General features: G+C 42.1%; 3 protein-coding genes across 13 annotated transcripts; 2 read left to right on the top strand and 1 right to left on the bottom strand.

The window, feature by feature from the left end:
* Positions 1-10,128: 10,128 nt before the first annotated feature.
* Positions 10,129-51,512, top strand: LOC124149906 (thrombospondin-type laminin G domain and EAR repeat-containing protein-like). Of its 2 annotated transcripts, none has more exons than XM_046521747.2 (9): positions 10,129-10,470; positions 19,189-19,290; positions 39,438-39,967; positions 44,114-44,360; positions 45,026-45,258; positions 45,818-46,004; positions 46,747-46,976; positions 48,456-48,643; positions 49,243-51,512. In XM_046521747.2, the coding sequence occupies exons 2-9, from the start codon at positions 19,191-19,193 to the stop codon at positions 49,499-49,501; spliced, it is 1,974 nt and encodes a 657-aa protein (XP_046377703.2). In that variant the 5' UTR covers positions 10,129-10,470; positions 19,189-19,190; the 3' UTR covers positions 49,502-51,512. The 2 variants fall into 2 exon arrangements, with proteins under 2 accessions (XP_046377703.2, XP_046377704.2); XM_046521748.2 differs by lacking the exon at positions 10,129-10,470 and adding an exon at positions 10,628-10,899.
* A 14,032-nt stretch (positions 51,513-65,544) lies between these two features.
* Positions 65,545-88,128, top strand: LOC124149903. The gene is made up of 14 exons (XM_046521729.2): positions 65,545-65,647; positions 69,005-69,085; positions 70,924-71,481; positions 73,753-73,833; positions 74,775-74,934; positions 75,403-75,803; positions 77,607-77,675; positions 78,373-78,564; positions 78,976-79,176; positions 80,124-80,282; positions 81,169-85,742; positions 86,561-86,651; positions 87,136-87,215; positions 87,758-88,128. Exons 2-14 carry the CDS (start codon positions 69,016-69,018, stop codon positions 87,782-87,784), a joined length of 6,663 nt encoding a protein of 2,220 aa, XP_046377685.2. The 5' UTR covers positions 65,545-65,647; positions 69,005-69,015; the 3' UTR covers positions 87,785-88,128.
* Positions 88,129-89,202: 1,074 nt separating this feature from the next.
* On the bottom strand, positions 89,203-141,153 carry LOC124149902 (glycerol-3-phosphate dehydrogenase, mitochondrial-like). Of its 10 annotated transcripts, none has more exons than XM_048382159.1 (19): positions 141,002-141,153; positions 125,675-125,818; positions 124,362-124,530; positions 123,318-123,442; positions 120,017-120,114; positions 118,603-118,766; positions 116,804-116,965; positions 115,970-116,114; positions 114,087-114,172; positions 112,734-112,841; positions 112,148-112,282; positions 111,024-111,202; positions 110,226-110,357; positions 109,224-109,382; positions 108,264-108,452; positions 104,753-104,776; positions 97,322-97,420; positions 94,826-94,869; positions 89,203-91,717 (listed from the first exon to the last, which is right to left on the bottom strand). In XM_048382159.1, exons 2-19 carry the CDS (start codon positions 125,780-125,782, stop codon positions 91,711-91,713), a joined length of 2,133 nt encoding a protein of 710 aa, XP_048238116.1. In that variant the 5' UTR covers positions 125,783-125,818; positions 141,002-141,153; the 3' UTR covers positions 89,203-91,710. The 10 variants fall into 10 exon arrangements, 8 of the variants coding, with proteins under 8 accessions (XP_048238116.1, XP_048238114.1, XP_048238117.1 ...); XM_048382157.1 differs by lacking the exon at positions 94,826-94,869 and adding an exon at positions 92,604-92,667; XR_007218102.1 differs by having other exon boundaries at positions 91,645-91,717; positions 104,758-104,776; positions 141,002-141,152.
* Positions 141,154-144,179: the final 3,026 nt, after the last annotated feature.

The raw sequence follows: 144,179 nt of genomic DNA, 5'->3' as shown, positions 1-144,179 counted from the left end.
AAATATATTTCTTTCTTGATAAAACATGGGAAACTTTATAGGATTATTAAAACCATGCTCATATTGTGACATGATTTAGCCATATTTCTGAACAATTTGCGATTGTAATGATAAGTTCCAGACTTTCATGCATTTTTTCCAAAACCATTGACTTCACCACCCATATAGAGACACGAGAAGCGCGTGGTAAGACTTCACCACCCATATAGGGGACGACAAGCGCGTGGTAAGACTTCACCACCCATATAGGGGACGACAAGCGCGTGGTAAGACTTCACCACTCATATAGAGACACGAGAAGCGCGTGGTAAGACTTCACCACTCATATAGAGACACGAGAAGCGGTGGTAAGACTTCACCACCCATATAGAGACACGAGAAGCGCGTGGTAAGACTTCACCACTCATATAGAGACACGACAAGCGCGTGGTAAGACTTCACCACCTATATAGAGACACGAGAAGCGGTGGTAAGACTTCACCACCCATATAGAGACACGAGAAGCGCGTGGTAAGACTTCACCACTCATATAGAGACACGAGAAGCGCGTGGTAAGACTTCACCACCCATATAGAGACACGAGAAGCGCGTGGTAAGACTTCACCACTCATATAGAGACACGAGAAGCGCGTGGTAAGACTTCACCACTCATATAGAGACACGAGAAGCGCGTGGTAAGACTTCACCACCCATATAGAGACACGAGAAGCGCGTGGTAAGACTTCACCACCCATATAGGGGACGACAAGCGCGTGGTAAGACTTCACCACCCATATAGGGGACGACAAGCGCGTGGTAAGACTTCACCACCCATATAGGGGACGACAAGCGCGTGGTAAGACTTCACCACTCATATAGAGACACGACAAGCGCGTGGTAAGACTTCACCACTCATATAGAGACACGAGAAGCGCGTGGTAAGACTTCACCACTCATATAGAGACACGAGAAGCGGTGGTAAGACTTCACCACCCATATAGAGACACGAGAAGCGCGTGGTAAGACTTCACCACTCATATAGAGACACGACAAGCGCGTGGTAAGACTTCACCACCTATATAGAGACACGAGAAGCGGTGGTAAGACTTCACCACCCATATAGAGACACGAGAAGCGCGTGGTAAGACTTCACCACTCATATAGAGACACGAGAAGCGCGTGGTAAGACTTCACCACTCATATAGAGACACGAGAAGCGGTGGTAAGACTTCACCACCCATATAGAGACACGAGAAGCGCGTGGTAAGACTTCACCACCCATATAGAGACACGACAAGCGCGTGGTAAGACTTCACCACTCATATAGAGACACGAGAAGCGCGTGGTAAGACTTCACCACTCATATAGAGACACGAGAAGCGCGTGGTAAGACTTCACCACTCATATAGAGACACGAGAAGCGGTGGTAAGACTTCACCACCCATATAGAGACACGAGAAGCGCGTGGTAAGACTTCACCACTCATATAGAGACACGACAAGCGCGTGGTAAGACTTCACCACCTATATAGAGACACGAGAAGCGGTGGTAAGACTTCACCACCCATATAGAGACACGAGAAGCGCGTGGTAAGACTTCACCACTCATATAGAGACACGAGAAGCGCGTGGTAAGACTTCACCACTCATATAGAGACACGAGAAGCGGTGGTAAGACTTCACCACCCATATAGAGACAGGAGAAGCGCGTGGTAAGACTTCACCACCCATATAGAGACACGACAAGCGCGTGGTAAGACTTCACCACTCATATAGAGACACGAGAAGCGCGTGGTAAGACTTCACCACTCATATAGAGACACGAGAAGCGGTGGTAAGACTTCACCACCCATATAGAGACACGAGAAGCGCGTGGTAAGACTTCACCACCCATATAGGGGACGACAAGCGCGTGGTAAGACTTCACCACCCATATAGGGGACGACAAGCGCGTGGTAAGACTTCACCACTCATATAGAGACACGAGAAGCGCGTGGTAAGACTTCACCACTCATATAGAGACACGAGAAGCGGTGGTAAGACTTCACCACCCATATAGAGACACGAGAAGCGCGTGGTAAGACTTCACCACCCATATAGGGGACGACAAGCGCGTGGTAAGACTTCACCACCCATATAGGGGACGACAAGCGCGTGGTAAGACTTCACCACTCATATAGAGACACGAGAAGCGCGTGGTAAGACTTCCTCACCTATATAGAGACACGAGAAGCGCGTGGTAAGACTTCACCACTCATATAGAGACACGAGAAGCGCGTGGTAAGACTTCCTCACCTATATAGAGACACGAGAAGCGCGTGGTAAGACTTCCCCACCTATATAGAGACACGACAAGCGCGTGGTAAGACTTCACCACTCATATAGAGACACGAGAAGCGCGTGGTAAGACTTCACCACCCATATAGAGACACGAGAAGCGCTTGGTAAGACTTCCCCACCTATATAGAGACACGACAAGCGCGTGGTAAGACTTCACCACTCATATAGAGACAGGAGAAGCGCGTGGTAAGACTTCACCACTCATATAGAGACACGAGAAGCGCGTGGTAAGACTTCACCACCCATATAGAGACACGAGAAGCGCGTGGTAAGACTTCACCACTCATATAGAGACACGAGAAGCGCGTGGTAAGACTTCACCACCCATATAGAGACACGACAAGCGCGTGGTAAGACTTCACCACTCATATAGAGACACGAGAAGCGCGTGGTAAGACTTCACCACTCATATAGAGACACGAGAAGCGCGTGGTAAGACTTCACCACCCATATAGAGACACGAGAAGCGCGTGGTAAGACTTCACCACCCATATAGGGGACGACAAGCGCGTGGTAAGACTTCACCACCCATATAGGGGACGACAAGCGCGTGGTAAGACTTCACCACTCATATAGAGACACGAGAAGCGCGTGGTAAGACTTCACCACTCATATAGAGACACGAGAAGCGCGTGGTAAGACTTCCTCACCTATATAGAGACACGAGAAGCGCGTGGTAAGACTTCCCCACCTATATAGAGACACGACAAGCGCGTGGTAAGACTTCACCACTCATATAGAGACACGAGAAGCGCGTGGTAAGACTTCACCACCTATATAGAGACACGAGAAGCGCTTGGTAAGACTTCCCCACCTATATAGAGACACGACAAGCGCGTGGTAAGACTTCACCACTCATATAGAGACAGGAGAAGCGCGTGGTAAGACTTCACCACTCATATAGAGACACGAGAAGCGCGTGGTAAGACTTCACCACCCATATAGAGACACGAGAAGCGCGTGGTAAGACTTCACCACCCATATAGGGGACGACAAGCGCGTGGTAAGACTTCACCACCCATATAGGGGACGACAAGCGCGTGGTAAGACTTCACCACTCATATAGAGACACGAGAAGCGCGTGGTAAGACTTCACCACTCATATAGAGACACGAGAAGCGCGTGGTAAGACTTCCTCACCTATATAGAGACACGAGAAGCGCTTGGTAAGACTTCCCCACCTATATAGAGACACGAGAAGCGCGTGGTAAGACTTCACCACCTATATAGAGACACGAGAAGCGCGGGTAAGACTTCACCACCCATATAGAGACACGAGAAGCGCGTGGTAAGACTTCACCACTCATATAGAGACACGAGAAGCGCGTGGTAAGACTTCACCACCCATATAGAGACACGACAAGCGCGTGGTAAGACTTCACCACTCATATAGAGACAGGAGAAGCGCGTGGTAAGACTTCACCACTCATATAGAGACACGACAAGCGCGTGGTAAGAACATGGTTCAGTGTTGAAGTGTCTCAGTCTACAGTGAGAAGCGCGTGGTGAGAACATAGATAAGTGTTGGAGTGTCTCAGTCTACAGTAAGATGGGCGTGGTTAGACCATGGTCCAGTGTCGTCCTATCTCAGTCCACAGTGAGAAGCGCGTGGTGAGAACATAGATCAGTGTTGGAGTGTCTCAGTCTACAGTGAGATGGGCGTGGTTAGAACATGGTCCAGTGTCCTACAATCTCAGTCTACAGTGAGATGGGCGTGGTTAGACCATGGTCCACTGACATACAATCTCACTCTACAGTGAGATGGGCGTGGTTAGACCATGGTCCAATGTCCTACAATCTCAGTCTACAGTGAAATGGGCGTGGTAAGACCATGGTCCAGTGTCCTACAATCTCAGTCTACAGTGAGATGGGCGTGGTTAGACCATGGTCCAGTGACCTACTATTTCAGTCTACAGTGAGATGGGCGTGGTTGGGCCATGGTCCAGTGTCCTACTATCTCAGTTTACAGTGAAATGGGCGTGGTTAGACCATGGTCCACTGACATACAATCTCACTCTACAGTGAGATGGGCGTGGTTAGAACATGGTCCAATGTCCTACAATCTCAGTCTACAGTGAAATGGGCGTGGTTAGACCATGGCCCAGTGTCCTACAATCTCAGTCTACAGTGAGATGGGCGTGGTTGGGCCATGGTCCAATGTCCTACAATCTCAGTCTACAGTGAAATGGGCGTGGTTAGACCATGGTCCAGTGTCCTACAATCTCAGTCTACAGTGAGATGGGCGTGGTTAGACCATGGTCCAGTGACCTACTATCTCAGTCTACAGCATACACAGTGTGTGACGTAGCTACCCCAGCTACTTATGTGACAACACACACAAGAGTTAACCTGACACTACAGCATTACCTGGCATGCACCATTAGCTGGCATGCACCGGTAATCAGCTGAGATGCTGGGAGGTCTATCCACTCAACGTGTGTTCTCATCGAAAGATGAACTTCTTCTGAATGATTTAGAGGTACCACGTGATGCCTGAGCAGGGGATGGCCATGCAAATGAATCGTCCCCGCGCAGTGAATGAGTGAGTGAGTTGGGTGTCACAGTGAACAGTATTATAGGTATATGACGACATGTCAGCTTCATGTGGCAGAAGTCGAAAATCAATGCAAGTCCGAGGGGTTTACAACATTTGTTAAACGTAGGAGTATGATGATGACAAAACTAGAATTGCGAATACGGGATTCGAACCTGCTATAAATAGATTATTGCACGCCCAAGGGACGCAACTCTGCACAGCGAATTGCAACCGTCACTGGTTTTCGTGATTTCAGTTCCAATGAGTTCATGTTTGGCGTCCCCAGTCGTGATATTGCTGGAATAATAGTTGCCATGGGCGTGGTACCCCCCGTGAGAGTCTTACAACGGAAGAAAACAATACTCGCTCAATATGACGCAATTCCACTTCCTTGCTGGACGCCGCGATTCGCTGTGCAGAGTTGCGTCCCTTTGGCACGCCAGAAACCTATGATTGTGGGTTCGAATCCCGGTTCGCCCCGATTATGTTTCTAGGTTTGTCAGCACCATACCCATGCTCGTGGGTTTCACCGAAGTGGTAAACGTCTAAGACCTGCATCACTTCGGGCTTTCCTCCCACAGTAAGCGGTCACGCCGCGATATAACTGGAATACTGTTACAAGCGGCGTTAAACCCAACTCACTCACTCACTCACTCACTCACTCACTTCTTGCTGGACGTCAGCGTACCTTGGTGCGGAAGTACTATCACTTCAAACCTCTGCGCCATACGATGTGAAACCAGACAATTCTCCTTTTCTCGTTTCGTGTTATATCTCCGACCACGAAATGATATGTGTACGTGGTGTGACTTACACGTCATTTCAAATGGATTAACTTCATATTGATAATCCCAAAACGTGTGACATGGCTGACAATACTGTACCGATATCTTACAGCCATTGATCAGCGATTTAACAAGAGTGGTCTCCGCCATCCTTTCGTCAACAAACCCACGCTTTTGTACGATGTGACATTATTTCCGTCAATATGACAACGGATTATATATCTTCCCAGACACAGTAGGTTCAGTATTGACTACCTGTGAGACCCGTGAAGATCCGGGGTAGAATAGGTCTTCAGCAACCCATGCTTGCTGTAAAAGGCAACTATGCTTGTCGTAAGAGGCGACTAACGGGATCGGGTGGTCAGGCTCGCTGACTTGTTTGATGTCATCGTATCCCAATTGCGTGGATCGATGCTCATGATAGCAATCACTGGATTGTCTGGTCCAGACTCGATTATTTACAGACCGCCGTCATATAGCTGGAATATTGCTGAGTGCGGCGTTAAACAACCAACCAACCAACCAACGACTAGGTGTGACATATAGCTTTATATACAACTCAAAAGAAGTTAAGGAACATCCGATGTTTTAATATGACAGAAGTCAATATGTCATGGCAAATGGGTATTGCAACACACAGCCTTCAATTGTGGGTGTTCCTTAACTTGTTTTGAGTGGTATATCCCTGCACGTGATAGCCACCTCTACTCCATCCGCCACAGCTGCATCCCTCGTCAAACGACAGCACGGCGACCATGCATATCAGTATGTAGTAAAATGTTTTATTACTTGAAATACTACGTGGCCATTGTGCCTATAGGTCTACCGGGGGTCATTGGCTATAGAACATACAATAAGTGGACAATGCCTGGAAACACGTGACTAGTCAGATGACCAGATGGCCATTGGGAGTCCTACTATCACACGAGAACTGTACACGATCTTAAAGGATTAAATTACAGTTTTTCGAAAGAGCTGCTCGTTTATCCAACGACGGTAATTGTTTAACAATTGAATCGTTACAGCAAGACACGAGACGATGCTGTACTATATATTTCATGACTTAACGTTTCTCTGAGAAATGCGTGAGTACTATCAAAAACTCGCACCATCGTTGTAGCCGCTCGTCAATGCACTGTATAACACTACACAGGATTTCAATGTTTGAAAGGAATTTATCCGTCTATTCTTCGCAAGGTAATGTCTATTAAATGTTTCAAACACATTGCTGCCATTACAGTCTACGGCTAAAGCTTCAAACAGTTTATCGTGCAACTCAACCCCTTTAAACACCCTTTTCAGCTGCCTACCACACATACGCCCGTTTCTTATTGAAGGCAATCCATTCAGATAGCTGTGATCTGTCAAGTATGTATAAATGGAAAGAGGTCCGACGACTCTCTGTAAAATAAGGATTAAAGGGTTTCTCGTGAAAGCGGGCCACTTGATGATATTGTCATATATATATACACAAAATTATAGTTTTGAAAAAATTCTTATGTGAAACTCCCACAAAGCAAAGCTTCCTGTGATTTGTAATCAGGTAAAATACTGAAATGGTCTTAAAGTCTTCTGGCCTTTTTCACAAATGTTGTAGACAAACGACGCTCTTTGTCCAGACAGTGACGGCTCACTTAGTGATGAGTGAGTGAGTGAGTTTGGCTAACGCGGCTTTGAACAATATTTCAGTTACATCGTGTCAACATGAAGTGTGGCAGATCTCGGCATTTCACAACTTTACTGAAACGAACGAACGAGAGTATGGTACCGACAAGCAAATAAACCATAATCATTGCGAATCTGGGATTCGAACCTACGATGATACTTTCTTGACTCCAGTCGGCGGTTTGACTGCTGGGCCATCCGTGCCCACCGTATGCCGGGATGAGAGATATGTTATAGGCTGCCCTACCATCTGATCTTCCAAGCTACGTGTTTGGATGTCACATCGCCAATATTTCAGCCAGACATTTAGCGACAACTGGACCAGTCACCTGCATGGTACAAGTGGTCTTTAAATCCGCATGTCTTGTATCAAGTAGTGTGGTCGTCAGATGGTGTTAGAGGTGCCAGATGGGGTTAGAGGCGTCAGATGGGGTTAGGGGCGTCAGATGGGGTTAGAAGCGTCCGATGGGGTTAGAGGTGTCAGAAAGGGTTAGAGGCGTCCGATGGGGTTAGAGGCGTTAGATGGGGTTAGAGGCGTCAGATGATGTTAGAGGCGTCAGTTGGGGTTAGAGGCGTCAGATGATGTTAGAGGTGTCAGATGATGTTAGGGGCGTCAGATGGTGTTAGAGGTGTCAGATGATGTTAGAGGTGTCAGATGGGGTTAGAGGCGTCAGATGGGGTTAGAGGTGTCAGATGATGTTAGAGGCGTCAGATGGGGTTAGAGGCGTCAGATGGGGTTAGAAGCGTTAGATGGGGTTAGAGGCGTCAGATGGTTCTAGGGACGCCCGATGACCACGGAGACGACGTCAGATGGTGCTTGGCAAGTCAGTCACACGCCAGACGGTGCTAGTAACACCAGCACCATGCTCTGTTCTTCTGGCTGTGACTGTCGGTCTGGTATGTAACATCATCTAAGCTGTATGTGTCTGTTTATATGTGTCTGACACTAGGACTGTGTCTTTAACCTACATCTACGTGTGAACATTGGTATTTCTAGGTGTAAATGTGTGTGAGACTGCGTGAATGTGTTATTAAACTGCAGCTGCGTCTGAATGTGTTAATAAACTGCATCTGAGCGTGGATGTGTGTTAAGCTATGTGAATATGTTATCAAACAATGTCTGTATGTGTCTAAAGATGTGTGAATATGTTATTAAACCATGTCTGTATGTGTCTGAAGATGTGTGAATATGTTATCAAACCATGTCTGTATGTGTCTGAAGATATGTGAATATGCTATTAAACCATGTCTGTATGTGTCTGAAGATGTGTGAATATGTTATTAAACCATAATTGAACGTGTGTAAAGATGTTATTAAACCATGCATGTACGTTTGTGAAGATGTTATTAAACAATGCATGAATGTGAGTTCAGACGTATGAATATGTTATTAAACTATGCCCGTATGTGTCTGAAGATCTGTGAATATCTTATTAAACCATGTCTTTATACGTTTGAAAATGTATGAATGCTGTATTAAAACTACACCTGCTTGTGAATGTATTAATAAACTATGACTATGTGCGAATGTGTTATTAAACAATAACTATGTGTGAATGTTTTAATAAACAATAACTATGTGTGAATGTGTTATTAAGCTATTACTATGCTTGAATGTGTTATTAAACAATAACTATGTGTGAATATATTATTAAACTACAACTATGCGTGAATGTGTTATTAAACAATAACTATATGTGAATGTGTTATTAATTACGTCATTGTCAGTGAGAGATTTATTAAACTAAATGTGCAACTGTGTGTGATTGTGTGTGACTTTTATCGCAAAGTTGATACATTAATTTAACTTTATCATGATCAGACATTTAAAACAACTAAAAACGTTCAGCTCTCGCTGCTTGTTGTCCAGTGTGAAGATTAAGCCGCTCTTAGTACAAACATATGCTGGTGGAAATGAATAAGGGGAACACTCAGCTTTAGACACAGTCGTTGATTCTATCATGGATTCCAGCCTTGTCTGCCAAATACACGTGGGGAACAATGCACACAAACACATCTCAACATTTGATTCTAATTAATGTGTTGAATTTGTATGCGCGCTATTTCAAATGTACCAACAGTAAAGCTTACTTCCCAATAGCTGTCATTGTTCCATCAGTGTATCAATCTCCCTGATGATACGGGTGTAACATGTCGGAGGAAGTGTTCAGTGTTGGGCTTCGTTTTAATTTTAAAAATATTGGATTGCACATTTGAATTCATCAAACACATGTCTTGCTTCTATACGGGTAGATACATAAATCTAGAGATCTGGGTATTTAACATTTCATCATGATCACACACGATCTTCTCTTTATTGAGGTGATAACTTCCTTAAAATTTATTAGGATTTTCCTGGAAGATTTGCTTCATATATGACAGAATTTCGAGAAAACCCGCCCACACCTGTCTTTGATATTTTTTAGTAAAAGATTTATTCCACGAACGTTGTATTTTATAACAATGAAAATAATTTAGCTATATTTAATTAACTTATTGTCCCATTACCTTCAATCTTAGATATATATATATAGGTTAACAATCATGTACATCGGAATAAAAGGAGATAATGATTAATCTTTTTGGATAGATTGGAATATTTATAGCATTAATGAAAATATAAATATTTCAGTCTAAACCCACACTGGCTGGTTCTACAAGGCGTCCCAGCCAGCACAGTAGCTTGAATATAATCTCACCCCTTCGTCGAAATATGGGATTTTTATTCGTGATATTAAAATAGTTCAACACGAAATACAAAGGAGGTGGAGTAAGTACCAGGGTTATGTGTGCTCTCCTGCACGGGTTCTCAGACAACAGATCAACCTTGCTATCGGCGCTTTGCAAACTCGCAGGCTAAGCTAACTTAATTGAAGCTTTTGAACCGAAACATTCTCCAAATGCGATCACTTTCCGAACACTGATCAAACACTTATACCGCAAGACAATATTATCTACACATCCTAATTTGTATTTTCTTCGACTTGATTGATTTTGAAATGAGCATGCATGTGCACGCGACCCCAGCTCGTTCACCTCCCAATACCTGAACGGCGGCAAGATCAAAGGGCCTGGCGCGTTGGCCAGGTAAAACTGAGTTAGAGTCTTAAAGCGTCTGTACGAGGAGCAGGCGAGCGGAGGGGAGGAGATCACCAATCTCGTACAGGTAAGCGTAATTAATCTGTCACATATCGCCAAGTTTTGCTTTCAGCCTAGCGATGTTATAATTTAGATATAGCCAAGCCACATAACAAAGGCCTACAGTATTTGTACATTTCTACCATTTGTCTCTTTATCTACGTTAACGCTTTGTTCTTGGGGCAATTCCGTTGTTATCCAGTGTACATGGTAAATACACAGGATAACTGTTTACTACGACATAGGGTCGGAACCTATTTAGTACACAAGGTCTGAGGTTTAATGTATGGAGAGAGAACAAACTGTGTGAATAGCACGTCATATAAGTTGAGGCGAACCGTGCGGACGGGAGACATTGCGGGGCGAACGTCAATCATAAAACTTGAACACTGTGTCTGTTAAATTTAATAACATCTATATAGCGAGGTTCATTATCGACAAATCAGCGGTTGAAAAGGTGAGAACTGTTACTAATTTGATTGATTTTGTTTGGTTATTTTGTATTAAATTAAAACTTACATGTGTATACATCCTATGTGATATGTACGTAGTGAGCGACTATTGTACGTCCACTTTACAGGTAGAATATTTAAAGAAGTATATATTGTGCAAACTTGCATCCTTTAGTTCACTCCCGCCGGCATGTTTATATTATTGTTTAGCAGTTAAGCTTCGTACTTGTACAGGATTTCAATGCAACTGATTTCCCGCGGGGCGATTGTGTTATATATCGTAATCTACAGAATTAATGTAGCTTAGAAAGTAATTAAAATGTAAAAAATACAAATGAGACATTTACAATTTTGTGGGAAAAAAGGAAGATTTACAACAATTGAAAAATAATTATTTCAGCGCTTTATGATTCACAAAATGTTCCCGTTCAACGAATTCTTTAACTGAAAGAAAACATACACGGAACTAACATGTAATTAAATTTTATCAAGGAATTTATGAAGTGGAACTTTAGATAAATTCCCCTCATGTCTCTATATATCTGTGTACTCGCTATAACGCTCCACGCGCGGTTATAAGAGTCACGTCATACCTGAAATTGATACTATGCGTTTAAGCCACCGCATATATCGCATTTTCATGTAAAGCACAAGGAAATAATAACAAATTCTTTGAAAAAAAATAATGACTAAGAACCTATTTAATCTTTTTCATCTTTGAAAGATACAGAACATAATGCTACTTCTAAACTATTAAGCGCGGACAGTTTAGATGCTACTTATATTATACTTGGTGAGATGGATCTGTGAACGCTATTTCGTCAAGCATACATGATTGGGTGATGAACAGCTTTTGTCAGCTTTTGAATACAATCTACAAAAAAAATTCAAACCCTTGATATCATTATCCCATTTTGTGTCAGACCATGACACATAAATATGAAATTTTAACCTGTCGCGAGGGTTGTGTCGTCCCAATGGTTGATACGGCTTGTAAATATTTTATTCATTGTCGGCTAACGTTTCTTAAACACTGCCACCATTTCATTCGTAATTGCAAAACTATTTAAAATTCTTTAGTGTATCTCATTATCAAAATTAGGTAGCACTGTGGGAATATTGGTCCATCACAGCGTTACATCTCTGTTGTATCTGCATCAATTACACCGAGAAACGCATTCAACAGTAGTATTCACAGTCGTCTTGGTGAAATTGTCAGTTCAGTTTGCCCCTTGACGCGTCGGCCATTGAGCGCCTCGCATACGGGATTCTCGGAGTATATCAAGTTTTTTAACGACTTTCATAATATTTACGAAATTTCACTATGTTATGAAATACGCAAAACGGAATTTGGGCGTAATAATTTCTTGATTCAATAAAAGGTAATTATCACAACGTCTCAACGCAAATCCACGCATGTTTAGCGGGATGTTAATATGGAAAGATTCAAACACTGATATTCAAAGACATTTCACATCGCTCACTTCCGTGAACGCTTTTGTACGACATAGTCACTGGGGAATCATTTTTAGTATTATTCGAGGAAAATATGTAATATAAATATGCCTTATTTGTATACTTTCATACAGGCAACATTACACGACAATACGATATACGGTTTACGGTTTAAAATACGATGCACAGGAATTGTTGTGTTTTATTAAACATAGAATGATGCTTTTGTGACGAAATGATTCATATCCATAATATTATATTGGGATCAATTGATAGTATATCAAGTATTTATTAGTATTGATAGTCCTTATTTCTTATATAAGCAATATTGATTTGAATTAAAAATGGACTAATATAGAATAATAATAACGTTTTTTCTATGTTTTGTCGGGTATAGAATCTGATGCTGTATACATTATGCACATACCACGCACCAGTCACAAGACATATAAACGACAGATGTACACGCTAATATCTGTGAATCACGCATTATTAACAATATTTTGGACTACATAAGGTATCGAATTGTTAAAATTCCAGATAAAACACCACACATCCAAGCAGTATACGCTGTCGTGTGAACCATCAGAAATTAACATTTATGTGTTTGGGTAAGTAAATCCTATACCAGATAATCAAGATGGAATATATCGGTATTGGGTGCCACCATATTTGAGGCGATCATTCCAGCTTTCATCTGCGCAATCTCCCTACGCTGACATAGGTGGCCCGGGCCTGGAGGCTAACACGCGGAGATAGGCCGACGACTGAGCCTAGAGACGTTCTCTGACAAGTCTTACCCCTGTCTCAGGGACACAGGTCCACATCAGGCATCGCGTCACCTTCCTAATTACCCTCTCACTGCACCCCGGGGGACAAGACGGGCATTTTATTGTTCTTTTATTTAGGATATTATTTTCCTTTGTGAGGTTTCATGCCAAGACTAAAGGCCTCTGGTAGTATATGTGAGGTCTATACCAAGTCTAAAGGCCCATGGTAGTATATGTGAGGTCTCTACCAATTATAAAGACCACTAATAGTATATGTGAGGTCTATACCAAGTCTAAAGGCCCATGGTAGTATATGTGAGGTCTCTACCAAGTCTAAAGACCCCTGGTAGTATATGTGAGGTCTATACCAATTATAAAGACCACTAGTAGTATATGTGAGGTCTATACCAATTATAAAGACCACTAGTAGTATATGTGAGGTCTATACCAATTATAAAGACCACTAGTAGTATATGTGAGGTCTATACCAATTATAAAGACCACTAGTAGTATATGTGAGGTCTATACCAAGTCTAAAGGCACCTGGTAGTATATGTGAGGTCTATACCAAGACTAAAGGCACCTGGTAGTATATGTGAGGTCTATACCAAGACTAAATGCCCCTGGTAGTATATGTGAGGTCTATACCAAGACTAAAGGCCCCTGGTAGTATATGTGAGGTATATACCAAGTCTAAAGGCACCTGGTAGTATATGTGAGGTCTATACCAAGACTAAAGGCCCCTGGTAGTATATGTGAGGTCTATACCAGGCCTAAAGGCACCTGGTAGTATATGTGAGGTCTATACCAAGACTAAAGGCCCCTTGTAGTATATGTGAGGTATATACCAAGACTAAAGGCCCCTTGTAGTATATGTGAGGTATATACCAAGTCTAAAGGCACCTGGTAGTATATGTGAGGTCTCTACCAAGACTAAAGGCCCCTGGTAGTATATGTGAGGTCTCTACCAAGACTAAAGGCCCCTGGTAGTATATGTGAGGTCTCTACCAAGACTAAAGGCCCCTGGTAGTATATGTGAGGTCTCTACCAAGACTAAAGGCCCATGGTAGTATATGTGAGGTCTCTACCAAGTCTAAAGGCCCCTGGTAGTATATGTGAGGTCTATACCAGGTCTAAAGGCCCCTGGTAGTATATGTGAGGTCTCTACCAAGACTAAAGGCCCCTGGTAGTATATGTGAGGTCTCTACCAAGTCTAAAGGCCCCTGGTAGTATATGTGAGGTCTATACCAAGACTAAAGGCCCCTGGTAGTATATGTGAGGTCTATACCAAGACTAAAGGCACATGGTAGTATATGTGAGGTCTATACCAAGACTAAAGGCCCCTGGTAGTATATGTGAGGTCTATACCAAGTCTAAAGGCCCATGGTAGTATATGTGAGGTCTCTACCAAGACTAAAGGCCCCTGGTAGTATATGTGAGGTCTCTACCAAGTCTAAAGGCCCCTGGTAGTATATGTGAGGTCTCTACCAAGACTAAAGGCCCCTGGTAGTATATGTGAGGTCTATACCAAGACTAAAGGCACATGGTAGTATATGTGAGGTCTATACCAAGACTAAAGGCCCCTGGTAGTATATGTGAGGTCTATACCAAGACTAAAGGCACCTGGTAGTATATGTGAGGTCTATACCAAGACTAAAGGCACCTGGTAGTATATGTGAGGTCTCTACCAAGTCTAAAGGCACCTGGTAGTATATGTGAGGTCTATACCAAGACTAAAGGCACCTGGTAGTATATGTGAGGTCTCTACCAAGACTAAAGGCCCCTGGTAGTATATGTGAGGTCTCTACCAAGACTAAAGGCCCCTGGTAGTATATGTGAGGTCCATACCAAGACTAAAGGCACATGGTAGTATATGTGAGGTCTATACTCAAGTATCTGTTCATTTAAATTTTGGTATTTGGAACTAGTGTAGATAACAGCCCACATATCTGAGGGTGTTGGTGTAGAGAGGTTCGCCCTCACCTCGGGCTGGACAATCAGTTCCCCCGATATATTGCGTGAGTACCTGGGACATTTTTTGAATACCAAATTCCGCTCCTCTATCTGTCTCCCTGTGCAAGCACTGGGCCAATAAGGAGACGGAGTGTGTTGATGTGACGTATCACGAGAGTTGGGTAAAGAGGTGATATGTCACGGAAGACAGGGACAAGTATCATATCATAGTATTTTACATCAGCAAAGTCAGAATTGAACTACGATTTGTCAAGAGCGTTTGGTTATGTATGGTATGTATGGAAACACGGAATAACGGATATATGAAGAGGGTAGAATATAAGAATGATATATCAGGGTTTAAGTATAATGTGAACATGAAATATTCATTATATGTGCACAGTGAGGGTTGGATATGGGCGTGACTTATCGGGAGAGACGCGGTATATTAAGCGATCAGGAGTATAAATATGATATCGATGAGAGTCATGGAATACGTGTACTAATAGGTACCCCTGAAAATAACAATGAAGAAACCGGTCTATTTCTGCCTGTCTGACTGTCTGACTGTCTGACTGTCTGTCTGTCTGTCTCTCTTTCTCTCTCTTTTCTATTACCCTTCTCCGTCTCTCTCTCTCTCAATCTCTCTCTGTCCCTCTGCCTCTGCCTCTGTCTCTCTCTCTTTTCTATTACCCTTCTCCGTCTCTCTCTCTCTCTCAATCTCTCTCTGTCCCTCTGCCTCTGTCTCTCTCTCTCTTTTCTATTACCCTTCTCCGTCTCTCTCTCTCTCTCAATCTCTCTCTGTCCCTCTGCCTCTGCCTCTGTCTCTCTCTCTTTTCTATTACCCTTCTCCGTCTCTCTCTCTCAATCTCTCTCTGTCCCTCTGCCTCTCTCTCTTTTCTATTACCCTTCTCCGTCTCTCTCTCTCTCTCTCTCTCTCTCTCTCTCTCAATCTCTCTCTGTCCCTCTGCCTCTGTCTCTCTCTCTTTTCTATTACCCTTCTCCGTCTCTCTCTCTCTCTCTCTCTCTCTCTCTCTCAATCTCTCTCTGCCTCTGGCTCTCTGCCTCTCTCTCTCTCTCTCTCTATGCCCCCCCCCCCCCCCCCCCTCTCCTATTTGATGTGTACGTCATAATATGTACTACGTATGATGCAGTGCCTAGGTATGACATAGGGATAACCAGGGTACAAGGTCAGTACCTCTGTGTCGACACGACGCCGTCATCAACTCCAGCCGCGTTGTACATACAGCTATAATAACGCCCCCATCGACCTGAGAAACATTACAATGTGGCCAATGTAGAACATGATGCAGGTACGGGTGTTTAACCTACCCCACCTGGAGAGTATCATTCCAGCTGGATGTTCCGAGGATACCCTCCTCGCCTGGAGTATGTACACACCGGCGTTAATCTCCTCCCACAGGTTGGAGTAGACAACAGTGCCAGTGTAGGTGGTTAAGTCCTGGCGTCGTTACACACAGATCATTACAAGACTAGGTTAACATAGATATGTGCATAAATGCATATACAGGCGCATATCTCCGTGCACAGCAGCATATACATACGTATCTGTCCGTGCCTACCAGCACGGGGAAGTCTGTCATATTCTTCTCTGGACATGTGTTGTAGGTAAGTAGGACCCATTGTACTACCGAGGTAGGTCAGTCAACGGTCCTGAAATGCGTGAGACACGTCGTCTGAATGTGTGAAAATCCTTTCCGGAATGCGTGAGACACGTTGCCGGAATGCGTGAGACACTATGTCTGAATGTGTGAAATTCGTTGCCGGAATGAGTGAGACACGTCGTCTGAAAGTGTGAAAGTCGTTGTCGGAATGCGTTAGGCACATTGTCTGAATGTGGGAAAATCGTTGCCGGAATGGGTGAGACACGTCGTCTGAATGTGTGAAAGTCGTTGTCGGAATGCGTTAGACACATTGTCTGAATGTGTGAAAATCGTTGTCGGAATGAGTGAGACATGTTGTCTGAATGTGTGAAAATCGTTGTGTCGGAATGCGTTAGACACATTGTCTGAATGTGTGAAAACCGTTGTCTAACTGCGTGAGACACGTCGTCTGAATGTGTGAAAATCGTTGTCTGAATGCGTGAGACACGTCGTCTGAATGTGTGAAAATCGTTGCCGGAATGCGTGAGACACGTTGCTGACCGCGGTATGGTGATACATCTTCTCTCTAAGCTGCACACAAGCCTGCCATTGTGCAGGTTGCCGATACATGGGACACACAGTTGTGTATACTACTCAATACAAGTTAAGGAGCACCCAAAGTATGAAGGCTGTCAGTCAATACCCACCTACCACTACAGATTTGCTACAGTCATATGATACAATCGTTTGTTCTTTAACTTCTTTTGAGAAGTACATTTGACGTGTGCACAATGCGCGCCCCACTGCACACATGTGTACAACAGTGTCCCTCCCGGGGAGTGGACGCCGACTCCCCTCTACTGACCATACCCCTTGCATCACGGGAAGTCAATGTCTGCTACCACACTGAACTCCAAGAAGGATTTTTTTTGTTCAGTTTAAAAAACTGTAGGTCCGGTGGTCGAAAAAATACCGAAATTTAATAAAACAAGTGAACTAATAAAAAATATTAGTCGAATTAAATATATAATATAATGAAAGATGTTCATTGTCAGAGAATGACATTCCCTTCTTATAGAGCTTCTGTGAAGATTGTTCAATGAATCCAATTATTTAAGCGCCTCGGCGGAAAACAGAAACTTGATTTTATCCTTATTTGTGAAGTCCGTAAAACGCCTAATTTAAAATAAAAAGCCTATCCAAAATAAAATCTTGAAATTTTAAGTTTGATTTTAACATGAACAAGGTGCGCCTAGATGCCGTGAGTCAGCCTTGAACGTAAATCTACCCCAGAAAGGGAGAGAACTGTGTTATTTCACTACCCACCTATTATGTACATCTGGGGTCCTGATTGACCAGTACACAGAAGGGGACAATCTAGTAACAGCCGGTTTGGTTTTGTCCTGAGATTCCGCCCGGCTCGGGTTTCACGGCGTTTAGTACTGTAATGACATATGCCGGTCGGGTGGCGGAACAACACAGTAATCAGGGCCGACAACTTTATTTCAGCTTATAACTCAATTGAAATTACTACACAGCTCAGAAATGAGAAACGAGTTGTTAAATGGCAGTTTAATTGAATTACAGCCATACCTGACTGTTAGTTCTTCAGAGAGCGACTTAGAGATGAGTGTAAACATCGGTAATTAAGGACTAAGGATATATACAGTCTTCAGCCGATTGAAAGCGCAGGAAATTCCCCGATGATGAAAATGTTTAAATATGTGTGGTACGTTGAGGTATGTGCGTTCACGAGACATGATGACAGACTGAAAGAGCCACTCTTACTTAAATACTACCTGTGAAGATCCGTGTCAGAATACGTATTCAGCTGCCCATGCTTGCCGTAAAAGGCAACTATGCTTGTCGTAAGGGACGACTAACGGGATCGGGTGGTCAGGCTCGCTGACTTGGTCGATGCACGTCTTCGTATCCCAATTTCGTGGATCGATGTTCGTGATATCAGTCACTGGATTGTCTGGTCCAGACTCGATTATTTACAGACCGCCTTCATATAGTTGCAATATTCTTGAGTGCGGCGTTAAACAACAAACAAACAAACAAACAAACTTAAAAATACAACAGTGTTCCTGGTTGGAAGCACTGTCCAGGTAATGTCTGCTAAGCCTGCACATACTACGACCCGTTAGGCCAGCCACGTGGTTCTGTAGGGTCGTGGCACCAAATGTGAAATAATTATTAAAAGACATTGTTTGAGGAAGTTGAGCACATTATATCGAGCAATGCAGTGATGTAAAGTGGTATGGATGGCTGTATTGAATCTTACGAGCGAAAGCGTAACATGTATAATATTACTGAATATTAAACAGTCCTTCAAGGCTATCTGACGACATTTAACCTGAAAGCGTTTTCTCTTGAAAGTTGTTAAATCTGAAAGTATTGGGACTCCATCACGGAGGATATGGACTGACTGGCCAACGGAGTTTACCCAATTGTTTCCGTGCCTATTCTTTATTTCTCCTGACATTCACAGATGATGTTATTGTTGCAGGGATGGAGGCCTATTCAAACTTGGTGGTGTTATTCGTTGCTATGGCGACATGGTGTTCGATGTCGTCATCTGATGACATCAGACTTCCGGTTCCGTGCACAGGTAAGCTACCATTGTTTTTGTAACAGGACGTTGTTGGATTCGCCACTTTGAATGTGTGTTAAGGGGCTCTTCATCTTCCTGGGGTGTTAATTTGATTATTGTATTCTTTATTTACAAACGCACATCCGGACTTGGTTCGGTCACAGCAGCAACGCAACTATGATGAAACCTCGTTGACTCACAGATCCGGGGACGATCCTAAATACCTCGAGCTACACGTAGTTCGAGACAAAATAAACTGCCGGGTATAAGAAAGTTTACACTTGAAAATTGGAATTGACCAGACTATTAGAAACATTATCAAAACGTTACTAGGCCGAAAACAGTCACCGAAACACTGCAGACGTAGGGTCAAAAACACAGCTGTGATACCCGGATCAAAGACATCACCATCGAATTTCCATTTCTTTTTTGTTTCATTTTTAGACACCATCAGACATGGGTGTATACTTTCTTTTGCCCGGCAGTTCAGCAGAACATATAGTTCAGATATAGATTATCTCGGGCCAATAACGCTACATAGTCTTATATCGAGGTAACAGAGTTCGGGGTAAACGACTTCATTGTCTCGGTTATTGAAGCATTGTATTCAATCGCGTAGTTTAGTTTTGGCTGCTTGCTGTTTAACGCCGCAATACACCATCTGTATTAAGGCCATTAAATAATCGAGTCTGAACCAGACAATTCAGTGATTGATATTATGAGCACGAACCACACCGTCAGTGTACGATGAAATGCAATCAATCACGTCACCGATCCTGACCACGTGATCCATGAAGACGCAATTTTACAACACGCATGTTATACCGATGGCGACCTCGCGCAATCCGGAATAGCCAAGGGACAATTTTCGTGTCCAATTGTCACGTGGAAAAGATCTACATAAGTTACGCACATTACCCTTAACACTTATTTAGACGTTTGTTTAATTGGTATGGAATCCTAGAAGGGATATTCTCACGTTGTCGCACAGTAGGGCTTTGAATACAAGTTTTTTTCAAAATACAAAATTAAGGTCAATTATGTCTTGTCGCCCTATCTGAAATGTGTAAAACGGCGTTAAAATGCACGACAATGCGACAGTTGATTAAATTGTCAAGCTGTCTAATTGGGGCGGTTAATTTTGACACTTGTGGCTTGAGGATCTGTTAGGGTGAAGACGCGACAATGTCCCTGCCATGATTCCATAGATGAGAAATAAATAGAATTTTATTGCCTTTAACGTTCCAGTGTGAATTTTTTTATTGGTACGCTCTTGCCGCTAGCTGTGACATGTCGGGCGGTACTAAAAGAAGAATTCTGTCATAAAGGATTATCAGAGAGCGGAACATGAAATCTCCAATGATGCCTTCAGAATAAACACGCCAGTTAATATCACAGTAATACTCTAATAGATAACATGTATAAGTACAACCCTTTGTGTAACGGTAAAATATGAAAACAATTTTAAGACAACGTGCACTTTTTGACATGTGTTTACAAATAACTTGAAGTGTCCACCTAAACACGCCATTGAAAGTGTCACTAATGTCAACCGTCTGTGGGAAATTGGAGATATGGGCTAATCAGATACTACCTTCACGACAACTATCTCTCTTGGTTGTTTATTAAATCAGTTTCAACGTTAAAAGTTGATATTTGATGGATGTGTTTTAGCGTCGTTTTAGTGGGTTGTCGGTACAAAACTGCCCTATTGACCTTTCAGTGTTTAACTGATATGAAAATATTTGGAGATCCGTTTGACAATTTGCAGAAATGTATTGATTATTTAGATATATACTGCAAACTCACAAATATCGCAATTCCAGAAAGAGTGTAATTAGTAATTAAAGTTTATAACAATGTTCAGTGAAGTCTATTTACTCAGGTTAAACAAAATATGTCAGCTATCTTTTCGTCTCCAGACCCTGGCGCACTTTTTGATCCGCTGGTTGACACTTTCTGACAGCAATGTTGCCGCTGTTGACACTACTAATTATCTCCTTCACGGGCAGAGCGCTGCTATAATACACTGTTGATAGATTATAAACCTAATATCTAGGTGTCAATGGGGCTTATAGTGCGAGAGGCATGCTTCGTCAATTGTATGGTTAAATGAACCCGACTCCGCACCAAATTCAGTTGACAATTTAGATCAACCGGACTCCTTGTCAATATTGACTGTGGACTGTCATTCAGGTCTGCGTCGTGTCGAGCACTGGCCTGTCTGGTGGCGACTCGGCTCATAATCTTACTAAAGTCTTTTTATGATCTACAAATGTGAGTGTGATAGGCAGAAGGCATATTATCAAACATGATTAACATATCACCTCAGTGTTTATTGGTGGCTTTTGGCCGATCTTTGTTTCCCGTCGGCGATGAAATATCTGAAATTACTGGAATAGAGCTTCATGGAACCGATACTGCCACGTATGTATGCAGAAGGCTTAAAGAAGGACTAGGCGCTGAGAAATTGGCAGTCGTGGCAAATTGGCTTCAAGTCGCTCAAACGCTCTTGTGTTTATCTGTCAACGCAGATTTATGATGTCAAGGAAATAAAGTATACACCCATGTTTGATGGTGGAAAAAATTGAAACAAACTAAAAATGATTACTCCATGGTGATGTATTTGATCCAGGTATCCTAGTTGTGTTTTGGACAATACGTCTGCAGTGTTTCGGCGACCGTTTTCTGCCTTGTAAGGTTTTGTAACTTAATGTTTTGGTGAAATCCAATTTTCAAGGGTGTATATAGCCGGCAGTTTATATCGATCAAAACGTAAATTATTACCCTAATTACAATGTAGTTTCACATACGGCACTAAACACACCATCTACTCCAAACACTGATTCTCGGGTTTTACGACATTGACATTGGAATATGTCACAGTTAATGTACAACATCGATTAGTGCAGATATTTCTTTTTTTTCGTTATTGAATCTATGGATAAAACGAAACTGACATAAGCGACACCTACAGGCACAGCACAGGCGATATGTGTAATGTGAAAAGCTGACGTCGGATATTCAGTCATGTATAAAGTGAACTGAAGAGTTTGATATTGTCTATAGTATTGTATTGTGTAAATGGTCCTAAACAGCTCTGGGCCACTGCCGAACGTCAGTGCACTTTTACCTGTCTGTTTTTCGTGCGTGTAAAACGCCCGTGAGCAGCCAAGTCGGAACTTGGCGCTTAACTAGTTGATTATTATGATTATTTATGATTATTGTATACATGTCAAAGCAGTCATACATAGCTGGATCACCCCAAAACAGTTTATTGCGCTTTGCAGAACTTCTGCATTTTTAGACCCTTTAGACTGCTGTCTACCACTCGGCTTGATGATGATGATGATGACGATGATGATGATACGGCAAAACTGACGTTCATAAGGGTATGAGCGACACAGTTTGACGTAGCCAAACTAGAAATGAGAACATATTTGCTGATTTGACGTTTAAGACCACGCGTGCGAATACTATTGTGTTTAGAGTGTAGGGGGTACCAGATGATATAAATAAGTATAAGAAGACATTTTCACTTTGTGTGGGGGCGGCCGGGTTAGCCTAGTGGTTAAAGCGTTCGCTCGTCAGGCCTAAGACCCGGGTTCTATTCCCGACATGGGTACAATGTGTGAAGCCCATTTCTGGTGTCCCCCGCCGTGATATTGCTGGAATATTGCTAAAAGCTAAAACCATACTCACTCACTCACTTTGTGTGAGTTGACTGCAGTGTGAATCATCGCATTGCGAGGGACAGACATTGTAGAAACGACACGCAGTGAAAATCAATTCTTAACTGAACTTGCCCCCTGATAAAGGATCAATCCTGGCTCAGTTGTTGCTCTCTGCTTGCTACCAGCTTTTGTTTGTTTGTTTGTTGTTTAACACCGCAATATTAAAACTATATGACCGCAGTCTGTAAATAATTGAGTTTGGACCAGACAGTCTAGTTATTGACATCATGTGCATTGATCTACGCGATTGGGATACGATGACATGCATCAACCAAGTCAGCGAGCCTGACTACCCGATCCTGAGTCTACTTTCATTGGACTGATTAATTCATAATTTGTATTGATAAATATTTCATCCAAAGAAATACCTGAAAAAAATAATCTTCTGACAGGGTCTTACGACCTGCTCCATACCTACACTTACAAGCGTGAGATACCCGGGGGACCTTGCATAGCGATATATTGTAGAACGTATAGACGATGGCCCGTAACTCCCCACTTCCGACCAATCAAGCGGCTATGAAACCAGCCGGTGGTTGTAATAGTCAGATACCCACTGTTTATGCGGTCTTGGATACCGCAGCATATGCCAGCACGGCATGTCAAGGACGTAATCATACCCTATGAAGTTCTCATAGGTCAACGACTTAGTGTAGAGTGTGTCTAACACAGAATAGCAATGCCCCGGTATTGGGCGCTTATACATCTCATCCTTGTCCGAAAATAACCATTGTGCACTCACAACCCAATCCATGCTGAAGGCGAAATTTTCAGCCGTCATGTAAGGTAACCTGCCGAGATTACAGCGTTGAGGGCCTTCCACTTGCAGTTACAATCAAATACACCCTTTATTGTCAACTAAACCCTAGATGGGCTGAAGTTATTGGCTATAACAATACTCTATTGTTTTGTGTAGTGTTTGACAGTCACATAAGCAAACAGTCAACAACGAGTTAAATGCAGTAGGATATTCAGAATTATATTCATTTAAGACGGTTGATGTCAATGTCTATGGTTATATCTTCAAAATGAGGAAATACAAACGGAGTCTAGCTTTGAAGATGGGCGTATGCTCTTGTCAAGGGAATAGTTATCGTGATTTAGATGAGTTTTTGTTTGTATACATGGGCCTGCAAGAACTAGCTGCTGTCTATTCGTCTGTGCTAAAAGTAGGGGCTTTCAATATTATATATTTATCATTCTTTTCTTAAATTTCGAGATTACACACTTGACTGCATGGTTGTCGGCGAATGTGATCATAGATAATGTTTGACACTTCAAAGGCATTTTTTCAATAAGTTGCTATAATCTATTCAGAAGGAAAAATGTCAGCTTTGGAAAGAATGTTGAGAAATGTCGACTCGTATTTTCCACGTTTTAAAAGGCGTCTTAGGAAAGTTGTTTGCAAATACACGTTCGAGCATAACTGAACAAACTATTTGAACTTTGCGATACATTGTAGCCACTTGGGAGTAGTGGCGAACATATCAGTGAGAATACTCTCGAAACCTCCACCAGCCCCCACACCCCAAGTCCCACCCCACCCCCCGAGCACGCCCCCCACCGTGTCTGTCAACCCGTGAAAATGTCCATATGAAAACATCAATAAAATTAAATTTGTTTTTGTTAAACGTATTTATACTGAATACAAATGATATTGAATTTCTCTTGATATCAATAAGATTACCCGGTGGACCGTCAAGTACCACGCCAGTAAGCCAGAAGGCTGTGTGGGTGGTATTGAGACCCCACGCGACACCTGCCCCCTCCACCCACCGCCCTCAGAGCTAAATCTCGGATTGATAAAGATGAAGTATTTGATTCTCAGGTTACCCCTCTTCCCCGACAACCAACTTGCAGCAACCTTTTTTAAGGCTATGTGTCTCGGGTTTAAGCCCAGCCCCCACAGCACCGACAACGCCCGCTGGCGTCCGCCACCACATGGTCGTGACATTACACAAAAGTCCCCTCACGTGGCGCCTCACGATCTGGAGTTATCTCACCTTCAGTTTGTCAAATTATTTGTTGTATTATTGGTATCACATTCTACAAGACAGTGTGAGGAACCAGTGTTGTCTCCCCTCACAAATAAGGCCACCACAAGCTGTTGATGGTCTCAGAGCTTCAGTATGCCTTGGTCTTCGCTACCACTGCTCATTCTTTTATACTCTTCAGTCTATTGTCAGTCTAGGACTAGACGTTGCTGTGCGTTACTCTTGGTGAAACTGAGACATCGCATTCTTTTCACCGCTAGGCTGGCGTGCATAAGAACATGTCCTGATAAGGCCCTCTTGTCATCATATAAAGACATGTCCTGATAAGGCCCTCTTGCCATCATATAAGGACATGTCCTGATAAGGCCCTCTTGTCATCATGCAAGGACAAGGCCTGATAAGGCCCTCTTGGCATCATATAAGGACAAGGCCTGATAAGGCCCTCTTGGCATCATATAAGGACAAGGCCTTATAAGGGCCTCTTGGCATCATATAAGGACAAGGCTTGATAAGGGCATCTTAGCATCATATAAGGACAAGGCCTGATAAGGACCTCTTGGAATCACATAAGGACAAGGCATGACAAGGGCCTCTTGGCATCATATAAGGACAAGGCCTGATAAGGGCATCTTAGCATCATATAAGGACAAGGCCTGATAAGGGCATCTTAGCATCACATAAGGACAAGGCCTGATAAGGGCTTCTTGGCATCATATAAGGACAAGGCCTGATAAGGGCCTCTTGGCATCATATAAGGACAAGGCCTGATAAGGGCCTCTTGGCATCATATAAGGACAAGGCCTGATAAGGGCCTCTTGGCATCATATAAGGACAAGGCCTGATAAGGGCTTCTTGGCATCATATAAGGACAAGGCCTGATAAGGGCTTCTTGGCATTATATAAGGACAAGGCCTGATAAGGGCTTCTTGGCATTATATAAGGACAAGGCCTGATAAGGGCTTCTTGGCATCATATAAGGACAAAGCATGACAAGGGCCTCTTGACACCAGTCAATGAATGACGAAATCTTTACAAGTTAAGTGAAAATTGTCAGATATGTTATAAAATGTCAAATTCAAATGATGCGATTGGGGCTTATAATTGGGATCCACGTGCAAGGATGTTAATTTTTCAAACAGACTTTGCTTATGTCTGGATTGCAAAAGATTGTTAATACAGAGATGTGTAGACATGGAGATACAGAAATGGTTTTAAAAAAGAGCGGAAGGTCCGGGGTTCGATCCCCGGCCCCATCATACCAAAAGACGTTAAAAGATGGTACTTGTTGTTACCCTGTCTGGCGCTCGGCATTAAGGGGCTAAAACAAGGACTGGTCGGCTCGGAGTCAGTATACTGTGTCTGAGCGGGGATATTCATTTTAAACTGCGGCATTGTATCTCAGTGGGCTAGCACTATAAATCGGCATCAGTCTTGACTAGTACACGCAGCCACACACACGTGCATGCACATCGCTATATAAGTGCAATGATCTTGGTCGCAACGTTAAACCTCATTTCACCCCACCTCATACAAGTCATTAAAAGTGCTCGTCTGTTCTTATTACAAGCAACGTAGAAATACATCCATTCCACGATATTACCAAAAACATCCTTCTCGCCAGACAATAATTGAACTAATGTCCCCTTAAAACATTCAACAATCAAAGGTCTTGCTTTTATCTAAATGTATGTAAATTAAATTAGCAATATATTACGTATAATGCATTACATAACATATCATTGAATAATTGTACATCATTAGTGTAAGATCCACATTTATATTAGGTATTACTGTATTGTACTCTAGGCCACGAGGGCTCCAGTACTATAATCTTGAATCTTAAAACGATGTGTTCGTATGAAAGAGAATTAGATGTTATTCATTTCGACACTTACATGCATATGTTTGGGACTTATTTCGACACAAAATATAATTGTCAATGCAAGAGAACACCGTCCTAGATTCTTTGCCGAAACAGATTCCATTTAGCGTGAAGGGCAAAATAGCTTACATGTTTGGGACTTATTTCGACACAAAATATAAATTGTCAATGCAAGAGAACACCGTCCTAGATTCTTTGCCGAAACAGATTCCATTTAGCGTGAAGGGCAAAATAGCTTACATGTTTGGGACTTATTACGACACTAAATATAAATTGTCAATGCAAGAGAACACCGTCCTAGATTCTTTGCCGAAACAGATTCCATTTTGCGTTAAGGGAAAAATAGCTTACATGTTTGGGACTTATTACGACACTAAATATAAATTGTCAATGCAGGAGAACACCGTCCTAGATTCTTTGCCGAAACAGATTCCATTTAGCGTGAAGGGCAAAATAGCTGTGGAAAATATGTGAATGGACCACTGAAAATTAGTGATGACACCAGGTGTTCGCGAAATGAACGGTACGACTCGATGTGTCAACGGGACTTATTTTAAGGCTTTTAGGAAAGGATTTTATTTCTTAAATTTGAACTTGAGCAAATATTTTACCAAGGCTAATTTTCTTAGGAGATGTCATTGTAAACAGTCCAAACATGTTGTAAACAATTCACTCTGGGCCACGGAATGAAAGCGACCTTTGTCACAGGTTTTAGCCATGCCTACATAAATAAGTACGTGACAATGTCAGTCCCAAACTTCAAATCAAAGAAAGACTGGGAGAGGTTAGCCATTGGAACATCTCGGATAATTGTCACAGACCTATTTCACAGTTTCTCGCAGCTTTAAAACTTGACATATCCGCAAGGCCAAAAGGGCTCTAGTCCTCTCTCGTCCATTGTCAGGCAAAGTGGGGTTTTAATGTATTATCAAACAATTTAAGTAATATATGAATTTAATAGACGAAATGTGGTTGTAAATATTTAATGTTTGTATAGATTTATTTCTATACGTTTGCAACGTTTATATCGAATGCTTTTTCGTTTGTTGATAATAGTGAAACAGGGTGTAAAATATTCACAAAAAGTATATAATTGAATCTATTGATAACGTAAACGTTTGAATATCGGTACAAGGAGACAACTGTTGGTTATAAATCTCCAACACTAGTGACGTCACCACAACACGGACTTGAAACGATTCAAAGGGCTTAACAGGAACTTGACCTCTACCCAAAGGTCAAAGAACTTAACTTTCAGAAAATTCAAAACTTTCCCAAGTCTTTTCCCCTTCACAGCGAATTTCTTACCATGATCCCCCGTCTTCGTCCCCCACCCCACTCCCGTGTGTGCCAGGGCAACAAAATGGCAATGAACGCACGACAGAAATTGGGTCCGCTCTTGTCAACCTCAGTTTTACTTAGTCGTAGGTCGACACAATTTCCAGTTTGTAACCTGCGCTTTCTCTTGCTAATCCCTGCCCCTGTCCCCGCCGTAGCATCAATATCCTCCCCCTCACCACAAAGCATTCCGCGACCAGTTGCCAGGACCTTCAGGTTTGCTAGTCACCCGAAATATTCTCCGAAAGGTATCCAATTGTTTTCTGTGAAGTGTTTCCCACCCCTGAGACGTGGTCGTCAACATGCAATATGCGCTGTATTTGATCAAGGCTTGCCTGTGGCTTTGTTGTGGAAATATATTTGTCTTACCTATCTGTGATATACCACATATCGTTAGCGCCGGGACACGAGGGCTGTAGGCCAGGGGGAGGGGGGTGGCTAGGGATTTATAATGTAATTAGTTCTATTGAGAAGCGTTGCTTTCAATTAAAAAAATATACACACATTTTTTTCAATTGGCTTGACGGGTAATATTGACAAATATACACGTCCAGTATGTTAAATATATGTACACAGAGAAAAAGAGAGCATTTTTTGTGAAAAAGTGTTGGGTTTGTTTTACTTCATCCTTGATGCTTATGTTTCTTGAAATTTCATCAACAGCAATGGATGATTTTAGGATTATGCCTTTCAGGAAACATACGGTTTTGATCACGTAAGAAAATGAGTCATTAATGAGAGATATGTATATTTTTTATTGAAGTAGGAATTAAACCGCCGCCAAAGATTCACCGTTAACATAAGGGTAGAACATTGGTCATAATGCCGGAATATTTTAGATTTGTGGCGAGTGTAGCCGAAGACCCTTGAGTACCTGCAGCGTTGTTGGAGAGAATACAGAAGAGGCAAAATAGCATTTACTGTATGAACATACCTTGAATGGGGATGCTTGGTTGGTGGGGTATTTAGTTTACAAAAATGCCAAGGTTTTGCGATTTATAAAGAACAATTATCGACTATAAAAATAATTATGTTCTTTTTGACTACCTGTAATACAAAACTTTCTTGCTAATATAAGGCGTTCGTGTTCACATTTACCAAACTCTGAAAAGGAGCAGAAACAAGTTAATGTCTGGACTTTTTGTTTTGATTTTTTAGACTTGTAGTTGTGAAACGTCGTTATATTTTCTTATGGGACATAAACATCCGCATTCCCGTGTCCTTATCTGAATTGTTCAATTAGTTTTGACATATGCCTGCATCATGTCAATATCTCCTGCGATACACCAATAAATCATTTTTTTAAAGAATATTATTCGGATCAAAGTCGCGAATTGTAATAAAACCGGCTTTCTTAAGTGGCTGGAGCAGGGGAAATGCGAGTTCTCACTGTGTGGGTTGTATAGGCGCGCATTCGGCAGGCACACAATGCATGTCGGGTATCTCGGACCACCAGAGCACTGTCGAAATTGGCCGATTGGCGGAGAGGTTAATGAATCAGCGGCTGTTTTTATTTGGGGAGGCGCTCGGGCCGTGGCGCGGAAATACGCGAGACTAAACAGTACAAAGAAGAGCTTAAGGATTCAATAGAGGGAGGCCAATCGACCGAATGTAAAATACTTCTTTTTTCTTCACTTCATTAAACTGGTGTAAGGTTCCTGTTATAGGACGAATGCGCGTCAATCCAAAAACAGCCTACCCTCTTTATTACGCTGTCAGTTTTTGTTTTTGTTTTTGTTTGAATGCATCTGATTTATGGTTTATTAAAAGGATATTAAATCAAGGATGCAATGCAAATAAAAAAATACGAATATTGTTAATTCATTTTTTGTTTCATTTAGTATTACTTAATAACAAGGTAAAAGTGTGTACATCTGCCGTTGAGCCTACAGTGGGTAATTATTGCCTTGTCGGCGAGATCAAAGGGTTGGTAGCCTGTCCCAGGTAAATGAGAGGACCACCTTATGGTGGGGCGTAGCTGGTAAAGCACAGTGTTATAGGTACCGGTCACCACAGTGAGAAGCCTCGCATTACAGGCATAGCGTGAGTGGCCGAGGCTGTGACAGTCACAGTGTTATAGGTACCGGTCACCACAGTGAGAAGCCTCGCATTACAGGCATAGCGTGAGTGGCCGAGGCTGTGACAGTCACAGTGTTATAGGTACCGGTCACCACAGTGAGAAGCCTCGCATTACAGGCATAGCGTGAGTGTCCGAGGCTGTGACAGTCACAGTGTTATAGGTACCGGTCACCACAGTGAGAAGCCTCGCATTACAGGCATAGCGTGAGTGGCCGAGGCTGTGACAGTCATCTCCACTGCACAGCGTACATTCACAGATACAGCGTGAGTGTCCGAGGCTGTGACCGTCAAGATTCCTGCACAGCACACACACGGATATAGCGTGAGTGTTCGAGGCTGTGACAGTCATCTCCACGACAAAGCACACACACGTATATAGCGTGAATGGCCGAGGTTGGGACAGGCATTACACTACACAGCACACTCACGTATATAGCGTGAGTGTCCGAGGCTGTGACAGTAATCTCCACAACACAGCACACTTACGTATATAGCGTGAGTGTCCGAGGCTGTGACAGTCATCTCCACTGCACGGCACACTCACGTATATAGCGTGAGTGTCCGAGGCTGTGACAGTCATCTCCACAACACAGCACACACACGTATATAGCGTGAGTGTCCGAGGCTGTGACAGTCATCTCCACTGCACAGCACACTCACGTATATAGCGTGAGTGTCCGAGGCTGTGACAGTCATCTCCACTGCACAGCACACTGACGTATATAGCGTGAGTGTCCGAGGCTGTGACCGTCAAGGTCTCCGCACATCACACACTGACGTATATAGCGTGAGTGTCCGAGGCTGTGACAGTCATCTCCACAACACAGCACACACACACGTATATAGCGTGAGTGTCCGAGGCTGTGACAGTCATCTCCACTGCACAGCACACTCACGTATATAGCGTGAGTGTCCGAGGCTGTGACAGTCATCTCCACTGCACGGCACACTCACGTATAAAGCGTGAGTGTCCGAGGCTGTGACCGTCAAGTTTCCTGCACAGCACACATTCACAGATATAGCGTGAGTGACTGAGGCTTTGACAGTCATATCTCATGCACCATCTTCCCTAGGCAAGGGAGTTAACTTACTATAAAAGTCCAGTTTCCCTCCTTGCCGAACTAGATTTGGAAACTTGACTTTTACACTCAGTTAACTCCCTTGCTTCGGGAAGTTACTCATGCACAGCACCACACATTCACATATATTGCGCGAGTGTCCGAGGCTGTGACAGTCATATCTCATGCACAGCACACATTCACATATATTGCGCGAGTGTCCGAGGCTGTGACAGTCATATCTCATGCACAGCACACATTCACATATATTGCGCGAGTGTCCGAGGCTGTGACAGTCATATCTCATGCACAGCACCACACATTCACATGTATTGCGCGAGTGTCCGAGGCTGTGACAGTCATATCTCATGCACAGCACAGATTCACATATATTGCGCGAGTGTCCGAGGCTGTAGATAGAGAGAGGATATTAATGTACGTTATAAACTGCTGTATACAGAGCGAGGATATTAGTGTGCGTTGTATACTGCTGTATACAGAGCGAGGATATTAGTGTGTGTTGTAAACTGCTGTATACAGAGCGAGGATATTAGTGTGTGTTGTAAACTGCTGTATATAGAGCGAGGGTATTGGTGTGTGTTGTAAACTGCTGTATATCGAGAGAGGATATAAGCGTGTGTTGTAAACTGCTGTATACAGAGCGAGGATATTAGTGTGTGTTGTAAACTGCTGTATATAGAGCGAGGGTATTGGTGTGTGTTGTAAACTGCTGTATATCGAGAGAGGATATAAGCGTGTGTTGTAAACTGCTGTATACAGAGCGAGGATATTAGCGTGTGTTGTAAACTGCTGTATACAGAGAGAGGATATTAGTGTGTGTTGTAAACTGCTGTATATAGAGAAAGGGTATTAGTGTGTGTTGTAAACTGTTGTATATAGAGCGAGGGTATTATAGTGTGTTGTAAACTGCTGTATACAGAGAGAGGATATTAGTGTGTGTTGTAAACTGCTGTATACAGAGCGAGGATATTAGTGTGTGTTGTAAACTGCTGTATACAGAGAGAGGATATTAGTGTGTGTTGTAAACTGCTGTATACAGAGCGAGGATATTAGTGTGTGGTAAACTGTTGTATACAGAGCGAGGGTATTATAGTGTGTTGTAAACTGCTGTATACAGAGAGAGGATATTAGCGTGTGTTGTAAACTGCTGTATACAGAGCGAGGATATTAGCGTGTGTTGTAAACTGTTGTATACAGAGAGAGGATATTAGCGTGTGTTGTAAACTGTTGTATACAGAGAGAGGATATAATTCACAGATATAGCGCGACAACTCACAGGAAATATGTAGCAAAATAATCCATACATCATACATATGGTTGCTTCTCTCGTTTCTGCTTAAATATAATCTAGATTATTTGATTTCGCGTTATTTTAAGTGACTACGGTTATCCAGGGGATGGTCAAAGTGGGAATTAATGCTGTGCAAAATCAAGCTCAGTCGAAGTGCATGCCCCGCCAGCTGAGTGTCAGTTCAGCCCTAGTTCAATCCTGGCTCAGTCCTGGCTCAGTCCTGGTTGAGTCCTATCTCAAACCGTACTCAATCCTGTCTCAATTCCATCTCAGCCCCATCTAAGTTCTAGCTCAATCCTAAATCAATTTTACCTTTCTCCCATCATATCCTCCTTAAATCCTGTATCAATCCTATCTCAATTTTACCTTACTCCCATCGTATCTTATGTAAATCCTGTATCAAACCTATCTCAATTGTGCCTTACTCCCATCGTATCCTATCTAAATCATGTAACAATCCTATCTCAATTTTACCTTACTCCCATCGTATCCTATCTAAATCCCGTATCAATCCTATCTCAATTGTACCTTTCTCCCACCGAATCCTCTCTAAATCCTGTATCAATCCTATCTCGAATTTACCTTTCTCCCATCGAATCCTCTCTAAATCATGTATCAATCCTATCTCGATTTTACCTTACTTACATCGTATCCTGTCTGAATCCTGTATCAATCCTATCTCAATTGTACCTTACTCCCATCGTATCCTATCTAAATCCTGTACCAATCCTATCTCAATTTTTTCCTCTCTCCCATCGTATCTTATGTAAATCCTGTATCAGTCCTATCTCAATTTTACCTTTCTCCCATCGTATCCTGTCTAAATCCTGTATCAATCCTATCTCAATTTTACCTTTCTCCCATCATATCCTATCTAAATCCTGTGTCAGTCCTATCTCAATTTTACCTTACTCCCATCGTATCCTATCTAAATCCTGTATCAGTCCTATCTTGACGTGATTTGTACACATGCTTGTATTTATGTGATCACGGGATTTATGTGGTGAATTGTGTACAGTTTTTTGGAACCAAAACAATTCAATTCTGAATGGAGTCGGCGGTCAAGCCCAGTGGGTGTTGTTTGGTTAAACGGAACGTTCGGATTCGGTTACCTGCCATTTGCGTGAGAAGCTAAATCCTGTATCAATCCTATCTCAATTTTACCTTTCTCCCATCGTATCCTATCTAAATCCTGTATCAGCCCTATCTCAATTTTACCTTTCTCCCATCATATCCTATCTAAATCCTGTTTCATTCCTGTCTTAATTTTACCTTTCTCCCATCGTATCCTATCTAAATCCTGTATCAATCCTATCTCAATTTTACCTTACTCCCATCGCATCCTATCTAAATCCCGTATCAATCCTATCATGACGTGATTTGTACACATGCTTGTATTTATGTGATCACGAGATTTATGTGACACATTTCGTTGGAACCAGCAACTTAAATTCTGAAGGGAGTCGGCGGTCAAACGTTTGGTTAAACGGAACGTTCGGAATCGGTTCCCTGCCATTTGCGTAAGAAGCACCAGAGTACTGCCCTGTGCTGTTGTAGGATGACGTCACAGCTGTAGGATGACGTCACAGTATGGCCGAGAAGACAGATATACGTAAACACAACATGTCAGGCGATTCAGGTTTCAGAATAGGCGATGTCCGCACTAATAAGGTTAAACTGTCCGTCTGTATGTGTAGACCAGTGTCTGTAATTGTACATATTTATGAATATACATCTTTGATTGTTTCTATCAGTCGCCAAAACAACCTCCACTTCAGGTCACGTGGGTCACTGAGTGTATTCCTCCGCGTACCGATTCAACTTTCTGCGCCAGTTCACTACGACTGTTAGTTAGATTGAGCGTTTATTACATCTTAGTCCCAGTGTCATTGCTGAACATTTTGTGGCTGTAGACAGCACAGGAAGACACCTCATCCCTTGTGATCCAATATCAGGTAACTGTGTTTCACAAAACCTAATGGAAATCGAAAGCACTCAACCACAACACAAATTTCGGTAGTATTTAAATATGTGAAAACTTCAATTTTCACGGCTAATTAGCCTTTATCTTGTGCGCTATTACAACATAGCGCCTGAGTTCGTTACAGTATTAAATGAAGCGTGTTTCGTTTTAAGCAACCCATTAAATGCAAGCGAATATTCACTGAAGTCATATCTGGGTTTTTGTATGCTTTGTTTAGCACATAAAGCGAACAGATGGGTTCCCTTTACCAGTGGTTGTGTTTTATTCTGCTGTTTAAGTGACTGTAGGCCAGGTAGCCTTCAAACGGAACTTCACATTCAAACTACGCTCGCTTTGGCTTTCAAGCACAACTACGCTACCTTAGTGTCGGTAGTCGTGCATGACGATCACGTGGGACGTCGCTAAAGCCTACAGGTATATTCAGAAACTCAAATATCAGTTAGTTGCTTCACATCCATGGTCACCTCCCAGCGTGCCATGCTAGTAAATAACGTTTACAAACCGCTCCTTTGACTTCCAGTTCATCAGTTTATAGCATGCAAGTATATCCTCGCTATATACACAACAGTTTATAACATACATGTATATCCTCGCTATAAACACAACAGTTTATAACATACATGTATATCCTCGCTATATACACAACAGTTTATAACATGCAAGTATATCCTCGCTATAAACACAACAGTTTATAACATACATGTATATCCTCGCTATATACACAATAGTTTATAACATACATGTATATCCTCGCTATATACACAATAGTTTATAACATATATGTATATCCTCGCTATATACACAACAGTTTATAACATACATGTATATCCTCGCTATATACACAATAGTTTATAACATATATGTATATCCTCGCTATATACACAACAGTTTATAACATACATGTATATCCTCGCTATATACACAACAGTTTATAACATGCATCTATATCCTCGCTATAAACACAACAGTTTATAACATACATGTATATCCTCGGTATATACACAATAGTTTATAACATACATGTATATCCTCGCTATATACACAATAGTTTATAACATATATGTATATCCTCGCTATATACACAACAGTTTATAACATACATGTATACCCTCGCTATATACACAACAGTTTATAACATGCAAGTATATCCTCGCTATATACACAACAGCTTATAACATGCAAGTATATCCTCGCTATATACACAACAGTTTATAACATACATGTATACCCTCGCTATATACACAATAGTTTATAACATGCAAGTATATCCTCGCTATATACACAACAGTTTATAACATGCAAGTATATCCTCGCTATATACACAACAGTTTATAACATACAAGTATATCCTCGCTATATACACAACAGTTTATAACATGCATGTATATCCTCGCTATATACACAACAGTTTATAACATACATGTATAACCTCGCTATACACACAATAGTTTATAACATATATGTATATCATCGCTATATACACAGCAGTTTATAACATACATGTATATCCTCGCTCTGTATACAGTAGTTTATACCACACATCTATACCCTCGCTATATACACAGCAGTTTATAACATGCATTTATATCCTCGCTCTATATACAGCAGTTTATAACATACACTGATATCCTCACTCTATATACAACAGTTTATAACATACACTGATATCCTCACTCCATATACAACAGTTTAAAACATACATTTATATCCTCGCTCTGTATGCAAATGTTAATAACACACATTTATATTCTCGCTCTGTATACAACAGTTTATAACATACATATATCCTCTCTATATACAGCAGTTTATAACATACACTGATATCCTCGCTCTATATACAACAGTTTATAACATACATTTATATCCTCGCTATATACACAGCAGTTTATAACATACATTTATATCCTCGCTATATACACAACAGTTTATAACATACATGTATAACCTCGCTATATACACAATAGTTTATAACATATATGTATATCATCGCTATATACACAGCAGTTTATAACATACATGTATATCCTCGCTCTGTATACAGTAGTTTATACCACACATCTATACCCTCGCTATATACACAGCAGTTCATAACATACATTTATATCCTCGCTCTATATACAGCAGTTTATAACATACATGTATATCCTCGCTCTATATACAACAGTTTATAACATACACTGATATCCTCACTCCATATACAACAGTTTATAACATACATTTATATCCTAGCTCTGTATACAAATGTTAATAACACACATTTATATTCTCGCTCTGTATACAACAGTTTATAACATACATATATCCTCTCTATAAACAGCAGTTTATAACATACACTGATATCCTCGCTCTATATACAACAGTTTATAACATACATTTATATCCTCGCTATATACACAGCAGTTTAGAACATACATTAATATCCTCGCTATATACACAGCTTTTTATAACATACATGTATATCCTCGCTATATACAGCAGTTTATAACATACACTGATATCCTCGCTCTATATACAACAGTTTATGACATACATTTATATCCTCTCTCTATATACAGCAGTTTATAACATGCATTGATATCCTCGCTCTGTATACAGCAGTTTATAACATACTTTGATATCCTCTCTCTGTATACAACAGTTTATAACACATATATCCTCGTTCTATATACAGCAGTTTATAACATATATATCCTCTCTATATGTACAGCAGTTAATGACATACATTGATATCCTCGCTTTATATACAACAGTTTATAACATACGTTTATATAATCGCTCTCCCTCTCTCTCTCTCTCTCTCTCTCTCTCTATATATATATATATATATATATATATCAGTTTATAACATACATTGATACCCTCGCTTTATATACAACAGTTTATAACATACATTTAAATCCTCTCTATATACAGCAGTTTATAACATACATTAATATCCTCGCTCTGTATACAGCAGTTTATAACATACATTTTTATCCTCTCCCTGTATATAGCAGTTTATAAAATACATTAACAACCTCGGTCTGTATACAGCAGTTTATAACATACATTAATATCCTCGCTCTATATACAGCAGTTTATAACATACATTTAAATCCTCTCCCTGTATATAGCAGTTTATAAAATACATTAACAACCTCGGTCTGTATACAGCAGTTTATAACATACATTTAAATCCTCTCCCTGTATATAGCAGTTTATAAAATACATTAACAACCTCGGTCTGTATACAGCAGTTTATAACATACATTTAAATCCTCTCCCTGTATATAGCAGTTTATAAAATACATTAACAACCTCGGTCTGTATACAGCAGTTTATAACATACATTAATATCCTCGCTCTATATACAGCAGTTTATAACATACATTTTTATCCTCTCCCTGTATATAGCAGTTTATAAAATACATTAACAACCTCGGTCTGTATACAGCAGTTTATAACATACATTAATATCCTCGCTCTATATACAGCAGTTTATAACATACATTTAAATCCTCTCTCTGTACCTGAGGCAACTTACTTCCTAACGTACCAGGAACGCTTGTGACGAGGGGGTCCTGAGATAGACATATCACCGTTTAATCTACCCTGATTTATCGATAACACACCCTCAGCTATGCGAATCACCCAAGACTACAGCTCATCTGCGTGAGATTAACCTAACTACCTAGTATATCAAATTCGCTGATTTGTCTGAATTTCTATTCAGCCAAGTTCTCAGTTGTTAATAAGAACAGAGCCTTTGACTTGCAGTATATCACCCGTTTAAGACGCTTACATTAGCATGTAAGCCCTGGTTCTGTCCGTGGTGTGTTGAGATTAATATCATGGAAGCCCATCGCCGCAATCTGTGATCACATAAAGCGACTTGCAAAGCTGAGATTCCTTGAAGTTCGGTCTTTGATGGTCTGTGGCTGACAAAGGTTACCGTTAGATCCCCACGAGGATTCTTGTAACGCTGTGTGGAGACTTCGCGACGCGACTGTCACGACTATTGTGTTGAGTCACTTCTCTTCACAGTTACGCACGAGCTCTCGACGACGTCAGTTATCGAGCCTTGGTGATCCAAGCTGACAGGCCTAGCTTCCTGTTGCAGGTTACTTTGATTGATAAAATATTCAATTTGTATGTTTTTCTTCCAACATGAATGAATCTGTAAGATTATAGTGGGCGTTGGGAACACTGCGCATTCTCTTCCTTCCCTTAAAGGCGCACTAAGCCCCCCTGTAGTGCTCGCTTAGATCTTGTCGTTGTTATTAAATCCATGTGTCAAATTAATACATTTCTCCCTTAGGTTACTTAATAAGTGCCAGATTGATATTCACTGTACATCTTAAGTGCGCAGGCACAATTAGGTGGTAAATAAATGGAATGAACGTTACTGGGACTATCTGATGTCCCCAACCTCGTGTACTTTAATGAAAAGTCTATGTCAAACATAGTTGTAACGCTTTCGAGTGAGTGAGTGAGTGAGTGAGTGAGTTGGGTTTACTTCCGCTTTCAGTGCTCCACTTGTATCCCATGTTGTTAGTATCATGTGTGAGTGAGTAAATAAGAAAACGTACAACTGTATGTATAACAAATTCTGGTTTATTGCACTAGCGCCGCGATGATAGACCATGTTTCTTACTTCAGCGACACCGAGACTCGAACCCACCATCAACCGACGCTGCAATTACTTTGTTTCTAAGAAGTAGAACCTTTTATATCTGAGTGTCTGACCAAGAATTCTAAAAACGAGAAATATTTGTGACAGTAGCTTTCTCCCCCTTCTGTTTCAGACTTAGTCCCCCTGGATCTCCTGAAAGAGGCTGTTCCAACACTTGATCACATCCCCCCTGGTGTCAGTGTAGTGTACGTCGCGAGCAGCCACACCCACGCATTCCAGTTCACGACTGAAGCCAACCGACTGGAATTCAAAGCCAACAAGATTTTTAAACGATGTGAATATTTTCCCGAGGAGTTTTCAATATTTATCGTGCTAAAACATACACAGAGACGGAAAAGACAGGAATGTTTGTTTTCCCTCGTGGATGACAGAACAAACAAAATTATTATATCAGTGAAACTCACGAAAGTTGCAATAGTGTTTCAATATGATGACAAAACGTTTCGTTTTAAAACGAACATATTCTCAGGTGATAAATGGCACACACTTGGATTCAGCATGGCGGGTGATACTGTCGTCATGACAACGGATTGCAGGAACCGGCGTCAAAGACAGGTGCGCCGGGCGTTCCCAGAATTCCTTCCAATGACAAACACTTCCTTCATTATTGGTGGATGTAAACGAAAAAGGACACTTTTTCAAGTAAGGATACGTAATTAATACATATTATTCCATATTTATTTCACTCGTCATTTGTTTTAGGATCGTGTATAACGTAAGCGCAATTTATTTTGTGAGATAGGTGATATATATTGTACAAAACCAGAATTAAATTATTTGGTGTTCTTTTAAATAACTAAGGACACCACAAATGCAAATAATTCCCCGATTGCGTGCGTGCATCTAGGACTAGTTAATTTGTAATAAAAGATTCACACCTCTTTCTCTATTTTTTCTCTCAACGCTTTTATAGACTGCCTTGACATAACGACACAGCAGTTGGTTTTTGTTTCATATTTCGACCGAATCATAATACGAGCGGAATCCAAGCTGTGTAGAACAGAACAGAAGCCAGCTATTTGTATGACAAACAACACAGAAGCTACTTATTTGTATGGCGAACAGCACAGAAGCCAGCTATTTGTATGGCGAACACAACAGAAGCCAGCTATTTGTATGGCGAACAGAACAGAAGCAAGCTATCTGTATGGCGAACAGAATAGAAGCAAGCTATTTGTATGGCGAACAGCACAGAAGCCAGCTATTTATATGGCGAACAGCACAGAAGCCGGCTATTTGTATGGCGAACAGCAAGGAAGCCAGCTATTTGTATGGCGAACAGCACAGAAGCCAGCTATTTGTATGGCGAACAGAATAGAAGCCAGCTATTTGTATGGCGAACAGAACAGAAGCAAGCTATCTGTATGGCGAACAGAATAGAAGCAAGCTATTTGTATGGCGAACAGCACAGAAGCCAGCTATTTATATGGCGAACAGCACAGAAGCCGGCTATTTGTATGGCGAACAGCAAGGAAGCCAGCTATTTGTATTCCGAACAGAATAGAAGCCAGCTATTTGTATGGCGAACAGAATAGAAGCCAGCTATTTGTATACCGAACAGAATAGAAGCCAGCTATTTGTATGGCAAACAGAACAGAAGTCAGCTATTTGTATGGCGAACAGCAAGGAAGCCAGCTATTTGTATACCGAACAGAATAGAAGCCAGCTATTTGTATGGCGAACAGAATAGAAGCCAGCTATTTGTATGGCGAACAGCACAGAAGCCAGCTATTTGTATGGCGAACACAACAGAAGCCAGCTATTTGTATGGCGAACAGCACAGAAGCAAGCTATCTGTATGGCGAACAGAATAGAAGCAAGCTATTTGTATGGCGAACAGCACAGAAGCCAGCTATTTGTATGGCGAACACAACATAAGCCAGCTATTTGTATGGCGAACAGCACAGAAGCAAGCTATCTGTATGGCGAACAGAATAGAAGCAAGCTATTTGTATGGCGAACAGCACAGAAGCCAGCTATTTGTATGGCGAACAGCACAGAAGCAAGCTATCTGTATGGCGAACAGAATAGAAGCCAGCTATTTGTATGGCGAACAGCACAGAAGCCAGCTATTTGTATGGCGAACAGCATAGAAGCCAGCTATTTGTATGGCGAACAGAACAGAAGTCATCTTTTTGTATGGCGAACAGAGCAAAAGTCAGCTATTTGTATGGCGAACAGCACAGACGTCAGCTATTTGTATGGCGAACAGCACAGAAGTCAGCTGTTTGTATGGCGAACAGAACAGAAGCCAGCTATTTGTATGGCGAACAGCACAGAAGTCAGCTATTTGTATGGCGAACAGCACAGAAGCCAGCTATTTATATGGCGAACAGCGCAGTCAGCTATTTGTATGGTGAACAGCACTGAAGCCAGCTATTTGTATGGCGAACAGCACAGAAGCCAGCTATTTGTATGGCGAACAGAATAGAAGCCAGCTATTTGTAGGGCGAACAGCAAGGAAGCCAGCTATTTGTATGGCGAACATTGGCAAGCTATCGGTATGGCGAACGGAATAGAAGCAATCTATATGTATGTCGAACACAACAGAACCAATCTATCTTATGTCGAACACAGCAGAATCAAGCCTTTTGTATGTCGAACAGAATAGAAGCAAGCTATATGTATGGCGAATAGAACAGAAGATGCTACCTGAATGGCAAACGGAATAGAAGCAATCTATCCTTATGGCGCTCAAATAGCAGCGTATATGTTCTCGGTACGCTCAACACCAACCTTCAGTCTGCCACGGAAAGTGACACTGGGGTAGATGGAAGCACGACGGTGGAGACTTCAGAGGAGGGTGACGACCCTGCAGTGCCCGTGGGCCGTCCGGGGCACATACTCCCCCCCCCCCCCCCCCCCCCCCCCCCCCCCCCCGGGGCTTCCTTTGAGGTAGTGGGATGTGTGAACACTCTAACTTGTAATTTCACGGCTTTCGAATACTGTGAACCTTGTTTAGACGCGGTGTTGCTCAATAGACATCATGTATCGGGACACCTTAAAGAACATCTGATTTAGATCACGGATAAGGCTGCTCGCGGCGCATCACGAGGTGTTGACGAAAGTGATTACTTTTTATACAATGTTTAAAGTGTGCATTTTCATAACTGACAAAACCTGGATGCTGCAGAACATTAGGTCACAGCTTGAGGCACAGTGGTTGTATTTTGGAATTGTATAGTGTCACTATCGTTGGATCGCGATGGCTTCTCCGTCTCCTAGACAGACTTACATTGACTCATGCAATAACATCAGATGATGCAGACTTGTGAAATGGAACTTTGCTTATGCGGACTAATCCGTTGTAAGTAGGTCTGACTTTACACGTGAAACGTATCTTTCCGAGATATATCTTTGATGTGTGGAAGCAAAACATTTCCAGGTTCATCTGATGGCGTGATCCTTAACAAAGGAGGTAAATGTCATGTTAATGACAATGGTGCTTATGTGTACGTACATTTATAGCCTACAGACATAATCACAGGACCCGTAGAATAGGTCTTCAGCAACCCATGCTTGCCGTAAAAAGCGACTATGCTTGTCGTAAAAGGTGACTAACGGGATCGGGTGGTCAGGCTCGCTGACTTGGGTTATGCATGTCATCGATCCCAATTTGCGTGGATCGATTCTCATGATATCAACCACTGGATTGTCTGGTCCAGACTCGATTATTTACAGACCGCCGTCATATAGTTGGAATATTGATGAGTGCGGCGTTAAACAACCAACCAACCAACCAACACAATGACAGACAGTGGTACTTTTATTATATACATTAGTTTTCAGAAGTTGAGAAAAAGTGATATTTTCATTGCAGTCAACATATCAATTGATATTTCACTGCAGTGAACATAACACTTGATATTTCACTGCTGTTGATTTAACACTTGATCTTTCACTGCTGTGAACATAACACTTTGACGGAACTATTGTCATACAAGAGTGACCTCCCCTCAAATTGTCTCCCTTTTTCGTAAGTGTCTGGTCCGTTCACAAACTGTTGACCTCATTTTTCGTTCGTTCCACATTGACAAGGCAAAATAATGACAGATGTTCATTTATATGGAGTTTATATTGCTTCTTGTCGTTTGTTATTCTCTTGAAAATGTTTCGTTATAAACTGTAAAATTATCATTTAAGTCGTCAATCGAGACTGTTCGTTTCGCAAAGCGTTTTTTTATTTATTTGACTGGTGTGTATTCTTTCCCTTCCAACAGCGATCTCGTAGCTTTTAGGAAATCTTTTTTCAGTTGAGATTGTATGTAATCATATCTACATGTATGAAACAGAATGCTCGTGACCTTAAATAGTTTTTGTTACTTTTGCTTTTCATTTTTTAAGATTTTTCAAACACGAAACTACTTTTTCAGTCGTAAATACAAAGGGTGGTGAACCGTCCTGTGTGTGATGTAGGGATAATTTACGTTTCAAGGTTTTACGTTTGTAATGAAACGATTTAACGTTCCAGCACCAACTACACAAAAGGTATATAATAAATAGGATATTCGCCACTCGTGAAAATATCTCCTTTTCCCAGTCACTTGATGAGAGAAACATGATATTTCACCATTATATAGCGTAGTGCAAGCAAAATGACAGTGGTGCTTCCTCTATATACGTACATTTATAGCGTAGAAAAAAACAATATTAACTCACTTATTTAAAAAAATATGAAAGGATAAAACATGGGGCGATTCTAAAGTTCAATCAACTTTTCTTTCAGGTATTAGTCCACAATCCGCCATTAAACTAGTTCTTCATAAATACATTTCATCTCGCCACCAGGGCTACCTCAAAGACTTGATCCTCGTCCCCGGGGCTGACGCCGTGGCCAAAGTGTGTCCCCCCAAACGACACCGCAGGATGGACAACACAGTAACGACGTTCCCACACGCATACGAACAGTCGCCATTTTGGCCCCAGAGGGTGCAGTGCTCGTGGAGTGACGTTGGCAACCTCGCTTTCGATGTATATTCTGACAAGGTCAAGGTCTGTGTCAATGGAATATGGAAGGAAGTGAACATTCAAACGGGTGAGGTTGTAGTTAAGCTGGTCAGATGTACGGTAGTGACGATAAAGCAGCATACCCCAAGAATGTGTGACAGATCTATACATTATTAATTGATCAATATCTGAACAACGCAGTTTCTGACACTTATCGAATAGTTCATTGATGAACTACTCGACTACTGACAACAAATTTCGCTGAAAATGTATTTGTGACGGAAACGATGGCATTTAATTGAATTTTGTTGTTTGTATAGCGTCACTGTAATTCCCATTAAAGAGTCAAAGTGTATATGAATATTCGCCTTGCATCTACTGTACGAGGGTACATTTACAGCGGCCGATGTATACCCCTGATTTTCCCTCACTCACTCAGTCACTCACTCTCTCACGGTGACAGCTGTATGTTGCTATGATTACCGTGACATCTGTATGTTGCTATGATTACCGTGACACCTATATGTTGCTGTATGATTACCGTGACTCCTGCATGTTGTTGATTATCGTGACACCTATATATTGCTGTATGATTACCGTGACATCTGTACGATTATCGTGACACCTGTATGTTGTAGTATGATTACCGTGACTCCTGTATGTTGCTGTTTGATTATGGTGACACCTATATGTTGCTGTATGATTACCGTGACATCTGCACGATTATCGTGACACATGCATGTTGCTCTCCAGGTAAGAAGAAGCTGGATTACTTTGAGGCCTACCACGACGTTCAGACGCCGGCCGCTTCCATCGACGTGGAGGTGTTCACGCTACTGGGGGAGGGGCTGTTCGCCGTGTTCGCCGGGCAGGCGGGGGAGGGGGACTCTGCGTTGTTCAAGTGGGTGGAGAATCAGTTCACCTTCTACCAGAAGCTGGAGACTGAGGCGGCACAGAGTTGGTGCCACTTCACTATCAAGAATCAAGTAAGGGCAGACAACTCATTTCAGTTTTTAAATATTCTCTTATTGGAGGGAATAGGCCAATCCTAGTACTGACTCTGTGACAACCATTGCCACCTGATAAATATTTAGCTGGACAAGAATGCAAAATGTAACAACATCGCTAAAGAGGGTTGACTCATTGATCCGTAATTTCGAAGCAAAGAATATTCCAATTGTCTGATTTTACATGAAGTGGGTCGAGTTGTCTCTGCAAAATGGTCTGCCGCTCTGGGTACAGTTCAGATATGGAGTACAATCCAAGTCCCCAAAAGGACCAGAACTCTCTGGTGTTGCTGGGCTGTTCATGATAAAACCACATAACTATCAAGAGCGGATCCAGCATTTTTAAAACGGAGGGTTCCAAACTTTCAAAATCCTCTCAGATAATTTTACTGCCTACATTTGATTTTCAGGGAGGGGATAGCTGACACCCCTCCCCCGCCGACCTTTTGCTGAGTAATATCTCAATGCGTGCATGGGGTCGACCGCTGCATGTTTTTCTAGGGCAATCCAGTGCGTGACGTATTTATTTCATTTTCAGTTTTTCCTTGCAGTAGCCAATTACGGCAGTTCCCCCGACCAGGCGTCCAACTCCACCGTGTACCGCTGGCACAAGAAGAGGAAGAAGTTTAAGCCGTACCAGACCTTCGTCACGTGGACGGCACGCGACTTTGAATACTTTAAGATTGACGGCCAACACTACCTCGCCGTCGCTAACCACGCACAAGGTCGGTGGAGTTGCCAAGCACGCTGGGTAGTTTTAGGGGAATGTCTTCAAGAACATCACGATATTCGGTTGTTTTTATAATTACGTGTGTATGATAATGTGTGACGGGTAAGGACAAACTAATAATTGATACGCTTGCCTCCTAACTTATAATATGACAAGTGTGTCCTTGTAATATGAGGGAACGATTGTTTTTGCTAGAAGCTAGAGTTTTGAGACCGCCTCCGTGGTCTAGTGGTACAGCGTCTGTCCGGAGAGGGGGAGGCCGGGGTTTCGATCCCCGGCCACGTCATTCCAAAACACGTTACCCTGCCTGTGCTCGGCATCCGTCCGGACTAGTACCAGCAGCCACACACACACACACACGTGTATGCACGTCGCTTTATAAGTGCAATAATCTTGGACGCGACGTTAAACCCCATTTCCGCTCACCTCATCTAAAGCTTTGAAAGACGTGCTACCGGGGGAGCTGGGGACCGCCGTTAAAAGCTTGTTTAATGGGTTATCACATTGACGTCGCTTTTCTTAAGAGGCTACTAACGGTACTTGATGCGTGTCACCGTATCCCATTTGCTTAGACCGATTCTCATGAATCACTGGATTGTCTGGTTCAGACTTAATTATTCACAGACCGCCGTCATATCGCTGTGATATTTGCTGAGTGCGGCGTTAAACAATGAGCAAACAAAACCATTGACGTCGTTGACTTCAATCCGTCAGTAACGTCCTGCGCTTCTCTACAGGCGACAACACCATGGTCGACTCTGTCATCTACAAGTGGGACTTCAGTCAACGTAATTTCACAGAGTTCCAGTCAATTATGACGGTCGGGGCTTACGACTGGACGCATTTCGTTGTCAACGACTTCCACTTCATCGCTATCGCCAACGCCTTCAACGGCCTCACCACCCTCATCGACTCTGTCATCTACTTTTGGCAAAACGACCGCTTCGTTCAGTTCCAGACGATGGAGGTATGGAGTCTCGAGTGGGGTTAGGATGGGTAGTGCTGGGTACTGCTGGGTAGTGCAGGGTAGTGCTTGGTAGTGCTGGGTAGTGCAGGGTAGTGCTGGGTACTGCTGGGTAGTGCAGGGTAGTGCTGGGTAGTGGAAGGTGATTGTCTTTATCCATCATTAGATGGACATTTTACGTTCGCTTCAACCAGGTCTATTAATTTTGCTCTAAAGGGGCAGTGACTCGGGGGAACTCGGACATAACTTAAATCTCCAATTATTGTAAGAGATTTTAGTTAAGATAAGATGCATGTAAACGATTGCTAGGCGCCTGACCCGTAACCCGTTTTGTGTTTGTTGGTAACATGGAATGACTGGCCACAGCACGCTGACCTCTAATTCTGACAGTTTCCAGGATGTCAATAGCCCGGACGCTGCGTCGCTAGTTCATACACAAACAATGAATGAAATCAAATACATCACAAGCGTGTTATAAACACTGACAGTAATAATGGTACACAGAGATTAATCGACCTTCCTTAATTGTCTCTAAATTAGGAATGCCACCTACGCACGTGTGTGGCGCTACTGCGTGAGGCACGTGCAAACTTAGGATGTGTTTTAGTGTTCCGTTTTACAGGCACAAACGTTCTTGCATAGGGTAAGTGAGTGAGTAAGTGAGGTTTTACGCCGCTTTTAGCAATAGTCCAGTAATACCACGGCGGGGGATAACAGAAATGGGCTGCACACATTGTACCCATGTGGGAATCGAACCCTGGTCTTCGGCGTGACGAGTGAACGCTTTTACCACTAGGCTACCCAACCGCCCTTCTTGCATGGATTGTTTGTCATCAACACTTATCTTTGTTCTAATACTTGGCATGCACATTTATGTTTCATTATCCCTACTACTGTAATGTAAGGTTGGACTAAGGTGAGGATTCTCCTGCAAACCTGACGACAGAGGACATTTTCTTTAGATATACATCCACTGATGCTTGAGAGGAGGGGAGTGTCGCATTCATATTGAGTCGCATGCTTGGCTAGGGGCCAGTGGTCGCATTCTTTTAGAGACGCATTAATTTCACGATTTACAGTATTTATGAGGAGTGTATTATCAGTATTTTTAAAAAGATGAATTTTCTGTAATTCAGTAGCATCTGATATGATTTGAACTATCTCTAAGGTTGAACTCGTCTTTGATATTTACCATTTTGAAACACGAGCTCGAGCTACGACAGATTTCGGTAATCTTCCACGAGGGGCTTTCAACGTTAATTCACGAAGGACTGATCACCCGAGTTCCGTTGAAAAAAATGTTGACAAAACTTCATATAAAGTCTTCTGTTGCGTGAAGAACAATGATAGACAACACCTTCAATTAGCTGCCACAATGGGTCTCTTCACATTTATAGCCATCTTAGCAAACAAAGACCCCCAGGCTTGCTCTAGCCATCACCGATTTGTCAGAGAGAACCTATAACTCCCCCATGTCTACAGACTAACGGTGCCACAGACTGGGAGTTCTTCAGCATCGACGGCGACCACTTCCTGGCTGTAGCCAACGCTTACAACTACGGTCCCCAGAACTACAAAGACGTGGATACATTCTACACTAACTCCACCATCTACAAACTAAACAGGCAGAAGAGAGTGTTCGAGAAGTTCCAGATAGTCCCCACATACAGGTGCGTGTATATATGTCCTGTCTCGTGATAGTCCCCACATACAGGTGCGTGTATATATGTCCTGTCTCGTGATAGTCCCACATACAGGTGCGTGTATATATGTCCTGTCTCGTGATAGTCCCCACATACAGGTGCGTGTATATAAGTCCTGTCTCGTGATAGTCCCACATACAGGTGCGTGTATATATGTCCTGTCTCGTGATAGTACCACATACAGGTGCGTGTATATATGTCCCGTTTAGTGATAGTTCCCACATACAGGTGCGTGTATATATGTCCTGTCTCGTGATAGTACCACATACAGGTGCGTGTATATATGTCCCGTTTAGTGATAAATCCCACATACAGGTGCGTGTATATATGTCCTGTCTCGTGATAGTACCACATACAGGTGCGTGTATATATGTCCCGTTTAGTGATAAATCCCACATACAGGTGCGTGTATATATGTCCTGTCTCGTGAAAGTCCCACATACAGGTGCGTGTATATATGTCCTGTCTCGTGAAAGTCCCACATACAGGTGCGTGTATATATGTCCTCTTCCAACATAAAGGTGTGTAAATATTTGTCCTATGTTAGTGCATATTCTGTGTTTCAGTGCAATAGACTGGGAGTATGTCCGGGTGGGCGGCGACCATTTCTTGGTGGTGTCTAACGCCCAGAACGGGGGCGAGGGCGAGGAGTTGGCGAGCGTGGTGTACAGATGGCAGGGGCTGGACAGATTCGTCCCCGTACACAGGCTGAAGACGCTGCCGTCGGCCGACTGGGAGACGTTCACCCAGGGGGAGGACATCTATCTCATATACGCTAATGCAAAGGAATCTACCTCACAGATCATCAAGGCCAAGTTCACGTAGTCATGAATATTCATGAACAGAAGTATCAAAACAAGAGCAACTGTACTGCGACTCATTTGCTGGAAGGGTCAAAGTGACTAAGAGTTACGCTGCAACTGATTTACAAATAACTCAAACTGCGTCACATTCCATTCTTCAAGTTCTACATGTCAACTATTCGTTACAATAATTGTTCACCACACAAACTGATCACCACATAAACTGTTCGACACATCAACCGTTCACCACATGAACTGATCATCCCATAATCTGCTCACCACATAAGCTGTTTGACACATAAACTGTTCACCACATAATCTGTTCGACACATCAACTGATAACCACATTAGCTGTTCGACACATGAACTGTTCGACACATAAACTTATCTCCTCATGAACTGTTCGACACATAAACTTATCTCCTCATGAACTGATCACCACATGAGCTGTTCGACACATAAACTGTTCACCACATAATCTGTTCGACACATCAACTGATAACCACATTAGCTGTTCGACACATCAACTGTTCGACACATAAACGTATCTCCTCATGAACTGATCACCACATTAGCTGTTCGACAAATATACTGTTTAACGCATAAACTGTTCACCACATAACCTGATATCAACATAAGCTGTTGGACAAATAAACTGTTCGACACATCAACTGTTCACCACTTAACTATACGACGCATAAACTGTTCACCTCATTACCTGATCACCACATAAGCTGTTCACAACATCAACTGTTCGACACATAAACTATTCACTACATAAACTGTTCGACACATAAACTGTTCACCACATAAACTTTCGACAAATAAGCTGTTCACCACATCAATTGTTCGAAACATCACATAAACTGATCACCACATGAACTGATCACCACATAAGCTGTTCGACACATCAACTGTTCTACAGTTAACTTATCACCACATTAGCTGTTCGAAAAATAAGCTGTTCACCACATCAGTTGTTCGACACATCACATAAACTGATCACCACATGAACTGATCACCACATAAGCTGTTCGACACATCAACTGTTCGACACATTAACTGATCACCACATAAACTGATCACCATATAGGCTGTTCGACACATCAACTGTTCAATGCATTAACCTTTCCTATTATCAAGTGCCCGTTGTATAGACGGTTCAACGTATCAATAGTTCTATGTTTGAACTGCCAAATGCCTCAACTGTGCGCTGCATCAACAATGCCCCACTGCATCAACTGTGCGCTGCATCAACAATGCCCCGCTGCATCAACTGTGCGCTGCATCAACAATGCCCCGCTGCATCAACTGTGCGCTGCATCAACAATGCCCCGCTGCATCAACTGTGCGCTGCATCAACAATGCCCCGCTGCATCATCTGTGCGCTGCATCAACCATGCCCCGCTGCATCAACTGTGCGCTGCATCAACAATGCCCCGCTGCATCAACTATGACCCGCTGCATCAACCATGCCCCGCTGCATCAACTGTGCGCTGCATCAACCATGCCCCGCCGCATCGTGTGGCATTGTGACCATTGCAATTCCAACACAGCGTGCACATGTATCCCGTTGTTGAAACAAAGACAGTCGCCAACCTCCCTTGTTGAGGCTAGAGATGCTAGAACAGAGAAATACACATTCCAACTGTGACATAACACTATGTATATGATATCATGTGATATATATTTCAATGTTATCTGTTTAATATATCCTCCTCGGATCTAGTGCTGATAATCATGTTATTCACGGCGTAATGCTATCGTGACGTTTACACTTTATTCTATATGTTTATTTATGTTTCCCCCTACCTTGTACCGAGTGGGGGGGAATGTGTGGCATATACAGTCCACTGTCTCTACGGTCAGTGTCAGACAAGTCTCTCCTACTGTTCATGGCGTCCCCAGTTTATACGTCCCCATAGAATGACCTGTTATTTATGACACGGGCGTATCACGCCTGTCCTTTGATTGATGTTGATTGTCTGTATGTGTATCTGTGTAGTAAGTAAATAAAGAAAGATTGTGTGATTCATCTGCATTGCATAGAAATTAGAAAACTCCACCCCTTCGTTGACAACACGCGCCGTTCCAGTTGATGGCCATCAGTCACGTGACACATGGAGGACAGTCGACAGACTATTTTTGACCAATTGTCTCCATCAGAATATGTTCTTCCATCTATGACAATGGTCCCTAGCAAAACAGTTCCGCTGGTGAAACACTCCTTAAATGTTAAATGTGACATTCAGTTTATTTTCCAATATGGGTGAAGACAAATACAATATGGCCGCTTCGGAAGAACACCGTATATGTTACTATTCAACAAGGCTTATGAGTGCCAAAGAATTCATATTGAGTGATAATTGAGACAATAAGGCAGTAACGGTATTTTACAGCCGCATCGGTAAGTGTGGTACGGCGCCTTCGGTAACTGTTTGCGATATTACTTGTCTTAATGATATATACTCGTCAAATAAAGAAACGCATAACCACATTTTACGGTGTTTGAAGTAACACAAGTTTACACTACATCTGAACACATGACCAGTGTTATTAGTGTAAACAGGACAACAGTAGACACGTGTAAAACATCAAGACATTACATGAAAACTGGCAAAGGTTTAGGACACGCGAACAGGTACTGCCTGGGACATCTTGTTCATAAACGAAAGGAGAAATCGGATCCAACTCGTCACATATGTGCTCTATCAGGCTCAGATCTGGCGTTTAGTAGTCACGGAAGGGCCTTACATTGATGCTGCGGTTACACGTGCTGTGTGCGGTCCAGCCTGTCCTGCTGCAACCAGGGGATCAGGTGAGGGGCACCAAAACATGTAGAAAGCGATCGCAGCGCTTAAGTTCCATACCTTGATGCAGATTTACAACAGTCGTAGCTAAGGTGATCGTAGCCCCCATACCTTGACATAGACCTACGACACTCGTATTTAAAGTGATCGCAAGTCCCATACCTTGACAGAGACCTTCGACACTCATAGCTAGAGTGATCGCAAGTCCCATACCTTGACAGAGACCTACGAAACTCATAGCTAAAGTGATCGCAAGTCCCATAACTTGACAGAGACCTACGACACTCGTAGCTAAAGTGATCGCAAGTCCAATACCTTGACAGAGACCTACGACACTCGTAGCTAAAGTGATCGCAAGTCCAATACCTTGACCTAGACCTACGACACTCATAGCTAAGGTGATCGAAGGTCCCATACTTTGACAAAGACCTTCGACAGTCGTAGCTAAGGTGATCGTAGCCCCCATACCTTAACAGGGACCTACGAAGTCGTAACATTAAGGTTGCTTTTTACAACGGCTCTGAGGGACCCATCCGCTACCACAGCCTCGTTTTGATCACGATCCGAACAACACGATGCCAAACTAGTCAGTCAAATTGGAGTAAACGTGGTGACGTCACCGAAACGAAGATGTGTGACGAATGGTTGCGGGTGTATTTCACAACAGAAAATCGAGGATGGTGACGTCGCCATTTGAACTGGTCCTGGGATGTAGGCCACGTGACGTACCATGCCGTACCAACCAACGTCACAGTAGGTGAACAGACGTCAGCTTACAACTTTGACTATGGAATTGGTGAGCTGACGTCATCTGTACGACATTGACGTTGGAGTTGGTGAGCTGACGTCATCTGTACGACATTGACGTTGGAGTTGGTGAGCTGACGACATCTGTACGACATTGACGTTTGAGTTGGTGAGCTGACGACATATGTACGGCATTGACGTTGGAGTTGGTGAGCTGACGTCATCTGTACGGCATTGACGTTGGCGTTGGTGAGCTGACCTCATCTGTACGGCAATGACGTTGGAGTTGGTGAACTGACGTCATCTGTACGACATTGACGTTGGAGTTGGTGAGCTGACGACATATGTACGGCATCGACGTTGGAGTTGGTGAGCTGACGTCATCTGTACGGCATTGACGTTGGCGTTGGTGAGCTGACCTCATCTGTACGACAATGACGTTGGAGTTGGTGAACTGACGTCATCTGTACGACATTGACGTTGGAGTTGGTGCTCGAAGTACTTATACGACTCAGGATGTCGTCATGTTTGACGACACACAAAGGTATACACGAACACTGTCTATAGCAGTGGTAGAAACTAACATTTTTCGTCCGCTAGTCCTCATAATGATAACATATAGCAAAACCCTTAAAAAGGGCAAATTTCTATAAGTCTTTATGAAACCTTAACTAAAGGGCAGTTTGGCAAGCACTACATGACTAGTGCTAATTTCTAACGCTGTTATAGGACACTGACGTATAACGCCCATCTAGATATTTGATTCTGATACAGATGTAGCCCTTTCCGCTAGCCAAGTAAGCTTTCAAAGTTAACATCAATACGAATTAACGCACACCTCAAACTCACTACTCATGTGTTGCAGTTTCGGTATTCGTTTTTATTGGATATTGCTAATACTGTGGCCGCCCTTTGAAAACCTCGCAACTCAACCATCTATAGCTTCTACCCGAGTATGGGAACAATGTAAAACCAAACTCACTCACTGCCCCAAATGACCCGAATCCTCCTGACCCCGTCCCGCCATATGGGTAACGGTGCTTCCTAGTGGTTAAAGCGTTCCCTCGCCACGCCGAAGAAACGGGTTCGATTCCCCACATGGGTACAAAGTGCAAAGCCCATTTCTGGTGTCCCTCGCCCTGATATCGTTAAAACACATTGCAAAAAGCAGAGTAAAACCACACTTTTACTCACTCACTCACTCACGACAGTCGCTCAGTCTAGACTCTCTCCCAGACCCTAGAGAATAAAATTGAAAAAGAAGTCAAAGTCTAGAATCATTTGGCAAGTCGAGATTGCTTCAGCTCTAGGAAATTAAGGATTTTTCTATGCTCCATATGGATTTTATTATTTATATTTTGTACATTTTTATATAAATTTTTATTTCTGGGACTAAATATCAGTCTAAGTGTAGACACACACGTTACTTGAACACCAGCCTTTGTTCCTCCAGAGCACGAGTGGCGATGTAGCTGTCAGTACCGAGTCCTTACTACAAGGTACCATGATGCATAGATGTCATTACATAAGGTCCTCCGGATGTAGCATACGGTCACATGACACCCGTCACGCATGCGGCATCTAACATCCCACCTCAGCTGTGAAAGTACACGGCCGTGTTTGTGAACATCAGTGCGTTATACTGCGTTACGCCGGACACAGGATGAATTGATGAGGATGTGGAGAGATGACCGACTGATACCAATTAATATGTGTCTGCAGAGATCAAAGACAGTACTGATGGTCGAAATGAAGTTATTAATCGATTTGGGGGAGTCAGTTATTATTGGGTTTATCATATATTCAAACAACACTTCTTAAAACACCTAATCTGGATCACGACTAGGTTTTATTATCTGACACTGATTTGAGAAGACCATATATGTGACAGCGTGTCAGCGTCATGTGACGGCATCATGTGGGAGGCATGTGACGGCGTCATGTGGGAGGTACGTGACGCTGTAAGTAAGATACGGGTAAGGTGCTGGTAAGATACGGGTAAGGGTCTGGTAAGATACGGGTAAGATGCTGGTAAGATACGCGGGTAAGGTGCTGGTAAGATACGAGAAAGATGCTGGTAAGATACGGGTAAGGTGCGGGTAGGATACGGGTAAGGTGCTGGTAAGATACGTGTACGGTGCTGGTAAGATACGGGTAAGGTGATGGTAAGATACGGGTAAGGTGCTGGTAAGATACGAGAAAGGTGCTGATAAGATACGGGTAAGGTGCTGGTAAGATACGTGTAAGGCGCTGGTAAGATACGGGTAAGGCGCTGGTAAGATACGGGTAAGGTGCTGGTAAGATACGGGTAAGGTGCTGGTAAGATACGGGTAAGGCGCTGGTAAGATACGGGTAAGGTGCGGTTAAGATACGGGTAAGGTGCTGGTAAGATACGGGTAAGGTGCTGGTAAGATACGGGTAAGGTGCTGGTAAGATATGGATAAGGTGCGCGTAAGGTGCTGTTAAGATACGGGTAAGGTGCTGGTAAGATACGGGTAAGGCGCTGGTAAGATACGGGTAAGGTGCTGGTAAGATATGGATAAGGTGCTGGTAAGATACGAATAAGGTGCTGGTAAGATACGGGTAAGGTGCTGGTAAGATACGGGTAAGGTGCTGGTAAGATACGGGTAAGGTGCTGGTAAGATATGGATAAGGTGCTTGTAGGTAATGGATAAGGTGCTGGTAAGATACGGGTAAGGTGCTGGTAAGATACGGGTAAGGTGCTGGTAAGATATGGATAAGGCGCTGGTAAGATACGTGTAAGGTGCTGGTAAGATACGGGTAAGGTGCTGGTAAGATACGGGTAAGGTGCTGGTAAGATACGGGTAAGGTGCTGGTAAGATACGGGTAAGGTGCTGGTAAGATACGGGTAAGGCGCTGGTAAGATACGGGTAAGGTGCTGGTAAGATACGGGTAAGGTGCTGGTAAGATACGGGTAAGGTGCGGTTAAGATACGGGTAAGGTGCTGGTAAGATACGGGTAAGGTGCTGGTAAGATACGGGTAAGGTGCTGGTAAGATACGTGTAAGGTGCTGGTAAGATATGGATAAGGTGCGGGTAAGGTGCTGTTAAGATACGGGTAAGGTGCTGGTAAGATACGGATAAGGTGCTGTTAAGATACGGGTAAGGTGCTGGTAAGATACGTGTAAGATACGTGTAAGGTGCTGGTAAGATACGGGTAAGATACGTGTAAGGTGCTGGTAAGATACGGGTAAGGTGCTGGTAAGATACGTGTAAGATACGTGTAAGATACGGGTAAGGTGCTGGTAAGATACGTGTAAGATACGTGTAAGGTGCTGGTAAGATACGGGTAAGATACGTGTAAGGTGCTGTTAAGATACGGGTAAGGTGCTGGTAAGATACGTGTAAGATACGTGTAAGGTGCTGGTAAGATACGGGTAAGATACGGATAAGGTGCTGGTAAGATACGGGTAAGATACGTGTAAGGTGCTGGTAAGATATGGATAAGGTGCGGGTAAGGTGCTGTTAAGATACGGGTAAGGTGCTGGTAAGATACGGGTAAGGTGCTGGTAAGGTGCGGGTAAGATACGGATAAGGTGCTGGTAAGATACGGGTAAGGTGCTGGTAAGATACGGGTAAGGTGCTGGTAAGATACGGGTAAGGCGCTGGTAAGATACGGGTAAGGTGCTGGTAAGATACGGGTAAGGTGCTGCTATGATACGGGTAAGGTGCGGGTAAGATACGGGTAAGGTGCGGGTAGGATATGGGTAAGGTGCTGGTAAGATACGGGTAAGGTGCTGGTAAGATACGGGTAAGGTGCTGGTAAGATACGTGTAAGGTGCTGGTAAGATATGGATAAGGTGCGGGTAAGGTGCTGTTAAGATACGGATAAGGTGCTGGTAAGATACGGATAAGGTGCTGTTAAGATACGGGTAAGGTGCTGGTAAGATACGTGTAAGGTGCTGGTAAGGTGCGGGTTAGATACGGATAAGGTGCTGGTAAGATACGGGTAAGGTGCTGGTAAGATACGGGTAAGGTGCTGGTAAGATACGGGTAAGGCGCTGGTAAGATACGGGTAAGGTGCTGGTAAGATACGGGTAAGGTGCGGGTAAGATACGGGTAAGGTGCTGTTAAGATACGGGTAAGGTGCGGGTAGGATATGGGTAAGGTGCTGGTAAGATACGGGTAAGGTGCTGGTAAGATACGGGTAAGGTGCGGGTACGATACGGGTAAGGTGCGGGTAAGATACGGGTAAGGTGCGGGTAGGAAACAGGTAAGGTAAACAAAGTTGCCAACCTGTTCAAAAACAGTAAAGAACACATCTCACGAATACAGCCTTCATGTTCTCTGTCGTTCTTTGCACGTGCTTTACGGATTTTGGGAGATATTGGTGTTTTTCAGCAATTTTTTATAACATTCTTTCCCAAATTATCGTGCAATTTCCGGGTATAAATTACGCACGGATCTGTTCCCTATCATTGGTTGCGATGATTAACACCAACGAACATGCCAAGACTGACCGCTGTCCAGAGGGAGAGAGCCATAGGTATGCTGCAGATGGGAGCGACACAGAGAGAAGTTGCCACTAACATGAGTGAGTGAGTGAGTGAGTGAGTATGGTTTTACGCCGCTTTTAGCAATATTCCAGCAATATCACGGCGGGGGACACCAGAAATGGGCTTCACACCTTGTGCCCGCCACTAACATGAACTGCTTCAAGATGACCATTACCAGACTGGTCGCACGTCTCCAACAGACTGGCAGAACCGCAGACAGACCACGGCGTGGCAGACCAAATGTCACGACCCCGCAGGATGACCGCTTTTTACGCGTACTTCTTCTGGGGAACAGATTTCTTACTGTGACGTCATCAGCTGCCAACAGCTTAGGACATCCGGTGAACAGACACACAGTGAACGCCGAACAAGTGGAGCTGCACGTGCATGCCATCTTGATGTGTGTCGGCGCCAGGCTCTCACGTGGTTGTTGTTTTTTCGCGTTTCTTTCCATCTTTTTACCAAATTGTTACAGTACCCAATTCTTACCACACAAATCAATCCCAATCCATGCAGAAATGATCAATTCCCTTTTGACGTTAATTTTGTAGGGATGTCGGCAATTCCCTGCCATATATTACGATTTTATTACTATTGCGTTTCGTTTCGTAATTTCGTCAGATTCCTTCTTTTATTTCTGGAAATGGTGTGTCTAAGATATTGTCCGATAGGAACCATAGTTCAGGTTTTAAAAATGTGTTTGGCGCCAGAGAGAGAGAAGGACGATTCAGATTTTGGTCGTGAACAATAGGTTCTTTACACCGTTGCAATCACTATTTATAAAAGTTCCAGGGAAGTGAGGCATCGTTGGTCGCGGAGAGTAGTTGCATGGGTGACTGCGTTCGGGAGCTTGACTCCAGACAGTTTCTAGGGTACCGGTCCTGCCCGACAGTGGAGAACATGAGGTGTCTCCTTAGCCATGTGACTTAATTAGAAATATGCTTCTGTTCACCCAGCAGTGAATGGGTACCTGGTAGGATGAGATGGTAATGTGACTGTGAACCTTATAGCGTCCCACAGGCAGCTTGGGTTGTATACTTCCGAAGGAGATCAGAATGAAATCGTGAGCACACTGATCCACTGATCGGCGTGACAATGTAGCGAACATAACAGATGATTACAGAAATACAAAAAGGTATCAGTGATGGCAATGTATGGATAGGAACAAGGACGGACTAAGTGTAACACACATCAACAAAAAATGTCGGCGGTGTGTTGTGAGTTTGCAAGCAACCAGGAAAGAAGACAGGTGCGTGGTCGACGTGTTTTGTGAGGGGAAGGTCGGAGCTCGCTTGCCATTGCATGCTGGTGATGTTTTACTGCTGTAGGGTGTCAGTTACGACACGTGCACCGTGGGCATGAGCGTTATCGTCTTGGAAGACGAAACGTGGACCGGCATGACGCACAACTGTTGGCGCCAGAGTGTCTCGGTGGCACTTCCCAGTGTCCCTTCCATCGACAATATGCAGTGGCGTTCTGGCAGTCCTAGTGATCCCGCCCTATAGCAGACCCACCCCAGTGTTACCTAGTGGCTTTCTGGCAGTCCTAGTGATCCCGCCCTATAGCAGACCCACCCCAGTGTTACCTAGTGGCTTTCTGGCAGTCTAAGTGATCCCGCCCTATAGCAGACCAACCCCCATTGTTACCTAGTGGCTTTCTGGCAGTCTAAGTGATCCCGCCCTATAGCAGACCCACCCCAGTGTTACCTAGTGGCTTTCTGGCAGTCTAAGTGATCCCGCCCTATAGCAGACCAACCCCAGTGTTACCTAGTGGCTTTCTGGCAGTCTAAGTGATCCCGCCCTATAGCAGACCAACCCCAGTGTTACCTAGTGGCTTTCTGGCAGTCTAAGTGATCCCGCCCTATAGCAGACCAACCCCAGTCTTACCTAGTGGCGTTCTGGCAGTCTAAGTGATCCCGCCCTATAGCAGACCCACCCCCATTGTCACCTAGTGTTGACGTTCGCATGACGTCAGTAACGACGTCTCCTGACACGTCCACACCCATCAATTATTGGAAAGTTTATTTTCAAGCAGGTGCAATTTGGTGCCGAACTGCAGTTGAAGTGTTAAGTTTCGCCTGTACTCGGAAATGGAGTTTGGGAAACGAGCCATTATTTTTGTGATTTTGTTGCAGGTTTAAGACCAGGCTATGCACACATATACATACATAGTCGCTGAATGCCTAAGTATTAAATAAAATAATGTTAACGTCTGTTAGAAAACAGTTTGTTGCTAGTAACCCTTGGCGTTCATTGGCCTTTGTGTCTGTCAGTCTGACCTAACCCCGAGCACTGAGCATCTGTCTCTGTCCCCCATCCCCATACAGCATGGAGAGCTGACACCCCTCACATTGTAAGTCACGATTCCCAGACCGTACAGAGCATCGTGGCCGCTTATCCTGTGTGACTACGTGACTCGGAAACCGGTTTGCCCGACCTGTGTCATAGCAGCACCATGCGGACCTAGACAAACCGGTTTGTGAAGAAAACGCGAACGTTTGATGTTGGTTGAATCGTCACAGGATTGATGAACTGCCACGAACTGTAACGTGGTATTTCATATCAGAGTTGTCTGGAAATTCTCGGGCTTGTTTTACGCACGTATTTTTATTATTATTACGTCTGAGTTTTGCATAACTTCAGGCTTTCCTCCCACATTAAGTGCGAGTGTGAGAGAGTTGATTTTTAGCACTGCTTTGGGGAGTATTCCAGTTATATCACGGTGTGTCAGAATAATGTGGGAGGAAAGCCCGAAGGGATGCAGGATTCAGCCGTTTACAACATCGGTGAAACCCTCGAGCACGGGTATGGTGCTGACAAACCTGGAAACATATGCAGGAGAACAGAGATTCGAATCCACAACCTTAGTATTCTGGCGTGCCCGAGGGACGCAACAATGCACGGCGAATTGCCACGCCTTAGACGACTGGGTGATAGTAAGCTGACGCGCCGTGAATAATGTTCAAAGCAACGTTATACCCAACTCACTCACTCACTCGTTGTTGTTGTTGTTGTTGTTGTTGTTGTTGTTGTTGTTGTTGTTCACACAGGATCCTGGTAATCTCTGTAGTTGCCAGGCCTATGATGTCCTCGTTTGCAAAGGGGCTGAATTTAAAGATAGTGATCAAAGTGACCTTCTCAAACATATGTGTAAGAGACCCGTGAAGATCCGGGTCTTCAGCAACCCATTCTTGCCGTAAGAGGAGTCTGGAAGGTTATTTAAGGTACCGACGTTTACTACAATATCTGAAAAACTATCGGACCTACTCCAGTCAAAGTTGGTATGAGATTATTAAACAGTCATACATAACTGGATATTACACTTAAAGACAATCGGTGCATGAATAAAAAATCTGTCTATTTAGCTATCACTATATTTCATCAACAACCAGACTTGTTCGTCACGGGTGGAACGAGCATTCATTGTAACAGCCATCTGCATAATGCTACCCCTGTGTCACAGGGCCATATGACACAGTTGAACCAATCAACTCAACTCGAAAGGGTGCACAGGAATCACGCACGTTGAGACGCCCTACGCTAACACCGTATTCGTGCGTGCGTGATTCCCGTGCACCCTTACGAGTTGAGTTGATTGTTTAACTGTGTCATATGGCCCTGTGACGCAGGGGTAGCATTATGCAGATGGCTGTTACAGTGAATGCTCGTGAGAGACAAACTGTATGAACGCGGAACCTTCGTTCAATGTCTGGCCCTTACTCTATGACCGTTCATACTCCAATGAATTCACACAAGGTAAAAGTCAATTCTGATTATTATTTATGTCCCTATTTGATATCTGAATAATACTCAATTGCATTCGGTACATGAGAGTTCATGTTTAAACTAACGGTCATTTAACAACTACCTGCATCGCAGAAAAAAATCGAGAGATGCATTCTCAAAATTGCCCACAGTAACATATTTTGTAGTTTGGTTCAGATCTGAACAGTATCATCATTAGCACGTCATCGTATTCCAAATGCGTGGATCACTGTTCATGATGTCAATCACTGGATTGTCTTGTCCAGACTCGATTATTCACAGACCGCCGTCATATAGCTTGAATATTGCTGAGTGCGGTGTTACACAAACAAACAAACATTACTTGAGCACTGGCTGTTACAAACAACCTCAGTATACGTCAGTCGCCGTGGTAGTGCGTCGTAAAACATTTCACTTCAAGACGTCAAAATGGCAGAAACGATCAACATGATGGGGAATTTTCCGAAATTGTTAATAAATCTGTTGCGATGAGGTGTTGTTCATCATTGATCAACTAGCAGAGGTGATCATAAAGATGTGTCGCATAGGTGCTGAAGTTTGGACTTCCTAACAGTAGAAACTTTACGTGTGTACATTTATTCATGGGTAGTTACGAGAATATTCAAGTGTTTCCAATGTATGCACAAGCCCCGAGTACAAGATTAAAGTGTCTACGTATAATACAGCGGTCTTGTAGATTAATGAATTCCCCAGGATTTCCCGGGAATGTGGAAGTGGTCCGTCAGTGTTTACGCCATTTCTAGAATACAATATCGTGAAAAATGTATAAAGTGTGTCGTTAATACGCTTATACACGTCAGCTTCGCAGTCATGTGACTGGCCTCTGGTCCAATGAAAAAGCCGTATATCGTGTTAACTTCACGCTAAAGAATTATTATTAAACTCTTAAACGCACGAGAATCAGAAACTCGGGTGCCGAACATTTTCAAAATCTGTAGGCATGTCTAGACAAAACTAACTATATGTCAGGATAAGAGTTCGGTTTGATGCTGGAAGAGTGAGTGAGTGAGTATGGTTTTACGCCGATTTTAGCAATATTCCAGCAATATCACGGCGGGGGACACCAGAAATGGGCTTCACACATTGTACCCACGTTGGGAATCGAACCAATGTCTTCGGCGTGACGAGCGAACGCTTTAACCACTAGGCTACCCGACCGCCCCGATGCTGGAAGAGCTCACATCAGGAGGTTTTTAGAATATGAAATATCTGCTCGGTCGAGACGTTTGATTGAGCTCGGGTATTTGTTTTATAAATCAGCTCGATGTCTACCATTGAAAGATCTAAGCTCAACGCAGCTTTCGTACTGCAGTATTTTAACAGCCAGGTTTGGTAAACAAAAAACTCCGAAGCTGAAGCTTGCTCTCAACTTTCAGCTTCTAACTTTGAATGTAGAAAAATGAAATGCTCTAAACCTCATTTTGACTACAGCTCGCCGTCCTTTAAGTCATATGTTAAAATTCAGAAATACAAGAGTTCTGCAGATCCTTTCACTGTCTACTTTTTCTCAGTCGCGTTCTCGGCACATGGACACAGAAACGTCAACGTCGGGGACTAACCAGTCTCGGAGACCCGCCGAAACTTCCTCCAATGAGCGTAAAAGGTAAAGTAGTGGTGAACATTATATGAACGAATCAACGGAAGTCGGTGATGACACCAGGTGTTCTCAAAAAGGCAAAGCATGTCCTGCCCTACCGGTGTTAAACAATGTCATCTGAATCTGATCAACGTCAGAATGTCTTTTTAAATACGGAATGGAATCGCTTGTTTTCTAGTACCCGGGTCTGGCGGCATATACTGTGATTGGCCAACCCTGGATTTCCTTTAGTAATAATCATTTTGATATCCATAAGCAGCAAAAGAAACAAAACTTCGCTCAAATAAAATGTCAAAATCGGGGAAGTCCGAAAGAACAGGGTGGAGTGAATAGGAGATTTGGCGTTACAATGTAGATTGAATTAGGAATGTTATAACTGAAGTACTTTTCAAAGCGGCGTTAAACCCAGCTCACTCACTCACTCACTCACTCACTCACTCACTCACATCTGTAAGAAACAAAGGGCACACCTTGCCAGTGGCCGCTTCGTATGTACCGTGTCACTCAAACCACGGTGTCTTTGTTTCCGGGGACGTCGCGATGACAGACTGTCCAGGAAGTCACTCCAGAAGCATGCGTTCACCAAGAGAGCAACGCGTGATTAATGTACTCACTCGGACACTTCATGAGCAGATAACAAAACGACTGATATTCGACGGGACCTATACGATGTGTGAATATCGTTATACTGTAGTGCTCGCGCTAGGAGCCCGGAGCTTGTAAGGGGCCGATCATTTGATATTCTAGGGCGAGGGGCTGGGGTTCTATCGAAAAAAATATCGAGTCCACGAAATGTCTTGAAAAAAATATTTATGCTTCAGACTATTGAAAAGAATGCCTGACACAACAGTGGCATTGTTGCAAGGTGTTTTTTCTTTTTTAAAAATAGGCTAATAGCTTTTTATAAGAAAGTATCTAGTCTTTGAATGGCATTTAGATGTGAATTGAAAATAAAAGAGAGAATATATGAATGTCAACTTCTTTATTAGGAGGAACACAATGTTACGGTGTACAGTAAACTACGGTTATAACGAACACGCTTATAACGAACTGACGGATATAACGAACTACTTTTTTGGTCCCGATAATTAGCTGTATTATGCTGTATATATGCTTATAACGAACTACGGTTATAACGAACTAAAATTAGTAGTCCCTTTGAGTTCGTTATAACCGTACTTTACTGTATATGCTTAGTTCTTCATCAGGTGAAGGAGTAAGTAAATACACCGAAACGTTGTGTTCCTCCCAATAAAGAAGTTGACATTCATATATTCTCTCTCTCAAAATAGTTTGTTTGTTTGTTGTTTAACACCGCAGTCAGCAATATTCCAGATATTTGATGGCGGTCTGGACCAGGCAATCCAGTGATTGACATCATGAGCATCGATCCACGCAATTGGGATACAACGACATGCATCAACCAACAAGTCAGAGAGCCTGACCACCCGATCCCGTAAGTCGCCTCTTTCGACACATAGTATCTGTTTTTTGTAGCTCTAGCTGAAAATAAGTATCTAATCTCGATACAAAAATACCACACGCACATACGCACACACGCACACACGGACAAACGCACGCACACACGCACACACGGACACACGCACAAACGCACACACGCACAAACGCACGCATACACGCACACACGGACAAACGCACAAACGCACGCACACACGGACAAACGCACGCACACGCGGACAAACGCACGCACACACGCAGAGCAAAGTAAGAGAGAAGATGACACAGTAACAAATGGCGTTGTCAGTACTAACTCACTGGGGGTTGAAAAGTTATGTTGGTAACTGAAGATATTGGTTGATGGTGAATGTATTTAAAGTTCTCGATAAGCAACGGATCCGCTGTCATTCCAAGAAAATTATATATGATGAATCTGGATTTCGAACTTACGATCATAGGATTGTGGCACGCCAAAAGGGACGTAAGTCTCCACAATCGGTAATAATCACCCACTAGAAGTTCATTTCGAGAAGCTGAGAGGCTCTTGCACAGGATGTGAGCGAATTTTGTTTTACGGCGCATTATTCAGGCTATATGAAGTTGTCCTTGTAGGAATAGTGTTTGGGCCAGATAACACTAACAACGATTGGTGAGTTCGGGTATGATGACAGGCAATCAACCAAGTCACCATGCCTGACTATACGATTCCATTCAATCGCCTCCTTCCACAAAAAGGTGGCGGGGATCTATTGAAACCCAGGTGCCGCGGTTGCTTGCGTTTCGACCATGAATGGGAGCTAGTGGTAACGGGGAAATCTGCTTCCGAAGCGACCATGTACTACGTTATCCCTCCTTTACCAAAATGTTAAAGTTAACCATATCCACAACAGCTCATTACATTTGCATAATGTATCTTACGACGCACAAAGACGATCGAGTGTCACGTGCAGCGTCTCGCCTCTGCAGCATCCATCATGATGGGATGAAACGGTTTCCTTCTCTGTGTGGAAACATGTAACCCTGGATCCCGCCCCCTCGGGCTACAGCGCTCCACCGAGGGGCCGGACCCTCGATCTGCCACCATCAAAGTGTACAGGGGTCAAATATAAGTAAACGTTTCTCTTAATTGCAGTTTGACAAGTTTGGGCCACACCGGATACAAGCAGACCAACGGCAGATCGCTTGCTCAGATCCAGTGGCTCGCTACACGACGGAGTAGAGTTACACATGGACATTTAATGTGAGCCAGACCAAGGTAAGCTTGTTGGAAATATATGTTTTAAAAACATTATTTAACAAAAATACACTTGACTACACTTGAACTATGGTTTCACTCACTACTTCACCAAGCATACCAGGTATGTTTCTGCTTTATAGCAGATTAAGGCATCTCTCTGTCTCTGTCTCTGTCTCTGTCTCTGTCTCTCTGTGTCTCTCTCTGTCTGTCTGTCTGTCTCTCTCTCTCTCTCTCTCTCTCTCTCTCTCTCTATCTATCTATCTCTCTCTCTCCATTCTTTATACTCACGTATTTTTGGGAAGCTGATCCCTTGGTATTTATAACATGACGGTATTAACGGTATCGTTCCTACTAATAACATTTTTAGTAGTATACAGCGTGGCAAGATGTATTAATGAAAGTGGTGATCAAAATTAAACTTTGACATGAAGAAAGGTAAAGTTTTAACGAGATAAAAGTGCGACTTTTGCCTTTAAGACAGCCTAGTTCTATTGATCAAGTTACTGTCAGGCCTCGATATGGGGAATTAGCTGTTGGCAGCTTGCCTTGAAACAAGAGAGGAGACTTGCAAAGTGTATACATTTCCTTTGTTTAGAATAATTTGTGAAAAATATATAAACGTATCAAGAAATATATGCACCGTAATACCTCTGCAACAATTTAATCAGATGAAAACGACTTTGCGCGCGACGTTTCTTGTTCTGTTGCTTGTTGTTTACGACAGAGATACGTTTGCAAATGGCTTTATAGATCTGCCATTTCAAAATTGACGTTTTTCTATTTCGGGTTTCTGGACATTTAAACACCTAGCAACCCACGCACTCCAAACATTGTATTGGCCAAGCTACGGTTGTCCAAATTTGTCCCAATAAACTATATGATCAGCTACGTTTGTCTACATTTGTCCAAATAAACTTTATGATCAGCTACGTTTGTCTACATTTGTCCCAATAAACTATATGATCACCTACGTTTGTCCAAATTTGTCCCAATAAACTATATGACCAGCTACGTTTGTCTACATTTGTCCCAATAAACTATATGATCAGCTACGTTTGTCTACATTTGTCCCAATAAACAATATGATCACCTACGTTTGTCCAAATTTGTCCCAATAAACTATATGATCAGCTACGTTTGTCTACATTTGTCCCAATAAACAATATGATCACCTACGTTTGTCCAAATTTGTCCCAATAAACTATATGACCAGCTACGTTTGTCTACATTTGTCCCAATAAACAATATGATCACCTACGTTTGTCCAAATTTGTCCCAATAAACTATATGACCAGCTACGTTTGTCTACATTTATCCCAATAAACTATATGATCAGCTACGTTTGTCCAAATTTGTCCCAATAAACTATATGACCAGCTACGTTTGTCTACATTTGTCCCAATAAACTATATGATCAGCTACGTTTGTCTACATTTGTCCCAATAAACAATATGATCACCTACGTTTGTCTACATTTGTCCCAATAAACTATATGATCAGCTACGTTTGTCTACATTTGTCCCAATAAACAATATGATCAGCTACGTTTGTCCAAATTTGTCCCAATAAACTATATGATCAGCTACGTTTGTCCAAATTTGTCCCAATAAACTAAATGATCAGCTACGTTTGTCCAAATTTGTCCCAATAAACTATATGATCAGCTACGTTTGTCTACATTTGTCCCAATAAACTATATGATCAGCTACGTTTGTCTACATTTGTCCCAATAAACTATATGATCACCTACGTTTGTCCAAATTTGTCCCAATAAACTATATGACCAGCTACGTTTGTCTACATTTGTCCCAATAAACTATATGATCAGCTACGTTTGTCTACATTTGTCCCAATAAACAATATGATCACCTACGTTTGTCCAAATTTGTCCCAATAAACTATATGATCAGCTACGTTTGTCTACATTTGTCCCAATAAACAATATGATCACCTACGTTTGTCCAAATTTGTCCCAATAAACTATATGACCAGCTACGTTTGTCTACATTTGTCCCAATAAACAATATGATCAGCTACGTTTGTCCAAATTTGTCCCAATAAACTATATGACCAGCTACGTTTGTCTACATTTATCCCAATAAACTATATGATCAGCTACGTTTGTCCAAATTTGTCCCAATAAACTATATGACCAGCTACGTTTGTCTACATTTGTCCCAATAAACTATATGATCAGCTACGTTTGTCTACATTTGTCCCAATAAACAATATGATCACCTACGTTTGTCTACATTTGTCCCAATAAACTATATGATCAGCTACGTTTGTCTACATTTGTCCCAATAAACAATATGATCAGCTACGTTTGTCCAAATTTGTCCCAATAAACTATATGATCAGCTACGTTTGTCCAAATTTGTCCCAATAAACTAAATGATCAGCTACGTTTGTCCAAATTTGTCCCAATAAACTATATGATCAGCTACGTTTGTCCAAATTTGTCCCAATAAACTATATGATCAGCTACGTTTGTCTAAATTTGTCCCTCCAAAACTATATGTTCATTATATACGTGATGAGATGAAGATCTACCGCCAAACCAAATCAGTAACTGTCCTCAACTCGAACCCGAGTCCCTAAGTCGGCGGCCAAGCGGCTGTTGTACTTAAGACGACCATCACCTGATGAAGTAGGTTCGTGACCCTGTAGGAGACTGTCCCGCTAATGGTTTATTCTGGTACCTGTAATGAAAGTATCGTGCTCAAACTCCCACTTAAGTGCGTTAGCCAGTAAACTCTTAAGCTGCTGTTACCGAATTGAACAAACCCGTATACCTCTCACACGTCCTGCCACTGACCGGATGTGCATTGCATGATGACGCCACTTCCGGTCTGTTATACAACTCGGAGTACGCTATAAGAACATGTATTTGTCACTAGCACGTCTATAGTCGTGACGTCACCCGGTCGTGTTTATTAATGAACCTATTCAGAGGATGCTGCAACAGTTCGTGTTTACATGGGTTCCAGCACCGCTGTCACTGTGACGCAACGCAGAAGATCAACTCGTATCGGGGGGTCCCCGGGCTTATATTAGGGGGAGGGTGATATGTGTAGTATCCCAGTGCATAAGTAGAAGCTGTGGTACAGTTGTAGAATTAATTCATATTGTCATCGGCGCTGACCATACGGGGAACATGCTGGGAATATCAATCGTACAATAAGTGCCATCTGACTTGGTAAGATCGTGAGATCGTGGAAAGTGTTTTCTGTCATTCATATTTTACTGTTTTAGCTCCGTGTTCGGGTATGCTCCTCGTACCTTAAATAGATTTTAATGAATGCTAATTAAGCTATATGTTTTGATTTTGTCGTTGTTTCTTGGATTTTGTATACTGCATGATGTATTTTTCAGATTCCTGAACGATGAAGACTTGGAAACTTTGGGTGTTTGTTTTCGTTACCCTCGGGAGCGTCTCACTCGTTTCACCGCAGTGTAAGTCATCTTCAGTCTTTAACCTTTGTAACTAGAAATAACGTAGCAAATACTGTTGATCTTAGATTAATGCGTCACCAAATTAATGTAAGTATACCCTGAGTTCAAAAAGCTTCATGAATTTGATGCATTCCCAAAGCACCATATCAGCAAACGACTCTAACACTGTAGACCTATAACACGTCGTATAAATTTGGTTATTAGCAGCTCGGATGAATAATAACATTTAATTTTCTCATAAACCTATCTTTTTCTGTTTGCCCTCTGATCTCTGAATAGCAGAAAAGCCTTAATTAGTCATATAAAAAATACATGTTAGGTTCACGGATGCAAATTGCAAACATTCCAAGTGTTTTACACAAATATTTTTTTTAAACTTAAATGGGTGATGTAATGCATTCAAAACATCTGCTGTCACGGTACCGTGTCTTTTCTTCAACCTGGATTAGGACTAGGCCAGACTTTTGTTTAAAACTAGGTTTACGAATCCGCCGAAATTGAAATGTAAAAAATGAAAATCAGCGGGGTGGTTTTTTTATTCCGACGCCAAGAAATAAGTAACACGTTTTTAAAACAAATATTTTTATCTGTTGCTATCAAAATAAATAAAATATTTAAAATACTAAAATAATGTATCGCATGAACTTCAAAATACTACGGATAGCGAAAAATCCCTTTTCCTTCCGCCCACACTTTTACCCTACGTACTTAACATTTTGAGGAAATCAAAAAGAAATATTTTAAGTTGGATATTTTATTTATTTTCGATTTACTGACGTGATGTTTAGGGCCCAAAATCCATAAACCAAAAACAAAGAAGACAAAACAAGGATTTATAACGCGAAGACGGTTGGCGAGTGTCGCAACAGCGGGGTATACCTGTGTACATACGAGAGTGATCAGATTGGCCATGGAGCCAGAAAGACACATACGATCTAGAAATAAAATTACGAACGTAAATAAAGGGTATAATAAAGAATCTATGCGAAAACGTAATGAATGAGTGAGTGAGTGAGTATAGTTTTACGCCACTTTTAGCAATATTCCAGCAATATCACGGCGGGGGACACCAGAAATGGGTTTCACACATTGTACCCATGTCGGGGATCGAACCCGGGTCTTCGGCGTGACGAGCGAACGCTTTAACCTCCAAGCTACCCGACCGCCCCTAAATCGTAATAAAACGTTATCACATAATTAAAACATATTTGTTGCACATTATTTTGAATATGATGTTAAGTTATGCATTTACTTAACATTCAAAGATGTGGCTATGTATTCAATTAACACGTGACTGAGACCGGAGAAACGGATTTGTTTTTCATATGAACTGTTAACTTTAAAAAACATTTTTTATATATTTATCTATTTATTTATCTTCTCCTATTCGTTCTCATTTTCTACTTATTTACTCTTATAATATTTGTTTAAACCTTTACTTATTTATTTGCACATATTTACATGTATTTATTTAGTTTTATCGTATATTAAAATGTTTCGTTGATGTGTCAGCTTATTTAATTACCTTACCGTTATCATCATCTACTTGTTCATATATAGTGAGGCATGTTTCTTCTATTTTCACCTGCAAATCCTGCACTCTCCCGCAGAGATTCACGTGTACGCATTAATGTGTACTATGTCCACTAAAATTGGCATTTAAAAACAACTTCAAACTAGGTCTTTAAACAATGTTACTGATTTAAGAAATGCAAGTTAATGCGTGAATAACCTTTTGACGGGGACCAATTCCACGGCTCCTGGCCGTCTGTATATCAAAAGCTATTCTTAAACTCTACCCGTGCGGAGTTTGCAGTTATATTCAAATGTCGTTCCAGTGATGAAATGTGATGTCCCCGGAGACGTGATCTTCGTGCTGGACGGCTCCGACAGCATCCAGCCTGTTGATTGGCTGAGGGAATTGAATTTCGTGGAGATCCTGATTGACAGCCTTGATGTGGAACCGTTAGCAATCCACGTCGGCATCATCGTATACAGCACTTTCATCGGTGACGTCGTCGGGCTGAACCCGTATAAGAACAAATGGACCCTGAAGCAGATGGTACGGAACTTGACGCAGCCCCGGGACGGTACCAATACCGCGAAGGGTATTGAGCAGGCTAGAAAGATGTTCCGCTATGAGGGTCGACCCAACGTCCCTCACATCGCTGTTGTCATCACAGACGGTCGATCCACGGTGCCGCGTGACACCATCAGACAGGCTATTGCAGCCAAGCGGGATGATGGCGTGACGATGATCGCTGTCGGTATTGGGAACGAAATCTTTTTCGATGAGCTACAAGAAATTGCTACCTCTGAAAGGAAACTGTTTAACGTAACAGATTTCAGATCCTTGCCAGGGTTGGTACAGAGTCTCCGGGACAGCATCTGTTGGGGTGAGTGTGTTACATAAATATATACCATATTGTCTCTATAAAACGCCCAATATGTGTATATTGCTCGATATTGTAATGAACCAGCACTTAATGGATGTTCTATTCTTTCAATTTAGTTCAGAACCGGTTTCATTTTTAGGATAATTGAACGGAAAGGCGTATCACTGTGTTGATGCGATGGTATAAGGCGGTCATGATGCGTGTTATTGCCATACTATATATCTCTCGATACATGATTCAAAGAGAATACTACACTCATCCTCGTTAGATACCATTTCTACGACACGAGTAGACTTTCTCTGGTATCAGACCAAGCGAAAGCGAGGTCAGATACCATAGAATGTTTACGAGTTTCGTAAAAATCTATCTAACAAGAATGATGTGGTAATTTAATTTATTACCCACGTTAAAGTGTAAATACGTAACAACTTTCGTTCGTTGATAGACCAAACTGAAAACGGTTGCAAAATCTGGTTGCGCATGAATATATATATGCCCAAATATGGGCATTGTTGACATTTCTATGCATACGCATTGGCAACATGCGCCTGCAGTTGTGTTTGCAAACAAAACAGCACCGACGCTTAAAATCCTTTTGGAAGAATTTCTTCAGCTTATGGTAATTCAAGCGCTATGTTATTAGTGCGCAGGACAGGTATAAGGAAATTTGAAAAGTCACATTAGCGCCGCGCTTTGAATATCGGACCAACAGTCGGTCACTCGCACTGCCGGGGTTCCGTCTGTGCAATCAAAATGGTTCGGTATCCTTCATCTATCAGCTGAATTTATATCATGCCCGTACAATTTTGGATGAGGGAAATCAGAGTGTTCGCCAGCGACATTCATGTTAACTGTACCACCCTATATACTGAAGACGTGAAAATCAACAATTCAAGTCAGTGACAGCTTCGAACGATCGAAGGGCAAGGTCACCGGAATAAGCAAAGACAACCCTGATCTACTCACAGCGTTTTACGCTGGAGATAGGGAATGTTATTGTTCACATTTGGGATATTTTGGGCCACATAATCAGAAATCAGACACACTTCTACGGAGTTTTCGAATGATTTGTATCGGATATGTTCACTTTGAGTGATCTGGTCGTGCAGTCGTAAACAAACAACTCTAGAAACAGTGCCCCAAAATACGTTACGGACGGGGACACAGATATCTGTCCAGATAGTTTAAACTGACTTCATTTCACCACGCTTATCCTTTTACGTTAAATCAGATTGAAAGTTGCGAAAGTGGTCGGATTGGTCAACTCGATCGGTAGTCGTGCATTGTAAATGGATATAGCTCGATTATATATTGTCTGTAGAAGCTCTATGCATATCTTATATAGAATGCAAACCGAATTTCAACCGTGTGACTATCTGTTTGGTTTAATAAAGTGTTTGTAAATATCTCTCGCTCTCGTGAGATTGCTTCAGTTCTGCCTTGTAGTTGCAAAATGAATGACGTCTATGAATGAAAAAAGTAGTCCCGGTGTGGCAGAGGTCAATGTTATCCACTCAAAACGAATATAACAAGGTCAACCTTGTACGGCACACGTGTGACGTACGGATTTAGTATCTTACCACCTGTATCTTCACCACGTGGGTAATAATTGTTTTAATCATCCAAAAACTGGCTCCCACAGGCAATGAATTTGCATCACAATGCTTTGCTGACCATTGTGACGTCATTGTTACCATGACGTCACAATCAAATGACATCACTAATGTCTCTGCTGCTGAAGCTGTTAGCAGTACTTTTTTATACTTAAGACACTGCTTATTACTGTCCACAAACAGACAAAGTTGGAAGAATGATGTTGGTTGATAAATAGAATCTCACCCTCGTGTCTTTTGATATCAGATATATCAACTCTCGTCGATAAAAGTTTAAAACTCCTCGGTAAGTCCATATACCGTCAGTAAAAATACAAGATAGTTGATACTGACCTAATATGAGACCGTATACCGTCAGTAGCAGCCATCTTGGATTTCCCAACACCCACCTCACATGAAAATTCTGGTACCGAAATTCGTTATTTGACACTGTTTTGTGTTTTACTATCATTTATTGTCATGTGCAAGGACATTAATCTGTTTTTTTAGATCACGTTCGAGACTTTATTGATAAAGATTATTGCGCGATGCATCGAGTCATCAGGGCTGGGAGTTTACTTGAAAAAATATACTATTTTCCACAGGATGCATTATGAGAAAAGTCATGATTCTGTTCTAATTAACAGAGGAATTCCATTTTTAAAATTGTATGTTGCAGTTATCACAACCACTACTTCAACCACCACCACGACTACTACAACAACGACTACAACTACTATGACACCGCTTCCACCAGAAGGTGAACCTTTCTATGTTAAAGCTGTTTTGTATAGAAACAGTGATGTACTACAGGAAGTGTATACAATTTGAGAGTTTTCGTCAACGGTGGCTGTTTTTCTAGGGTTAACCCGAATCTATCCTACCACGTGGTATCGTCGTTTCCAGCATGCACTTTTAACAAGTTAAGATAAGAAAAAGAAAAAAAAGTCTCCGGAAATATTTAAGCATTGTAAACTGGAGCTTGAGTTCCATATATATGTTATTCTGGTCGGGGTGTTGTACGATGATACTTGAAACCGGATTTATATGTTTGTTTGTTGTTTAACGCCGCACTCAGCAATATTCCAGCTATATGACGGCGGTCTGTAAATAATCGAGTCTGGACGAGACAATTCAGTGATTGACGTCATGAGCATCGATCCACGCAATTTGGATACTATGACATGCATCAGTCTACAGGGGATTTATATGAACATGTAGTTGGATAAAACTGGATAAACTGGACATTGACCTTATCCGGGTGAGACCCATCCACGCCCCCCTGTACTTGTCATCATCTGTCACGTGATACCGTGAAGCATTTCTAATCAGGAAGACAGGTAGGCAGGTAGACATTCCGGTTATATTAACAGGGTGACGTGAGTCACTCTGTATGAACGGTTTGATCGTTTATTTGACAGGAAGTTGTTGAATAACTGACCAGCTTATTAACGCACACAATCTTTGAATTAAATTCAATAAATGCATGTTATTAAAAGGCGTATTTATTGCAACATGTTTTTTAAAAAGATTCTATATCGTGTGTAGTTTAACCGTAGATGTTTTAAGTTGGTTGTGGCGGTTGAACGTTGGAATTGAAAGTTAGGACATTTATTACTGTATACTGCTAGTGTTGCGTGAAGCAATAATCACTTACTCGCAGATGGATAAGTATATGACTGTCGCCGCCATTTTTTCCAGTGTTGAACTGCAATATGCCGGCCGATGTCGTCATTCTCCTGGACGGGTCTGACAGCATTGAGCCCCCGGACTGGGCGAGAGAAACACATTTCGTAGCCTCCTTGATCAACAGTCTCGACATCAGTCCCAACTTCATCAACGTGGGCATGATAGTATACAGGTACACGTGCTACGACATTCAGAAATAGTTCATGGTGTCGAACACCCTACAACTCCATGACTGCAGTGAAGGATAAACTTTCTTAACTGAAACTTTCTACGTACAGGAGGACTCTGCCAGTTGCATCAAAATAAAATATATGATATATATTCTATATTTCGCTTTTCAATTTCAACATGTACATAAGCGAAACCAGCAAGGAGAAGCCTTGAGAAACAGTTAGAATCATTTGACGATGTTGGCAGTGTTGATGATGTTGTCAGTGTTGACGATGTTTCCAGTGTTGATGATGTTGTCAGTGTTGACGATGTTGCCAGTGTTGATGATTCTGCCAGATTTAATGATCATGTAAAAACATTCCTCCTAACGTGTAAAATCTGTCAACATTCGTAACAAAAAACGAATTGTAAACCAGTAGAGTGCTGTGTTACATCTTGTCAAATAAAGTAATTTGTTCTTCCCTCACAGTACGTTTGTCGGTGACGTCATCGGCCTCACCCCGTACAAGAGTAAAAGCTACCTAAATCATCTAGCAGGCCGCTTGACCCACCCCCGGTTCGGCACCAACACAGCTCTGGGCATCCAGGAGGTCAGGAAGATGCTGGCCAACCAGGGACGCCGAAGCAAGGGCGTACCCCAGATCGCTATCGTCCTTACGGACGGGCAGAGCAAGGACCCCCGAGAGACCATAGCTCAGGCCCAGCTGGCTCAGAAGGAGGGAGTCATCATGATCGCTGTGGGTATTGGGGCCCAGGTCTACATGCATGAGCTCGAGGGGATCGCCAGCTCAAGGAGGAAGCTGTTCAGTGTTGAAGACTTCAGAGCTCTGGCAGGACTTGTCCAGACGCTCAAGGAACTCATCTGTAAAGGTTAGGAATGACATAGATGCTGGTCTCGGGTTCACGGACACTAATGTTGTTTGTTTGTCTGTGTGGTGTTTAACGCCGCACTATATATCAGCCATATATATATGTCCCCCATAATCAAGTTTGTACCAAACAATCAGGTGATTGACATCATTAACATCGCCTCTTACGACAAGCATGGGTTGCTGAGGACCAGATCTAACCCAGATCTTCACGGAGTTTATCTAATGCATTTTCTCCAGTCACGGGAGTTAGCTGGGTGTAAAAGTGCAGTTTCCACCCCTGCCGAACAGCAATTTCGTGATTCGATCGTAGAGCCGCCAGTGGCGATTACGGGTTATTTCCCTTACATGTCCCTCATATTGACCAATCAGATTCCGCCTCTTTATATCACTTGATTCAAACAAGATAGAGGCGCCCAGGCAAGACAGCCTGATCGATGATCAAGATCTTTTTTGTAATAGAATGGGCCTAACCTCGCGAAGTGCATCAAATCACTTGAACACATTGATTAAAAACATGAAAAGATTTGGAAAACATCTGTCAACACCTATTTGACGGTACACATGCTCGATTATTCGTTAGACCAGCCAATATCAATTCCTTAATTCCAGCCTAGTTCGGCAAGGGCGGAAACTGGGCTTTTATGGTCAGTTAACTCCATTGCCCCTTGAAGATGACACTAATGAGTGAGTCGGGTAATATTTAACTTTGCATCGTCAATGATTCAGTCACATTGCGACAAGAACTTGTTATGGATAAATAATATGTTAATAATAGTTCATAGTTATATATTGCACCAAATAAAACGTTTCTAAGCGTATTACGAACATTAATAACTGTTTTGAAAACTGGCCATATATACGAATGTGGATGGGATATAACTGTATTAGTGAGTGAGTGAATACGGTTTTTCGCCGCTTTTAGCAATATTCCAGCAATATCACGGCGGGGGACACCAGAAATGGGCTTCACACATTGTACCCATGTCGGGAATCGAACCCGGGTCTTCGGCGTGACGAGCGAACGCTTTAACCACTAGGCTACCCGACCGCCCCTATAACTGTTTTAAGTAGCATACATATGTAATTTAGATAGTGAAAGGTTGATCAAGTTTCGCTAAATCTTCGCTCAAGAGAGAAACTGTTTAACTGTCCAGACGGGTTTAGGAGCATGTTCTGTTTCAATGAGTTTTTATTAGATGACATAAGGGAAGATCTACATGTGTTGATAAATGGTCAGATTTTATTAATTTGTCGGAAAAAGAAAAAATCATAAACATATTTCAAGATTCAAACATATGCTCTTCATGTGCTAAAAGGTTTTGAATCCCAAGTCGGAGAAAGCATCCTTTATATACAAAATTGTTAGCAATGTCACTTTGAATCATGTCATGTCTCTCAATAAACATACTCGAATGGTTCTGTACATTTTACATGTATATACGCATTACTTGTTATGATCTTATGTTGTACAGAGGTGAGACGGAAATAAACTATTGTCTGTCAGTGTGTCTGCAAATTAATTATTCCTAACCCATTATCCAAGTATATACGAAAGTAATATTAAAAAACGATACACAATAATATTCATTATTTGTCTGTAACTATATGTATTTCCTTGTACGTAGCAATCTTATATTTGAAGCTACAGGTAGCTACAGTTCAGCATGTTCAGCCTGGTCTATAGGGACGTCTACATTGTGTACAAAGTAGCCCGATAATAGTCACAAGGAAAGGTAACGCCTTCACTGTTTACTGATGAAATATGTCATGTTTCTGATGGCCTACGTCCATGTCCTTGCAGCTATCACCACGACGACATCTACGCCACGACCGGTGATCACCACGCCCATGCCGCCTATCATCATGCCAGGTAGGTCATTTCAACAGTAAGGAGAACTTCTGCCAAAGAGTCGAGAAACGCAAAACTGTATGTCCATGGGCGAAATATTTCAATTTCGCTATAAAATCGTTGGATTAAGTTATGTGTCATGATACTTGAAAGTAATACATTTATGTATTTGCGAAACAAAAACATGAGTTTTAAGTAAAGGAACATATTCTCGCCAATGGGCAGGCACCATGGGCGACATAGTGTAAATATTGAGTTTTTGAACAATTTTTATTTCATTTTTTCTTCCTTGGTATGTTCCCATGAAAACAGTATATTTAATTTTGTAAATACCTTTGACCGAGACTGGGCAAAGACCGTAGAGTTTCTGGACTATTGGGTTTCCAGAATTAAAATGGGACGTGTTATGACGAATTGTGTCCATTTACATCAATCAGTTCATCATTACCGGAGAAGTAGCTCGAGAACATCTAACCCACAGACGTGAGCACTATGGGCTGTAACACGCCGACAGATACAAAAAATTTATTGGTAAAATACTACTCTCGTTTAACGGGAGACTAGCAAATTTGATTTCAGTTAATAAAATGAAGTGTTATTTGTCTGACAACTCTCCAGGTGTAGGATCTGGACAGGAAACAGACACCAGACTATACTGTCTAGACTCGGCACACAGGAATCCGTGGACTCGATGTTTCAGTAGTTTGTCCATTTTCAGAGCTGTGTACTGGGTGCATCATCGACAACGGCATCGGTTACAACCCCTACCCCGAGGACTGCAGCAAGTACGTCCAGTGCTTCCGCGAGGGGCCCCGATTCCGCGCCATGGTCCGGCCGTGTCCATTCGGTCAGTACTGGGACACCAAGGCCATCAGCTGTAGGCCCTCGGAGCTCGTCAGCTGCTACAGAGGTACCAACGGTTCACCACACTGAGCCACACATTTCATTGTTTACCATTAAGGTCCTCAGAATATTTCAGAATGTGTTGACATGTGGTTCTGAAATATGAAAATTAGTCTTTTCCGTATCACTTTTATATTTCTCTCTGTTTTACCATATATTCTTGGAATTCGTTTTTTGTTACCTAAGAAGGAAATATTGTGCTTGGTTGACTCAATGAACTGCCCATATATCAACATTTATTTCCTTTGATTTACCAACTCCACGACCTTCAAGACCATTTTGTTTTTAAGCTCAAGGTGACTCTCGGGGAGGCATGTTTCATATATATTTCATTGTGACATCAGAATGTATATAATTGAGCATCTCGTCACGTGCACGTCATCTCGGTCTACTCCATCTGCTTGTTTATCACTCACAGACCCCTGCAGCAAACGCCGGGATAACACCGTCCACAACTATAACGGAAATGGCTGCCGCGCTTACTGGATGTGCAAGGGAGGTAACTCCGTGCCTTCCTGTTGTCCCCAGGGAACCCGGTACTTGACCAATGTTGGGTGTGTGCAGGACCCCACGTGCAGTGAGAAGTGCCCCCCGGACCCACCGTCCGGATCTCCCAGCAGTAAGTTCCATAGCTTGTGGACACCAGAGCTGCTATCACCAGCTTCCTTACACACCTGTGGGTGAGAAACCCATTTGAGATAACTGGTATCAAACATATGCGTGAGCTCGAATTCGAGGCCCGTGATTGGCTATTTTATGGTGATGACCTGAGCTCATAATGTGTTGGACTACTTTCCTGATAGTAAGTCATTGATAAGTTGGTCGTACTTCAGTCGAATGTTCACCCACGTCTGTGTTGAACGTTATGGTTTTAGAGTGTAAACCCCCTTGACACAACAGGAACATACATGTCCCTCGCCTTCAACCCTGACAAAATTACGCACACTAATACACTTCACCATTTTGAATTATGTGGGAAATTCCCTGTACTGTGATATCATCTACTGTCATTTTAGGCAAATCAATTTTTAGTATTTATCTGTATATCTCACGGTGGCTTGTAGATATCCAAGTCTCACTCAGACAACCAGTGACTGATAGCATGAGCAACGATCCATGACATCAGAGACAATGACGCAGAGTCTCGCAGGAGATAAATGTCGCCTACAGTAGTAGGGTCGTGTTCGGTTCATTTTGACATCCATTTTGCAAACTAAAGACGTATAAAAGATATTCTGTAAATCACAAAAATACAACAGAACGGAACCTCATTATAAACTTTCTACCAATCAGTAATTTGTGCGAAAATCCCCAAAAACTCTTTCCCCCAGGATCTGACAAATGCGTAAGTGAAACGTTTCTCATATAGACAGGCCCTTGACTATTTGCTTTGCGTCATTTTATACACAGAGTGATTTTTGTCTATCTAGTCGTATAAGTCTATTTTAGTCGACAGCCGTTTTTGGATTGTCCGCTATCTTGGACATGTGATCTTTTTAACATGTAGGCATAGCTTTGGGGGGCATTGTATGAAGGGGTAATAATCTGGTTGGTCATCATTTGCAGGCTCCTGCGCTCTGAAGACCCACCCTGACCGGAGGAACTACATCCAGACTATCCCTGGCTTCGGCGACATGGTGCGGCCGTGTGCCCCGGGCACCGTCTTCAGCCAGAACCTTTGCAACTGTATCATGGCTGCTCACTCAGGCAACACCACATCGGGGGGTAGGTGGCAGCACGGAGCGTATGAGTGAGGGAGTTTGGACTTGGGGGTGTTGGGTGTGATTGGGCAGTAATATGACTGTGGTTGCTCAATTTAAAAAGTCTTTCTATACTTTTAATAGAACAATTAACTATACAGAACCATGATGAGTGATGCGGAGGATGGAGCCTCCAGTGGTGATTCAAATACAATCTGTCGTCTTAAATATGTTTATTAACGCATGATGAAAACATGCATACATACAGTCAGAAAAGTTCATACAATCTTGCTCAGCACACGTTGTTCTCAATGTTTCCAATGTCGATCGATCATGTCACTCTCACATGCATACAAGGGGTTAAAAAAAACTCATACACCACATACGGAATATTACGGAACGAAACTCGTCCGGAAAATAATACGGAATAGGATTGCGTAACCTTATGTACTTTCTCACAGTAAGGTTAACACTCATGGTTATATATACATACATAGCTGGGATATCTTTTTAGTTATTCAGTTCTTCTACCCATGTAGAAACGGTGAGATATGTTACTGGGTTAAAGGTTCACTCTTCGGGCAAGGCGATTCCCAACATTTATAAATGGGCACAGCGGTATTGGTGTTCCACGCCTTGATCCAGAAATTGTGTTAAAGGGGCGCTAGTTTCTTGCTTAATGGAAGTCAGTGCAAGCAGCATCTGAGTCGAACAAACGTGTTTTGTTTTTGACGCAAACCGTCGTTTATATCAATGTAATAAGCACCCTAATCACCCTACACACTAAATATGCCTAGAACTGGAATTTGGGACGTGGAGTCTCCCTTTAAATAAACTTGATATCAATATTAGATGACATTGTGGCTAACAATGAACGACTACATGTTAATAAAGTCCTTCGCGTGTTACAGTGTGCAAGCCCTCCGTCCTCTACAAGTTTGACCGAGGCGTGATTGACCACTCCGGCAACAATGTCCAGGCAGGTGTCACGAACGTTAAACTGACTGGCAAGGGACAAGCCATATTTGACGGCAAGAGCATCATCAACATATGGAGGTTTGCCGGCATCGAATACGGTTCGAAGCTCGTTATCAACATGAAGTACCGTCTGGCCCAACCAGGAATGCCACCAAGAACGGGCGGTATTGCAGCACAGGGACAAAGCCACAGAACTCTTTGGTACCTGGTCAGTGAGGTCGGAGATATCCTGAGGTCAGGCAAGGGGAGCATACCCGCTAAGATCATACACGACATCCGAAAAGGAATATTATCAGGTACACTGGCTAGACAGATCATCACCGGGGGATCTGCGTCCACTAAGGCTGTATGGCAGATACTGTTACTCAACGGGCAAGTCGTTACATCTGGGGACGGATTAATCACGCCTGAAATATTACGACGAATCGGAAGTTTCAATTCCAATACTGGGCTGAGGATTGTGTGGTTCGTCTATGGGACCAATGGCACAGTGTTGAGATCTGGGAACGGAGATGTCCCCAAGGCAATATTTCAGCTGTTGATCCGGGGAGAACTTTCAGGGACCCTGGTGAAGCAGATCGCCGAGATTTCTGGGCTGAACGCAAACTGGCAGATCCTATCCCCAACAGGACAGATTCTGAAGTCAGGCAAGGGTCAGATAAGCAAGGACATCATCATCCAATTCACTGATAATGGTCAGAAGCATTTGTGGTTTGTCTATCGACAAGATGGATCGGTACTTCGATCTGGAACTGGGGTCGTTCCACAAGATGTCCTCAGGGCAATTAAACAGGGGTCAATGAAGGGGGTCATTATCAGGTACACACTGACAGGAACAAGCACTGCGCCTACCAGCAGTTCCACCTGGCATCGTCTCTCATCGGATGGCAAGATTCTGGAATCTGGATCAGGGGTCCTGACCAAGGACAAGATTACGAAACTGTCCGGAACAAGATCCTTTATTTGGTACATCTTGGATCTCAACGGCTCGGTCATGAAATCTGGCTATGATGTGATTCCTGAAAATATTTTAGCCGGTCTTCGAACGGGATCTATTAAAGGGACCCTGGCGAAGCAGATGGTTACAAACTCTGGGGTTCTTGGTCAGTGGAAATTGATAGGCAAAGACGGACAGGTGGCGAACTCTGGGTATGGACGAATTCCTATGAACCTGCTTCAGATGGTGTCGGGACACGGGGGTTTCAGCATGCATGGGACATCATCGTCACAAGGTAGCAATACTCTCACAGGAGCAACGGATGGTACACAGCAGGGAGCGTGGAATGTACGTAACAACGTTGGTACGCAGGGTGGCACACGGGGTGGTCAGATGACAAGTTCCTGGTCAAGTAGTGGAACGAGGGGTGGTATGCAGACAGATACTCGGGGTGGCCAGATGACGGGTGGTATGACGGGTGGGTCGCAGGGTGCCACAATGAGTGGAACAATATCAGGGTCGTGGACACGCGGTTCGCAGACCGATAACCAGCATGGTCAAATGACAGGTGGCATTACGGGTGGGCAGCAGGGCGGAATGATGGGCGGAACACTGACAGGGTGGGGGACTGGTGGCACTCGGGGTACATCAGGTGGTAGGGACAGTGGGATATTGACTGGAGGGAGCATTGTAGGTGGTACGGTTGCTACTGAAAGGCGTACACAGGGAGAAACCCGTCCTCATGTTGACCACCAGACAATAACAAGCGATCAAAGGGGTACTCGCCCAGCCGTGGTTCAGCCAGACATGGGTAGGGCGTGGACGACCACAACCAGCACACAGTGGACAGAGAGAACAACACCGTCTACTTGGCCGGGAGCTCAGGATATTAATCCTGATATCTTTGGGATGCAACCCGATATCACTGGTCAGTCTGGGTTCCCTGTTGGTGGAATGCCAGTGCCAGGTTTGGGTGGATCGAGAGTCAACATACCCAATATCCAAGCTGTCAATCGTGGGATGTCAGTTCAAACAGGATCCACCATTACAGATTTCAATACTGGAACACAAGACTTCCAAGTGCCGTTTGACCAGGGCCCTCAGTATGTTGGGACCAACTTTGAAATGACAGGACAAACATTTGGTGGGCCATCTGGACCAACCGTTGACCAACCAGGTCCAGTAGACGGATGGACAATGACAGAAGGATCGCTGGACCAAGGGCCCATCTTCGGGGGTATGGAAGGAACTCCCGTGGGAAGTGTACCTGTTGATATTGTTACGGGTACGATGGCGGGAACAGGTGTGATTACTGGAAGTGTTGGTGGCGATAATCAGTGGGCGGTACCAAAAACAGAACGCCCTACACCAAGACCAACTCCTGCCAGCACTAGGGCGCCAACAGTCCCTTCTAACATCGGAATGGGCAGTAGGCCGGTTGTTCCTAGTGGAGTTCCGACTGGAACAAGGCGCACTGTTACAGGGGAAATACAGGACGCTCTATTTGGAGGTGTATTTGGTCAACCAACTGGTACAGTATCCAAAACAGATACTGTCAGCACCGGAACGGGAATAAGTGGATCGTGGTCCATGTCAGGAACCAGTACAGGCCAGACAGCACCCGTGAATGCTGGAACCGGCGCTATACAAGATTCCCTTTTTGGTGATTTCACAGGACCAGATTCTGAGGCTGGCTGGATAATGTCCGCAGGAGAAACTCCAGCTGCTACTGGGGGCACGGAATGGTACACAATGAAGTCAGATGGCACCATTCTTCAGTCAGGAACTGGTGCTGTGCCACAGACACCAGGAGTGTCCGCTACCATATGGACGGTGCGCAAAACCATGGGAGCAGGGGGCGTGCCTTTCCAGTGGTCCGTCCACAAACCTGACGGAACGGTGTTCGAGACTGGCAGTGGTAATGTTCCTAATGACATCGTAGCACGAATATCGAAAGTATATTCAGTCCGTGGAAGCATGACTGTTCCATCATCTGCTCCTCGACCCTCGGCTATGTGGTACATTTTAGGATCTGACGGATCCATCATCAAATCCGGGACTGGGCAGATCCCTGTTGATGTTATTAGCGGGGTCACTGCAAGAACTATTTCAGGCACAATCATCAGTCATTCTGATATTGGAGGAACTACAAGATGGAAGATCATCCGTTCAGGAGGAAAGGAAACATCGGGAGTGGGTGAGATGCCCCCGTCCGCCCTGGAGGACCTCTACAATGATATAATGACCAGGCAAGGTGTTACTGTAATGAGGGGCACGGCCAACACTCGTAGGAGGTGGCAGATTTCCAAACCAGATGGCTCTGTCCAAACAGGTTATGGATCCATCCCTCAAAGCATGGTCCAAGGTACAATGGAATGGACTGTCACCCGCTCTGATGGATCAGAGCAGAAAGGAAGTGGACCTATACCTCAAGATATCCTTAATGGAAACCACAATGTTAACATAACAGGTACTATTAGAAGACCAGTAGATAGCATGGGCGGAAGTATGCAGATAATGGGTGGAGGTGCAGGTCTCGGGCTGGGTGGATCATTACCTGGAGGAAAGGTTGTAATGACTCAGACAGGAAGTGCCGCTCCGAGTGGGGCAGATGGATGGGGCGTCAGCTCAAGATGGACCCTGAAACTTCCGGATGGATCCATTAAAACAGGTTCTGGATCCATCCCAGCTGACCTTATTCAGAAAGTGAGTATGGACTCTGGAAGTCAAGCACATTGGTCGATCATAAAGTCTGACGGACAAGTTCAGTCAGGAACCGGGGCAATACCAACTAATATCCTACAAGGACCTACTTCTGGACAGGTGATCGCCTCCTCCTCCAAGTGGTCTCTTATCGGCCCTGATGGTACTGTGCAGACTGGCACGGGCGAGGTTCCACCCCATCTATTGCAGGCCGCGGCGGGGAACACTCAGTGGCAGATGACCGGACCCGATGGGAAGGTGTATTCAGGCACGGGTGAGATGCCAGAGTCTTTGAAACAGATGATGATGAATACAATGACAGGAGGAGGTGCAGGATCAGCGACAGGGTCAGCAGGAGCAGCAGCAGCAGCGGCGTTGGCGGCAGCAGCAGGTTTTGGAGGAGGCGGTGGAGGGGGTGGAGCAGGGACAATGTCTGGAACAGTTTCAGGAACATGGAAATCATCCTCTTCCCTAGGATCCAATACCGGAGCTCAGGGAGTGTCGGGAACTGTCTCGGGTGACTCATGGACATTTGGTACTGGTGAGACGTCACATAGCGGGGCCTCAGCAACTGCTGTTGGACAAGGAACAGCCGGTGGACTTTCTGTCCCCGTCCAAGTAGACAAGACTTACATCGGTCCACTCCAGTATGACCTTGTACCTATCAGGGGTCACGTTATCAGCAGACGCAGCTTGCGGAGACGTAGACGACAGGCGCGCCCTAACCCACACCAGGCGCTGGTCACAAACTGCAATGGCCGGGATGGCGAGGGTCCTTCCATCATGATTCTGGCCGGGAGGAAGAGAGTCGTGTTTTCTCTGAAGACGGAGAGGACAGCCCGAGCAGTCCTGTTGTCGCTTCCAGCGGTAGGTTGCATCATGGAAGTGAGTGAATGAGTCAATGGTGTTGTACGTCGCTGTCAGCAATATTCAAGCTACTTCACGGCAGCATGTCAATAATCGAGCCTAACGTCGGGGTTTAACGTCGCGTCCAAGATTCATGCAATTATAATGCGACGTGCATGTGCATGCAAGTGTGTGTGTGTGTGTGTGTGTGTGTGTGTGTGTGTGTGTGTGTGTGTGTTAGTCCGGATTGATGCCGATTTATAGTTCTAGATGCCATGCCGCAGTTTAACATGAATACCCCCAATCAACACAGTTTTCAATCCACGCACCGGGATACGATGACATGTATCAACCAAGTCAGCGAGCCTGACCAACCGATCGCCAGCATGGGTTGCTGAAGATCTATTCTACCCCGGATGTTCACGGGTGTAACATATTACTAAAACAACATTACGAGGTTTGTGTTTAATGTATACGACACACCCCAGTGTGCAAACGATGCAAGAAGTGTGCAGACACTGTGCAGACGATGTTGTCTGCAAGAGAATGAGTGAGTGAATGTTATTTAACGCTCCAGTCCGAAACATTTCGATGTGACGAAAGTCTGTAAACAAGCGAATGTTGACCAGGTCAGCTGCTTACTGGAAATATGAGCAAAGAAGCCTAACCACCCTATCCCCGTTTTAAATAGTCTCTTGTGAAAAATATTACTTCTAGTGGCCCACTCTCACCCGGAGTTACCGCAGGAAACCGTGTACCATACAACATGTTTCATGGTGTTACGTTGTGTAGTGTCAAACACTCTGATGTATGTACATGCTTGTGATGTGTTTCCGCAGCGACCTGGCTACAATAATATCCAGCTAACCTATGACGGGTCTCACATCAAGGGCGTGGTCAACGGCAAACAGAAGGTGCTCCCTCTGTCAGGTGAGGCAAGGAGTTGATGGACTCATTCCACTCAGCTTCCCATGGTAGACATAAGCTGGGCTCACGGCATGACTGTCCGACTTGAACATAATACTGAAACAATGCATGACACCGATATAAACTAGAATACTACTGTAGCAGGCCCACAGATGACATCCTTACCTTGTCAACTCGCTGACAGGGTGTAAACCTCTTCGGCCATCTGAACAATTCGAACCAGAAGGTCTGTGGTTCGAATCCCATCACGGGACTCGGACATTTTATGGCCGCAACGAGTATTATCATAAAACCGAAAATAAAATCATTGTCGTTTGACAAATATTACCATCATATTCTTTACCGAAAATAACCATTTTCACCTAACGAATATTATAAATAAGGAAACATTGAAAATTATTATCACATGATAAAATTCATCATATAATCGAAAACTAAAACCACCATCGCTTGACAAGTATTACCGTCCTGCTGTGCCCTGTTGCAGGTAATATCGAGAGGAGACAGGCTGGCATTCTGCTGGGGTCTTGTCAAGGATATCCAAGTTTTTCCGGAGAGATTGAGGAGGTGAGACTAGGATAGTTTGTTTGACTAATAAAGTCTCCTTATGTTAAGTTCTGCTGTAAACGCTACAGTATATAACGCGGATGATGCGGTCTCCTGCCTCGTGTTTGGGGGTGTGATTCAGTGTAGTCCTGTCTGGAATGGGGAAGCTTGAGGAAAGGAAATAGGTTATCTTCTACATCACAGCTGATGAGTTAACCAGGTTATGTGATGGATCTAATCTTTAGACAAAAAATCTGAAGTTACATGAAGGATTTGTCTGTTTTCACGTGTGGATGTGGTAGGTTCGTTTTGTGGGAGGTTCGTTTTGTGGGAGGTTCGTTTTGTAGAGGGGAGTCCATGGTGGTCAGCCTCTGGAGCATAATGTGGACCCTGGCTTTGATGGGATCTTTATGTATCTGGTTAATGTCAGATGATATGGTAAAGTATAGTATAGTATGTAAAGAGCTGAATTAACCCTGCCACCGTTTTTATAGGTTCTGAGTAGGTCAGCTCAACGTTATGGCTGTTTTCCCAAATTTGTCAACATCCTTTTTCTGTTTCAGTTTTCAATGTACCAGTGCCTGCCATAGGTCACGCTCCATCAGCATATGAAATCCGCAAAACTTCACATTTGAGACAGTCTAACGATGCTTACGGCTATTTTAAAGGAGAGCCTTCAGGCTGGGATCCTACAATGATGTGTTGCGGGAGGCTTGGCTTGCTGTAACCACTAAGTTGCAATCAGATAGGAAACTTGTCATAATGAATCTTCAAAGCTTTTTTATACATGTAAATAGAAGACAACACAAGATTTTCAAAATTGTTGTTTTGTGTGGCAATATTCAGTTGCCGTGTACTATGATATATTAGCTGTACATGTTTGATGCTTCTGAATACAGCTGTCATAGATTTTATAATAAATATATACAGTATATCTTCCTGTTGCCGCTTCTTATTTTAAAGCCTGGTCAATGCACCAGGCATTCAAATTTCGAAGTGATATGACATGGGATTAAATGTCGCGTTCAAGATTATGTCGCTTGTATAGGGACGTGTATGCACGTGTGTGGGACTACTTCTGTAGTCGGTGCTTGACAAATTATATAGTGCTAGAACACTGAGATACCATGCAAGTTTAAAAGGATAGTCACTTAGACACAGTATACTGACTCCAGCCGACCAATCCTTGTTTTATCTCCTTTATGACAAGCACCAGGAAGGGTATGAACGATGCAACTTACTAAACGAAATACTGATGGTGCGAGGCACATTTGTGGTTTGAGAGCATACACTCACACATGTGAGTGAGTGAGTGAGTGGGATTTGGGGTGTGTGAGTTTCAGTGAGTTGGATGTAATGTTTTTAACAGTATTTCAGTTTATCATTGCATGTCAGCTTATGTGGGAGAAAAACCGAAATCTTAGATTTTGACAACTTTGTGAAACCAATGACCATGAGCAATATGCAGACATTGGATTCTGGCTTGCCTGAGGGACACAAAATAGAGAATTACCAGAACAATATTTGAGAGCACATGAAGACCTAGCCTCCAAATGAGTCTGATTATGGAGTACACAGCTTGAAGAACAGTGGGAACATCAGAACACACCAGGAATACTCTTCAATTGCTAAATATACACTGGTTACCAGCACATGGGTGTTTTTATGCATGTTTATAGAAGCATTTCAACACAAAACACCAACAATCACACATAAAGCCCGTCAGAATCTCTGAAATATTTTCAGATTGTTTGTTGTTTAACACTGCATTCAGTAATATTCCAGCTATATGACGGCGGTCTGTAAATAATCGAGTCTGGACCAGACAATCCAGTGATTGACATCATGAGCATCAATCCATGCAATTGGGATACGTGGCATGCATCAACAAAGTCAACGAGCGGCTCGTCACCTCTTACATCAAGCGCGGGTTGCTGAAGACCTATTCCACCCCAGGTCTTCACAGGTCCTGAAATATTTTCATATGGATGAATCAACTTAACTCATATCAGAGAAAACAGCTGTTTTATTTCTCAGATTGTGAGACGGTCTACCTGAAGAACTGGCTTTACATCGACAAAATAACAAAATATATTTCCTGTATTCAATCTATTTAAAGCACCTGCTTTGGTGGGAGTCTGATGTACAGTTGAACAGATCACAGCATCACACAGGACCATTGAGAACAAGGATGGTGGTACAGCAGGATATGTCAGCATGGGAAAATATAACAACTTTAACAAATCATGTAAAGTAACAACAATACATTAGCACACTTGCATTGGCTGCTTAAATACATGTCTTGTTTCTCATGACTGGCCTGCCCCTAAAAATGCCCCCACCAAAATATCTTTTTATTTGTTAAACGCTGTTGAAAGACTCAACTCAAGATTCTTATTTGTACTGGATTTCCACTCTTGCCCACTCTATGCCATTCCTGGTGTGTCCGATTCACACAAGAAATAGAGAATGAGTATGCGTTTATGCAGCTTCTAGCAATATTCCAGCAACATCACGGCAGGGCACACCAGAAATGGGCTTCACACATTGTTCCCATGTGGGGAATCAAATCTTGGCCTTTGGTGTGTGAGTGAATGCTTAAACACTAGGCTACGCCACTGCCCTTAAGGGGAAATAACCCATGGTGACCTCATCCATGTGGTCTTATATCATGAGGCACAGGGGTGCGGCCAAATAGGTCACAGGTCCAGGCAATTCAAGTTCACTAGTGACCTACTAAATAAAAAAAAAAAATAACACTAAAATTGAGGAGAGTCATCAGAAACAAGAATATATTTTATTGCCTTCCATGGAAATGAGAGAAAAAGGTTTTACAGAAATGAAATGGTAAACAAATCAAACATGCATATACAGTACATTATCTACCATCTAATTGGAAAAATAGAGATTCATTCACAGCTCAAAGGAGTCTGTTTTCAATATGTGCACATAGAATTCACCTAAGCTGAACTCATTTCAAAATCAGCTGTACATGGCCTTCATCATAAATAACTGAGCTAGATATTGACTGTCGTAAATAATCAACACAACATGAAACCATAATTCAAATTATTTCTTGAGGTTTTACATTCCTTGATATAGGCAATCCTTGATATGGGTAGCACTGTTGTAAATGATCACTTCAACTTGAAACATCAGAAATGTACTTGGATGAAAAGTTTACATGGATGTCAGTCCATATCAGGCATTGTATCTGTACTGCTGCAAACAAATGGACTCTCTTATCTTCTTGATGAAACCTTCCTTACCTGGACTTTCAACACTAACATCGTAAACAGACTTCACATCTGGTGTAAGAAGAAAAGGAGCAGTACTGCCATGTAATCAAATACTGTTTTCAAAGAAACTTATTATTATGTATTCATCAGAATTTGCACCGCAGTTTCAGAAAGTATATATATCCTCATTACTCCTGCAAATTATTCTAGTCAAATATGGTAGGAGTTTACCCTTGTGACAAAAAATGCCCTCGTAATCAATTTTCCAAACATCGTCTGTATCTTTTGGCGCAAGATACAAAATACACTGTTTAACATTACAACACAGATATGAGACGAAGTCAACATGCTGTACCTAGTTTACAGTACAAGCTGAAACAGGCATTGTATGCCTTGCATCAATAACCAGTGTTAATACAAATCACACGGTTTGAACACATGACGCATAACTGAAAAAATACACTGAGCTATACAGGTCAACCAATCTATAGGGATATAAATATTAGGATCTAGTTCTATGATAATGTATTTAAAAACAGGTACATACTACGTGTGGTCTGTAAGGCAATACCTGTGAGTACTTCATAAACCATCATCACAAGGTTTAACAATAGGATCATCAATAAATAAAACATCACCTTCAATTTGTTTTGTGAAAATATGTTCATCGTAACTGATTAATGTAAACAACAAATATAATATTTTCCTACAGACTGTTTTCAAACAACAAAACCAAAATTATTAGAAGAAACCTTAGAAAGGTACTTACAGGCTTTGATAACGTCATAGTTAGTGATCACTGCTTATATTGATAACCATAGAACTCTTAACTGAGTTGGTACATCTGCTTCTTAAGGCTTCACTATCTCAGCACATTTTATCCATGAAGTAAGTTAAGAGGAAGATGCTAGGGTATATATCACAATAGTCAACAGAGCAAGCTGGAATGATATATATGCTATATCTTAGAGAGCTGTAATTGGTTCCAACTGCCATCCTATGAGGTTACTACAGGTTTGGTCAGTACAGAAAACTACATGTCACCATGGCAACAGCAGTCTCCCAACAAACAATCTATCAAACATGATGAGATCCACAGCCTGCTGCTGGAGAATCTGACTGTGATAAACTCCATGGTCATCTGCCGGTCTGCTCCTCCACTCCCTAGTATTACACTCCCCCGCCACTCCTCTCCACTGGAATCTTCTCTCTTTCTGCGCTCTGCTCCGCTGCCATGGCTAGTCGTGAGTTGGACACCCGGCCACTCTTAAGAGCACTCATGAGCTACAACATAACAGGTCATCAGGTCATCAGCAACAACATTTCCTTAGTGATAGTTACCATTGGCCAGAAACTAATCATTATCATCATTATCCCCACTAGCATGGTATCATCCTATATCATACATCTCTACAGAAGAGGTCATCTCACTGTGGTAATCCAGCATGGAGTGAAGCTGACATTGGTCATACACAGAAACCAGTCTGTCAGAGACAAGGTAGAAAGTTGAAACAACAAGTAGGCGTGTCTGAAACTGTGCTGTTACAGAAACAACTGCCACCAAAAGACTTGGTTGTGCACGGATATATCAATATGTACAATACAAGATGTACATTTAGTGGAAAAGTTTACTTCTTCTGTTCTCCAGTCTATGGCTCAAAGATTGCCGTGGAAACATAAAATCTTAACTCATTCGCTTATTCCTATGTAAATTGCCAACATTAAGAATAAAATATATTTTGCTATTTATCAATTACTTTAAATCCTATTGACAAAAAAACCCAAACTAAAACCAACTCATAAAAGGAGAAAATCATGCGAAAAGAAACAAAACAGAAACTTTGGCTGTGGAAGGAAGGAAGTGAAAGAAGGAGGCGGAAGGAAGCCTGTGACAGTTGCATAGTAAAGCAATGCATACCAATAGGTTCTTAAAAGGGGAACCACGCTCCAAGCTTTCGGCCAGTATCCAACCTTTGTGAAGATGTTGTAAATTGTGTCAGACACAGACACTGTTTCTATGTGATTAGGGTACTCATTCACTGCTAGACTGATGCACATACACTTCTGTTTCCAGATAAACAAAACGGATTTTTGATGATCTGAATCAAATTTGCTAGGCCTGCCCACTGACTTAAGCCTGGTCCCCCTTTAATGCTTTGGTGTAGCTCACACTGGTCCAGCTTGGAGGTCACGGACGCCACAGCCTGCTGCTTGACTTTCAGCACACTAACAAGCTGGGAGAAAGCAAACAGAAGCTGGTAAGCAGGGAACGGATGGCACATATAACACAGGTCTGAATGTACAGGGCCTGACACAGCAAGGATGGCACATGACCTTTCTCTCTGACTCCACGAGGGGAACAATGTAGAATAATATATCTGGCATTAGTGACCTATCATGGAATCTCCGGCATGTGGCATTGGGGATGTAGTCTGCCATGGAGAGACAATCATGGGGCATTGGGGACCTAGTCTACCATGGTGAGACAAGCATGTGGCATTGGGGATGTAGTCTACCATGGTGAGACAAGCATGTGGCATTGGGGATGTAGTCTACCATGGGGAGACAAGCATGTGGCATTGGGGATGTAGTCTACCATGGGAGACAAGCATTGGGGACCTAGTCTACCATGGTGAGACAAGCATGTGGCATTGGGGATGTAGTCTACCATGGGGAAGACAAGCATGGGGCATTGGGGACGTAGTCTACCATGGGGAGACAATCATGGGGCATTGGGATCTATTATTTGGAATCTGCAAAGTTGGTCAGTACTGGAGGACTTGTGATCTGTTGTGCTGCGGAATCCTCCCAATTGACAATTATGTGGTAGTTGGGACCTATTAATCTCTGGCATGGCACACATCTAGGACATCTGAGGACAAGATCGAGGGCTGGTGTCTAATGGGGGGTGGATTGCCTTCCTTCCATGGACATATATTACACCTCCAGGATACATAGGTTCTTCCAGAACAAGGATAGCCTATTCCTCAAACATGAGGTACTGGGGACCTATTCTTCTCCAATATCCAAGGGAAACAATGGGCTAATAAGAATTCATTCTGCACTGGAATCCCCATGATTGGATTGTGGGAACTTATTCTGCCCTAGAATGCTGACAGGGAGACAACCTATGGAGCTATTCTGGTCCCAGGTCTGGTGCAAACAAAACAGGTAAAAGCAGGAAAAGAGGGTTTATCAATTTTATTTCCCTACAGTAACTAAATCATATTTCTGATGAAAAAGATAAAAAACAGATTATACACCTGAAACTAAAATAATTATACAAATAAAAAACTAAAAAAACTGTGAGAGCGCAATTTTTACTTTATGTACAAGTGATAATATTATTTCCTGATGGTCAGTTTTAAATGTTGAAGAAAGTCCCAAATGTGAACTTACATGAGGTTTATGTGATTTCCACTTTGGGAAAACCTATGAGCACAGGGCCACTGGTCAAATGTACCTCTGTCAGTAGTATCACTGATATCAAGTCCAGGGGACCGATTCTGACCTCAGACATGGTACCTCTAACTACTTTGAGGTATCAAATACATCATGTTCTGTGGACCTATTTTGACCCAAGACCAATGGCAACCAAAAGACAATGATTGATTTAAGAGTGACACCATACCATGATGGATCTGGAGGTAAAGCTCACAATATCATGACCGATTTGATAGCAAAACCCCAATGGATGATGTACCCTGATTGATTTAAGAATGAATCCCCAATAGGTAATGATTGAATTAAGAGTGAAATGCATGATACACCACAAAGACAAGTGTCAAAAGTGAAACCCTCACAGGCAATGATTGATTTCTGAGACAAATGAATGATGAACCAAGATTGATTTGAGAATGAAATCCCAATAGGTAATGATTGAATTAAGATTGAAATGCATGATACACCACAAAGACAAGTGTCAAAAGTGAAACCCTCACAGGCAATGATTGATTTCTGAGACAAACGAATGATGAACCAAGATTGATTTTAAGATAATGATTGATTTAAGATTGAATTGCATGATACACCACAAAGACAAGTGTCAAAAGTGAAACCCTCACAGGCAATGATTGATTTCTGAGACAAATGAATGATGAACCAAGATTGATTTTAAGATAATGATTGATTTAAGATTGAATTGCATGATACACCACAAAGACAAGTGTCAAAAGTGAAACCCTCACAGGCAATGATTGATTTCTGAGAGAAATGAATGATGAACCAAGATTGATTTTAAGATAATGATTGAATTAAGATTGAAATGCATGATACACCACGACAGACAAGTGTTGAAAGTAAAACCCTCGGTGAGGATGGAAACTACAGAAGGAGAGGCAAGTAATCTGGAACAATCGCGTTGTAAATGCAAACCACACCATCCTCCCTTACCTACCAAGGTTACCATGGCAACAAGTGTTTGTGCTTTTGTTTGTCTGTAACAAAAGGATATACTTATGACATGAGATATTTCTCATACCACTAGGGGTGTCTATTGAGGGCAGTTTTACACAGACGATTTCAATAGTTCGAGGCACTACTGAGACATTTGCAACTGGTACAACTATTCCAGATTCTGGTTCCATCGGGTTTGTAAATAACACCAATACAAAGTCAAAAATGACCTTGCTAACTTCTTATGTAGTGTCGCAGACATAGAGGTTATCACGCGAGTGTGTTTGGGGAAGCTAAATATCCTGCATTAGGAATAAACATTGTATTTAGCGAGCCTTGGTTAATTCTGACTCAATCGCCGAATGACGAGGGCGACGCCATGTTAGTATAAACAGCGAAAGTAGTCCTACTTGACCTTTGATATTTGCATCACTATCCGCATATGACCCAAACGGATATCGTTTTTATCCGTTGGCTTTATCCTGCCGAGGAACCTACCCATTATATGATAAACATATTTATCTTGACATTATCTGGTGACTCCACGACATCTGCTGTCTGAAGGAAGGGGTCTGTCCCTCAGTTCATACCTCACCCACATTTGCAAAAAATATCTGTGTGACCAGAGATTCAAGAACTGCTCCTCAAACCACGAAGGAAACGGACTTCATGCTGGTATTGTCCACATTAGGAACAAAACAAAAATCAATCCATGTGTACTACAACTATTTTTGTCATACTGACGGTGGTCATTACTAGATTTCTCCCTGCAACCATATAGCCTACTGCAGCACAGAGGCCTAGCCTCACACAAGACAGGGTGGGCGTTATAGGGTGGGCGTTATAGGGCTGTACAAGCATGGCTGCTCCAGCCACAACTAACATGGGAGGATGAGGACGGACACACAAGAAGTACAGTTGTTATTGAAGGCCAGTCTCAAGCTGGTGATAGAACACATGATCTAGGACATAGTATTTTTGGTCGTGGTCTAAGCTACAGATAAAGGGCAAGCCAATTCCATTGAAACACCTGAGGTGCATACCTAAGTTTGGCAACCTTACTTGACAGGCTACCTTGCAAACTATCGACTGGCATTTCCTTGTTTCATCATGATCATCATTTAGTTTCTTTGAAAAGAATGAAAATATCCTGGCTTGCTGTATCATAACGATGACAGCTCGGCCATCATGGCCATGCTTTGCCAATGTCATTGAAAAATGCATCTTGAAAATGATTGGCTACTGCTTGTGATATGGACCTTTCACCAAGTTCAATACATAATGTTTTGGTACAGAAACCTCACTGCATTTCATTGTGCATAAATTTTGCCTCTACAGTGTGCAGAGCACAGAACAGTGACACCCAAGCCTCACAGAGACAACTCTAACCATGTCTACTGCTAGGCAGTATGTGTGGGAGCAGGATTTGGACGTTTTCAACATTTGTACATATGTATACTATTGAGTGGTGGGATTGAGACCTTGAACATTTCAATGTGTCTCAAGAAGCAGCTGTATTAGTGAACATCTGGCTAGAGAACACCTCTAAGATTAAACACCTGGCCAGTGAACACCTCTAAGATTGAACACCTGGCCAGTGAACACTTCAGAGATTGAACACCTGGTCAGTGAACACCTCTGAGATTGAACACCTGGCCAGTGAACACCTCTGAGATTGAACACCTGGTCAGTGAACACCTCTGAGATTGAACACCTGGTCAGTGAACACCTCTGAGATTGAACACCTGGCCAGTGAACACCTCAGAGATTGAACACCTGGTCAGTGAACACCTCTGAGATTGAACACCTGGCCAGTGAACACCTCTGAGATTGAACACCTGGTCAGTGAACACCTCTGAGATTGAACACCTGGTCAGTGAACACCTCTGAGATTGAACACCTGGCCAGTGAACACCTCTGAGATTGAACACCTGGCCAGTGAACACCTCTGAGATTGAACATCTGGCCAGTGAACACATTTCAGATTGAGCACCAGTCAACACCTCAAAGAGTGAACACCTGATCAGTAAACACCTCTGATAAGGATAGTGAGGGAGTTGCTTATCTAAACAGTATTTTTCAGAGAATCATGTAGGAGCGGAGCCTGAAGTGATGCAGATTGTGGACTTTAAGGACACGTGCGCTGGACCTCTCAGAAAGGAAACCTCCGACAATGTAACAGTCATTTAACTGGACTGGCTTAGAGGTTGATATTCGGCTCCAAGTCGAAGTGGAAATAAACATTTTCCAAGACACAGTGAACATCTGATCTGAGATGATTGTCAAAAAGAAAACACCTGTTCTGAGCTGTTTACCTGACAAAGTGAACATGTGCTCTGTTTCATTTACCCGACAATGTGAACACCTGTTCTAAGCAGATTACCCGACAATGTGAACACCTGTTCTGAGATGATTGCCAGGCATAAATATAAACCCTTCCTCCAGGAAGAGCGGATTGTACATACAAACTGACGAAACCACAAGCCCTCTTACCTGGAGGTACTCGCCAAGGTCAACTTGAGCATTCTTGTTGAGGTCGACTTCACTGAGAATGTCATGAAGCTGATCTTCAGTCACTCTTTCTCCAATTTTCTGCAAGAGACAACATGCCGGTTACAATGCAGCGTTCCACACAGTACAAACATGTCTATGAGAGGATGAAGACTTGAGACATAATAGTTATTCCTCAAATTTCATCTGAAAATGGAAAATCTAGTAAATCTATTTCAAGGTAGTTTTAATGATTTAAATTTCTTCACAAATTCTGTAGGTGGTTAACCAAAAGTTCAATTTTATCAAATAAGGTGCATATAATTATTGAAAATTTCATGACTTAAAGAATCTCATTTGAATTTCAAAACAATGGATCCAAATGGACAGAAAATATCAGTTTTAGTTCCTCCACTGTTCAAGCAGACTACGATGACGGTTGGTCATGTTAATATCTACATCTATATAGTTGTTATAACAACATACAGGTATCAATGAAGCGAGTTTAACACATCATTTCTGTCTATGCAAAATGTTAGAAACAGGCTACTTGAACACAAACCCATCTTGCAAGTTAGACTTGAGCGAATGTGTTAATGACATGTACAAAGTATATGACATACTGCTCTACAGCATCAATGTTCAATGAGGAGATAAGGCCACAATAAATGAATTATTAGATTTTCATCCAAATTTTAAAATGTGAGCCAAGAGGACTTTATTTTTATTTTTAAACAAACTGTTGAAGGCATCTGTGTACATCAAGTGTGACCAGGTGAGTGAGTGAGTGAGTGAGTGGGGTTTAACGCCGCTTTTAACAGTATTCCAGTTATATCGCGGCGTGTCAGCTTAATGTTGGAGGAAAGCCCCAAGTGATGCAAGTCTCGGACGTTTACCACTTCGGTGAAACCCACGAGCATGGGTATGGTGCTAACAAACCTAGAAACAAAATCGGGGCGAACCGGGATTCGAACCCACAATCATAGGTTTCTGGTGTGCCCAAGGGACGCAACACTGCACAGCAAATCGCGGCGCCTTAGATGACTGGGCCACCTGTGCCCCCGTCACCAGGTGAGATTCGCATGAAGTGTGAATGTTTGGTGGGACTATGGTGTATACAACATGGCATGACAGATTAACCATAGTAATAGGAAAGAATCGGGTGGTCCTCAACTATTTTTGAGCAATATATTGAATCAAATAAAGGAATAAAGGAACACACCGATGTCTTTGTCTGGAGGTCCTTAGGGACCATTGAATTATGTGAGGTTGGTGATTCTTATAGAGATGAAAGTCTAATAATATATTTATTTATGGCCTTAGCTAGATGATTTATGGTCACTGAGTGAGTGAGTGAGTGAGTGAGTGAGTGAATGTTGTTTCCATCCAGCTATGACAGAGTCTTGCAAGTAATCAAGTCAATGGATGACATCATGAGTGAGGGGTTGCACTGTCAGGGTACAATCACACACAATCAGCCAGGTCATTCACCGGAACCAACTGTCAGCTCTTACAGCATGCAAACTGGGACGTATTTTGTCATGGATTCCCACAGACTTGGGTCATGCATCGATCCATCATGGAGTCAGCTGTCATTCAGCTACAGTCCTCTGTGTCTGGTGATCTTGTGTACAGCAGTCTGTGTGAAGTGATGAACCCAGGTGTGGAGGTGATGAGGTGTTAGGAGTACGATACCACAATAAAATAAAAGTCAAAGAATAAGAGTACACAGTCATAGCATTGGGCAGGTTATTTTTTTTCTTATAGACCCATATTTTCACAAATGTAGAATAGAATTAGAATTTTTTGGTCCTATGTTTTTATCAATTTTCAGTATTTCCTACGAACAATACTCTCAAGAAAGTCATTATACTATACTATGTTCTTGTAGTCATTCCTAGAGTCCTTCCATGCTGATGACCCATCCAAGTACTAGATCTGATCACCCATCCAAGCACTAGCTATGATGATCACCCATCCAAGTACTAGCTCTGATGATCACCCATCCAAGTACGAGCCCTGATCACCCATCCAAGCACTAGCTCTGATGATCATCCATCCAAGTACTAGCTCTGATGATCACCCATCCAAGTACTAGCGCTGATCACCCATCCAAGCATTAGCTCTGATGATCACCCATCCAGGTACTAGCTCTGATGATCACACATCCAGGTACTAGCTCTGATCATCCATCCAAGTACTAGCTCTGATGATCACCCATCCAAGTACGAGCCCTGATCACCCATCCAAGCACTAGCTCTGATGATCACCCATCCAGGTACTAGCTCTGATGATCACCCATCCAAGTACTAGCTCTGATCACCCATCCAAGTACTAGCCCTGATCACACATCCAAGTACTAGCTCTGATGATCACCCATCCAAGTCCTAGCTCTGATGATCACCCATCCAAGTCCTAGCTCTGATGATCACCCATCCAAGTACGAGCTCTGATCACACATCCAAGCACTAGCCCTGATCACAAATCCAAGTACTAGCTCTGATGATCACACATCCAAGTACTAGCTCTGATGATCACCCATTCAAGCACGAGCTCTGATCACCCATCCAAGTACTAGCCCTGATCACACATCCAAGTATGAGCTTTGATAACCCATCCAAGTACTAGCTCTGATCACCCATCCAAGTACTAGCTCTAATCACACATCCAAGTACTAGCTCTGATCACACATCCAAGTACTAGCTCTGATCACACATTCAAGTACTAGCTCTGATGATCACCCATCCAAGTACTAGCTCTGATCACCCATCCAAGTACTAGCTTTGATCAGCAATCAAAGTACAAGCTCTGATGATCACACATCCAAGTATTAGCTCTGATCACCTATCCAAGTACGAGCCCTGATCACCCATCCAAGTACTAGCTCTGATGATCACCCATCCAAGTCCTAGCTCTGATGATCACCCATCCAAGTACTAGCTCTGATCACCCATCCAAGTACTAGCTCTGATGATCACCCATCCAAGTACTAGGTCTGATGATCACCCATCCAAGTCCTAGCTCTGATGATCACCCATCCAAGTCCTAGCTCTGATGATCACCCATCCAAGTACGAGCTCTGATCACACATCCAAGTACTAGCTCTGATGATCAACCATCCAAGTACTAGCTCTGATGATCACCCATCCAAATCCTAGCTCTGATGATCACCCATCCAAGTACTAGCTCTGATCACCCATCCAAGTACTAGCTCTGATAATCACCCATCCAAGTACTAGCTCTGATCACCCATCCAAGTACTAGCTCTGATGATCACCCATCCAAGTACTAGCTCTGATGATCACCCATCCAAGTCCTAGCTCTGATGATCACCCATCCAAGTCCTAGCTCTGATGATCACCCATCCAAGTACGAGCTCTGATCACACATCCAAGTACTAGCTCTGATGATCACCCATCCAAGTACTAGCTCTGATGATCACCCATCCAAATCCTAGCTCTGATGATCACCCATCCAAGTACTAGCTCTGATCACCCATCCAAGTACTAGCTCTGATGATCACACATCCAAGTATTAGCTCTGATCACCCATCCAAGTACGAGCCCTGATCACCCATCCAAGTCCTAGCTCTGTTGATCACCCATCCAAGCACTAGCTCTGATGATCACCCATCCACGTACTAGCTCTGATGATCAGGCATCTAAGTCCTAGCTCTGATGATCAGGCATCCAAGTCCTAGTTCTGATTGTCACCCATCCAAGGACTAGCTCTGATGATCAGGCATCCAAGTACTAGCCCTGATGATCAGGCATCCAAGTACTAGCTCTGATGATCAGGCATCCAAGTCCTAGCACTGATGATCACCCATCCATGCACTAGCTAACGTGTTCAGTCATTGCATCTGTCCAATCCTCTCATGACATTCTCAACTACTCGGCCACATAAAAATCCTGTGCTGGCCAACAGACGTTTTGACAATAAATGGACTTTGACAGACTTATCACTACAATGTGCATAAAGACTTAACATGATTAAGGATTAAAGAAAGGAATAAGATAACTTCACGGCATTTTTTTTTCTGAAACACTGTCGTGTGGGTTTTGGAGGAATTTATCTGGTGAAGTGAAGTAAAATGAAATGAATCAGATTTTCAAGTGGTCTGCCATATGTCTGGTACACGGATGCAGGATCAACAAAGCGTGTTTGAATCTGGAGCAGTGAAATCATTGCTCCGACAGCAGCAATCTCCTCACAGAAATACAGCCATGTAAGCAGTCATTGTAGTCAGACTAGTCTCCCTGCACCACCTTGAAGGCCCACTGTGTCTCAGGTTCCGGGTTAGGTGAAGCTTACTGTGATATGCTGAAGCCTATTGGTCTATTGTTAGTTTATAACAGTAAATCTTCCCAATATCATTTTTGCCACTAAAAGTGAATATTTGAGAATATTAATAATATTCTGAAGTCAAGAATTCATTTGTGTCATACATTGAAACACGATGTCCGTATTCTACTGAAATGAACTCATACCAGATGACAACTAGCAAGAGTAGCATGAAGGCTCCGTAGCTCACCAGGTACATTCACGTGAACAGAGGTTATAGGAAGGGAAATCTTCAGCTGCGAAGTAGGGGAAGTGTTGCTGTTTAAGGATTCAAAAGGTTTTTATCATATGGTTTGAACTGGAGACAGTATGATCAGGTGGTTTGAATGTGTCATGTTGCATGTTTGATGTGAAGAGAGAGTATGATCAGATGGTTTGAATGTGTCATGTTGCATGTTTGATGTGAAGAGAGAGTATGATCAGATGGTTTGAATGTGTCATGTTGCATGTTTGATGTGAAGAGAGAGTATGATCATATGGTTTGAATGTGTCATGTTGCATGTTTGATGTGAAGAGAGAGTATGATCATATGGTTTGAATGTGTCATGTTGCATGTTTGATGTGAAGAGAGAGTATGATCAGATGGTTTGAATGTGTCATGTTGCATGTTTGATGTGAAGAGAGAGTATGATCATATGGTTTGAATGTGTCATGTTGCATGTTTGATGTGAAGAGAGAGTATGATCAGATGGTTTGAATGTGTCATGTTGCATGTTTGATGTGAAGAGAGAGTATGATCATATGGTTTGAATGTGTCATGTTGCATGTTTGATGGGAAGAGAGAGTATGATCAGATGGTTTGAATGTGTCATGTTGCATGTTTGATGTCAAGAGAGAGTATGATCATATGGTTTGAATGTGTCATGTTGCATGTTTGATGTGAAGAGAGAGTATGATCATATGGTTTGAATGTGTCATGTTGCATGTTTGATGTGAAGAGAGAGTATGATCATATGGTTTGAATGTGTCATGTTGCATGTTTGATGTGAAGAGAGAGTATGATCATATGTTTTGAATGTGTCATGTTGCATGTTTGATGTGAAGAGAGAGTATGATCAGATGGTTTGAATGTGTCATGTTGCATGTTTGATGTGAAGAGAGAGTATGATCAGATGGTTTGAATGTGTCATGTTGCATGTTTGATGTGAAGAGAGAGTATGATCATATGGTTTGAATGTGTCATGTTGCATGTTTGATGTGAAGAGAGAGTATGATCAGATGGTTTGAATGTGTCATGTTGCATGTTTGATGTGAAGAGAGAGTATGATCAGATGGTTTGAATGTGTCATGTTGCATGTTTGATGTGAAGAGAGAGTATGATCAGATGGTTTGAATGTGTCATGTTGCATGTTTGATGTGAAGAGAGAGTATGATCATATGGTTTGAATGTGTCATGTTGCATGTTTGATGTCAAGAGAGAGTATGATCAGATGGTTTGAATGTGTCATGTTGCATGTTTGATGTGAAGAGAGAGTATGATCATATGGTTTGAATGTGTCATGTTGCATGTTTGATGTCAAGAGAGAGTATGATCAGATGGTTTGAATGTGTCATGTTGCATGTTTGATGTGAAGAGAGAGTATGATCATATGGTTTGAATGTGTAATGTGAAATGTCTGATGGGTGGAGGCAGAATAATCTCAAAACATACTTTTCTGAATTCTTTAAATAATATTATTTTACAAACATCAATAATTGTATAATAATTTCCTACATGGAAGACATTTTGTTTTAGTAACACTATCCACATTTTTCTCACAAGATTATGTCCATCTATTTTCGACGATTTCAACAGTATTTTTCCAAACCGAAAGAAAAGTAAATTTTAGTGCAAGAAATCCTAATCAAATCCAGGTGACAAATTCATTCTTATTTTCACAAGTCAGCTAAATTGATCTTCAGTTGTCATCTAATTTAAAGTAAAAGTAGAGGGACCACCTCCGTGGTCTAGTGGTAGAGCGTCAGCCTGGAGAGTGGAAGGTCACGATTCGAACCCCAGTCACTTCATACCAAAAGACGTCTGAAGATGATACTAGTACACGCACGCTGCTATATGAGTGGAATAATCCTGAACATGACGTTAAACCCCATTTCACCTCACCTAAAAGTGAAGGCAATGTCACTAGTTCAAGTTGTCATAGCTGGTAAATATAACCTCTCGCAGTCTGCCAACCCTTACCAAGACTGTAACATGATTGAAACTCAATGATGATGTTCATCACGAGCAAACTGGATATTCTTTTAAAAGGGCACTTTGCAAAAACATTTCATTGCAGTAGGTAACATTCTTTATCGCTGGAATGGCTTGTTTTCACTTTATAAGTACCAGAACAGCAAGAAGCTATCTTTGTTAATTAATCATTGCCATATGTTGTGAATCTATCGCAAGTGGTGAGGACAATAGTTGCTGACTTATGTGAACTTCCAACTCTGTAACATAATCTCAGAATCAGCCAAGTCAGAGAAGGAATAAACAATAATGGACAAAGGGCGAAAGGCCCCAGACAATTCACCATACTATAAATCACCCTGACCTTTGGTCCTGGAGATCTGAACACCAGGTAGGTGAGAACGAATGTAATCAAGCAGTGTTGTGGATTCAATTTGTTCAAAAGATGCCGAGTCAGCAGAAATGCACCACAAAAGTTTACCAGGTATGTAAACATCCAATAACACCCAAATAAAATAAACGCTCCATGAAGACAGAGACAAAGTGAGTGCTTTCAAGACAAGCTAAATAATAAAATCAGTGGTGATTTTTCAAAATGTTTTTCAAGAAAATACTGCATTTGAAGAAAAGGATTGAAAGTGTTCAAATCTACCCATCTCTACATGAGTGCTTTCAAGACAAGCTAAATAATAAAATCAGTGGTGATTTTTCAAAATGTTTTTCAAGAAAATACTGCATTTGAAGAAAAGGATTGAAAGTGTTCAAATCTACCCATCTCTACGTGAGTGTGCAATGAAGCAGGTTAGACAGAACACCAGGTGTTAAGCCACTGTGCTAGGGCAGAAGGTCTACTTGGTCTAGGACTGAATTCTTGACAACACCACTGGAAGCTAACAGGAAGCAGCAGCACATGAACAAACCTCACTTTCAAAATAGGCAAGTTTCTGTCAAAAGAATACAAGAATGTGTCACAGACGAGAATATACAAACATTAGGTTGATGGTGTAGTTATGTGGATGAGGGAGTCGGAACTATCAAACAATTCCTCTTTTGATATTATTACTTACCTCTCATTTCATTGTATGATTTTGGATGAAGTATTTAAGGTAACAAATAAGATATATCTTTCCAGTTTTGTTTCTTACTGTGAGGTAGGGAGTGTTTTGTGATGCTTTTAGCAATATTCCAGCCATATCAAAGAGACATAAAGAATGGACTTGACACACTGGGGCATTGAACCAGTGTCTTCTGTGTGACAGGTAACCACTTTAACCACTAGGCTACTGCCCCTCAAAAAGGAAGGTCTTCATATATTGTACCCACATGGGGATTTGAACCCAGATCTTCCGTGTGACAAGTGACCACTTTAACCACTAGGCTACTGCCCCTCAAAAATACAGGTCTTCATATATTGTACAGTCGTGTGGAATTGAACCCAGATCTTCCGTGTGACAAGTGAACACTTTTACCACTAAGCTACTGTCCCACACGAAGAAAGGTCTTCACATACTGTACCCACTTCGGGAATCGAACCAGTGCCTTCCTGTGCCAAGTGACCACTTTAACCACTAGGCTACCACTCAACCTGTTCTGGATCGGAAACTAAGAAGACAGTTGTTGACAAGTTGGAGTAACCGGCTGAGCTACTAACAGCCATGTCCTAAAGTACACATATGCCAACAAAACCTGCCCTCTTCTTGCTAGCAGACAGTGGTGGTAGACATGATCCATTGCATCATATGACAATCCATATCATGACTTTCTTCATGTTTCCTTGAATGTAACAATGGTTAGATATTACTTCTCCATTGAAGTTTTGAGATGATAATGAATTAATACCAGTTGGCATGTAGACCTTTTGTCAATAATCCAAGTATCTACATTTTCCTAGTTCTTTAAGAGTGAGTTAGTGAGTGAGTTTCTGTTTAACGCCGCTTTTAACAGTATTCCAGTTATATCACGGCGTGTCAGCTTAATGTGGGAGGAAAGCCTGAAGTGATGCAGGCCTCAGACGTTTACCACTTCGGTGAAACCCACAAGCACGGGTATGGTGCTGACAAACCTAGAAACATAATCGGGGCGAACCAGGATTCGAACCCACAAGGGACGCAACTCTGCACAGCGAATCGTGGCCCCTTAGACGACTTGGCCACCCGTGCCCCTAGTTCTTTAAGAGTATATTAATATCCTGATATACTTGACAACAGGACAGCAACTTATCCATGATAAGAGGAATATATTCACTCACTTACTAAAATCAAAGCACTCAGAGCACTTGTAAAATGCTTCAGACTGATGCTTCAGTGTGTGAAAGCTTCCTGAATACACAAGTGAGGCAGTTCTGAGTGTGTGATTTGGACTTTTTCATTGGCTTTGTTTACATAACACACTCTGATATTTGGGTCATATTTTTCTGGGTGTTTCTAAAACATGCATCATCGCCATTTTGAAGGGTTTTGCTATATGTTATCATCATAAGGACTAGTGGACGATGACTGATAGTTACTACCGCTGTTGCATGAAACAATTTCCGAGTGTGATGTCGCAGCTTTAGTTCATGTACAATTAAATTCTCATACCAAAACAATAGAGCTCTGCCGCTTGATTGGATTAGAAAACTATGTTTATCAAAGCCTAGATTACAAGATAATTTCTTGGTCCTATGAAGTGAAACAAGGCAGAGTATTCTCTGAGAAGTAGAGTTTCCAACCTGCTAACGAGTCGACTCTTGCAATGTGGTCACTAAAGCAGGTGGTGGTTTTGGCTATTGTTTGCAAACAATGCCTCAGACTGGTTGACCTTTAGCCTGCTGGATTCACTTCAGCATAGTAAACTAGCTCATCAGTATTTTAACCTAAACAGTCTGTTGCATTCACTTCTGCATAAGGCAAAGTGAACTAGCTAATCAGTATTTTAACCTTTAGTCTGCTGGTTTCACTTCAGCATAAGGCAAAGTGAACTAGCTCATCAGTATTTTAACCTAAACAGTCTGTTGCATTCACTTCAGCATAAGGCAAAGTGAACTAGCTAATCAGTATTTTAACCTTTAGTCTGCTGGTTTCCCTTCAGCATAAGGCAAAGTGAACTAGCTCATCAGTATTTTAACCTAAACAGTCTGTTGCATTCACTTCTGCATAAGGCAAAGTGAACTAGCTCATCAGTATTTTAACCTAAACAGTCTGTTGCATTCACTTCTGCATAAGGCAAAGTGAACTAGCTAATCAGTATTTTAACCTTTAGTCTGCTGGTTTCACTTCAGCATAAGGCAAAGTGAACTAGCTCATCAGTATTTTAACCTAAACAGTCTGTTGCATTCACTTCAGCATAAGGCAAAGTGAACTAGCTAATAAGTATTTTAACCTTTAGTCTGCTGGTTTCACTTCAGCATAAGGCAAAGTGAACTAGCTAATCAGTATTTTAACCTAAACAGTCTGCTGGCATTTTATCCTGATGACACCAAAGCATAGTAATAACATTTTTAAAGGTATTTTAATATATTATTACATATAGTCTGAAATTTGTTGTCAAAAAGCGCATGTGTTCATTTTGTTTCACTAACTGATATGAACCAATTGATTTGTGTCTCTAGCAAATGATTTGATCATCTCCCACTTCTGTACAGGAGTCAGGGCTGCTGAGTTTGTACACTGTTTGTCCTACCACACAGTGCATCTGTAAATCTTCACATCTCCAAGACACAACTCTCACATACTGCATGGCACTGAGAGTCAAAACTGCAAGACAGCCATTTCCTGGGTTGTCATTTAAAGCATGGTGAACAGAAGTACATTTAGCTGTGTGGTACTGCAGAAGTGTACAAGAACTCACAAGTCCTTCACTATACATACTTGCTGTCAACACACATACTGGCTGTCTTGAAACAGAAACATGGCAGAGTGTATTGAGTTGAAGTTCCTTGGCATTTCCGACATATAAACAATTGTGCAAATGATATCTACATAGAAGAACTGTTTCCAAGCTGTCAAGCCCATGTACTGGTGAAAACAACACTGACTTTAGTTATAATCACATCAAGATTCCAGGCAAATGTATTCATTGTGAATAAAATATATGTAGCACTAGCTTTATAAATGTTATCAACAAAACACTCTACAATAAGACATTTACTATTGTAAATAATCTACAAAATATGGACATAACATTCCATTGTTAATTTTCAACATTAAGTGAAACACATGAAGGTAAAAATATCTTAAGGATGACAAGTTCTTTTATTTCCCAAGCTTCCAGATGGACAATAAACCAATCTGCTCTTAAACACCATTGAAACATAATAAAGAAATTGTCACCCATACAAGATTGATGTCCATATGTTATCAACTTCTAAATGACAGTCCAAGACTTGCCTTAGTCCACAAGACAACATGAACTCACGACATCATGGACAATGCAACAAGACGCGGATCTCACCTTGAAGTATCTACGCAGGTCATTGATGGTGATGTAGCCCTTGTTGTCATAGTCCAGGCCCTTGAATCTCTTCACGTACATGTTGATTTCATCCTTGGTGAAGTTAATCGGAGCCTGCATTTCCGAGGCCTTTTTAATGTCGAGACCCATCTCCCTGCGGAGGAAGCGCTTTGCTCTCTCCGTCTCCTCCTAAACAAACATGTACATGTTCACAGCGTGTGCAGACGTACTGAGCAACACGCAAGCTGCTCACTTGTCTATCAAGATATTCATCAGGCCTTCATAATATCTGAACCCATAGTTGATGACATAATGAAGTCTCTCAATGTTTAATCAGGGTAAATACATGGGTATACAGAAGTATGTAAAGCAAGAAGTGATCAATAAGCTATACAATACATGGGACATTATGGCACATTTTGAGGGTGCTATCTATTTATACTTTTTTCGAAAGTGTACTCCAGGAAACACACAACGTGCTGTACCCATACTGAAACATGGAGAATACCTCCAAATGAAATCACCAGGATCATAGGGTATATAATGCCCCTTTGTTTAGATGGCGACATTCTCAACAGTAGCCCTGCGGGACTAATGCACAGAATTGAGTAAGTGAGTTGGGTTTAACGCTGCTTTTAACAGTATTCCAGTTATATTGCGGCGTGGCAGCTTAATATGGGAGGAAAGCCCCAAGTGATGCAGGTCTCAGACGTTTACCACTTCGGTGAAACCCACGAGCACGGGTATGGTGCTGACAAACCTAGAAACATAATCGGGGCGAACCAGGATTCGAACCCACAATCATAGGTTTCTGGCGTGCCCAAGGGACACAACTCTGCACAGCGAATCGCGGCACCTTAGACGACTTGGCCACCCGTGCCCCGCTAATGCACAGAAAGCCTGGTAGTTGTAAAGATTAATAGCTAAGCTGGATTCAAACAAAGCTCTGCAGCAACAAACCTTCTGTTTTGTTTTATTCCACTTTAGTTCTTCAGCCATGATTTCGATGATGCGTGGCAGGGCCTCCTCCGCTGCGTGGACGTTGCAGAATGCCAGACGAGTACGTCGTGCCAAAACATCTATTGCTGAACAGGCATATTCCCGCACAGCGTACTTTACCTGTCAGAGAGTAGCATCATTTCGTGAGTGAGTGAGTGAGTGGGTGGGTTTTATTTTATGCCACATCAGCAATATACTAGCCATATGACGGCAGACATCCTGGGCTTCATACATTGTACTCATGCTGGTGTTAACGCACATTGAACTGATCAACACTGTCCATATGACAGGGACTAGAGAGACACAATACTGCTGGGGTCGAAAATTTATTCCTGTGTCAGAATATTGAAGGTCCCAAATACTATGCCCCATCCTTGATGTGAGATCAAAGAAATTGCTTTTGGATATGAAAAAACATCCAGTGTTTTGTGTGTTCCAGGTTTGATGACCTTGCTGTGACATAAACTGCCAACATTGGAAAACAACATATAATACAAGGCCATGCACAAACAATGTCTGATTGGTTACCTTGGCCTCTCATTATGAAACAACAACTTCTGATTGGTTAACCTGCCTAACATCATACATCAAAAACTTCTGATTAGTTAACTGTTCTCAATGCATGCATTGCCAACTTCTGTGTGGTTAACCTGCCTCACACCTTGCTTGAATAATTTGATTGTTTAACCAGCCTCACACCAGATATAAATGACTTCTGATTGGTTAACCAGCCTCACACCAGACAACAACTTCTGATTGGTTAACCAGCCTCACACCAGACATCAACAACTTCTGATTGGTTAACCAGCCTCACACCAGACATCAACAATTTCTGATTGGTTAACCAGCCTCACACCAGACATAAACAACTTTTGATTGGTTAACCAGCCTCACACCAGACATAAACAACTTCTGATTGGTTAATCAGCCTCACATCCTATATCAACAACTTCTGATGGTTACCTCGGCCTCTGTATACGGGTATTCCTCTGATAATCTCCTCCCCACAATCGGCCACCGCCGTCCTGTCAGGTTGGCAAGCTTGGCCACTTTAAATGCCTTGTCTCCATATGTGTTGGCAAGATGCTGAGCAACCTGGAGACAACAGACATTAGCTCTCCTTTCATCTACTTCTTGACTGTGTGTAGTCAATATTTAACAACCAATTGACCACTAAGACTACATATCTCATCTGATCAGACTTTGGAGTCATTACTTTCAGTAGCAGGTACAGTGTCAGTATATGGACTATTATTATCTGAGCTTACTAAATTTTGGACAAGCGGCTAAAGAAATTACATGCTCCTGTTTATGGTAACATCTTTGTACAAGTGAGGTGAGGTGAAATGGGGTTTAACGTTGCGTCCAAGATTATTGCACTTATATAGCGACGTGCATGTACGTGTGTGTGTTTGTGTGGCTGCTTGTACTAGTCCGGACTGATGCCGATTTATAGTGCTAGCTCACTGAGATACCATGCCGCAGTTTAACATGAATACCCCACTCAGACACAGTATACTGACCAGTCCTTGTTTTAGTCCCTTAATGCCAAGCGCCAGACAGGGCAACAACAAGTACCATCTTTTAATGTTTTAATCGAACCCCGGACCTTCCTCTCTCCGGGCGGACGCTCTACCACTAGACCACGGAGGCGGTCCATCTTTGTACAAATACATACATTCAACTAATACATTTCCCAACAGTGTTTCACACCAACTAATACCTTACATCTCTAACGGTTAACTTAATCACAACCCTTACTTCATTTTCCAGACCAAAGTCCTGGACGAGTCTGATGAAGAGTGTGGGCGTGAAGCCATGAGATCCCTCCACCATCAGACCCTGTGTGCGGCAGCCCGAGGTGGGTGTCAGGCCACACACCTCCACAGCCTTGTCAATGGTCTCCTGCGCCATGTGACGATACGTCGTCCATTTCCCTCCTGGAGCACACAGAGAAAGAGTGAGTGAGTGAGTATCAGCATCTCACTTACATCACAGCATGGCCGCTTAATGTGAGAGGAAAGTCCTAAGTCATACAAGTCTTACACGTTTATCACTTTAGTGAAACCCATGAGCACGGGTATGGTGCTGACAAACCAAGAATCATAGTCAAGTTAATTTTGTGATTCAAACCCATGCCAAAGGGATTTTAGTGAGTGAGTTTGGTTTACGCCACTTTTAGCAATATTCCGGCAATATCACGGTGGGGGACACCAGAAGTGGGCTTCACACGTCTACCCGTGTGGGGAATGGACCCAGGTCTTCGGTGTGACGAGTGAATGCTGTAACCACTAGGCCACCACAGCGCCCCCAACTCGGTTCAGTCTTAGATGACCTGGCCATGTGTCTCATAACAAGCTTGGGGTACAGGAGATTTATCTGTACCGCATCCCATTCCAGAAAGTCATCTCAGAGCTCCGACTATCATAATCTTGTGTTAAAGTATGGAAGTTATGACCATCTTAGCGCCGATATTGCCTTATGGAATGGGGCCTTGGAGCCATGAAAGAATCAGTCTCAGACATGATGTATAAATAACATTACACAGTAGCCAGAAAGGCAGCTTTTGCTGCACTCCGTAACCTGATGTACCACCTGATGCCAGTTTCAGCAGCTCCATGCCATAACAGTGGGGAATCAGGATCCTGTTACTGTGCAGTCAGGTTGATACCTCTTTAATGAGGGTCCGGGCTGATGCGAGTTTAAGTAGCCTTACACTGTAAGGGTATCAGGGTCTGTTATGTCCCAGTCATGGTAATACCTCTTTAATGAGGGTCCTGGCTGAAGCTAGTTTCAGCAATAACGATGAGGCATCAAGGTCCTGTTATGTCCTAGTCAGGATACCTCTTAAATGAGGGTCCAGGCTTCTCTGAAGCGTCACGTACCTGCTATTGTTATAAGATGATCAGAAGCGACTTCTATAATGTGGTTTCTAGCAATGGATTGAGTATCAGATTTGTTTGGGTCAGCTACAAGTGGCCTCAGGCCACTCCAGGCAGACAACACATCTCCTCTCCGCACTGGAAAACACAAGAAGTCACACAACAGGGATAAACAGACTCCCTTCTTATGTGAAACTTATCACAGTCTTTAATAAAATAGAACCCAAGTTAATTTTGGATTGCATGTTATGGCAATATGCTTCAGTTCTAATATAAAGTTCCAGTTGGTTTGAACCCTTGACATAATGTTACATTCATGATTTCAATAATTTAAATAAATATCAATGGGGATTGTTCACTAGTGGGCACTTATAAGAGCGGGGTGCTCATTACGTCGAATACAGTAAGTCTATCCATACAGACAAACTGTGACATTAGCTCTTTTAGTCCTATTTGCATGTCAGGTCTTATGTAAGTGGACAGGTTACTAGCAGACCAAGTTGCTGTTCTACAGTGATCTACAGTGTTAGAAGCATTTACAAATATATATTGTAACACTTATCTGTTTCACAGAATCAGCCAATCTCACCTTCAACATCTGGATTCAAATAATTCCTGATCTCATTAAGTATGAACTGAATCTCTTTCTCTGTGGGTTGTGGGTAGTCCGTGACATCACACGGGCTGTCCGTCGTACCTGGCACAGCAGACAACATACACTACACATCATGCAAAACAACAGCCCAATAGCATTGTCTGAAGGCATCACAAATTACTGTGTCCATAAAAATGAATTGCAATTGGTAAATATTCCCAGAATTTCTTACATTATTTTAGGAATAGATTAGAGGACATTTAGGAATAGATTAGAGAACAATCAACAATTGAGCAGGAATTTTTTATCAGCTGTCCCAAACGACGACAAAGTGTATGATATGTTTATTGGATGTGTAGACTTTGTCGAAAATGAAACACATGCAAAACATATGCATTATCTTGAGTGGACTGTGTAAGATGTGACGAATCATCAGATGGTGCTGGCCTGTGGCAGAGGTACTATGCTGGCCACTATGCAGAGGTACTATGCTGGGTAGGAGAGTGTAGTGTGATGTCATATTACTTAATCTGACCAATCGGCACTGAGAATTGCTAAAATGTACATGTGCAAATATGGGAAGGTTGTTACACTCAATCACTCAACCCAGATGGCAAATATTCCTCTTTTTTCAGACTGAGGACATGTGAAGTCCTTGAATCAAAAATGCACATGTCTCCTTACTTCCAGCAACTACCAACAGTAAAACACAGCCATGGTTTTACCAGGTTACCATCACAACTATTGATTAACATCATATCACATCTCATGACAAGTTATCACCCTCATGTCAAAGGAATCGAATCATTACAACTGATTCACTATCCAAAACTACAAAGACCTTCCTACATGTCTACATGGCCCAGTTCCATGGAGTTTTTAGCTCTATTCCAGGGGACTCCAAGCTTGTTACATTGTTCAAGGCCACATAACAATACTCCAGTTATAAGAGAGCAGCCTGTAGATAACAAAGTCAGGACCTGACAACCCAGTGATTCAATATCGTGGTCAACAATTCACGCCATTTTGGTAAAATGACACACAATCAATCAAATCATCAAGTTTGACCACCTGATCAGGTACACAGACTTATGACCAGCATAGGTTGCTGCGGATTCCTTACAATATCAATCACTTGATTGTCTGGTCTATTTTTTCCAGACAGCTGTCATATAGTTGGAATGGTAAGACTTCTGCTCATATCCCACTTTAAAAAAATATATAATTAAAGGATTGAGTGGCAATGCATACATATTACTTTTGGACTGGGGATACGCGTGAAGTCTTTCCGCTGGAATAATGTTGAGTGTGGTGTTCAACAAGAAACAAGCTAACAACTCCTGTTACCTGCTAGTGTAACTTTCTGCCAGGGCAGGAAGAAGATGACCCTCCCGTCACTGGTGGATGGATCAAGCAAACCCATACTCTCAGGACTGGAACACGAACAACAGGCTGTGAGAGAAGGGTTCTCAACTGGAACCTATTCAACATGGCGCATAGCAGTTTGTACTCTGTTTGTAGCAGAGATGTCAGTGGATGGTAGCAAGTATTAATTACACTGTGAGGTGACCCACTAAGTCAATCAGGGCCGAATCAGTCACCCTTCTGTAGTAGTGTCCCTTGTACTGGTCATGTATAACGAGTTATTCACCTGTCGTAGTCATGTATAACCAGCTTATCACCTGTACTGGTCATGTATAACGTGCTATTCACCTGTCGTAGTCATGTATAACCAGGTAATCACCTGTACTGGTCATGTATAACGAGCTATTCACCTGTTGTAGTCATGTATAACCAGCTATTCACCTGTAGTGGTCATGTATAACAAGCTATTCACCTGTAGTGGTCATGTATAACGAGCTATTCACCTGTAGTAGTCATGTATAACAAGCTATTCACCTGGCGTAGTCATGTATAACCAGCTATTCACCTGTAGTAGTCATGTATAACAAGCTATTCACCTGTAGTGGTCATGTATAACAAGCTATTCACCTGTAGTAGTCATGTATAACAAGCTATTCACCTGTCGTAGTCATGTATAACCAGCTAATCACCTGTACTGGTCATGTATAACGAGCTATTCACCTGTCGTAGTCATGTATAACCAGCTAATCACCTGTAGAGGTCATGTATAACGAGTTATTCACCTGTCGTAGTCATGTATAACCAGGTAATCACCTGTACTGGTCATGTATAACGAGTTATTCACCTGTCGTAGTCATGTATAACCAGGTAATCACCTGTACTGGTCATGTATAACGAGCTATTCACCTGTCGTAGTCATGTATAACCAGCTATTCACCTGTCGTAGTCATGTATAACCAGCTATTCACCTGTAGTGGTCATGTATAACAAGCTATTCACCTGTACTGGTCATGTATAACAAGCTATTCACCTGTAGTGGTCATGTATAACGAGCTATTCACCTGTAGTAGTCATGTATAACAAGCTATTCACCTGTTGTAGTCATGTATAACCAGCTATTCACCTGTAGTAGTCATGTATAACAAGCTATTCACCTGTAGTGGTCATGTATAACGAGCTATTCACCTGTAGTAGTCATGTATAACAAGCTATTCACCTGTCGTAGTCATGTATAACCAGCTATTCACCTGTAGTAGTCATGTATAACGAGCTATTCACCTGTAGAAGTCATGTATAACAAGCTATTCACCCGTAGTGGTCATGTATAACAAGCTATTCACCTGTAGTGGTCATGTATAACAAGCTATTCACCTGTAGTGGTCATGTATAACGAGCTATTCACCTGTAGTGGTCATGTATAACGAGCTGTTCACCTGTAGAGGTCATGTTTAACGAGCTATTCACCTGCAGAGGTCATGTAAAACGAGCTATTTACCTTGGTGGTCATGTATAACAAGCTATTCACCTGTAGTGGTCATGTATAACGAGTTATTCACCTGTAGTGGTAATGTATTACGAGCTACTCACCTGTAGTGGTCTGTATAACAAGCTATTCACCTGTAGTGGTAATGTATTACGAGCTACTCACCTGTAGTAGTCATGTATAACAAGCTATTCACCAGTAGTGGTCATGTATAACGAGCTATTCACCTGTAGTGGTAATGTATTACGAGCTACTCACCTGTAGTAGTCATGTATAACAAGCTATTCACCAGTAGTGGTCATGTATAACGAGCTATTCACCTGTAGTGGTAATGTATTACGAGCTACTCACCTGTAGTGGTAATGTATTACGAGCTACTCACCTGTAGTAGTCAGGTAGCACAATATGTACGCCTGAGCTGGGTTGGCAGATTTTCCGCACCTGAGGGTTGGACATTTTACGCAGGGAGTCCGTGTACGGCCCAGTTGCATTTATCACACACTTTGCTTTAATATCAAACTCTTTACCTGAAACAAACACAAAAAGTGGCAGGTAATACCCACAATCAACATTCCGATTCCCACGCTCATCATGGCCGAAACATTAATGGTGACAACATCCATTATCCAGGGATTATATCTCCATTCTATAGTGATAAATACCACGGGCCTATTCATTGCCATAGCTTCATAGATCCATAATGCTAAAAAATTAATAAAGAAGCTTAATATGGAAAGCTGAGCCCATTAAGCATGGCAGGAAATATGGCTGATGAGGTGTCAACATCAACTTTGGTGGCAAATGGGTCAAGGATATTTATCAAAATAGAAAGGAAATATAATACACTGGGTAATCGATCTTGCAAAGGATAGAACATGCTGTACTTTAGTCAGTTAATGTTTACAAAATAATAACGCTTTCAGTGCGTGAGTTTGGGTCTGATGCTGGCTTGGTATTCTGCATATCAATAATCAAGGTTTGTCAGCTTCATGTGTGTGGGAAACCAGAATTGAGGCAGTTTGTTTCACTTTTACATTTTTTGTTAAGCAACGACCACAGGTAGGATACCGACAGGATCATCACCAAGGCAGATCTGGTGTTGAGATGAGAACCAGTTCATCCAGACATTAAAGCAGCTGTGCGCAGCATGAGGCAAAACCTTAGAAGATTGAGCCCCCTACAAACTTCAAACACTACCCTTACATGAGACACCTACCAGAAATTAAATCTTTAACATGAGCTCCACACACTGTCTCCTTCCCCTCCCCATCCATGGTCTTGAGTAGATGAACGACCTCCGTGTGGTTTGTGAGTGCCCCGCCCATCCTCACTGCTGTCATCGCCAATGAAATGTTCATCCGAGCGTCGTCATGCTGACCTGTGGAGAAGGAGGGAAAGCCCAGGATAACACTAGGGGTGAACGACACGTATCACGATACATAGGTAACAATACGACACATATCGCGATATACATATTTACGTCAAATTGTGTGGAAACTTCTTGACTACATGTATAAATATTTTGGAGCATGTACTAAAGGTAAAGCTAGCTTGAGACACATGTTTGTAGCTACTATTTTTAGTTGTGTACTTCAAACATTAATTTCAACATTTTGCGATATTTGACTGACAACAATGCTGGGGATCATTAAATGAGTAGTAAGTAATATACTTTAACAAGTGTATCACCTTGTATCAATACAGAAGAAAACGTATCGTGTATCGTATCATTGCATGAAAAGCTATGATGCACCAGTGTACAATGTATGGTTTCACCCCTAGATAACATCCACATAGATTTACCTTGGTCTCTATATTTGAGAGTCCTGAGGACTCTGGGTTATATATTTTTGGGTACCAAAGATTAAAATGGCATCCACTGCACCAACAGTAAATACAACACAATGTATGTGTGATGCCTTATGCTTATTGAAGATGGGGGATTTCCTTGTTTGATGGACTGTCCTAACTTGTCCTGGAACAACTGAAATATCAGATAAATCTATGTGCAACTAAAATAATATCAATCACTCCAGCACCCATACTCTGTTGTGTCCAATGGGATGCACAGTGAATTTTAATTGTGTCCTTAACTTTCATGTATGGAGGAAGCAATACTTTGCATCCTGTAAAACCCTGCATCTAAAACACGATCTCAACCATGTTAACGTGATCATCATTATTCATAATGGAAACTTTTACTTGGACCAAAAGGTTTACAAAAAGGTATTATATGGTACATTAAAAAGGTTTTGATATTAGCTGATAGTACATCTAGAAATCCAATAGCATATAACTTAAAGGCACACTACATTCAACATAATTGTTACTACTGACATTATAGTAAGGTTTAAGAATCTAATGCAAATAGTAGAGTATTATTTCTACCAATAACCAACATGTCTTCAGAAACTATTAAAAATATCAACATTACAACAACACTTAATTCAGGTAACTTATTATTCTAGTCACGTGAAATAAATAATGCGCAGCAGGGAAGTTTATCTTATGTCATACTTAGAAATATTCAAGCTATATTCCAGTGGACTGAACAATACCAAATCATGGAGTCAAACTAGTGGTTGACAGCATGAGCACACAATCAGCATTCACATATTTGGACCACCTGCTCCTAATACTGATCTGCGCTTGCTACAGGCATGAGGCACTGGGAACCAGCCCTCAATCCCAACACAATTTGGTTGGTTGGTTGGTTTTTTGTTTAACGCCGCATTCAGCAGTATTCCATCTACATGACGGCGGTCTGTAAATTAACGAGTCTGGACCAGACAATCCAGTGATTTATATCATGAACATCGATCCACGCAATTGGGATCGATGACATGCATCAACCAAGTCAGCGAGCCTGACCACCCGATCCAAGTAGTCGCCTCTTACGACAAGCATAGTCGCCTTTTACAGCAAGCATGGGTTGCTGAAGACCTATTCTACCCCGGATCTTCACGGGTCCCCAACACAAGTGAAGACAGCTAAGGAACGTTCCAGCCCACTGACCATCATAGTAGACCAGAGCACCAACAAGCCTGTCCTTCTTCAGCATGGGGAACAACTCCAGGGCCTTCTTCTTGGACAGGTAGTAGCTGGACTTGAGCAGCTGCTTCCCCGCCACCAGGTCGTACATCTTGATCCCCGCCCAGAAGTACGGCACCTGCCACCACCTGTCAAACACACACAGCTGTGTACACTGTCGACTCGGGTAAGTCAGTGTTAGACAGCGTGTCCGAGATCTGGTAGATCTTGAAGGACTCGTCTTGTTGCCAACCTCCAGTTAAATGAGTCACTCGTCCAGTATGTGCGTAATGGTTGTAGTCTTGGCTCTTGGCATCATTTTCAATTGATTTCAGTGTTCTCATATGGACTGTTATTATTAGCTGAACTGACTAGACCAAACAGAATTTTACTAGGCAGGGGCTACGGAGAAGTTGCAGACAGCTAGTCCAAAATGAGCTGTGGACTTTGGATTAAATCATGGTGTCTACCCCTGTAAATGACTGACAAAAGTACTGTCAAGAAACTATTGGTCATAAACTCTGCGCTTGATTAAAAAAAAAACAGTCCAGATGATCTCTACAACCTCACAACCCACTCATGACTCATCTTCACTGATCCATGCAGGAATCACTGCCTCTATGGTGTAGTGGGTAGAGTGTCTGCATGGAGAGCAGGCAGTCAGTGGTTCAAACCTGCCAAGTCACACCAATAGATGTTAAAAGATGGTACTTGTTGTTAGCGTGCCGAGCACTTAGAATTAAGGGACAAGGACTAGTCAGCTCAGATTGTGTACACTGTGTCTGGGTGCACTGCAGCATGGTATCTGAGGAGACTAGCACAATAAAACCGGCATTAGTCAGGAGTAGTACAAGCATGCATCCACGCCTGCCTGCATACAGGCAACATGATGGGGAACGGGTAGGCAAGATGTGGGGCGATGTCACTTACTTGTATACAGGCAACATGATGGGGAACGGGTAGGCAAGATGTGGGGCAATGTCACTTACTTGTATATAGGCAACATGGTGGGGAACGGGTAGGCAAGATGTGGGGCGATGTCACTTACTTGTATACAGGCAACATGATGGGAACGGGTAGGCAAGATGTGAGGCGATGTCACTTACTTGTATACAGGCAACATGATGGGGAACGGATAGGCAAGATGTGGGGCGATGTCACTTACTTGTATACAGGCAACATGATGGGAACGGGTAGGCAAGATGTGAGGCGATGTCACTTACTTGTATACAGGCAACATGATGGGGAACGGGTAGGCAAGATGTGAGGCGATGTCACTTACTTGTATACAGGCAACATGATGGGAACGGGTAGGCAAGATGTGAGGCGATGTCACTTACTTGTATACAGGCAACATGATGGGGAACGGATAGGCAAGATGTGGGGCGATGTCACTTACTTGTATACAGGCAACATGATGGGGAACGGGTAGGCAAGATGTGGGGCGATTTCAATCAGGTTAGCTCTTTCTGCAAGGGCTTCCTTCACCATCCGATACTGGAGAGTAAATAATAATGTAAGTTAAGAAAAAAAGTAAAACATTAATGATATTGTACCAGAGGACAATGTCACTGATGTCCCTGCAATGGTAAATACTTGTCAGGAATAAATTTATGAAACTTGTGACCATGGACACTCAAAAAATATTTTTTTTAGAGAAACCTAAACTATCAAAAGATACCAGTTCACCACTTGATCTATTTATGTGCCAAGTTTGGTGAAGAACTATTGAACGGTTTTCGAGATCTGCTCTGGAAACAAGCACTACTGCCATTTTCAGTCTAAGTCAAAGCTGTTGCTATGGAAACTCATAATTGTATTTTTTAGAGTAAAAATATCATTTATGCTTATCCTGACTCATACTATTGCTTATCTCAACTCATTTCCAAAAGGAAGTGGAAATTTCCTAAACTGTGTTCCCGGAGAACAGAAAAAAATAGCTCACATGATCGCACCCCTGGTCTGCACATGCACACCGGAAACACATGACCTCATCACTCTCTCTTTTTCCTTAATTAAATGGGGAAGCTGGCTGGGAGCGCGTTATAGCGTATGAGTCAGGATAAGCATATATTATATTTTTACACCAAACAATACATATTTTACCTTATCCTGACTCATACCACTGCTTGAATACCAAGGAAGGTGGTGGGTTCCACCTGTGTGCGTGGTTCAGATCAGGATCTGTTCTTATAACCCCCAGGGAACGTGATATTCTTCTATATGCTTCTATTTATTGTCACATACACTTCTCGTTGATCTGTGAAGGGGTAAGGAGACTGCCTTGGCTGCTCTGGCTGAATATTCTGGTAAGGTTGAACACAATATGTTCCATATGTGAAGTTTGTAGAGATCTGGTCTTTGATGAACTTGCTTGGTGTGAAGATGTAGAAGGAAGTTTGGCCAGTTGGGGAGTTTCAGGGTTGGTTTCCTTGCCAATGTGACAAGCTCTGGAAACCAGTTTCTTGCCGGCCAACATCAATAGTAGGTTCTTAGTTAGGACGATCTTCTGTAATATCAGTGCCATCAGTGCTGGTGGTTGGAATGCATAAACATGAAGTACCGCCCAGGATATCACCAGTTTGTCAACGGCCCAAACTGGTCCTGCCGAGACGAAGCCTCTGTCTGTTGAATCTGGTTGCAAATAGGTCCACCGATGGACAACCTGCTTCCCTTGTCACCATTTGGAATGCTTCAACATGGACAGTCACAGACGTAACGTGTACGCGTGACGGCTCTGCCGTCTCTTGTACGCGAGACGGTGCGGTCCGCAGTACTCAGCGAAGCGCTTGATACTAATTAATTCAATCACCGTGGCTGTGCTGTCACCCGCGACCTCCGCGAAAGTAATTAAAGCGCTATGTAAAATCACCCACTGCCGAGAGGGGCCACAACAATCCACCCATGGTCGTGACTGGCGGGTCGCGTGTGCATCGGGGCATCCGCCTTCCTATTTTCACATACGCTATTTTCGAACAGTTAAAACATTTCAACATGTCATTCTGGACTGGATACACTTGAAACTGTACACGTCAAAGCTAGCGACCAGTTATCGCCACTTTTTCATGTTATTTCATGATGGAGTATCCAGGCTGTTAGTGATGGCACGGATGGACTTGATAGGGTTTCCGTTAGAATGTCCGACACTCCTCGCTTGTGTCTTGCCTTCTATCTGTAGCTTGAGACTGTCTGTGAGCTTGTGCAGTTGAAAGGTTAATCTCAGAAGGGCCGCAGATCTTGTCGTTTGATGGAGATTTTTGTAAAATGCCAGTTGAGTTTTCTGTTCTTATCATCCAGAACTTGTCCTTCAGCTGTGGAGCCCAATGAAATGAGCTATAGCTCTGATGACTGCCACAGCTTGTATTGCACCGTGGTGGAAGAATGTAGGCTGCATGAATGCTGAAGGTTGCGTGAGCCCTTCAGGCTGTGTGTAGGTTAGCTGCTGTTTGAACTTCTGCTCCTTCGTGCAGGTTTGTTGCTGCGCGAACCTATGAGGCTGCATGAAGGACTAGTCCAACACGTGTTCTGCAAAGATAGTGGTGTAACCACTGTCAGAGGTTGCATGGAGGTCGTCAGCTGCGTGCAGGTAGTCAGCTGCATGGAGGTAGTCAGCTGCATGAAGGTAGTAGGCTGCGTGCAGCTATCTTATGTGTCTTCAAAGTAGACTTCGTAGACCCGTTCGTAAATCCCTTTACGGATGATACAACAATCGACTTCATGGTGATCACATAAGTGTAGACATGTTCCCTCTTACTTGGAGAGGACTTCGATGGGGCAGAAGAAGAACTCTTCTTCTTCACCAGGGATTGAAGACTCTTCTTGGGATCAGAAGAAACAGCAAAAGATTTCTTGTTCGATCAAGTTGAGCCCTTGATAAGAGCATCAACGCTTATGCTGCCAAGGGGAGAAACTGTAGGGCTGACTGGTTGCATCTGCGGGCAGGGAAGTTCTAGAGGAACTTTCTCTCTGAATTACTTCCTCTTACAGTCCATCTTCTTCCTCTGCACTACAAACAGGTACTGTGCAAATTCTTCTCCACCGAAAAGGGTGCAGAAACCACACCTCTTTGTCTGTTGTGCAGTGTTGAGGGATGCCGGACAAACAGAGCCAAAATATTGAGCCAAATTAAAAAAATAATTGTTAGATATGATGAATTAGATTAGAAGAATGTATACCGAGCAAATCAATTAATGAAAAAGATTACAATTGGATTATAAAGCTCAGGAAGTTTTTCCTCAACCACGCAGTTGGTACAAACATGAGAATGTGACGAGTATAATGGCTTAGTCACGTGTTTCCGGTGTGCATGCGCAGGGGTGCATTCGGGTGAGTTGTTTCTTTCAATTCTCCTGAATTCAGTTCAGGAAATTTCAACTACCTTTCAGAAACGAGAGGAGATAAGCAATAGTATGAGTCAGGATAAAATATATTGTTTTCAAAAGGTGAAACATATTGTGTGGGATAACTTTATTATCATTCCAGCAGTATCAAGGTGTCTGACACAAGCAATGGTCTCACGCATTGTAGCAATGTACGGAATCTAGCTTGGGTCTTTGATATGAAGAGCGAACTCTTTAACGAACCAGGCAAACTCACCACCCTATATGCATTACAAAGACTGGTTAAACCATCATATGTCAATATAATGTTTAAAAACTATTAACAACAATGTAATCTCTGTGCTGCCACTGGTGTTGTACCTGTTCATAGTCAAGGTTGAAGACTGCCTTCTGCAGGTACCGGACGCCGCCATGGATCAACTTCGTGCTTCTGCTGCTGGTTCCGGCTGAGTAGTCAAACTTCTCAACCAGAGATGTCTTCAAGCCTGAACATACATCACAACTGCTACAGAGTTGGTAGCAATACATTACAAAGCCTCTCATCCCTCAACATACATCTCAACCATTATAGTGACAGAAGCAACGGATAAATCCCATTACATACAGGCTCTCATCCCGGAAAATACAATACAAGTCTTTAGGTCAGAAAAAACACTTTACATTCACTCTCCATCTTTAACATCCATCTCCAGAGTGTCCACTTTACCTGGCAACAAGTCGAGTGGGCAGCTGTAATTACAGCATCTAGCGCCTAACTCGACTGACAGCATCTAGTGCCTAACTCGACTGACAGCATCTGGCACCTAACTCAACTGACAGCATCCAGTGCCTTACTCAACTGACAGCTTCTAGTGCCTAACTCAACTGACAGCATCTAGTGCCTAACTCAACTGACAGCATCTAGTGCCTCACACACCTGAGAGCATCTAGTGCCTAACTCAACTGACAGCATCCAGTACCTAAGTCACCTGACAGCTTCTAGTGCCTCACACACCTGAGAGCATCTAGTGCCTAACTCAACTGACAGCTCTAGCCCCTACCTCACCTGACAGCATCCAGTGCCTAACTGAATTGACAGCATCCAGTGCCTACCTCGACTGACAGCATCCAGTGCCTACCTCGACTGACAGCATCCAGTGCCTACCTCGACTGACAGCATCCAGTGCCTACCTCGACTGACAGCATCCAGTGCCTACCTCGACTGACAGCATCCAGTGCCTACCTCGACTGACAGCATCCAGTGCCTACCTCGACTGACAGCATCCAGTGCCTACCTCACCTGACAGCATCCAGTGCCTACCTCGACTGACAGCATCCAGTGCCTACCTCACCTGACAGCATCCAGTGCCTACCTCGACTGACAGCATCCAGTGCCTACCTCGACTGACAGCATCCAGTGCCTACCTCGACTGACAGCATCCAGTGCCACTCCACATCCTGTGGCACCACCTCCCACCACCAGGACATCAAACTCCTCTGTGGCCAGTCGGTTGTGGATGTCCTCCCGTAGGGGCAGAGGTGCATTGCTGTACTGCTGCTGGACATCTGCTGCCAACACTCGTCCCAGCTCTGTCTGTAGCAAACAGAAGCAGTCCGTGAGTAGGTTGTAATGCTGCTTTCATCAGTATCTCAACTGTTTAATTCCATGTCAGGAAAATGTGTATGGTAAGCTAAAAAAGTGATGCAGGTCTTTACCACTTTGATGAAGCATGGGTATGATGCTAACAAACCAAGACACTGGAATATGAATGAATATCACAGGTTTCTGACATGTCTAGGGGAACAAAAAATTGTGGCAACACATCTGTGTCCACTCAAACCAAAGATCATAGGATTGTGGCACAAGTTGGGTAAGGGACATAACTTTGCAAGGCATATGTAGATCATCATCAGTTTTAACTCCTTAACATTAAGAAGTAATTAAATTTGTGATGCAGTTTCCTCATCATGCGGACTTACCAAACCAGAACTTAGTCTTAACAAGAGGCCCATAGGGCCTGTGTCACTCACCTGGATATTTACGCAATCATGACAAAATATACATTTGCATTGTACATGTATATAGTGCTGCAAATATTTCGTAATTTTGACTCTGTCAGCATTTAAAAGGTGTGGATGGCAAATCTGAGAGCATGTACTTCTCTAGATACAAATGTAGCATAAAGATCTGAACTGTTTCCATGTTATGATCCAGGATCTAAGTTTCCAGAGGCAAGACTGGACCCCAGGGCGAATCCTGGAGAATGTTTCCCACCAAATATGGTTGATATCTATCTCTTAGTTCCAGGGAAGAAGTCATTTAAAACAATATAGCCAAATTACCCCTATATGGCCCTGCCTGTCAGGCCCTTGGAGGGGTCAGCCCCACCTTTTGTACAATTTTGAATACACATCACCAAGGGATGCTGCCAGTCAAATTTCGTTAATTTCCAATTGGTGGTTCCGAAGAAGGAGTCGTGAGAAAAAAATGTTGACGTACAGACGACGGACAGACAACGGACGCCACTTATGGCACAAGCTCACCTCCGTACTTCGGACCCGGTGAGCTAAAACACACCAATCCACTACACACTGGGCAGGTCAAAACGTTTCATTCATGAAATAAACTCAAGTAATTCAGATGATTCCCACCAGATGACAGTAACAAGTACACGTTTATATCTGAGTTCTATCTCAGGTGAAAAGAATTCTGGAAGCTTCACTTTAAACTGACCTACCTTCTTTACAGAGAGTCTAGGGTAGATGAATGTCGCTACAAACACCCCACCACCGGCAGCGACACCGGCATAAACCAGTCGCTTCACAGTCTGGGGCCGCACTCGCATGTTGAACAGCTAGCTCTCAGTCAAACCATCACAAGCCTGCAAGTCGAGAAGACAACAACTGTTAATATAGGGGTTAAAAAAACACGGAAACTAGGGCTTTGGGATGAACTAGACCTGGTCATGTCAGACTAACATCACTTTGCAATGCATTCAGTCATACTCCAGCTTGTCAGAGCAATGTGGGGTCAGTGGGACACAGAGTGTGTAGGTATGGGCCGAAACTTTTTAGTCATGCAGATCGTAGTCAGTGACACAATCAGAAGAACCTGGAAAGTGTGCACCGCTAGCCAACTGTATTCCTGTAAATCCTGAAGAAATGAAAGACTGCACATGATAGGTTTTTGTAAACACTGATGGTTCAACTTTCAGTTTGTCATAAATCCTGCCTCGGACATACAGATGTCAATCAGTGACATATAGATGTCAAACGGTGACATACAGATGTCAAACAGCAACATACAGATGTCAAACCGTGACATATAGATGTCAAACTGTACACACAGATGTCAAACAGCAACATACAGATGTCAAACAGTGACATACAGATGTCAAACAGCAACATACAGATGTCAAACAGTGACATACAGATGTCAAACAGCAACATACAGATGTCAAACAGCAACATACAGATGTCAAACAGCGACATACAGATATCAAACAGCAACATACAGATGTCAAACCGTACATACAGATGTCGAACAGCAACATACAGTTGTTAAACAGCGACATACAGATGTCAAACAGCGACATGCAGATGTCAAACAGCGACATAAAGATGTCAAACAGCGACATACAGATGTCAAAAAGCAATATACAGATGTCAAACATCAACATACAGATGTCAAACAGCAACATAGATGTCAAACAGTGACAAACATATGTCAAACAGTGATATACAGATGTCAAACCGTACATTCAGATGTCAAACAGTGACATACAGATGTCAAACAGTGACATACAGATGTCAAACCGTACATACAGATGTCAAACCGTACATACAGATGTCAAACAGCAACATACAGATGTCAAACAGCAACATACAGATGTCAAACCGTGACATACAGATGTCAAACAGCAACATACAGATGTCAAACAGCAACATACAGATGTCAAACAGCAACATACAGATGTCAAACCGTGACATACAGATGTCAAACAGCAACATACAGATGTCAAACAGCAACATACAGTTGTCAAACAGCGACATACAGATGTCAAACAGCAACATACAGATGTCAAACAGCAACATACAGATGTCAAACAGCAGCAAACAGATGTCAAACAGCAACATACAGATGTCAAACAGCAACAACCCATCCACTGCCGTTTCCCACCGGACCCTGCATACACTGATGCCTCAGTTAGTTTGCGGCTCTGCATTCTTGTCATGAGCAGCTGGCTTTAATACACACTGGGTAATGTGAGCTGAATGCATGTGTATGATGAATACATTATTCATGAAGTCGTAGCCCATCATGTTGCTGGGAGCATCTGGGACAGCTGACATCACCAATACCTACAGAGATTATTTTACACCTGTTGAGCATGTTGAGAGGCTGGCGTTCTGCCATTATTCAGCCAATGGCAGTAAACTGGAAATAATTTTTTAATTTGACGTTTACACGAAATACGGCTTTTCCATTAAACGAGAGGTCGGTCACATGACCGCGAAGTTGACGTTCATACGTTTTTCACAAGACCGTGTTCTTGAAATGACGTAAACACTGACGGACTACTTCCACATTCCTGGGTAAACCCCTGGGAATTCCCTAGCACGAAAACATACATTAGCATTATTTCTGATCATTTAGAACCTTTTATCTTGGTCTCAGCATTTCAGTATACATTGAGAAACGTAAGAGAGCTTGACTGCATGATTGTTCACGAATTTCCTTGCTACGGCCCATCCTAATGAACAAACGAAAAAATGCACATCCAAACTATCGTCAGTATAGACTCGATCTGTGTCTAGGCTGACAGTGACCGTCTCCAGCAATCTACGAATTTACCTTGGTGTCTGTTTGACGCATCTTTAATCACCTTTCAATAATCGATCAGTTGATCAATTATGACTAACACATGTAACCGCCACAGGTTCATAAACAACTTTGGAAATCCTATCCTTTATCGTGTCGGCCATTTTGACGTCTTGTACTTGATGTAATTTATGTATTACGACGCGCTGTCATTGTGGCTGACTTACTGAGGTAGTTCATTACAGACCTTTCTCATCTAATGGTGATATTATATGAACACATGTGTTGCATAAGATGTTTCTGAAGAGCAAGTTCTGCATCCATACGCTCATGTCACCTCTCTTTTGGGGGGATCTATTTTATTCCGCGATATAGCTGGTTGTTGTTTGGCTGTCAGTGTAAACATGAAGTCACACGTACTAAATAAAATTTGTGTTTAGATCTTGGCCTACGTCCTTTGAGGAAAGAAATTGTAATAAAAAATTATAAGAATTGACCTTCACTTTGTGTGAGTTCATTGGAGTATGAACCTGCATAGAGTGAGGGCCAAACATTGTATGAACGTCGTCGCAAGTTCCGACGTTCATACAGTTTGGCCTTCACTCTATGCAGGTTCATACTCCAATGAACTCACACAAAGTGAAGGTCAATTCTTAATTAAATGTAATGTTCATGCAGTTGTAACTAATGTGATGGCATGTGTATTGAGACATGTATTTCACTAATAGTAGGACCAATAAAGCGGAAGAGGCTTTAATGATTAATTTTTGCTGTATTTCATTGAACAGCAATGTCATAACACCTCTGAATTAAAGAAAACAGGAACTTCTAAAAAATCAGTTTTGAACAAAAGTACATTTTTTTTCTAATTTGCTTCAGTTGAAATTAGGAGATAAACCTACTGACTTTTGAAATTTTAGGTTACCTAACTGTAGATTTGATGATGATGATGATGATGATGATGATGATGATGATGATGATGAGTCCCGTAAGGTCTCAGAGTCAAGCTGCAGAACGCAGTCACCCATCCAACTACTCTCCACCACCAACACTACATGATTTCACCTGATTTGGGACCTGTGTGTTGTGCTTGTCGTAAGAGTGAGTGAGGGAGTGAGTTTGGTTTTACGCCGCTTTTAGCAATATTCCAGCAATATCACGGCGGGGGACACCAGAAATGGGCTTCACACATTGTACCCATGTCGGGATTCGAACCCGGGTCTTCGGCGTGACGAGCGAACGCTTTAACCACTAGGCTAACGGTCCGCCCCCGCTTGTCGTAAGAGGCAACTATTGGGATCGAGTGGGCAGGCTTGGCTGATGTATGTCATCGTATCACATTTGCGTGGATCGCTGCTATTGATGTCAATCACTGGATTATCTGGTCCATACTCGATTATTTACAGACCACTGTCATATACATGTAGATGGAAAATTGCTGAGTACAGCATTAAACAACAAACAAACAAACAAACCTACAAACCTGTGTGTTGTACATGGGACACGTATCACCTCTCACATAAAGGTATGACTCGTGATATTCAGCTACCAGCCCTGGTGTCGTCTTAATATGCAGTATGTTGGATTCCACTACACATATAACTCACAGCCAAATATGCGAAAGCTTGAATTGAATAATGTTCCACATATTTATGAGAAAAACATTCAAATTCAACATGTGATGATGGGAATATTTGCTACTTGGTATTGCAGCCCTAGAATTCAGTAGAATGAGTGTGAGCTGACTTACAAACTATTTTTGGTCTTCTGATATGTATTTTGGAACTTGGTGATGCGACCTACTAGACATCTCAGTGCCACCTTTTCATTATAATACCTTGTGAGATGACAAAGTTCTGATAAACAGGAAATAGTTTTAGCAATCAATGTCTTGGAATTTGCACTTGTAGAGAAAAAACTTGCTTCCTATTAGATATGGGATATATACGTTATCATGGGTATACCTATATATTGCAATACGGACATCAGCAACATACGTATCACAAATATGCCCCATGTGTATTGATAGTCACAGAAGAATATATAATTACGGTAATTAAATTACCGTATTCGACGTAATAAGCGGCCAGGGCGCTCTCAAAATTAGAAATAGGGGTCTCTTATTAGAAAATTATTTAGGTGGAAACAAACAGAGTTGAAAGATAAATTTCGTGGATTATGCTGACAGCCTGAACTGTTTATATACAACAGATATATTTAATAGAATTTAATTGCCCATGATTCAGGGTGCATATAACACACGAGTGCGTATTATACACGAATGGATAAGTCTTGTGTACATTGATCAATCGGAAGGGGTGGTAATTGGGATTGTTCACTTGCCAATAAATTAACAAATATCGCCGTGGGTGCTTATTAGAGCGGGGCGCTTATTACGTCGAATACGGTATATAAATTATATCTACTATCTTGAGACATTTGGATGAATTGGGTTCCTATGTAAACAGCACAAGCTTCGCACTGTGTACATTAACATCCCATACTGATGATGGAATCATGGTATAGGTCGTCTCGTTATCCATACGTCATAACCGATCTCGCAATCTGAAGTCTGGATTAGTGACTGAAGCAGCGCCCAGTTTAGAATTGTCATTTGTTCCACATTATCATTTAAGGGTTAAACCATGCCATTAGTCATAAAGTGTTTCACTTGAAAAATACATATATATGTTTATCATATAATGGGTAGGTTTCCTGGCAGGATAAAGCCAACGGATAAAAACGATATCCGTTGGGGTCATATGCGGATAGAGATGCAAAAATTTCAAAGGTCAAGTTGGGACTACTTTCAGTGTTTATAAACAAACATGGCGTCGCACTTGTCATTTGGCGATCGAGTCAGAATTAACCATCGGGAATCTGGATAAACTACTGGAATAATTGCTATCATTATCAAAAGAACAGTCTTATATACTGAAAATCAGTGTCTAACTGTGACATAGCTAAGGCATTTTATAAGTTTGGGCAACTTTCGAAACAATTTTGCAAGGGCACTAGGCCTAGCCAAGCCGGATCAGTAGCCATATCTGTGCTTGTAGACCCCTGCGGCTTGAAACCTTTTCCACAAATTAAAATAGTTGGATTTGGCCGAAATATGTTTGAATTGTTACCTTGTTTCGTTTTGTCGCTGTGTGTACATCTGACTGCACTTCTTAAAGTTATGACAGGACAGGCCGCCTGTCAACAACGTCTGAACATTGCCATGACGTCTCATAGACAGGGTTAGAGTAGCTACCCTTTGATAAAGGGCAGTTACTCTAGCAGACAGACCAATGGATTGCCGCGAAAGGCAAGTAAAAACAATTGATGTTTTGCGTATATGTTGCTTCGCCACTGTATAAGAAACAGATTTCAGTTGGAACCATATTGGCTAAATGTCACTGTCCGACTGACACATCACTTACCCTGTGATGTAATAAATATTAAAGCGCGCATTCCAGGAAAACCCACAATGTTTCTGTAATGTTTGTGAGAGAGGGAAAACGATTTTCAAGCACAGAATAAAAGAATGACATTATATGATAAACAGGTTATCACGCTTGTCCCCAAACACACTCGGGTGATAACCTCTATATATATATATAACAAAGAAGTTTTTTGGCCCCAATCAAATTGAAATGTGTATCCCATATTGCCGTATGACCTTTGTGCTAATACGCCAACCCTATAGGGTTTCTCAGCATAGTAAACCTAACTTTCACACACACATATATATATATGGATGTATGTGCACAATCATCACATTTAACAATATTGCAAGAGTATTGATCTGCATCATGAACATCATCTCCATCTGTAACCGTGGTAACACATGTGTCAAGCTGATGCACATCACACTTAACTTTATCACGCTCATATGATCACAAAGACTGAAATAAATGGTGCATGTTGGCATAGTTGGTATTCAATTTAGTGTGCGGACGTACTGAACACTTTGCCTTGATAGTCAGTGTCATGTGAATTGTTATGAAAGCAGAAATAGAAGTATATTCTTACTCCTTTGGGCAGCGGTAGAACCTAACATTGTGTGTCCACTAGTCCTTATAATGTTAACATATACCAAAACACTTCAAAGTTGCAATGAGTGGGTGAGTATGGTTTTATGCCGCTTTTAGCAACATTCCAGCAATATCACAATGGGGGACACCAGAAATGGGCTTCAAACATTGTACCCATGTTGGGAATCAACCCGGGTCTTCGGCGAATGCTTTAACCACTTGGCTACCCGACCGGCCTTAAAAGTGGCAAATTTCTACTAGTCCTTATGATACCTGAACTATTGGACAGTTTGGTAAGGACTATAGGACTAGTGCCAATGTCTAACGCTGCTGGGTCCAGTCTACTGGGTATTTCTACTCCAAAGAGAAGACATTCTTTAAAACAATTCTGCTAAAAATGCTGTTTCGGGTAACTTCAAATAGCATGACACCTGTCACATGAGTACACAACGGTGAAATACTGTTCACTTACAGCAAGCGAGACGACTAGCTCTTTTCTGCATTATTCACTGCAGTAGTGCTTTGGAATAGGAAATGCTCGTTTAGGATAGGATAGGAAATGCTCGGAAATGACGTTCTGTATTTATGATGAGTAGTGAGCAGGGGTTATCCTGAAGTGTATTGAGACTACAGCACTAATCATGTCATGACATGACTAGTGGACTGGAGTTACCGACACCCACTGTGGAGGACGTAGGCTGGTTCGGGTGCAACTTGTAAACAGTAGTTTCTGGGGCTCTTTCACAATAATTCACTATATACCTTATACAAGTTTCTTTGTTGACTGGTATTGTATCAATTAGGTAATTATAGTTAGTGTTTTCAGACAACCCTGTGTAGAAATCCCCAAAATAGCATGACAATTTCAGTACTGTGTTAATATTGGTGTAAAGTTTCATGAAAAATTTATTGAAAAAACTATGGGTATATGATCTAGAAATGAACACTGCATCCCATCTGGTGATAAAGCATGCTCTGAAAGTATCCTGTATTTGGGTCAAGTTCAATTTGTTGCCATGGAAACAGCAAAAGGTACGGTTCAGCATGTGTTTGATGCAAATGCAAAGTTTCAGCATAAAATATCGAAAGGTTTCCGAGTTATGCTCCAGAAACAAAACGTGTTGGACAGACAAACGGACTACACACAGAAGGAAGGATGGGCAGCACATATAACTATATCCCCCCCAACATCATGGCGGGGGACAATAAAGATTGGTAAACATACTCAGCTATGTAAGCTGAAAAGGCTGCATTGGGTAAATATGCACAGTGTTCTTATACGATTACTTTTTAAAAAATTTCATGCATATTTGTACACAGGCAACTCCAAATTAAATGGGTCATGGTAATACCCTTGGTAATATATCTTACACAAACATGCAGTGTATCTGGAGCTCTGTTGATCTATCAGTGCTACGAGCCGCCAACTAGAAAAAAATGGAATATATTAAAATATATTATTTTCAGCATAAATCCCCTACTAACATTGATGTTAAAAAAAATAATCCAACTATTTCCAACATTGCCAACTCTGCTGTCAGTATATATCTGTTGATCATCTAAAACAATCATCAATTAACCTTTGGAAACAACTCTAAAAGAATTATCAAAAAAATTCAAAAAAGACTACATCTACTTTTCTATGTTCATAATAAGCATTGATTTATGCAGCGGGAATATAATGACATGCATCAACCAAGTTGGCGAGCCAGACTACCAGATTCTGTTTGTCGCCATTTATGACAAGCATGGGTTGCCGAAGACCAATTCAAATTTCAGATCTTCATGGTGAGTGAGTGAGTGAATATGGTTTTACGCTGCTTTTAGCAATATTCAAGCAATATCACGGCGGGGGACACCAGAAATGGGCTTCACACATTGTACCCATGTCGGGAATCGAACCCGGGTCTTCGGCGTGACGAGCGAACGCTTTAACCACTAGGCTACCCGACCGCCCCATCTTCATGGTGAACAGACAACAGTTAGATTACATCTCCCTTTTCAAACATGCTTATTGCCGACTGTCTTCATTCACACTGACTTAGATATATTGCCTTGTGTCATTACCAGATGAAACTAACTCTATACAGGAGTCAAACCAAACATTCCGTCTTCATTTGCCAATATGTTACCGTGAACAGATGTAATTATAAACCAGTCAGCTCTTGAATTAGTGAGAACAACAATGAATGTGATACCATGCCTGTAACGAAAAGCAACCTATTTGAGGAAGATGGTGTTTACAACGACAAGTTCAGTCCAATAAGTTATTTCAACAAATATGTAACATTCTCGGGGCATTTTCCCTGATGTACACTATCAGTGTACTGTAGGGGTCCAAGGAATGAACAAGGGGGTCCCAAGGCTAATGGCATGTTGCCCGCTTCACTTGACTTCCAAGCCTTTTACTGATGCCTTGATGATGTCATACAACTGCACATGCTATTGACAGATGGAGATTTCCGTTATAGATTGAATGAGTGAGTAAGTGAGTATGGTTTTAAGCCGCTTTTAGAAATATTGCAGCCATATCACAACGGACACCAGCAATGGGCTTCACACATTGTACCCATGTCGGGAATCGAACCCGGGTCTTCGGCGTGACGAGTGAATGCTTGAACCACTAGGCTACCCGACCCCCCCTATGTAAGTGTGTAAGAATAGAAGAAACGAAGGGTGCATGGGAATCATGCACGTTGAGACGCCCTACGCTAACACCGTATTCGTGCGTGCATGTTTCCTGTGCACCCTTTCGAGTTGAGTTGATTGGTTCAACTGTGTCATATGGCCCTGTGACGCAGGGGTAGCATTATGCAGATGGCTGTAACAATGAATGCTCGTTCCACCCGTGACGAACAGGTCTGGTTGTTGATGAAATATAGTGATAGCTAAATAGACAGATTTTTTATTCATGCACCGATTGTCTTTAAATGTAATATCCAGTTATGTATGACTGTTTAATAATCTCATACCAACTTTGACTGGAGTAGGTCCAATAGTTTTTCAGATATTGTAGTAAACGTCGGTACCTTAAATTGCCTTCCAGACTATATTATAAATACATGTTTAGATTTAATAACATGCTCTAATTTTTTGGTCATACCAAAGGACATGAACACCACTGAGAAACATCTGTGCATGTTTTGTGACCCCCCCCCCCCCCCCCCCCACACACACATCTCAGTTCGACTTATAATACACTTGGATCTCATACTAGATCTGTTATCACAAAAACCCGCTGTTAAATCACAGATCAAACACAAACTGAATAATATATACAACAATATATATACAAGGTGTGGGTTTCTCATGAATATTGAAAGAATCCGCGGAGAGATAATACATTTGGGCATCATAACAGGTCTTTTGTATTATAATATCACAAAAATCTACCACGTGACATGTAACAGATCAGACACCAGAGCCTAAATCAACTCGATCCTGTGAATAACCTCTTATTTACACGTTGTCCTACTTCAGAGAGAGGTCCTTATGCATCAGATCCGATGATAAGTGCATGCTTGCATGCATGGCTGCAGTAAAACTGGTTTCAACACGATATTACAAAATTGCTTTTATAGGAGAGGGCCTTGCAATCTTCATTTGAGTGATTTGAGGTTTGGTCACATTTTACCTGTAAAATGCAGCACTGTAGAGACTCACGATAGTCTCTTGTCTCAAGTTAATGATGATACCTGCAGAAAAACCTCAACATATTGGTAGTTTGTCCAAGCCAAACCTTATCCAACCCATCAATAATTAAGGATTGATGATTTCCAGACCGCCGTCATATAGCTAGAATATTGCTGAGTGCGGCGTTAAACAAACTTACACCATGATTTCATACCCAAAATGATCTTCTATTACTATTAGTATGTGTGACATCATGTTTACACTGACAGCCATTCAACAACCAGTTGTATGCAGGGTTAGAAGTAAACTCCATAGCTTTACTAGCCAAAAGCAAAGATAAAATGTCCTTGTAATGTTAAATCAATGGGAAATTTGTACTAGCCCCCAGACTAGCGTTATGTTCTAACCTGTGTATGGCGAAATATAATAGTTCCTCAAAAGGAGTGTGATATCAGTGAGTGTTTGCTCCAATTGCTCTACAGTAACATCTTTCATGATTTGGTTACAACAAATTAGGGCTGGGACGGGTAACTCTGGTATTTGGGTTGGGTGGGTTCTGAGAAGGACCTGGGTACCCGCAGGACTATCCGGACCCGTGGTTAGTCTTTGATACATTGTTTATAATAACAAAAAATTATCTAGAATTCTATGGTTACACTACAAGTCACTAATGTTTGCATTTCTTTCTGACTAAGGACCCATTCCTTCTGACTTATATTTGTTTGAATAAAGAAAAAACATCAGTCAACTTCAGTGTATTCATGACCAGATCGTTTAATACGTGTAGCTAAATACATTTTGTCCTGGGCTACAGTCAAACTATTCCCAATCGGACATTTTGTACCTATCTAGTACCCAGCTAGGTTTGGGTAATAGGTTGGTGGGTACCCAGGTAGAAAATTTGGACTCGTCCCAGCCCTACAACAAATAGATTCCAATAAAATTATCATTAGATGGGATGGGGTCTGTTAACTACCTCAGTATTTGTTGAAGTGAAAAACACTCTATAAAATGGTAAACATTCGATTCTAGTGACTGTGAAGAACAAATTCAGTTCATGAAGGGATACCGCTTTGATTCACCGGATACGCGAGAGAATTGTAACAGCCCTAGTTGCAACTACATTCATTTAGAACAGGAACCTTTAATTCCTATTTGTGAATTTACACTGACAACTGCTGCAGACATTGGACCGAACATCTGCCTCTGAGATGGTAATGATAAGTCCCTGGCCTTCATCATTAAAGATGTCCCATAAGCTGAAGCCTTTTACCATGTTAACAGTCTTGGCCGAAATGTTTTTATTGGTTCCTGCATTAAAACCAATCAGAGCGTTGCTTACCAACTCAGGAAAGGGGCAGACGGAATATGTTTTCTAATCATGCAACCTCAAAAAGGTTAACGCATCCCAAACAACAGTTACAGGCTGTGCAACCGATTCCATCAAAATCATCGTCTACCTTTCACTTCAATGAAATAGACATTTGAAACAGAAGAGACTTTCCATACGCTGTGGGAAGAACTGTCATACAACCTAGGCCCTCTAGTACACATTCCGGAAGTTTCCTTTGTTCAGTTTTCAAATTTGTTTTGATATTTTTCAAAGGAATGGAAGTCACCAGTTTGAAACTAGTGCAGAAAAGCTCGAGCAGTTTGTAAAATGTCGTTCTGACGTAACCTGTAATGGGATGTCCACTGTTTTTTTAGTAGCAGTAGCGAGCACTAAAGTACTGTCAGAAATGCTAAGAAAATGCTTTTCTAGGCTTCATTTAATAAATACAAATCACAGGGCTATGAAAATTGCATATATCAACTTTACACAAATCTACCTAATCTAGCCACTACTGACACTGTGATTAGACTGAAAAGGTACTTTTACTGGTAACTTGAAGATAAACTTAGAAAGTATTTGTGTGTTGTCATGCATGTATGAAATGGCCCTGAAGAGTATTTACAATGCCTGTGAGACACACATGATGAACACACATATTTGGGGGACCTTACTTCCTAAATATTCCCCTTACTCAGCATATATCTGTTTCGGAATCTTGACTTAACTCACTATAGCAATGCATGGACATTCTGTCTCTACTGTCATGTCTTTCTCTCTGACAACTGAAGCATGAAACCTTGGAAACTACAAACAATATGTGGCGATGCATAGACATTTATGAATAGATATATAGATTGCTATGCTCTGATAATTCATACAAGATTAGGATCAACTGAACTGATCATTCCAAGCAGCAAATTAGACTCGCCTTCAAGTAGCTTGTCAAACAACATTTAGAGCGGTGGCAGCAGTACTCTGACAGAGAAAGTAGCCGGACACTCACCAAACATTTATTTATAGCTAATTAGGCAAACTGCTGATACCCAAACTTAACAGGCAAGTATAATCCGTTTTCCCCATAGGCCATTTAAAAGTGTGTTTGCTAGAGATAACTCTCTATACAAACCGTCCACGATCACCCATCAAACATGACTGCCATGCCCCTACGTTTTCATACTTTTTCGCTAAGCAAAGCTGTTTTCGGTCTTAAATTAGTGTTTTCCAAACGACTCATTTTAAATTAACCTTGGTGCATCGTAGGACTTTAAGTAAATGTAACGACATTCCATGAAAGAAGATAACTTGAAAATTCAATACATAGCACTGTTTAAGCGATGTTCGGGTACTACCTAGATGAAAAAAAGTGGTAAAGGACTACTTGGACACGTTTTTTTTTTAAATTAATCAATTAAAGATCTTCCAATTTGAAAATATAATACTTTATTTTGGGTGTACAGAGTGATATATAAATTAATATAACTTAATGCAATTAATAAAAAATAAGATGGAATCTGTATATATCATAAGGTAATATATTTAGATGTCTACATTCAACCTATTCCTAAAATAAAGTAGAATTTCTTCGTAAAAATAGTCTGTGTGTCATTATCTATTATTGCATATTATTTTACAGATTTTTTAAATATCTATAGAATCCATTCCATTTATTTCGATCTACTAATATATTTTACAACATTTAGAACGTGAGCCAACATGAATGAAAACCTTTGCTTAACCTTGAAATCTAAAAAAGGAAGTTGAAGCAGCCACCGCTTGCAGAATGTCCGTAGGAAAAGCTGCTGTATCTTATGATATTCCTCAAGCTAGACTCTGTGATAAAATATAACAAAAAGTGCCATTGGAATATCAAAAAGATGAAGAGGATCAACTCACCCAATGTGTTATACAAATTTCAAAGATTGGGTATGGTCGTGCCAAAATAGACTCATTATAGTGGTGGCCATGCATGTATGTCAGGTATATCAAGACGCACATATACACGTATCTATCATTTATAGATAACTGTAGTATTATAAATTTGCATCTTACATTGATATAAATTACCTAACAGTGAGTGAGTTGGATTTAATGCTGCTTTTAACAGTATTCCAGTTATATTGCAGCGTGTCAGCTTAATGTGGGAGGAAAGCCCGAAGTGATGCAGGTCTCAGACGTTTACCACTTCGGTGAAACCTACGAGCACAGGTATGGTGCTGACAAACCTAGAAACATAATCAGGGCGAACCAGGATTTGAACCCACAAACATAGGTTTCTGGTGTGCCCAGGGGACGCAACTCGGCACAGCGAATCACGGCGCCTTAGATGACTGGGCCACCCGTGCCTCCAAATTACCTAACATGATTATATTGTAGCATATGTATGGTGTGTGCGAGATATAGCTGAAACACTACTCATTATTGTAAATTTAAATACTTGCATATTTTCTTTCTTTCAATTGTTTTTTACCATTTTTCACTTTATACCACTTACATTCATGTCCTTGATGGTGGTTCTTGAACCCGACAACAGGTTTGACAGGAATGCAATGTAAAATCATGATGCCAGAAGTATTGGATACACAGAGATATCATGTAGAAGCAGAGGTGTGAACACCATCACATAGACAAGTAGCCTGAGATATTGCTGGTGCCATGCCGTTTGTGTACCAAGACAGTTGCTGAGGTTTTTAGCTCAATATTTAGGACAACAACATTATGAGGGTGACTCATGATGCCCAAGCTAGAGGCGGTGGTCTTAAACAGGACTATATTGTTTTTATGTATTGGCCAAGAGGCAAGTTGTTGAAGAATGAATTGAATACCATCATAATGTAGGGTGCTAATTCTACGTTATCAGTGTAGATAATGATTTACAGCTTACTGTGGGTGACATTTGATCATACATTTTAGAAATCGTTCATATTACTGTTTACCACATACGTTCGCTCAATGAATCAGCTATGTTAAACTAAGCGTCTGAAAAATAACAAGCCATGTATGATACGACATGTTAATAATGAGGTGGAGGCTATGTTTCAATGTCGCCATTCCATTCTAATTCCATTGCATATTTTTTTTTAAAAAGCAACATATGATAGTGACCAAATTCAGCCTCTCTGCTGTCTGGGTACAGCCGACTGTGTCAGAGTACTACCTAAGCTGCCGTCAAGCTAACAGCACCAGGTTCAGACTGAGCAAGATGTTCTGTGACTGTTGGTCAATTTTGAAACCACCAGCAGTTGTCTCCCTTTGTATCATCAATTTTTTTTCCATTCAAATCTGACAATAAGTTTGTGTGTTGTATTGCGATGATTGTTATGTGTCTGGGTACTGCCTCCCCCACTCTATAGTTTCTTTACATATATCAGAACAATTCTTTCATCTACTGGTGTTTTAAAAAATAAATTGAACTAGTAAGTGAGTGAGTATGGTTTTACGCTGCTTTTAGCAATATTCAAGCAATATCACGGCATGGACACCAGAAATGGGCTTCACACATTGTACCCATGTCGGGAATCGAACCCGGGTCTTCGGCATGACGAGGCGAATGCTTTAACCACTAGGCTACCCGACCGCCCCAAATTGAACTAAAAGAACTTGACTTTATTGTCTTCAAGGTGTCTGCAAGTAATACAGTATCATGACCATGATGACACTTCTGTTCCAATTTAATTTTCTTTTCGTTGACTTGCTGACAGTTCTAATCTGATATCAATAATGTAAAACATTAAAATGTAATTCATAAAAAGAGATAATCTGAACTTCAAGTATCCAAAATGAAGTTCATTTTAATACTTATTGTTTTTATGTTATGTTTATCCAACACTATCTACTTATCAACTATCTCTATCTAAATAATTGAATTCAGTAACATACTCGGTAGGCTTTGGCTTGCCTACTCTTAATATTGATTTGACCTAGGCCTACATCAGGGCATCAAATCAATAATCAATAACCAAAACGTAGATCCAGTGAACCAGATCCACTTATTTCAATTTTCGGGATCAACATTTCCATTCTTACATTAAAATCTACACTTCATAAACGATAAATGTCATATCAGCACATGAAGTCACAGGTGAATCTAGTATTATGGACCAGGCCTATGCCTAAATCCACATTCTCAATGTGCCTTGAATTATACATGTTCCCCGGGATGGGGACACAGTTCAATTTTTTTCCGGATCATTAATGACAGTCGCATATCGCACATAGCATAGGTAGAAAAAAACATGTATATAAATGATCATGCACTTACAGAAGTTGCTTGTGTTGTCGACAAATCCAAGATACGCAAAGCTTGTTGATCTCGCAGTAACAACGCTTTCCGGGTCACTTTTGCACCGCACAACCTTGACCAACCTTGCGTCAGGCGAAACTTCAAATAAACTATTTTCTGTACGGCAAATATTATATGAATGTGCACCAGACCGTATCGTTCCAGTTTTTACACGATTAACATTTCGTTTTTGACTATACATTTGATAATTGTCGTTTCATAAGGTGCTCTGGTAGACAGATGGTTGATTTGCTGAAGTACAAATTATGTCAGGTTAAAAAAAAAACTTTCAGATTTTTGTTGGTTTTTTACTGACGAAGTGTTGATTAGATACAAACATCAATATTGTTCTTGAGATCAATTCAGTCGCTTAAAATCTTCAAACACAGATTTGTGTAATTACTGTTCACATAGCCATGCCATCATGTTTCACCAGAGACCATATAATATATGGTCTCTGGTTTCACAGTCTTCATTCAACACCATAGCGCTGATCGGCACTAGCACATAGACAGGACCATCACGTAAGGCATCCTTACCGTATTCGACATAATAAGGCGCTCTCAAAGTTAGAAATAGGGGGCTCTTATTAGAATATTATTTTGGTGAAAAAACAACAGAGTTGAAAGATCGTAAATGTTGTGGTTTATGCTGACAGTCTGAAATGTTTATATACGACAGATATATTTTTTCCATAATTTAATTTCCCATAATTAAGCAAGCATATAACATATACGTATTATACACGAACAAATAAGTCCTGTGTACATTAATCAATCGGAAGGGGTGCTAATTGGGATTGTTCACTAGCCAATATATTAGTAAATATCGCCGTGGGCCTTATTAGAGCGGCGCGATTATTACGTCGAATATGGTATTGTTGTGTTTTACAACTCCCGCCCCATACAAATTCCCTATCGTGGAAAAAATTAATTGATGTTTTTAATTCCTGAGCTATCCGCCGTCCATCTGTCTTTGTATTCCGGTTCCTGAAAAAAGGATCACATTTCACAATTAGAACGTGTTTTGAAAAGGTCTACGCTATTTTACTGAAAGAAAAATGAAAACCACGTTTTTATATATAAATGACAGACTATATATGCATGCGTTGAAAACCTGGAAGGGGAGGAACTCTTTGCTACTTTTATTTCTGTGTTGCGATGGGATTCGCTTAAGTAGACAGAAGTTACTGCCACTTTTGCAAAACCTCCTGACTATACTACCTTCGGTGATTCTTTCAGTGATAAGAGAGTTAAAGTGACTTTGTATCACAAAAAGCTTGACTTTGAACCAACACAGCTTGTCCATGTTTCCCTTCATGAACTTATTCGCCTAGTTCACTTGCAGTTAGCCAATTTGGTAATTTTACTGTGATTCCATGCAATTGTACGTATATTTTGTCAGGTCATGCTTCATCCAAATATAAACGAAGCCGTTAGGGTGGCCAAAACTTACCGGGGGCAATTACCACTTTTAAATAATACACCGATGCTACTTCGATCTACTGTTTTATTACAAGAAGCAAGACATTCTGATTCTTATATTTCTAGCAGAAACCCTAGCTTAATCAGTGCTTATAATACTGTATTCAGTAGTTTTGTTATTTGCGTGACATTTGTGAGATATATTTTTGACAAAGTTGACAGTAGTTGTCCTATTTTCGTTCAGCGGTGGAAATCGTCAAAAAGGGGTGTGGCTAAAACGGCACCTCAGCAAAACGTCACCGATTTCTCTGGCGAAAACAGCACCGAATTTGGCGAAAACGGCAACTATGTGTGGGGACAAAACAGCGCCTCTATTTTTAATAACGATAAGAACGATTTATGTAGTAGTATATCTGATTTATGTCATTTGTTACATATTAATATTTAACCTTTTCGTTTTTGTTTTGGACATTTTCATTTTAGTTTTTGACATTTTCGCTTCACATTTCAGCGATTCAATAGCTACTTGAAATTAAATTTTCCATGTTTTCGGTTGTTTTTATACATGATTTATCACATATTTGTATGATAAATTGTGTTAATTTGCAAAAGGTTACGATAAAAGTAAGTGAAATATCAAAATATTGAAAACAGATTCCATGTCCCTTATGGGCCACCGTATATATGCTTATAATATGTGAATCTGCTTAATATGTGATATCACGAACATCGATCCACGCAATTGTGATTCGCTGACATGCATCAATCAAGTCAGCGAGGGTGACCATGCGATCCCGTTAGTCGCCTCTTACGACAAGCATGGGTTATGAAGACCTATTCTACGCCGGATATTGACGGGTCCGGTTAATAATGAGTAATTGGTCAATGTATTGTTTGAAATGCAAATATGTCAATTGCAGACAATACAATATTTAACGCAGTGTCATAAAATCCCATTGGCTTCCTTGTTGTATTTTTACAGTCCTACTTTGTGTAAAAATATCAGCATGTATATACATGAATTCACCCGAAGTCACAATTGTGATGACATTCAGCCACCAGAAAGTTACTACAAAGAGTTACAACCTCCCTGCACTTTACAAAATTCCAAAATTGACACTGCTTTAAATCAGAAGTCACTTAACAAGAAAATCCAATCCTACTATGATCAGTAGCCATTGTCTATAGTCCTCTAAAGTCCTCATTCTTTTACCAATACCAGGACACCCACTAAGAGCTAGGTACTATGGCCCTTACTTTGTACACAAGAAATTGAGTGACACAGATTATGTCATAGAGACTCCAGATCGGAGAAAGACCAAAAGAGTTTGTCGTATCAATTTGATGAAAACTTACTATGATAGGTATGCTGAAAGTGTGTCACAGACTGTGATTGTTAGCACTGTAGACACAGTAGAGATAACTGAGGAGGACACATTAACTAGAGACTCTTGTACTAAGAGCAAGGGAGAACCCGATGTGAAGCTTAATAACTCAGATGTCTTAAACAATCTGGATGCTAAGTTATCACATGTGACGAGTGAACAGAAGATAGAACTGGAAGAGTTAATTCATATGTACTCACATTTATTTCCAGATGTGCCATCTAGGACAGATTGTATCTTTCATGACATAGATGTAGGGGATGCAACTCCTGTCAAGCAGCACGCATATCGTGTGAATCCTGTCAAGTTAGCTCAACTTAGAACAGAGATTCAGTACATGATGGACAA

This window comes from Haliotis rufescens, unplaced genomic scaffold (assembly GCF_023055435.1).
Source record: "Haliotis rufescens isolate VD_foot unplaced genomic scaffold, xgHalRufe1.0.p SCAF_4, whole genome shotgun sequence".
In the NCBI taxonomy this organism is placed as follows: domain Eukaryota; kingdom Metazoa; phylum Mollusca; class Gastropoda; order Lepetellida; family Haliotidae; genus Haliotis; species Haliotis rufescens.
Note: the sequence above shows the minus strand (reverse complement) of the source record. Positions and strands in the feature narration are given on the sequence as shown.

Excerpts from the sequence above, each read along its gene's own strand:
- LOC124149906 (XM_046521747.2), top strand. The coding sequence starts at position 19,191 with ATGGAGGCCTATTCAAACTTGGTGGTGTTATTCGTTGCTATGGCGACA. Across the intron at positions 19,291-39,437 it reads ACTTCCGGTTCCGTGCACAG|ACTTAGTCCCCCTGGATCTC; the intron begins GTAAGCTACCAT and ends CTTCTGTTTCAG. Across the intron at positions 46,005-46,746 it reads CGTCGCTAACCACGCACAAG|GCGACAACACCATGGTCGAC; the intron begins GTCGGTGGAGTT and ends GCTTCTCTACAG.
- LOC124149903 (XM_046521729.2), top strand. The coding sequence starts at position 69,016 with ATGAAGACTTGGAAACTTTGGGTGTTTGTTTTCGTTACCCTCGGGAGC. Across the intron at positions 74,935-75,402 it reads GTGGGCATGATAGTATACAG|TACGTTTGTCGGTGACGTCA; the intron begins GTACACGTGCTA and ends CTTCCCTCACAG. Across the intron at positions 78,565-78,975 it reads GCTCGTCAGCTGCTACAGAG|ACCCCTGCAGCAAACGCCGG; the intron begins GTACCAACGGTT and ends TATCACTCACAG.
- LOC124149902 (XM_048382154.1), bottom strand. The coding sequence starts at position 125,782 with ATGCGAGTGCGGCCCCAGACTGTGAAGCGACTGGTTTATGCCGGTGTC. Across the intron at positions 120,115-123,317 it reads TCAACCTTGACTATGAACAG|TATCGGATGGTGAAGGAAGC; the intron begins GTACAACACCAG and ends TTTACTCTCCAG. Across the intron at positions 91,718-97,321 it reads ACCTTGGCGAGTACCTCCAG|CTCATGAGTGCTCTTAAGAG; the intron begins GTAAGAGGGCTT and ends GTTATGTTGTAG.